The 126,323-nt window shown below is 44.8% G+C and overlaps 2 protein-coding genes and 1 pseudogene across 4 annotated transcripts; 1 reads left to right on the top strand and 2 right to left on the bottom strand.

Annotated features, from left to right (window-relative positions):
- Nucleotides 1–7,185: 7,185 nt before the first annotated feature.
- KCMF1 (potassium channel modulatory factor 1) lies at nucleotides 7,186–66,603 on the bottom strand. Of its 2 annotated transcripts, none has more exons than XM_080931956.1 (7): nucleotides 66,245–66,603; nucleotides 25,484–25,651; nucleotides 22,896–23,035; nucleotides 14,263–14,364; nucleotides 11,990–12,161; nucleotides 10,871–11,153; nucleotides 7,186–9,222 (listed from the first exon to the last, which is right to left on the bottom strand). In XM_080931956.1, the coding sequence occupies exons 1-7, from the start codon at nucleotides 66,258–66,260 to the stop codon at nucleotides 8,961–8,963; spliced, it is 1,143 nt and encodes a 380-aa protein (XP_080788082.1). In that variant the 5' UTR covers nucleotides 66,261–66,603; the 3' UTR covers nucleotides 7,186–8,960. The 2 variants fall into 2 exon arrangements, with proteins under 2 accessions (XP_080788082.1, XP_080788083.1); XM_080931957.1 differs by lacking the exon at nucleotides 66,245–66,603 and adding an exon at nucleotides 65,612–65,717.
- Nucleotides 66,604–88,521: 21,918 nt separating this feature from the next.
- On the top strand, nucleotides 88,522–88,999 carry LOC308432700 (large ribosomal subunit protein eL21-like; annotated as a pseudogene). Its single transcript has one exon. The product of its transcript is annotated as a large ribosomal subunit protein eL21-like (transcript).
- A 36,044-nt stretch (nucleotides 89,000–125,043) lies between these two features.
- TMSB10 (thymosin beta 10) lies at nucleotides 125,044–126,092 on the bottom strand. The gene is made up of 3 exons (XM_080932512.1): nucleotides 126,036–126,092; nucleotides 125,612–125,723; nucleotides 125,044–125,332 (listed from the first exon to the last, which is right to left on the bottom strand). Exons 2-3 carry the CDS (start codon nucleotides 125,709–125,711, stop codon nucleotides 125,298–125,300), a joined length of 135 nt encoding a protein of 44 aa, XP_080788638.1. The 5' UTR covers nucleotides 125,712–125,723; nucleotides 126,036–126,092; the 3' UTR covers nucleotides 125,044–125,297.
- Between the last annotated feature and the right edge of the window lie 231 nt (nucleotides 126,093–126,323).

Here is a 126,323-nt window from a genome sequence, read left to right as displayed (position 1 = left end):
TCACCAGATCAAACCACAGTCACATTCTGCTCACAAAACTTCTGGAGTTGCTCCCACACATGCCAGAGGTGGTCCCTAAACCGAAGGGTGTCGTGTGTAAAATACAGCTTTTCAGAACACATCCAGGGGTCTGGGGCTCGGTTGGTAGAGGGCTTGCCTAACTTACACAATGCTCAGGGGACCACCCTCAGCATTAGACACGGGGCTGCATGTTTGGACCCCCGCCCTTGGAAGGTATCTGTAGAGAGATCCGGAAAGCTGCAGCTCCTGGTAGATAACTCCGGAAACACCATGGAACATGTAATCTGCGTTTCTGGACTGTGGCTACTCACTTGACTCCAGAATAAACTGCCTTTTATTCCTTTGAGGTAAGGGTCACGTCTGTCTTTTTTTGTGTTGACACCATCATTCCAAGACACCGCTCCAGTGGGGCTCCACCCTGAGCACCCCGATGCCCCCTGTCACAGGATTTAGATGCATCTACAAGTACTTCACTGACCGGTGCTTTGAATTCTACCCGAAATAGCTGCAGTTATGCTGACCGCGTCCCATCCAACAGTGCAGCAGGCTGTGGAAAACAATTGTTTACCATACTCTTCTAGAGAAATGTGGATTAGTGGAGTTATCATTCAGCCCGGGGCCTCCTCTGTCTGAGGGTAACTTAAAGACAGCTGTGTGAAAAGAAAGCCTGGCCCCAGGGCTGCTGTTGGACAAGCGCTGTAGAGTCTGTGAGGTGGGATTTGGGCTGGTCAAGTGGACTTTGTTGGTCCTTACAGACTCACAGGCATGCAAAATGGCTGCTGCCAGAACCCAGAGCAGATACTGCTCAGGCCCTGCCTGCTGCAGCTGTGGCTCCTTCCTCTTTCATAGCTGATTCCGTGCCCAGGCCCCAGACTCACAGACAGTAAGTTATCAGGAGTGATACACCTTATGTGTATCAGGAGTGATACACCTTATGTGATGGGTCCATTTCCCCCCACCCCCCGCCCCTCGTTCCCTTGCCCCCTGGGAATCAGAGACTGTTTGACTATAAGCTTATGCTATGGTCGGCTCACCAACCACAAGCATGGAACCTGCTGTCTTTCCGAAACCTACAAGGCAACCCCACCTTACCGCGTGAGCTCCCACAATGCTGTTGTCTGCTATGGCCTCAACAACTCGCCTTGTAAATCTCTCACCCCAAAGGACAATCACTGTGGACATCAAACCTGAGATCTTTCAAATGCGATGACGAAAGTTTCACCAGAAAATATGTATAAATTGTTCTTAAAAAGTCACAACTCAGGACTGGTAAGATGGCAGAGGGCTTGCCACCAAGACTAGTGACCCGAGTTTAGTACTTGGGTTCTGCATGGTGGAAGGAAAGGACTGAGTCTCACACACGTTCCTCTGACCTCCACATGTGCTCTGTGGCAAGTGTGTGCACACACGTGCACACATGATACATGGGGCACAGTAACTAAAAACAGACCATACAGGAGCAGCACGTGGGAGAGCCTCAGAGAACCCTTGGCTAGTTTGGGGGGCTGTATGAGATGAAGAATGGCAAAGGCCTCAAGTGTCCTCGTGTGAATAAACTGTTACAGTGTGCATAGGTTTGGAATGGCTACTGTATGGTCAGTTGCCAGGCTGGCTTTGAACTCCTGAGTTTGAGAGATCCTCCTGCTTCAATCAACTTCCTGAGTAGCTGAGATTACAGGCGTGTCCCAGCATGTCTGACCATTCCAGAGGTCCTACTGTAACAGAAGTGAGTGGCGTCCTAGGAGCCTGGTCCATGTCCCAGAAGTCATCGTGTGTGTGTGTGTGTGTGTGTGTGTGTGTGTGTGTGCTTTAAAGATGAGTGTGGTAATACAGCCTGTAATCCCAGCATTCAGTAGACCAAGGCAGGATTGTTCAAGGCCAGCCTAGGTACTGAGATTTTCTTTAAAAAAATAAATCACAATAAAACCTGAAACAGGGTTGTTGTTAGTGAAGTTCTATTGCCATCCGGAGGGCTCTCAGAAGTGAAGTCAAGTGCTTCCAGGACCAGCCAGAGGCTTATATGACAGGTAAGAATTCACGAGTTCTCACTCACTTGGGATAGGCATGTAGCTGCTTCCCTGGTCCAGACCACTTCCACTTTAGGAAGATTGCAGAAGCTTAACCTTCTGGAAGAGCTCTGAACCTTGGAGGAAACCTCCCCCACACTACCAGTCATGTCAGAACATGTAACATCATGATGGATGGGCTTGGAGTTACAGCTCAGCTGATAGAGTGCTTGCCTAGCATGCTTTAATAAAGCCTTGAGTTCTACCCCAGCACCACATAAACCTGCCACTTTGGTGCACCCCTGTTATCCAAGCACTTAGGAGGTGGAGGAAAGATCAGGAACTCCAGGTCAACCTTGAGCCACACAGCAAGTTCAAGGCCAGCCTAGGACACGAGACCGTCTCAAGATGAAGTCCCAAAATGCATGGATGGACACGTCCCTTGTGGCAGCTTCATTTCACTGCAACATGGTTCCAGTTTTTCATGTGAGGCCAGCTTGCAAACACTTGAATCTGGCAGACCTAAAGATGCTCTTAGTAGGTTACATCGGTGATGTGACCTCAGAACATTCTCCAGTTGCAAAGGTGGTATCATTAGAAACTCCATGTAGACTGGAAAGGTGGCTTAGCAGTGAAGAACACTAGTTGCTCTTCCAGCAGACATGGGTCTGGTTTCCAGTATCCACATGAGAGCTCACTAGCATCTGTAAATCCAGTTCCAGGCAATCTGATGCCTCCTGTAGGCATTAGGAATGCATGTGGTCCAGCCAGCTATGCAGAAAAACCTACCCACATTCGTGAAAATAAACAGACCAAACCACCTGTAATCTCAGCATTTGAGAAGGGCGAGGCAGTTCGAAGTTAGCCTGGACTACATGGTCAGGGTGTTTAAAAAAGAAGTCCTTAGAGGATGTCTAAAAGTTCCAGGTTGTAAACTAAAGGCCTGTACCTACAGGGGGCTCAAAACTGTGAGGGATGGAGAGATGGCTTAGAGATTAGGAGCACTTGTTATAAGAGGACCTGGATTCAGCTCCCAGCACCCCATGTGGTGGCTAAAAACCCTCCTTCTAGTTCTTGGGGAATCCAATACCCTCTTCTAATATACAAGTGTTCTTGGAAAGCATGTGGTGGGTGTACAAACATGTAAGTAAAACACACACACACACACACACACACACACACACACACACACACTAAACCAAACACTGAAAACATCCTAGAGTCTGGCCAGAGTTCCTCACCACCTGGGTAAAAATGCCAGAACAATTAACACTTACTGTGAAGGTCAGCACACAGTAACAATATTGTTCATGTATGTTACAACAGCAGTGTAAAGCCTAAGCACATATGAAGCCCACAGCCTCTTCCTTTCCTTCTCAGCTGTGAACTAGTAATTTCCTAGGAATGGCACAAGAAATTAATTTGTAGTAAAAGACATGACTTACGTCTTTTGGGACTTTTATGACTCATGGTTTTCTGTCTACAGTCCTAGCAAAGATACCTCTAGAGCCACTACAGTATATAAAAATCAAACAGGTGGCTCTTTAGTAGCCCTTGGGATGTATCTTAAGAGCTACAAACATCACATGGCTGTTTTGTAGACACTCAGGTGTGACAATGCTTGGAGTTGTTGAGCAGCTCACACCAATCCCTGCATTTGCCTTGCTCTCTCCTTGAGAACATATTAAGGAGTCACACTATTGGCTGCTAGGGAGTCTGGGTCCTGGTGGCCAGGATTAGCTTTTAGAAGAGAAAAACCACCATCCAGGCCTGAGGTAAGCAACCCGATTGTGTGTCTTATGACTAAGCATGAATTTTCACCACACACAGAACAATTACCCACCATCTGCATAGCCAGGAACCACTGAGACACAAAATTAGAATCAAAGGAGCCTTCCAATCATATTGTGGTTGCTGTAAGGCTTCTAAGTTAGGAGAGCAAACCAAGCCATTATCCAACCACTTGGACAGTTGATGTTCAGAGGCTCTCCTGGGAGGCAGGGCAGTAAAAACCTCTCGTCATCTAACATAGGCTCTGGGTATACTCAGAGCAGGTTGGCTGCAAAGGCAGAGATATACCTAACTCCGCCCTGAGAGCTGTGATTTAAGTCCTGCGTCACCATGCCTGGATAGATGTCTCTTGAAATCTGAATTTGCTGATTGAGGAGGAGGCAGTAAGCACCACATCTTTGTTCCTTGGTGCTGGGCGAATGTAGGTTCTCCCCTGTACTACGTAGTTGGCCAGTGACTGACAGACACCTCAGTTGGAGTGTCAGGAATCTGTTTGCAGCAGGGGTTCCTTAAAAGAGCAACTTCTGAGATGAGTACTAACGGGATGGACCAGTTTCATGATAAAGAAAAGGTGCTTTGTCAGCATCTCTGCTGGCAATAAAGACAGAAATTAGATTTTTATACTGCTCTGAAAAGCCACTGGGGAGGGTTCTGCACCACAGTGGCTTAATGGAATGATGCTAAATGCTAGTCTCCTCTGCTACATGTAACCAGAAAGCCTTCCAAGTGTGGCTGCTGTCTTGTAGTCTATCCCAACTTCTCACTCAGCTGGGCACAAGGCTGTTATCTCTGAGATGGTTGACATATTCCCACTTCTTCCATCTCAGGACACGAGGGGCTGAACTCAAAAGAGCAGTTACAACCATTACTTTCTGCAAGCAGTAAGGATCTTGGCAAGAAGGGAACACTTGTGTAGCTGAGGCAGGACTTCAAGGTCAGCTCATCTACTTAAGGAGGGCTTGTCTCAAAAACCTAACTCAAACAAGGTGGATGTATTTGATGGCTCAAGGAGGACTGTTTTAAACCAAATCTAAGCAAGTTTCAAAACCAAACTGCACATGGAATCGACATGTGCCCCAAAACTGTGCTTACAAGTTTAAACAACACACACACATACCCCACAAAGAAACAAATGGAAACCCAATAGGTTGTATTAGCTGATACTGCTATTGGGCCTTCCCTACTAAGTGAATATATTTGTTTAGGAACTTTTTTTTTTTTTTTTTAAGATTTATTTATTTTATGTAAGTATACTGTAGCTGTTTTCAGACACACCAGAAGAGGGCATCAGATCCCATTACAGATGGTTGTGAGCCACCATGTGGTTGCTGGGATTTGAACTCAGGACCTCTGGAAGAGTAGTCAGTGCTCCTAACCACTGAGCCATCTCTCCAGCCCTGTTTAGGAACTATTAAGGTTGATGTTTTTCATCATGCCAGGGCTACCTTAACACATGAGCTGCAGAGCTGTGCCACCTGCATTAGATGCCAGCCAGTCACAGGTGACATCTTACAGTGAGCCGTTCAGTTGCAGGGATTCCAAGGTTTCCATCTCTAGCCACTCCTCTTCCTCTCTCATTTCATTCTCTTTATCCACCCATCCACATCTGCTTCCTATGGCCTTAAGCAGCAAGAGACGGCATGGGCTCTGCTGCCAGAGTCCAGCCTTAACTCCCGAGAATTGAGGAGCCCCATCCAGAGAACTCTTCAACTCTTACTTCTGTTTGAAGATGGGGCCACAGATCAGCAGACACGAGGCTTGGTGAAATGTGAAAACCTACTGGTTACTATGGGAAATATTCTACTACTAAGAACTGTTGGGAGGGGAAAATGGAAGGCTGAGAAGGCAAAAACTATTCCAAATCATATTGGGAGGCCATAGAAATACTATTTGTTACAAAAGAATTTGCTACTTCCGCCAATTCTTAATTCCTGCACTCAGTAGATAGAGGAAAGCAGATCTCAGAATTTGAGGCCAGCCTGGTCTACAGAGGTAGTCCCAAGACAGCTAGAGCTACACAGGTAAACCCTCTCAAAATCAAACATGCAAACAGACAGACAGAACAAAGAACCCACCACTTTGTAACTGGGGAAGATGGGGTTAGCTCCGTCCTTCACAGCCCAGTCAGAGTCAACCTTATGGAGAGTAAAACAAACTGCATCTCCCCCCACCCCTGCCCCTCAAGAAAAACACAACTAACTTAAAACAGCCCACCACCTCCAACAGACTATTTTGTTTAGCAAGTGCAGGTTCTAACTTATCTTGTTATGACTGTCCTTTATTCCTTAGAGTTAAACTGTAAGAAAGTCAATGAAAGACCTGCAAGTACAAGGTCAACCAAGGTCACAGGATCTCAGGGTGAATCCGGTGTCTTAGTGCAGTGCTCACCGCACCCTGCCAACCATACAAAGGCACAGGGCACCACACACTCTGTGCAGGACACCGCACACACTATGCAAAGAACACCACACACATACTCTGTGCACAAGGACACCACACACATACTCTGTGCACAAGGACACCTCATACATACTCTGTGCACAAGGGCACCTCATACATACTCTGTGCACAAGGGCACCTCACACATACTCTGTGCACAAGGACACCTCACACATACTCTGTGCACAAGGGCACCTCATACATACTCTGCACAAGGACACCTCACACATACTCTGACACCTATGTATTTCTGGTTTCTACAAATCATGAAATTAAGCTCCTACTAGAATACCTGGAGTAGAATTATTTCTGGACAGGAAGTAAGGCAAGAGCTGCAGAAGGACACATTTATATCATGGACACTCCAAAGACAAGGATATGGTTCTTTCCTGCAGACTCAATGTAACTCATTAAAGTACATCCAATAATGTGATGTTCATTCAGAAACTAAAGAAAAAGGACACAAGAATTCAAAGGGCTTAAATATATTTTATATTGATAATCTGTGTCTTTCTACCCTAAAATAATACATTATTATAGGTTACATACAGGATGAGGTGAGGTATTTGTAAAATATCTGATAAAAATAATTAATATACAATTTTCTACATGAGATGGGATCTTACGAACCACTAGGCCTTCTGAAGTGTTAACTTCATTTTCTAAATTAAACTGCCCTGAAAAGACTTGCAGCTGTTCCCTGAAACCACGTTGAAAATGGAGGATCTTATGTCTTCCCAGAATGTGCAGAAAAGGGAAAGTACATAACTGCCGGTTATTCCTTCTCACATCCCAAGTTATACATCCACACAAGACCAGTATCTCCATGTTTCTCAAAAAAGCAAAAAATACTGTGTTAGAGAATGTGGAAAATTCTCTGAATAATGGTCAGGTTACTTCAACACCAAAGAAATTCGAGTGGCCAACAGTCTTGAAAATGCTTTATTGAAATGTGTGAGTTATGTGCAGATGTGTCTGAAATGACCACAGCTGGAAAACGGACTTCTGAAACTTCTCAACAACCAATTAAAAAAAAGAAAACCCGGCCTTCACCTCTGGTGTACCAGGAGCTCAGCGAGGGCCGTTCCTTTAGAAGATTTCCGTCAAAGACTAAAGAAAACAGCTACTGTATCGGGACGCTGTCGGGACGCTGGTAGAGTCTCAAGTTTCCGAGGAGAAGCGACAGTGTATTAGACATGGAGGGTGACTTCTCTTTTTGGTAGATTTAGATGAACATGGACTTCACAGTTCTTGACAACACCTGGCGGTGTTCAAGTCTGTATGCTTGTCATGAAGAAACAGAGGACAGGGCAAGATGGCGGGAGAGAGGAGAGCCATCTGAATGGCTCACAGGGAAGAGGACCGGAGGCAGACATGATTAGATTAAGTCTCATAGAAATTTATCAGAAGCTGCACATCTTTTTTAAAAGTCCTAAATTTACATTCCAAAAACTGCCCCATCCCCCAGACCCACGGCCCCTTCCTGGAGCCAGTGTGAAAAACCGGAAACACACAGAAAGTACCCATCCTCTACAACCCTAACAACCCAAAGCGGCCCTATTTTTTTTTTTTTTTTTAAAACACACAGGATTAATAACATAGGCATATAGGTGGCATGATTCAATTAAAAGACTTTACTTTTTATGCCAGGAAAAAAAAACCCCAATAAATAAAAGGTGCTAAAATTAGCATTAAGAATTTGGTTGATAAGATCTGGGAAGGCAAATGCAAACCCTCAAGGCTCCCCTCATACTGATCTGTCTCAGCAAACCACAAATACATAAACAGCACAAAATATGATTGAGAATGTGAGATTTTTAAAAACAAGACAACATAATTCAGGTTAACTTTGCTGAACAGTGAATAAATGAACTCCATCTACACCTGAATGAACATGTTTAACAATAAAAAAAATTTAAACAACCACAAAAAGTAAAAACTTCCAACAAACACAGACAGGATTTGTGTGAAGGGCACACAGTCACCCTGCAGAGGACCCTGTCTTTACTGGTGTGTCTTCTTGTGACGACTCAGGGACAGGTGGACTCTGGCTGACAGGGAGACAGGACAGTTACACAGTGGAATGCCAAACCCGTACCTAGGGACCCCGGGTTCCCCTGCAGAGCTGGCTTTGTGCGTAAGAGGCACATGTCTAGGGGTGAGTCAGGCGGACACTATTCAGAAGCTACTCTGCCCAGTAACCACTGAATAACGTTGGGAAAGCTTTGGGCTTTGTATTTTATTTTTAAATTTTATTTTTTAAAAGATTTACTCCTTGTATTTAATTTTTAAATAACAAGGCCACTGAAACTCATGCACGCTGCAAAAAACCTCATGCAGTAGTTAGGTAAACCATCCAAGCAGTTTTTATTCATTAATATTCATAAATACACACAGCAGCTTCATTAGAGATTTCAATTTTCCTCTTCAGTTTGAATGTGGAGTATTAGGAGAGCCTTTTGCATGTCAAGGTACAGGAAGCAGAGATGACCCTGCACTGCTACCTACATTTACCTGCTAGAAGTAAAAATTAGTTAAGTGGAAATGATTATCATATATATTTCTCTCTTCCTTTTGAATGTACACAATGTAACAAGAGTGACAGACCTGAAATTACAATCACCACACAAACCCAGGATAGCTGTTGTCCACTTTCATTGGCAAATACAGCACAGAGGACATTGTCTGCGACTGGGGAGGTCATCAAAGAGGAGGAGGTGGAGGCTCATTTCCTTTATTACTCTCTTTTAAATTTAGGTTTTCTAAAGCAACATCTAAAGGCATAATATCTACACAGCCCATAGCACCAAAATCTGCCATCTCCCCCCGTTCGTCCTCATCTGAGGACGAGCTCTCTTCACGCACTAACGTGGACAGAAGGAGCTCCTGGACAAACAGGCTGCGGTCTGCACGCTCGCTTTCCATGGACTGGCGCTCTGCTTCAGACATTTTGGGATCATTCAACCTGTACAGATAAAAAAGGAAAGAGCCATTAGTAAAAAGTCAATGAATAACCAGTGAGGCCAAGTTCTACAGTTTTCGTGGGATGCTCTGTTTGGTGACCTCCACACCTCAGTTATGTCTGGACAAATCTCCACACTCTGGTGCAAACCTGAGTTTAGTAGATTCAGTGAGATTGAAAAAAAAAAAGCCAAAACCAAAACCACCCAAACAAAGAAGCTAAATCATGTAGACACACAAAACAACAAAGTGACTGCTTTGGATGGATGCTTGGGAAGAGTAACCCTAACTAGGATTTCCGCAGCAGGAGAGTGGCAGTGGGCTGGTTCACGGCCCTGCTCCAGAGGGGAGAATGCAGCTCACACCATCTTACTCTTTCTGAAATAAAGGTATACACAAAACTCAAGGAAGAACATACCATGCCATATGCTAATTTCCATAGTACTACTTTTAAAAGGACTTATTTATGTGAATGAGTGTTTTACCTGCATGTATGTATGTATGTATATATGTATGTATGTATGTATGTATGCATGCATGTATGTATGTGTATCATGTGCATGTCCTGTACCTGAAGAGGCCAGAAGATGGTGTCAGAACCTCTGAGTTGAAGTTACTGTTACTGGATAGTTTGTGAGTTGTCACGTGAGTGCTGGGAACTGAAGCCAGGTCTCCTCAGAAAAAAAGAGCAAGGTTCCAAGTTCTGAGCCACCTCTTCAGCCCCTCTGACAGGGTTTCGTGTCCCAGGCTGGCCACAAATTCACACTGTGGGAGGTTATCTTTGGTTTTCTTCAGTACTGGCTTTACAGGCCAGGTGCTAGGATTACAGACTGAGCATCACTGTGTATACAGGGCGAGCACTCTGTAACAGAACCCTCAAGGGTAGCTTTAGAAGTCCATGAGACAGTCTACAGTGGAATGAAAGGTCTACTATATGTAATGAAGATTATGGTGCCATGGCAAGACATTTTTAAAGTTCCGTTTGGGAACCAATCCTAAAAATTTAAATCTAACTTTGGGAAATCACACACACACCCCTCTGTTTTGTTCTTATATATGTGGCAAACACATTGTGCACATGTGGAGACACAGGTGTGTGTACCTGTTAGTGTGGGCACCCAGTGTTTCTACTGCTGGCTACCTTTCTCACCAAACCCGAGGATCCTCTCATTACTGCCTCTCAGGGTTGGGACAACACAACCCCACTTTTACACAGGTCCGGACGCTAGTGCAGCAAACACTGCCCACTGCACCGTCTCTGCTAAGCCCTCCCTCTTTTGTTCTTTCTAATACACCTCAGCAGACTTTAATGGAAAATTAGAAGGAACAGTAATCATTACATAAGTGTAGCTGATAAAAGTGTGTAAATATAAATGAAATGGTACAGTATTTTAAGTGTTATATGTAATATGGGATTTTAACGATGATCTTGTAAACACAAACACCAACATTTACCTGAAACGGTACGTTTTTGTGTTCTTGGAGGAATATTAAATGTATATATATTTTAACCGGAGGGCTATAAGCTGTAATGCTTTAATCAAAGGCAGTTTTTAAGGCATGTGGTTGCATATACAAAAGGAAAAGCTTATTAGACTGGACAGTGCCAACAGAATATCCTTTCTTCAACCGAGCTGCACTCGTAAGTATACCTCGTTAGCAGGAACTGGGAGTTGTGGAGGGCCTGCGGGCTGTTCTCTGTGTTGGCTGTGTTGGCTGTGGCCGTGGCCTGTGTGATCGTGGTGGTGACGCTGCTCGTGTTAGTGCGCCGACTTGCGTTGCGAGCAGTCTCCAGCTGTTGCCGGGCTGCCTGCGCGTGCTGCCGCTCAAGCTGCAGCTGCATCTGCAGTTGTTGCAGCTGAGAAGCGGAAGGGCCTGAAGAGTTAAGCTGTCCTCCTGCAGAACGTCTCACTCCTGATAACTGAGATAACAGCTCTGCCAACGGAAACGTGGATGATCAATCAACTTGACACAGGAAAAACTAGTCCACATCATCACTGTCAGTGGAGAAAATCCAAAGTGTTGTGAACAATGGACGTTCGTGCAATATACTCCAAGTTCAGCCACGGGCCTGACACGTATGTGAACCTATGTAAAATTAAGCCTGCTTTAGGCAGGACTTAAAAGGTGGCTTTAAAAAACTATTTAGACGCAAGAGCAGGTCCAGTCACAATCAGAGCTGTGAATGGCAGCTCGTGGAAGCTGCGTCAAGTCTATTCTTCATTCCCAGGGCCTAGACCAGGGCTCATCAACCTGCTCAGTAGATCAGAGGAGCCACCAGGCTGAGACATGGTTCCGTATTCTGCCTTCTCCCCAGTATCTGCACACTGCCGGCTCTGAGCACTTGGCAGTGCTCTGCGAGTCCTCCCCACCTGCACTTGCTCTGGCGAGTAAGACCCATCCTCTTGTTTTAGTGGGCGGTTCAAGGTACTGTGACCTCCTCCTCCAGTATGTTCAATAATCAGTATGCTCTCAAATCATGGTGAGGAGGGACACATTCCTACTTTCCTCCCAAGAGGAACGTTCTGAGTCCCTAAGTCCTTAAGGAGGAATTATGGAATTCTGAAGGCCTTCTTCCTCTGAAGGCTTTCCTAATAAAGCCCTGCTTCTGTTATCTTAGCCCCTAATGCCTTTGAGAAACTCGGTAGTGCATGGATTACTTTATGATGTCCACTTACAAATGTCGTAAGACTTCTAAATGACTAGATGCAAAAGTGAAACATAAGCCACACAAGCCCTGCCCTTGCCATTAGGAAGAGAAACAAACTTACCAGCTATAGGATCCATGGCTTCCCTACTGCTCGGAGAGTATGAACTCTGAGAAGAGAGTCCACCAGTGGAACTGCTAGTAAAGTGCATGTTTGATCTACGAGCACGAGGGCCTCCTAACCCCCGACCAGGGTGGAACATTCTACGTACATGTCGAACACCACTCGATTCATCATAACTCAAGGTTAAGGAAAGGATGAGTAGTTTATAAACAGAAGAAAAAACACAATGAAGACATTGAGCTCTTACTAGTTGGGGAGTCCTAAATTGTAAGCAGCTAACCTTTAGCTTAGAATATAAATGTTGCAACTCTATGAGGCTTTAATCCTAAAAAAGATACTTAATATAAAACAACAAGCAATGCTAGGCATAATATAATCCCATGTCCACGCATGCCTGTAATCTTAACTCTTAGGAGGCAAAGGCAGGAAAACAAAAAAGTTTGAGGCCAGCCTGGGCTACACAGTGAGGCCAGACTCAAAAAAACCAGATAAATACAATCAAACAGACAAAAGTAATGTATAGATTTTGTATGTGCTGAAGGCCAAAACTTTCTCCAGGTACTAGACCTGGAGCACTGCCAGAATGGGTCAAAAGAGCTGCCTGCTCACAGGGCTATGTGATCGCAACACTGGACCTCATGTGTCAATAAACAACGACACTCATCCTCTACAATAAAGGAGCAAGCTGAAGAATCAAATGTGGCTGGTTTCAATGTCCACTTCAATTTCTGTCTTCAGGTTTTAGTCACAGCTCTGTTGCTGAACAGAAAATACTTGAATTGCTATACTACTAGACACATTTTAATATAATATTCTATAAGCAGATTGCTAGAAGCCTTATTCTTCTCAGGACTGAATGTGAGTCAAACTGAACAAGGTCTCCTGCAGTAGTCAGCCACCAAAAGTCATGAAGATAAAACACAAAAACCACCCACCCACCTGCCCACCCTCCAAGTCAACCTTGTATTTCCACCAAGGTAAGCAGCAACTTTCTGATGGCATTTCCCTGCTGGGTTTTGGTTTTGGTAGTCGTGGAATAATTAAGAACAGGGTGAGTGGCCCTGCATAAATCACTTCCATGTGCAGGGTCTCACTGTGGTGTTCAGGATAGTCATCGGCATGTGTTGTTCTTAAGAAGTGGCTTGCTGAGACGCCCATCAACTGCTGCCCACAGTCATACACTAGAGTCTGGTCCCAACAAATGCAGTACATCATGATACTGGACGTATCTGAATCATCTGTAGCATTTTGTTTTAAAATTCAGTAAAAAAATAAATAAAAATATGTAAAATTCCTTCCATATTCCTGTACTTTTAAAAATTTAATATTTCCTTACTAACCAAAGACATGCATAGAAGGCTTACAAAATGGGTTCAGATGATGTGGGCCAATCTTTACTGAATGCACACATGGTATCATCAGAAGTGCCAGATTTTGTGAAGAAAACAATCAGCATAACATTTGTAGCTTCCCCCATGAAATGCACACTAACTCAAAAGGCCTAGGTATTCTTAGCCCACTTGATTTTTTTTCATCTTAAATTTTATGTGTATGGGTATTTTGTCTGCATGGATGTCTGTGTATCATATATGTGGTCTCACTCACAGGTCAGAAAAGGTGTCGGCTGCCCTAGAGCTGGAGTGACAGATGGCTATGAGCCCCCATGTGAGTGCTTGGAATTGAACCCGGGTCCTTTAAATAGCAGCTGAGCTCTTAACCATCGACACAATTCTCCAGTCCAAATTTAAAAAAAAAAAAAAAAAACCCAGCTGGGTGTGGGGGACACATACCTTTAATCCCAGCACAGAGGTGGGTGTGAGTCTGAGGCCAGTCAGTTCCTCAGGCTCTAATTTCTCAGACTTGTTCCATTTTCCTCACTTTTCCAGTAATTTCCACCTTCCCTCAATCTAACTGTCTCCAGTTAGGAAAGCAGGGACTGTGACTGAGAGATGAGAGCTACAGACTGTAAAGAGCCACCCCACTGTGTCCCCAACAGGTCTGTCTGGATGATGGTGTTTGGACTGTGGAACACCAATAGCCTGGCAGACAGAAAGGTTGAGCAACTTTGTTTGACGTTAAGAACAGAAACGTAAAGGTGGAAACTAGGAAAGGCAATTCATAGCCTGAAGGCAGCACAAGGAGCCTATAAGCAGCAAAGTCGCTTGTATGAAAAGGCCAAGCAAACGAAAATGACTTAATCAGTTTCTCTCTCCGAGACCACTGTTCTCAGCAGTCAAAGCCCGACAGCACGAGCAAACCTCCTGGAAGGATATTAAATCTCTAGGGGCTCTGTGTTCAAGTGTCAGATGAGCTGCAAAGTCATCTGTGACATGATTAGGATCGCCTCCAGGTAACGCTGCACATATGGGACAAATCTGCAATGAAAATAAAACACAAGGGTCAGTACAGAGCTGCTGAGGCCCAGTTCCAATCCCCAAGAGCCACTGCAGTTCTGAGCAAACACCGCTGTCACTCAACTGCAGTACCATCTCGCAGGGCCACACACAGCAGCACTAAATAGTTCGGATGAATCTGGTTTCCTGCAGAGTTGTGTATTGGTGGTGCCGAGCCACCAATTTGCACGGTCTAGCTAGACAGTTCTGGGCAAAACTTTAAAAATAACATTTTACCCAAAATTCAGCCTTGAATGCTAATATCAGACGTAAGATAAGGCATAATTCTTCAAAGGTAGTTGAGGGTCAATCCACAAATAGAACAGCAAATGCTTGGCTGAAGTACAGCTATGCTCTGGAGACAGAGACTGGAGGATACCTGGGTCCCCTGAACAGTCAGTCTAGTCTACCTGGCAAGTTCCAGACCTGAGTGATCTTGTCTCAAAAAGAAGGAAAGAAAAGAGAAAAATGAAAAAGGTAGCATGGTGGTTTAAGTAGGCTTGGTTCTCACAGACTCATGTGTCTGTTTGGCGCATACAGGGGCCACTCTCAGCAGGTGTGGCCTTGCTGGGGTAGGTGTGGTGCTGCTAAAGGAAGTGTGACACTGTGAAGGAGGGCTGTGAGGTTATACAGATTCAAACCATGCTCAGTGAGACACAGCCCCCTTCTTCTGCCTGCGGATCAAGATGTAGAACTCTCAGCTCCTTCTCCAGCACTATGTCTGTCTACATGCTGCCGTGCTTCCTCCATGATAATGAACTACACCTCTAAACCTATAAGCAGCCTCAATTACTGTTTTCCTTTATGAGAGATGCCAAGGTCATGGTTTCCCTTCACACCCAGGCAAACCTAAGACAGTAGCCGTGACACAGCTCTAGATGTGCACAGAGTAAGATGGACGATGAAATAGAGCACAGCCCATGACTGAGATAACCAGAGGACGGGAGGAGAAGGAGGAAGAAGGAGAGGAAAAAGGAGGAAGAGAGGAGGAGGGGAGAAGACTAGTCTAGAACCTTATTTCCCAGGGGGATGGGCAGTGCATCGAGTCTATAACCACATTAATATCATCAAGGAGTTATTAACTTTCTTGTTTGCCTTATGACCAGAAAATGAAGCAACCAGTAAGAATAAAACAATGTGCACACAGGTGGGGGAGTTGATAGTTGGGAAGGAACTCCCTCCTGTCCCCAAAGCTCGAGGACCATTTTATACTGGCTTGAGAGAAAACCATGGGGCCGGTAAGCTGGTAATCTTGGCAGCTTCAAGGAGAAGACAGTGGAGAAGACAGAGGGCCCAAGAAAGCAGGTGTGTTCATCAACAGAGCGAGCAGCTGAATGGAGTGTGGGGGAGATTCAGAGATGAGTGGAAATGAGGGCCAGGCAAGGGTGCTCAGAGTTATGGCCAGTATTCAAAGAAGAGCTAAAAAGGAAGAGAGAGAAAGGAGTGGTTATGCTTTGGGGTTAGAACTTAAAGAGGTGGGCAGGATCTAGCCAACCGCCGGAAAGGCCATTTTGAAATACTTTTTAATCACAATTAGTGAATAGGAGTTGGAGGACAGAAAAAGTAAGAAATTATTCCATCCCTGATGTAGGAAAAGTTTCCAAATCTTAACAAGGAAGAAGGCCTAATAGAGAAGACAGACCAGACCAAGGAGTGCAGCTGAAACTTGAGGTGTGTTTCTCTACTGGTGTGTCTATCACCTCCCTAGTACGTGTGACAAATGTAAGACTCGGGCGTTAGTGACTATGGCAGCTGATTTACAGCAGCACAGGAGGAAACTGGCAAGATGGAACACGGAAGTCAACGGTGAAACTCAAGAGACTGACCAATCTGACTCCTGGCTCCCAAGCAAACACACCTCCCATCTTCTCTGTGAGCAGAAGCCCCCGAGAGGATGACTAATTTCTAATGTCCAACTGGCTGTCCTGAGCCTGAGAACAGTTAGAAAGGCTATGGTGGGATGTGCCCAAGGGGAAGTGAGAGAAGCCTGCACACTCTCAAGTCTGGTTTATAATGGTCAGGTCTTCCCTCCCCTGAAGGGAAAGTGGTGGTATCTGCTCTCAAGTTTACCAACTGTGAACGCCTCTAGAAAGCCAGGCCACCTGCTGCCATTCCTGACTGGCCTTGCTGTGTTCTGCTTACTCAACTTTCTACAAGATGCTTCTAGGGGCTTTAAAAGCTTTTGTTTTGGAGACAAGCTCTTCTATATAGCCCTAACTGGTCTTGACTTTGCAGAGACTCTTGGTTTTGCCTTCTGAATTGCAAGTGTATGCTACGACTCTTGGTTCTGAGATTATAAATATTTGAAGGATGTACTACAGTATACTTTGTCTTTGTTTTTTAAACCATGGCCAACATTCAAAGCAAAGCAAGGTTTAAAAAACTAGAACCATAGTCTATTTTTTTAAAAACATTTTATTTTTTTATTTATATGTATTTATATGTGGTCTGCTTGTGGGTATACTTGCAGAGGCCACAAGAAGGCGTCAGCTTCTGAAACTGGATTTAGAAATGGTTCTGATTCTAAATCTAAATGGTGTGGGTAAGCACTCTTACCTCCTGAGCCACTTTTCCAGCCCCACACATTGTAGTGATTTAAAGATTAAACTATGAACAAGTTTTGAGATCTCATTTTGCAGTAGTTAAGCACCTAATTATGTACAGCCTTATCAGAGGATCATTAAGACCATACAAGGTTTTTTTTATTTGTTTTTCATTTATTTTCTTGAAGACAGGGTCTCTGTGTAGACCAGGCTGCCCTCAAGCTTAAGAGATTTACCTGCCTCTGCCTCCTGGATGCTGGGATTAAAGGTGTGAACTGAAGTAAGACTTTGATGGACATTGTTAGATCTGTATCCTCTTTGAAGAAACAGATTTCTAGAAGAAAGACACCATGAACGCCCCATCTAAAGCTGGTTGGTGGCCGTGGCGCACACCTTTAATCCCAGTGCTCGGGAGGCAGAGGCCAGCCTGGTCTACAGAATGAGTTCCAGGACAGCCAGAACTACACAGAGAAACCCTGTCGGGGGGGGGGGGGGGGGAGAGATGGGGATGTAAAACAAAGAAAACCAAGATTCCCCACAACTGAGTATTTATGCTCAAAATCTCTGGGTTCATTGCTAGGCTAAAAGTACTCATGGAGAAAGAACTGAAAATATCCCACTAATTTCCATAGACCTGGGGTAGAGAGTTACTGAAGATGAAGCCTTTACTAGAAAGGGTCATTTGGCTTCAAAACTGGCACAGAAAATCAAGTAGACAATGCTGTCATGCTTGGGCCACTGGAAGTTAATACAGGTGAGAACCTGGAAAGGAAAATCAAGTTTTAGAGTCAAAGCCAACAGAGGTTTTATACTTCGCAACCCCAGCATGCCCAAGGCCCCAGTGTCACTCAGGACTACCCTTCCTGAGGGGGTTAAAGGAGGAAAAAAGGAAAAATGAAAACGTAAAACAGTGTGGGAAAACAAAAAGGAGATGGAATCAAGTCAGGTGGGGTTGGAGGGGAGCCAGGGCTGTGTGTCTGTAGGTGCACAGCTGCTGGTTTTGAATGGGTCTTCACCATCATGCACCTAAGTCCTTTACAGCACTGGAAAAATCTGCACATAGGACAGGCCATTCATTCTAAAATGTGACAGCCTGTCAACACGAATATTTAACATAGTTCCCCACTACAAAGAACAGCAATCTCTATTATTCTTAAATGAAAATTCCATTAACACATTACTTTAAAGTTATTAACACCCTGTCAACAATAAGCCTTACTGAATTGGCTTAAGCTGCTATATCCCATATTTGGCTGAGAATATAAACCACCTGGAGAACTTGTGAAAAATGCTTTTTTCCTAAGCCTTGGAGAAAGATTGGATAGGGGTAGACCTGTATTTCTGGGGTAAATTTGACAAATAAGCTTGAAAACAAAACAAAGCAAAACAAAGCCTTCGGTAATTAATGTTTATCCCCCAGTTACATGAAAAGCTAAATGGTACTCTTATATAAGCAAAGAATCCTCTCTCATCACAAACATCCTTGCTATTCTTCCCGCCTCTGCTATTGTTTAGGTCATTCTTCTCTGATCATCAGTCCTGCTCTCTTGACAGCCTTTAACAAATGAGGCAAGACTCTGCAGTTTCTTTGTGGTTTCTCAAATCACCAGCAAGCAATGAGTTAGTGCACATTTCAACACATGCTGTTACCAACATACTTTTGATGTCATTGATCCACAGCTAGAAACTATGTCACTATTGAATGGAGGAAACACCTTAAGTAGGGACCTAGGAAGATAAATCAGTTAAGGTGCCTTGAATCACAAGGATCTGAGTTGGGTTCCTTAGGAACCCATGCTAAGAAAAGTTGCTGGGTTCGATACCACATGGTTAAAATCCTAGTGCTGGGAAGGTGAGCACAGCTGGATTTCTGGGCTTATCTATGAATTCCAGCTAGCAAAACAATCTCACAAAACAAAACAAACAGTATGTAAAAACAGTTGTTTTCTTCAGATCCACCGGAAGAGGGCATCAGATCCCATTACAGATGGTTGTGAGCCAGCATGTGGTTGTTGGGAATTGAACTCAGGACCTCTGGAGAACAGTCAGTGCTCATGACTGCTGAGCCATCTCCCCAGCCTGGCTATGTTCTTAACAATGAGTCTTGGTTGTGTCTCTTCCTTCTGAATTATGCCGTCTCCTTACCATTCTTCTCAAAACCACATCAAAATTTCAAGGCTTCCCCTGACAACTTCTTACACCGGCCTCTCACTGAGTGAAATAAGCTACAGTTTGGTCTACCCCCACACTGACATCTATGTGTACTGATTAGGTATCACATTTGTTATTATGAAGAGCTTACATACATTAATTATAATGCTTGTTCCAGGCATTGTGGTACAGACCTTTAATTTCAGCACATAAGAAGCAAAGGCAGGTGGATTTATTTCTATGAGTTCTAGGCCAGCCAGACCTGCCTCAAAAGGAAAATAAAAACCCTTCACTATCTATAAAACCAAATACCTTCCCCTACTCCCCCCTCCAATAAGAATCCAATTCCCTCTTCTGGCCTTTGCAGACACAAGCACTCACATCTGATGACTCATAGTTCACAGAAGCTACAAGAAGGACTGTTTTCTCTTTGGGCATGGCAAATGCTCAAGGAGATAGATGTGCTCAACCACAAGTTAAACGCTATGCATTGTCTATGGATATGGAAGATTTGGCAGCATCACAGGGCACTCTTAGGTAGTTAGATAAAAGCCAGCATTCCTCAGGAACTTGTGAGGTCAGTTCTCCTCTAACGAAAGTCATTTCTCTTATCTCTAGCAGAAGGCACATATGGCTATCTATAGCAGTTATCAATATATCAAAATATATGCCAGCCCCCAAGCTCCTTCAGTATCACAAGCACCTGTTATATACTCATGTTATATCCCATATAGTACATATACATATATATTCAAATATTCATATTTGAAATAGATCTCTATTTGAAAGGCCACAGAGCATCCTAGTTCCCTCCAGCTCACTAGGTCCCCTCTGCGTAGCTTCTCATTCTCCTTAGAGCCCTTCATTCCTGTTATGTCCTCCATGCTCTGCTCCTGCTTCTCACCACACTTCCTCTATTCTCTCCCTGCTCTTCTCCCCGCACAGATAGACCTACACAGGTCCAGTCTGCAGGCCATACTCAGTAAACTTCTCTCTCTGCTCTGGACTCTGAAAATGTTTCTTCTATCTACAACAAAAACCTTTCCCTTAGCCATACCACAGAGCAGTGGTTCTAAGTTTATACTGGCACCTGATCATCATGTATGGAAAAACTAGGCCACTATACTCTTGAACTCACAGTAGCTATGATTTCCTGATAAAGATTTGCTTGTCAACACTCTGCCACTGAAGGAAGAGGGACTCAAACCCTGTCCTCCTTCAAGATTTATAGCAGTTAATGGCTGAAGGGTGTGGTGGTTTGAATATGGTCCACAGGAAGTGGCACTTTCAGGAGGTGTGGCCTTGCTGAGGCAAGTGTAGCCAGGCTTAAAGGTCTCTGGTGCTCAAGGTCTGCCCAGGGAGGAAGGGTCCCCTCCAGGTTGCCTAGAGGAGAAAAGCCTCCTTCTGGCTGCCCTCGGATCAAGATGTAGAACTCTTAGTTCCTTCTCTAGCACCATGTCTTCCTGGATGCTGCCATGCTCCCCACCATGATAGTGGACTGAACCTCTGAAACTGTGAGCCAGCCCCTACTACACGTTTGTCTTGGCCGTGGTGTCTCTTCACAGCAATAAAACCCTAACTAAGACAATGGGGTAGGGGATGACAAACTCTTCTGTGGTGCAACCACTGGAAAGGTGCCTATGTTCCTCTAAACAGGTTTTAGCCATATTACTTTAAAGATCCCCAATGAAACTTACTAGATTTAAAGATAATTAATAACATTAAGTACAGGCTGGTTTAGATGGAATATGAGATGAGAGAAAATAAAAGGAAATATGATAAAAATGCATTATGTACACAATGAAGCCCACTATCATGTATAAATAACACACTAGTAAAATATATAAAAATGAGGGTTAATTTCAAAATCATATTTGGTGCTACGCATAAGTATTACTGAGACTTATAAATGCATATCTACTCTGTGTTGTCCTTTTGTTTTAAACTAGTAACTACCTTTACCATATAATCTGTCAGATGCTGTTTGTCTTACACTGCTGGTGACCAAACCCACAATTTCTTTCATACTAAGCAAGTATCTGACCACTGAGCTACACACACCCCCAGCTAAGAACTTGTTTTAAAGGGTTCTTGTTACACTTAAAACTTGATCTTAAAATGAATATTAAGAAGACATAGTGCTATTGTTGTTCTAGGCTGGAAAAAAAAGAAAAACATAAAGGGCCATAAGATGCTGTCTTCAGCAGACTCTCTTACTGGCCACTTGAACCCAGTGAGCTGTAGCAACTGTTTACAATGACAGAGTCTCTGAGAGGTCTACAGTATTCAAAGGCTATAGCAACACATGAATGGCTCTGGAGGACACAGGCAGTCACTGCTGGAGTAACAGCACAATAATGAACTGGGCAGTTAGAAAGCACCAAGACTGTTGTCCAAATGAAGGGATTCACTCTTGAACTTCAGGATTCAATTGTAGAATGTCTGGTTTGGGACAGGGCAGGTGCTGCCAAGCCTGATGACCTGGGCTCAATTCAATATCCAGGACACACAATGATGGGGGGAACCAACTCCTACTTTCCTCCCAAAAAAAAAATACAAATCAAACTTAAAAACCAAACCAATCAACCAACACCCCACATACAAACAAACAAACAAACAAAAATGGGCTGGGCAGTGGTTTATGCCTTTAATTCAAAACTTGGGAGGCAGAGCAGGATGATTTCTGAGTTTGAGGGCTGCTTTACAAAGTTCCAGGACAGCCAGATACATAAAGAAACCCTGTCTTAATAAAAACAAACAAACAAACAAACAAACAACCACATGGCTTTACACAACAAAACACTGTGGGTTAAGAAGTAACATGTGCGTGTTTACTTGGGAGCAGGACAGCCACACACGGACTGAGGCATCGGGTGAGGTGGAGCCTGTATTACTGCTTTGGAATCGACACTAGTCTCTGGCCACACATGCAGGTCTTGGCATGACCCAGACACTCATGACCCTGCACCTTCACAGCCCTTGCGTATACTGCTCCATTTCCCTGAATGGCACCTGCTTTAAGTAATATAGTATTTTAATATTTGATGTGTATGCAAGCTCTCCAAAATCAGGATCTATGAGCTGCACAGACATTTCACCTTACCTAATGTTACCAAGGGCACGTGGAGAGAGCTGAGAAACCAGCCAGATCCACATCTTTTCTCTTCCCTTAGTCTCTTCTCTTTCTTTTTGTTCCCTCTCTAGCCTCCTTTAATCTGTTCTTCCCTAACCCTATCTTAAATGACCTCATTTCTGAAACTCTTTTGGGTGTTTTTATCATTGCTTAAAGTTAAAAGTATAGTGAGAGAAATAAAAAAAAAAATGTCGAAAGTTTTCAAGTTTAGGCTTAATATTTTACTCTAGGTATTTGGCTTTTAGTCATGGGGGAGTGTGGGCTGGGGGCTTAGGAAGAAAGAACTCAGAAGCACTAACTTCTGACTTGGGAGGCTAAGATGTGATCTGATGAAATCTAAGGAAGGCGAGGTGGCGAGGTGCACAGTCCAGGACTGCTTAGTACACAGGAGTTGCAGTTCCTCCAGAAAACATTCCTCATAGAAAAACACGTAAGCACAGAGCAGTAACAAGAACAAGAACCCTTTAACAAGGCATAAGAAGGCTGGCTGGGTTCTTTCAACCTTCTCCACTGCACCCCTGTATGTATCTTGAAGAAATGCAGCATCCTAGGGCTCTAAAATTTGCTGTTGAAAGTCATTTTTATTACTATACCAATAGTCCACCATATCACACAAGTGTGACTGTGCCTAGTTTCAGCATCAGGAGTAACACATTTCATCATTTTTAGCAAAATGTTTCACCTACCACTTCTGTTGATGTTTCTGCATGTTCAGAAGTAACGTGTTCTTGAAGAGATGTTTCCGTGTAGCCCATTTTTCCACAATAGGGACAAGTAAAAGACTGTGGCTGCTCTACAGAGAAAGCTTCCCCACCATAGTACAAATCTGAAAAAGAGAAAGTGGAATTGCCTTGAGGAATACCCATGCTCCTTCTCAAGCATACAAATACAGTCACAGTCCACGGTAGTGTGAAGGAAACGGTGTGGCCAAAATACCAATAAATCTACTCTCTTACTAAGTGAGGTCTTATTTTTTTGTTCTTGTTTTTTAAGTTAATTAGTTTTGGAGACAATCTCTTCTCACTGTGTGATCCTGGCTGACCTGAATCTCTGCTGATATTAATTGAGTGTCGTTATGGGAGGGTGCATGTAAGAGTGTGAGAGTACATGACTGGAAGCTTGGTTTCAATGACGTTTTAATAACTGTTAACATTTATAAAACCCGTATTTTCATATGAAACTTAGGACACTCTTCCAAATTTATTTTCTCTAGATAGCAAAAGTAAGGAAAACAAAGCAAGCACATTTCCCTAAGCCAGAGTTTGAGTGTCCCCAAAGTCCTTGGATATGTTAGTCTCTGTGACTGCTAGGAAGTGGCAGAACCTTGAAGGGACGAGGCCAGGTTAAAGAGACTAAGTCACTGGGATGTGCCTGGAAAAGAGAATCCTAGATCCCCAACCCCTTTCTGTTTGTTTTCTACCTCTCATGAGACCCGTTCACCCTCTCTGCAGGACCCTGCCCAAAACAAAATGGGGAGGGGGTGGGAGAGAGATATTAATTCTTAGGAGAGATTTAAACTGTCCTAAAAGTGTCATTGATATATATGTATATATGCACATGTAGGTGTTGCTGTATGTATGTGTGCATATGTGTGTGCATGCATAAGACTTACAAGGTAGATAAGTAACCAAGGGGGGCAGGGGAAGCATGTGGTATGTGTTTGAAATGTCAGCATCTGGCAGACAGGGGCAGAAAAATCATGAGTTCAAGGCCAAGCTAGGCCACAAAGCAAATCCAGGCAGCTTAACCTAAATTGTGAGACCCTATCTCAAAAACAAACACTACATAACAAAAAAACTCTAAACAAAGTCCTAAGAATCCACTAGGTTTTATAACATATATAAGTTATTTTTTATAACACTTATATAACCCAAAGATAAAATCAATTTTATTTATAACAGCCAAAGAATACTTAAGAGTATGTTTAATGAAATACATTTTATTCTCTGGTTAACTATAGGAAAAAATGAAAGTTCTAAAATAAGTAGGTATTTTATGTTCGTGGATCAGATTTAATACCAAAATAGCAATACTCTTCAAACAAATCTTTAAGCTCTATACAATCACTATCAAAATCTAGTTGGGGTCTGTGAAAAAATGGTCAGTGAAAAACTCAGAGAAACTCAAGGGAGCCAGAATGTGTGAAACAAATCTGAATGGGAACAAGATCCAAAGACCCAGACAATACGAAGTTTCTATAAGCTTTGGAAGTGCAAACAGCACTGGACTGTCATGTGCAGCCACATATATCAATCAAAGACTCAGCCCTACAGAGCCTTTGTTTATGGTCAACTTATTTTAAGCAAGAAGAAAGCTAATTAATAAATAATAGTGCAATGACCCCAGAACAACTGGATACCCTCTACCTCAACTCCAAGAGAAAAAACTAATCTAACCCCAGCCCTCAGGAGCTAGAGGCAGGAGGAGCTCTGTAAGTTGAAGCCAAACTAGGTACAAAGTAAGACCCTGCCTCAAAAATAAAAACAACAAAAAATGATTTTAAGTGCATGGAAAATCTAAATCAGATAGATACAACTAGAACCCTCAGAAAACATATTTCCCAGTGACTTAGCTTGGGCTCTGTGCTTTGGATGACATCAGAACACAAAGTAAAAAGAGCAACTGGGTATTTTAAAACAAAACTTCTGTACTTCAAACTACAGCAACTAGAAAGGTGCGAAGACAACAGATTAGGAGGAAATTTTTGCAAATTACATAACTGATAAGGAACATGTACCCAATACGTAGATTGGCTATAATTAAGTAATAAATTCATTACATGTAATTTTTCAAATGGGAAAAGAATCTGAACATTTTATTCAATATAGAAATAACTAGTAAGCATTAAGGAAAAAATGCTTGGATCATTAACTATCAGATCTGCAAATCAAAACCACTTTAGACAGAGCTTCATGCCCATCAGGAAGGCTATAATCGAAGACAATAATACAGGTGTTGGCTGGTTAAATAATTCTGTCCCGAAGCAGACAGCTTTTCTCACTGCTGGCCAGTGCACCAGAATGCTATAAGCCCAGCCGGCCTCATTTCCCTGCTTGTCTCCATAGGCACACCACCCCATCCTTCATCACCTGTGGATTGGTTCAAAGGGCTTCTTGAGAAAACTATAACCAAGAGCCAGAAGGACACAGGCAGGAGTTTAATTTGAAGGAATTTGAACCCTTGGATATGCTTATGGGGATAGTTTCAGGATGTTTTGCTTTTGATGCCCACAGAAATCCCTTAAATGGTAATTAATTTTTCATTACGGACTTACCAAAATCTACCCTTGTCAATATGCACTGCATTGGGTGGTCAGTTGTATGCCTTGTTGTCGTTGCCCCGCTTTCATAACAAGATGCACAAAGATCGTAATCGTAGCAAATTAAACACTTGTATCTGCGACCTCGGAAATTTCCTTTTAAACATGCATCACAGCTGACACCTATAAAACAAGAAGCACCTTCAATTAGCAGCTAGAACAGGCCACTTTCTACATCAACTGTGTAAATGTTTAGGGGAGCATTTGGCCCACATAGCCTTTCAACAGTGAGCAGCGAAACCCGTGAAACGAAGCAATCCTAGCAGTGTGGTACCTTACTTAAAGGCCAGTGCTGATGAAGATGACCTCAAGCTGGGTGTGGTAGGAGCAAAATTAAGGGAGTTTACAGGTCACCAGATGGTGAGATGCTCCTGGGGGTGGGGTGTCTCCAAATATTTCAAGAAATGTAAAAGTTCTTGTTCAAAAGTGCCTTGTGACCCCAGAAAAGGTGTAATTACATGCTTTTTCTATAGGTTCACAGCCCATATGGCTCAAAATGCCACCAAGTATCCGGCAGTTACAAAATCCTAAAAACTAAGTACATTTAAACTAAAACACACACAAAGAAGCACCACAACCAGACTGTAAGTTCGTATCAAAAACAGATAGCAAACACTTAAATCCAATTCTTCAGTTTTTATTTTATATAGTGTCTCACTAGGAAGCCCAGGCTGGTCTTTAAATTCATGATCCTCCTGCCTCAGCCTCCAAGGTGATGGGATTACATGTTTACAGGTGTGTACCAACTCTTCTGAACTCCCAAATAACAGAGTGAGAACAGGGTCTGACTGTGGAGCTAAACCTTGGCTGACCTTGAACTCACTGAGATCCACGTGCCTTGGTTTCTAGAGTGCAGGGATTAAAAGGTGTACACAACTGTTAGTATGTTTGAACAAAGAATAAATGAGGTGGCCCTGTGGGCACTCTGAGTGCGAGGTCAGCCTGGTCTACACAGTGAATTCCAGGCCAGCTAGGACCACAAAGGGAGAGCCTGCCTAATATGGAGTGGGGGACAAGGGGTGGGATACAGAGAATAGGGGGGTACTTCAAGAGGCAGATCTATAATAAATCAAATGATTAGAGTTCAAACTTTTTAAAAATTTTAACTGAAAAGTCAAGTGGCAGGATTAACAACAGAAATGCCCTTATTCGAATGTGATGCATTCTTTATGGTGAAAGCTTGTATAGCTCAAAAAAACCATGATGTATTTGTTTATACGAAAAGCTCATACATATAGCTGAACTTGAAATGAAATGCTGTGCAGTGTTAGGTAAGAAAGAAAAGACAGTTCAGCCAGACAGTGAGTGCTACCACACACTTTAGTCCGAGCACTTGGAAGGCAGAGGCAGGTGGATTTATGTGAGGCCAGCCTGATCTACAACTCCAGGGCAGTCAGGGCTGCATAGAGAAACCTTGCCTCAAAACAAACAAACAAACAAACAAACAAACAAACAAACAAACAAAATCAAACAAAAAAATAAGAAAAAAGAAAATGGCAGCTTAGCTATATATTAATGGTATTTTTTCACTACAAAATAGAAAGACATCTTATTTTTTAAAGCAATTTATGATTCTACCTACATCAGTCAAATTTAGAGAAAGAAAACAGCTGGTTATCAGGGGCTGGGGAAAGGGGAAGGGGGAGGGGAAGATAGGGACTATCTGTCTACTGGGTAGAGTTCCAGTTTGGAATGATGGGAAAATTCTAAAGATGCCTAATGAACATGACAACGATGTGAACACACTTAGTGCCACAATAAAAGGCAGGCCATTAAAAACAAGCTTATGACTAACTCTAATCAAAGACAGGTAAGTCTTTTATAAAGCAAATTAGCAAAAATGTATTTAAAGACATTAAAAGATTTTAAATACAAATTTAAGAAATGTTAGGGACTGGGGAGCTGCACACGAGGGACCTGAGCTCAGATCCCCGCCCTCAGATAAGCTGAGCGCAGCAAGTGCAACTAACTCCCAGGAGGGTCGCAGGGATTTGCTAGAAGGCCAGCAGCCAGCCAATCAGTGAGCTCCAGGTTCAGTAATGGGTCCTGACTCAAAAAGTAAGGTGGGGAAGAGGCTGAAGAGGATACCTGAGGTTGACCTCCGGCTTTCTACATATGTTGTATTTGCACCAGCAAACGTATGCATACACAAACCACACAAATACGCATGGAGGAAGAAGGGAGTATAGACAAACCAGGCCACTTAACACAACAGAAGGTCCAATAATAGATAACAAGGTCAGAAACAGCAGCAGGAGGAGGACCAGACAACCACGGCACTGAAAAGCTAAATACTGGGGTCAAAGATTACTGCAAAAGGAAAGAAAAAACTCCCTCCAGGAAAAGTAGTATAGGGCCGAGGCTGGAAGGCAGACACGAGAAGAGGTTCCCAAGTCGAGGCCAAGTCAAGGCTGTAGAGTGAGAACTGTTCCCTAGCTGGGAGAAGGAAATAATCTCTTCCACACAATAAGAGGTACATTTAGCTACATTAAAGCCAACTAGTGTGAATGGTCTCACACTAGTTGTGAGTATTGCAGCACCCCAGTGTTTGGTGTTTAGAAAACCTTAGAAGCTCTTACCTATTAATATGACTGTAACTAACAGCCACAAAGTGTCAACCAGCACCAAAACAACAAATCCAACTACTACAGAAAGAGATGCTTAATCTCATTAGTCATCAAATATAACAAAACTATCATTAGCTATCATTTTATACCTAGTACAAAGTTCTATGCTATTAAGTGCTAGAGAGAGAGAGAGCTGCAGAAGTAACTCAGACCTGTTCTGCTGCTGTGGAAAGACACATGAAATGTTTTTGTTTGAGACAGGCTTTCAGTGTAGCTCTAGCCAACTTGGAACCCACTCTCTCAAACGCAAGATTTGCCTGCCTCTGCCTCCTGAGTAGTAAGGGTTAAAAGCATGTGACACCACCACCAGAATCCAAGGCAATGCTCATAAATAAGGGCTTCTTACAGTCTCAGAGGTTAGCCTATGGAGAGCATGGGGGAGCCTGTGGTGGTCGAGAGCAGCTGAGAGCTTACATCCTGATCCTCAGGAGACCTGCAGGCAGGTAGCAACAGTCACCAGACCTGACAAGGGCCTCTTTGTGGGGGGAGGGGGAACCTCAAAGGCCACCCTGCCACATCTAGTGATACACCTTTTCCAAAAAGGTTACACACACCTCCTAATGAAAGCATGTCACCAAGTTGGGTCCAAGCATGCAAACATGAGCCTACAGGGCCTATTCTCATCCAAATTGCTGCACTTCCCTTACGTAGCTTTTGTCACATATTTTGTCATGCTGACTAATATATACGCCATGTAATAGATTCAGGGTACTGGGGCATGTGGTTTGAATAGGTATGGTCCCATAGACTCAATCCTCATGTTGAATGCTTGGCCCATAGGGAATGGCACTAACAGGAGGTGCCTGTGTTGGAGAAAGTGTGTCACTGTGGGGTGAACTTTGAGGTCTCTATACTCAAACTATGCCCAGTATGGTACACAATCTCCTTCGGCTGTCTTCAGAACAAGATGTAGAACTCTCAGTTCTTTTTCCAGCATCATGTCTGCCTGTATGCCAGCCATGATAATGGACTAAACTTCTGAAACTGTAAGCCAGACCCAACTAAATGTTCTCCTTTCTAAAAATTAACATAGTCATGGTGTCTCTTTACAGCATCAAAACCCCAAGACACGGGGGTAGGGCACACAGACAAATAAGGCAGGAAGACAGGTGTGTGCGTGAGTGCGCACTTACGTGTAATTTAAAAAAATAAAACAAGGCTGGAGAAATGGCTCGGTGGTTAACAGAGCTGCTTGTTCTTCAGGAAACACAATTCATTTCCTACCACCCTCACCAGAGGACTCACAACTACCTTTAACCAACTCCAGGGATTCCTGCTCCAAGACATCCAACATGCTGTCTGGCCTCTGTGGGCAGCTGTACACATACCCACACACAAATATTATAAACATAAAAACATGAGACATTATTAAAAACAAAATGAGACTGGAGAGGTGGCTCAGTGGTTAAGAGCACTGTCTATTCTTCCAGAGGTCCTGAGTTCAATTCCCATAAACCACATGGTGGCTTACAACCATCTGTAACGAGATCTGATGCCCTCTTCTGGTGAGTCTGAAGACAGCTGCTACAGTGTACTCGTATATAATAAATAAATAAATCTTGCCCTCATCTCTCCAGCAGGTCCTCTGTTTGGGAGACAGATTCTTATATGTAGCCCTGGCTGGCCTTTGCTGGATCCCAGAGCTTTGAAGTGGAAACTTCAGGCTTTTAAATCAGTGTTATCTCCATAAGGCTTCTGTGTGTTCATGTGTGACTTTTCAGAAGAAGTTTGTTATGCCATACAATAAACTCAATGTTGAGTACTTCACTGAGAACAGTGCTACTAAAACCACACTACAATGATAAAGGCTATTCTTCCAAGAGGATCCTTGTGTTTAGACAACTGAAAAATAGTGCAATCCTGAACAGGGTGATGGCTCAGCAGGTAAAAGTGCTGCCTTTCATGCCCAACAACCAGAGTTTGATCTCTGGACCCCATGGCGGAGAGAGTGACTTTTGAAAGTTGTCCTCTGACCTCCAATGTGCTGTGGCACAAGACCCAACGTAGTCACACAGACACACATGCACACTCAGTAAATTTCTAAAAGAAAAACAACGCAACCTTTAAAGAGGACCTAAGATGAACAGGAAACAAACTACAGTAACTTTGTAATGAGCAGAAGTCAGGGTAATTCTGCTTAAGGAATCTAAGACAAATTTTATAATGTTTCACATGCAGAGAGCCAAGAGCAGAAAGTTTTCCCTATTTCTAGTTAAGGAATTACAAAGAAAATTAAAAACTGTAATAAAATAAGAAAAACAATAAAAACTGTCTTGCAAAAAGGGAGAAAATATTTCAGGGGTTCTCTTTTTTAAAATATTATGTGTATGTGTCAGAGAGGGGCAGGAACTGGGAAACTATGCTCGCAGTTGGCTTTTCAAGGGCGTTATTTCATGTGCATGTGTCTGTGTGACTGTGCTGGGTCAGAGGACAACTTTCAGGTCAGTTCTCTCCATCTCCACTTCTTGAAAAACAACCTTCACGGCAATATTAGAGAAGAGGAAGAGATGGGGTGGAGAGGGCAGTAGGAGAGGTGACCATGATCGAAGTACATTATGTACAAACATTTTGACCCAAGTAAGTCATGAAACCTCATGCCTCAGCCTCTGGAACATGGGATTACAAGCCTGTTCTATCAGCCCCATTAGGAATTTCTTGAGGTAGGTGCTCATATGTGATTCCTTTCACAGGATCATAATCGCAGACAGGGCAGCTCTTCCTAAAGCACCTTCTGTCAGTTCCAATACAGCGAGACTTTCTCAACTCTTTGAAAACTAGTGTCTATTACATTTTTTTCAAAGCTTTGTCACCCCCCCCCATTAAAAAATCTTTCATTTTATGTACATTGATGTCTAGCCTGTGTGAGGGTGTTACATCTTGGAGTTACAGTTGTGAGTTACTATGTGGGTGCTGGAGCTTGAACTTGGATCCTCTAGAAGAGAATTCAGTGTTCTTAACTGCTGAGCCACCTCTCCAGCTTCAGTCTTCTTTATCTAAAGTTTTCTCACCTAGCCTCATCCTGCAGATCGCTACAGAATAACAATCAATAGGATTTTTGAATACATAGTCTTTTTAACTTTTGTCTTTTCAAACATAAAAAGTCTGTAAGGACTTGTTCAGCATGGGAACCAATAACTCGAGGCCCTTGACATTAGCATGTAGCTGAATTTTGAATCACTACACCCCATCACACACACACACACACACACACACACACACACACACACGCACGCACGCACGCACGCACGCACGCACAAAGGACACATTTAAGTTGATTCTGGGACTCTAGAAAATTCGAGGATAGCCTGGTTTATAAGCCAGAATTACATTAAAAAAAAGTCTGTCTCAAAAATAACAAAACCAAAACCAACAAACACAAAGAACTAAAAACAGCACTCCAAACCAACCAACCAACCAACCATGACGACAACAACAAAGACATATACTTTAAGTTGTGTGTGTGTTGCATTAATTATTAATAAGAAACGTGGAAACCTTTTATCCTGAGCTAGTGCCAGCACCTGTGGGGCAATATGGCACTGCAGTGATCTCTAACTTAGCGGCTCTATGCCACCTCTAAGAACTCAGGCGGGGTTCACTCTACCATCCCTGTGTGTTGTTTTCACTCGCTTTCCTCCACTGCTCGGTAGAAACATGACTCCACAACCATTAACTTATTATAACAGGTTATATGTTAAATTCTCAATCCACAAACCCACACAATAAGTTTACAACCAGTGGACAAAGATATAAACTGCCCATCCCGATCAGACAAATTGACCCATAGAAACCCTAAGAAAAAAATCACAACAACCTTATCAACCTAGAGATGTGCTGAGAGAAAGAAGCATCCACATTCACTTCCATCTTCCTCCTCCTACTCCTTCTGTTTTCCTAGACTTTCCCCCACCTACCTCTCCACTGTTCAATCATATATTGCCTTGACTTCAACCTACATGTAGGGGGTGCTGTGGGGGTTAGAGGCCTACCTCAATGACCAATCCACTTAAAAAAAAAAAAAAAGATTTATTTTTTTAATTTATGAGTACACTGTAGCTGCCGTCAGACATACAAAAGAGGGCATCTGATCCCATCACAGATGGTGTGAGCCACCATGTAGTTTCTGGGAATTGAACTCAGGACCTCTGGAAGTGCTCTTAACCACTGAGTCATCTCTCCAATACCCCCCCCCCCCAAAAAAAAAGATAAGTCCTTGAATAAACCCAGAGTGCATTAGAGATCCACCAGTCTCTCTCTGCCTTCCCTCACCCTGAGCCCAGCCCTGGGATTATCTTTTACATGTGCCAGTGATTCACATTCAGGTCCTTGTGCTTACAAGACAGACAGGCATTTTACCAAAACTGAGCCATCTCTCCAGCCTCCAGTTGATGTAAAATTTAAAACATACAATACCACATCATTGTGTATGGTTATACACATATGTGGAAAACATACTAAATCATGCATGGCGAGAATCTAACACCAGCAGCAAGAGGGATAAGCTGAGAGAGAACAGCCAATGAGACCCAGAAAGGGTGACCTGATAGAAGAGCACCTGCACAGCGTGCAGAAGGCCCGGGTTCAATCTCCTGTACCACAAACCAACAAGAGCACAGCACATCAGCTGTCTGTGCAGCACTGTACTGGTTGGTCCCTGTGGTTAAACAGTCTCATCAACACTGGGGAGACACACTGCCTCATCTCAGTCTGGAGGAATTTTAAAGAACGTTTGTTTGCTTCCTTTTTATGTTTGTTTGTTTTTCCCTTTCTTTTTTCTAGAAATGGTCTCACTGTGTAGCCCAGGCTGGCCTCAAACTCAGAGATCCTTCTGTTTCTGTCTCCCATGTACTGGGGTTAAAGTGTATCTCCACCCCAGCTCAGAGGCTTTGTTTCTATAGCAGTGGGAGTGGAACCAGGCAACCAAGTCTGTTAGAGCAAAAGATGTCTTTTTATGTTAAGAGGACTGGTTTATAATGAGGCACAAATGGGTAAAAAAGTTGAACTGGCCAATTTATTCATTAAAACTATGGGGTTTTTTGGTTTTGTTTTGGGTCCCCAGAATCAGATTCTGAACCTCATACTTGTTTAATTCTTGTGGAAACTAGTCAAGTTTCTAAGTCACTGAGTAGCTCTTCCAAGCAGATGTGAACTAGGTTTGCTAGGAAACCTAGACAACGTGAAGACTGCTTGAGCACAGCATCCAGCAGCTGTCTAAAGGCCTTCTGGCTGAAGATAACAGCGCAGGCCTACAGCTAAGGCTGTTCACATGTGTTTGCCAGCAAAATGTGTCACAGCAAGCAACCTAAAGTAAAACAGTCTGGATCTTTGATCCCCTCACTGGAGTGCCGTGGCCTACTGGTCAAAGCTTTTAAACTGTGTGTTTGTTTTTAAAGTGAAAGCAGTGAGGGAAAGAGAGAAAAGCAGAAGTCCTTAGTGTACTTAATTTTAAGCTGACCACAGAAAATACAGTTAGCATGCTGCTTTTAATGCTATTGAATATGATGGCTTGCATATGCTTGGCCCAGGGAGTGCCACTATTAGAAGGTGTGGCCTTGTTGGAAGAAGTGTGTTACTCTGGGGCTGGACTTGGAGACACCCCTCCTAGCTGCCTAAGGATGCTCAATCTGTTCTTGACTTCCTTTGGTTGGAGATGTAGAACTCTCAGCTCCTCCTGCACCATGCCTGCCTGGATGCTGCCTTGCTCTCATCTTGATGATACTGGACTGAACCTCTGAACCTGTAAGCTAGCCCCAATTCAATGTTGTCTTTTATAAGACTTGCCTTGGTCATGGTGTCTGTTCACAACAGTAAAAGCCTAGTTCCCAGCAGTAAAACCCTAAGGCATAAGCTAAAAGAAAAATCTGCATATGCATTTGAGACCAATTCTTGGTCAAGTTCCTTCTATAAGGATATTTTTCCCCTGGGTCTATTTTAGGAGATGTTTTACTTGTTGTAGCCTTTCTGTCATATTACAAAGCAGTCCAATACTTACTCTCTACAAACACTAAAATTCAATGCCAAGGTACTTTCTTCCATGTTTTACACACACACACACACACACACACACACATTATAAAACACACCATGTGTAGGTTGATGTCAAGGTGATACATGATTGAACAGTGGAGAGGTAGGCAGGTAAAAAAGTCTTAAGAAAACGGAAGAGGAGGAGGAGAAGTGGAGATTAATGGAGGAAGAAGATGGAAGCAGATGTCAATGTTTCTCTCAGCACATCTCTAGGTTGATAAGGTTGTTATGATTATTTCTAAGGGTTCCTATGGGTCTAATTTATCTTATCTAGATGGGCAGTTTATATCTTTGTCCACTGGTTGTAAGCTTATTGTGTAGAAAGTTTGTGGATTGAGAATTTAACATATAAACTTGTTTGATAGTTAATGATTGTAGAGTCAAGTTTTTACCAGGTGGTGATGGAAAGTGAGTGAAAAACAACATGCAGGGGCAGTGGAGTAAACCACACCTGAGTTCTTAAGAGGTGGCATGGAGCCACTAAGTTAGAGATCACCGCAGTGACATGTGGCCCCATGGGTGCCGGCATTAGCGTGGGATAAAAGGTTACCACTTTTTAATATTTACCACAACAACCATGCACAATGTCAACCATTTTCTTCCCTTATAGGTTAACTCATCTGAAATCGAACATTCTTCCCAAATCCTACCTTCATCCTTTTATTGTTGACTCTAGTTTCTTCACTGAGCTCAGACTGAAGGAACTGATACAAACACAAAGCTCTAGCCAGAAAAAAGGAGTAACTGATGTACACAGTGAAAAACCTGCTCCACTCTTCTCCACATTCTACACCAACTAAAAAGAAACTAACAAGTGGGCGATGGCACACATCTGTAACTGCAGCACACGGAGGAACAACAGCTGGGGGGTAATCGCTCCATACTGAAAGGTGGACACAGACACATCAGAAACCTCTCCTCTTTGGAACTAAAGCAGGTACATGTTCCTGTTCGGACTGTTTCTCTGCTCCAAGCCTAACCTTCTGGATCCCCCAGCTCCATCTGACACAATAAGAGTGTTTCACAGTTGTAACAATGGGATGGTGTAAAAGCCACTAACACTTATGGTTACTCACTTACCCCCCACCCCCAACGACTCAGAATGCTCAGGATACTGGAGTTAGGAAACCCTGGGCTGGGGATCTGCCGGCTCAGTTATCCAGGTTCCTCAGGCTGCTGGTTTCTTGTCTATATTTTATCAGTGGGAGGCCCAGAGAGGGAGAGAAAGACAGGAAGAGGTGAGTGTCTCTTCAGTAGCCGAAGTAAGGCCAACATTCCTTTTCTCACAAGGTCTAAAAGCCACTATACCAATGGTTCTCAATCTGTGGGTCTTAACCCCTTTGGAAAACAGATATTTACATTACAATTCATGACAGTAGCAGAGTCACAGCTATGAAGTAGCAAACATGAGGAACTGTATTAAAGGGTCAAAGCATTAGAAAGATTGAGGACCACTGTTCTACACTGTCCTATGTAATACTAGCAATGTAAACTCATTGGTAGCTAATTAGGCTGGCCTAGTGAGAGCTAGCAATGAGGATACTAGGCAAGCCCTGAAGCTCTCGGAACTCAAACAGCATACATAGCCTGCCTAAAGACCAGAGCTCCTGGAGGCTCCTGAAGACATGATTATCCAAGGGGTTAAAGAACAGTAAGAATATCAACTCAAGATTCCCAGTTCTACCGTGAATGATCCACAAACCATGAAGGGAGCATGTCAAAATGAGATGGGAAGAGAGTCAGGTGTGGTGGCAACAGCCTCACAAGATCCAAGCCAGTCAGGCCAAGTCTACATAAGCAAGTTCCAAAACCTTTAACAACATTGGGCGAGCATCCACACTCAACTATTGAAAATGAAACATGAAAAAACAATCTTCCTTACAGTAGAGGAAACTAGGATTCCAATTCTTACTTCATTAGGCCCAAGTCAATTATTTAAAGGTGCCCTTAACGTTAAATTCAGTCCCTCAATGTCTCTGGACACACTCAAGAACTCATGACTACTGCTTCAGACCCTGAAGTACCAGATAATGGTTTCTGAGAGTCGGAATCACAAGTTTGTAAAAATAAAGTATAGAACAGTCTCAAGAACTTATTTTACTCCTTTTCAAAAACTCTTAAAATTTTGTAATAAAGTTGGGAAAAAAAAGAATTTCACAAGTGTAAAGAGAACAAAATATCACAAAATTTAAAACTAGACAGCAGAATTAAGAAAATGGGAAAAGCTGAACCTTAGTCCTGGGGCAGAAAACACAAGAGACCCAAATTAAAACCAACATCCAACAAAACGCCTATACTGGCAGTGTGAGGTGTTGCCCCAACCAGGAAAACCAATGAAAGGGGCACAGGCGGGAGCTTCCTGAGCTGTAGCTCTCCAACTTCTACTTTAAATGGAGAGCAGTTCATTCCCTAAAAAGCCTAAGACAAAGATTTTGTCATCAGGCAAGCTCAGAGCATCACTGACCAAAGAACAAGGTGTATAACTATAGTCAACCAGGGATAAAGTCATGGGAAGGTCAAAAGGACATGATGAAGGGGAAGAATATGAGAATCAGAAAGGGGAGAGTGAGAGAAGATGAATATAAAGAAAACATCAAAGGAGAAAACTGATCTAGTCCAGGACTTCCAACAGCGGAATCAGAGAAAATAAAGGAATAATTCAAGAAACCTTTCCAGAAGAGAGAGCATGACCTGTCATATGGAAGTGCCCCCTAGAGCTGGAGGGATGGCTCAGTGGTTAGGACTGCTCATCTAGCAGACCCAAGTTCAGTTTCCAGTACCCAGTTTAGGCAGCTCAAAACTTCCTTAACTCCAGCTCCATCCAGGGAATAGAGTTGAGCAATGGAGCAGGAAGCAGAGACCATTAGATCCCATCCAAAGGAGCAGCAATGAAGATTATCAGGAAGACAGTGAAGTAGCATGTGACAGCCACAAGTAAGGTGACAGCTCCACATGGGAGCAGATGCAGATTCAGGGCTGGAGGATGGAATTCAGTTCGTCTACAACATAGGAGGCCATACCTTCATTCCCCAACACAGCAACCAAGCAAGAAGACAAAACCAAGTGAGTGATGATGTTCTTCACCCAGATCCCAGGCCGTGGCATTATACTGTTTACGCGAGTGCAACAAACACAGACAGACACAAGGTAAACATACCCGGGGGATGGATGGTCTAGACACAGTAACAGACATTATAATCAGAAGCTGAACATCTCCTGTGTATCCCATTCTACTAACTGCCTCAGTTTACACCAGTAAGCATCCTAGACTAGACTGGCTTTCTTTAAATGTAGGCCCATGCACACATGAATTACTGGTAACACTTTCATAGTCAATGACAGACACCTGGAGTAGCTTAAAAGTTTGTGACATCTCTGGCTCAATTCAAACAAGGTGACATTCTGCCTTCTTGTCATTCACACTACAAAACAGGGTTTTTCATCTAGAATAAATGCCATGGTTTCCTTTTAAAGAATCATTTGTGTATTGTATTGGTGATTTGCTAAAGTAGCCCTCATGAGCAACATTGAAGTGTTATTCAGTGTTTCTAACATGGAAAAAGCATAGCTCAGGAGTGAGTTACAGTGCTGGTGACTCCTATTGGTGAATCTGACAGTCTATTCATTTATAATATTTATTTAGAATGTAATTTTAATTACTTATATTTCAACAGAAAATGATTAAAAAACAAAGTTATAGAGCGATCCTTGATGAAAAGGTTCTAACTAGAGGTCCCTAGAAAACCTAATGTATGTATTTCCTCTATAAACGTGTGTATGTGTGTGTGTGTGTCTGAATTTGTTAATTTAATGTTCATGTCAATTTCATATATACAAGATAATCACATAAAAAGAAGAGACCAGGGGAACAGTGAGAGAGGAAGGCTAAGTGGTGTTCATGAAAGAGCAGCACACCCCTCACAGCATGGGATGCTCTGTATTCTCACTGCACTGATGTAGGTAGCACAGCTCTTGTTTTGCTCTTTGGGGACAGAGTGTCTCTGTGTAGGCCAGGCTGTCCTCCAACTCTGTCTCCTGGGATTAAAGGTGTGAGCCACCACAGCCTGAGGTGCCTCAGTTTTAATACTGTACTGCTGCTCAGTTACTGAGATCCTTGTGCATTCTTTTTCTAACTACATATACTACAATTAACTCAGAATTTAAAAACTAATTATATACAGTATGTGTGTACAAATAGTGTATATTTTCTCTTTAACCTGAACACAGAATAGAGCCGAGAATGTGGCACAGGTCTAATTTCTTATCTGGACTTGGCTGGTTTCTCCTGTTCACTGATGAAGTCCCCACACTGCCTCTAGGAGAGAGAGGACTCTGTTTGCCCCAAGGAAGTGTCCTGCTTTGACCTGAGAGCTGGAAGTGGGCCACAGGGAACAGCCACCTCCTGACTAGATACAAATCCAGCCAATCAAAGTCCAGCCAAACTCCAGTCCAACCAAATCCTTCTTCCTCAGTGGTGGGGCCTGAGTTTCCAAGGTCTTGTGCAAGGACTTCAAAGAGTAAAGAGCTCCCAGGGAAGCTGAGGGCAAACTGCTGTGGCTTCCTTCTCCCAGCGCCATCTAAAAGTGCAACTGTCCTTTCTCTCTGCAAGTGGGGTAGGCTTATCTGTGTTATCTTAGCAGGAGCTACAGAGATGCTACAAGACTTTGTAAAGATACAAAGGTCTTTGAGCTCATGGCTAGGAAGATGCTCATGAGAGGCTCTTTATGGAAATACTTAGATCCAAAGATATTTGTTATACCCCTACCCCTTTTATTTTTATTATTATTAGCATTAATTTGTTTTTGGAGACAAAGTCTAGCTTGGAATTCACAATGTAAATCAGATTGTCCTCCAACTCAGATGTCCACTACCACACCTAGCTTATTCTTTTTAAGTATATATCTCTAGACATTCCTTCTAATACAAGACATATTTCTCATATATAAGCATAAATGCTACCTACACGAGAGCACTTTTATTACAGCTTGGTAGGCAAGGCCTTTCTACACAATACAGGCAAATGGAAACCATCCACAGAGCAAAGTACAAATCAGAACCAAGCATTAGTGAAGAGAAAAAATGCCATTCAAATACTTCCTTGATAAGAGAAATATTCCTAGTCTTCTAAATTTTTTTTCTTTCATAAAAAGATCAAGTTCAAGCAAAGCTCATGAAAACATCAACAGACAGCCCAGGCATGAACAGAAAAGTGGAACACACAGTGAATATCCCGTGTGTTTCTACCAGTCCTGTTCTGGGTACCTCAACACCCTCACCTACTGCACTCTGTGAAAATACCTCCATCTCCCACGGGTTAAAGCTACAAAGCAGCATGACTCCCCATCAGCTGACTCCCTTTTAGCCTTCTCATGGTTACAAATCTGCCAAACATATTGTTTCACTTGCCCAGTCCCCTCCATGGCTCAGTCCTATGACAAACCCCTCCTCTTTGGTCTCTAGCAGAGATGATCTCTACCAGGTACCTCTCAGAAGGTCCGAAGACTAAATAAAGATGGATAAGTTCAGGGAAACCCTTTTTGTTACTGACCGAGTTTTAGAGTTCTCTTTAGGTATATAAATCTGTAAAGGGGGTCAGTTGTCTGTTTAAAACAAAGAAGCATTAGTTTTTGTTTTTTGAGACAGGGCTCTCTATGTAGCCCTGGCTGTCCTGGAACTCAAGAGGCCCCCTGCCTCTGCTTCCCCAGTCTTGGGATTAAAAGCATGCCCCACCACAACCCGGCAAGTATTGGTTTTCTACTGTTCTTCCTGCCCTATATAAAAGGGCACTAACAGGAAGGTGAATGTCAAATGGGAAGATGCATTTGATGCCTCAATGCAAACACAGCCACAGCCTGACCTGACCACTGTGACTTCCATGCAATTGTCTCCCCTCGGTTCTGGGAAAGGAATCTGTGGGAGGAAGTTCTGAAACCTTCCTTTTTCTCTTGCTACATTTGTCATTAGTTATTTGGTCTATCCCACTTCTGTTTTTTAAGAAACAAGTTTAGGTTGTCAGGGAGGGGAGCAGGCCTGTGATTCCCATCTGAGAGGCAGCTACAGGCAGGTAGGTCTGTGAGTTTCAGGCCAGCCAAGGCTTCACAGTGAGATCTATACAGCCAAACCCCCAAACGTACCAAGGTGCTTGTGAGCTGTCAATGAGGCTGTCACAGTTCTCTAGGCCCTATAAGGCCTGCATTCTAATTAAATCTGTACTGTTTCCCTGATCCCTTCTGATACTTCCAACTTTGGGTAGTAGCATCCTGACTTCTTCCTAGTCTCCTGCTATAGATTCCTTTCTTTTTTTTTTTTTTTTTTTTAAGTCACCTTTTCAGACCTACTTTTTTAAAAATATTTGTTTATTTATTTTATGTATGTGAGTACACTGTAGCTGTCTTCAGACACACCAGAAGAGGGCGTCGGATCCCATTACAGATGGTTGTGAGCCACCATGTGGTTGCTGGGAATTGAACTCAGGACCTCTGGAAGAGCAGTCAGTGCTCTTAACCACTGAGCCATCTCTCCAGCCCTATAGATTCCTTTCTTTGGCTAGACTTAAGTGATTCTTTTTCCTTCCATCTGATTTGCTCTCAGTGATCTTTTAACACTTGAGCATTTTGAGACACCGGAAATACTATTACAGCTAGATAAAATGAATTCATTAGCCTCTTCTGAGAATCCACTTTTTTTTTTTTAAAGATTTATTTATTTATTATATATAAGTACACTGTAGCTGACTTCAGACACACCAGAAGAGGGCATCAGATCCCATTACAGATGGTTGTGAACCACTATGTGGTAGCTGGGATTTGAACTCAGGACCTCTGGAAGAGCAATCAGTGCTCTTAACCACTGAGCCATCTCTCCAGCGAGAATCCACTTTTTTAAAAAAACACTGAAACTGGAAAAGCAGAGAGCAGGCACAGGCTTCTGTGTCACACCTAAAGAAGCCCGATGGAAATCTGACTTGCTTTAAATGTGCCTCCCCTAAAAGTGACCTAAGTCCTAAAAGTGACTTAGGGAGTTGCAGAAAACACAATCATCTATCAGTTCAACAAGGAACTGGTTCCAGGTCAATACCTACCCAAATCCTATACACACGAATCCTCAAATGTGCAAGTGTTGGGGCTGGAGAGATGGCTCAGTGGTTAAGAGCACTGACTGCTCTTCCAGAGGTCCTGAGTTCCATTCCCAGTAACCACATGATGGCTCAGAACCTTCTGTAATGGGATCTGATGCCCTCTTCTGGTGTGTCTGAAGACAGCAACAGTGTGCTCATATACATAAAATAAATAAGTAAATCTTAAAAAAATGTGCAAGTGTGATATATAAAATTCGGTATTTGCATACAACCCATGCTCATCCTGTGGCATGCCTTAGGTAACCTAAAACACTACATAGAACTAACTCACTGTAACTGATGTAGATAATTGTTCTACCATTATCATTTAGGAAAAGATAGCTAGGAGGGAAAAGTCTACAGCACTGGACATGTAACTTAGTAGAATACTGACCTACATATATGAAATGTTTTCTTCAATCCTTAACACCAGAAGAGGAAAAAGGAGTGTGTGTGTGTGTGTGTGTGTGTGTGTGTGTGTGTGTGTGGCCAACACACTTTTTTTTTTTTAGCATTTTTAATTAGTTTGGTGATCCTGCATGTAAAACGAGCCATACAAGAATCAGTAAGGGCTGTGGGTAGGTACAAGTGTCTTCAGCATGTGTGAGACCTCTGGGTTAAAAAGAAAGGCAAAGAAGAGGTCAATTGTGGAAGGGAGATAAATTAGCAAATTATACGATATGCATGCATGAATACCAATGAAAATGTTTTAAAACTAAAAGGAAGAGCCAGGTTTGGTGACTATAATCGCAGTTAGAGGCCCGCCTGGGCTATATGACACCACTAAAACAAAACAAACCGCTAAAACCACCACCTAGTGAGCAACCTCTAGCTATGTTAATAGATGTACAGACTCGGTACACAAGCATTTTACTTCCCACACCACATGCAAAGAGTTGCTGAAGTTCTGGTTTTAAAATGGGAAACTAGTCCAGAACACTGCCTGAAAACAAATTATCTGGAGGGTTATGAGAGCTGCACCAAGTTCAAAGCCAAGAAGCACAGAAGGCAACGTTAACATCCTGTGTCTTGGGAGGTGGGGGGGGATGTGGATAGGTAAAATCCTAAATCTTAGCCTGAAGTCTGTCAGCAAGAATGCTGGTTTATTTAGTTGTGTGGTTTGGAGGGCTTTTGTCTTCTATGTTTGTGCCGGGGATTGCACACACCATGCAGATGCTTTATCACTGAGCCCATACCCAGCCTCATCTTCTTGACAACTGCGCCAAGCTAATGTTAAAATGTTGACAGTAAGTGAAGCTGAGAGAAGTATACATAAATTGAAGAATGTATTTTAAGGAAAAAAAAAGGCAACGAGGAAGACACTTAGTTTAAAAGAGAATTCTTTTACAATTGAGTCTGAGTCAGTTACCAGAAACTGAAGGAAGGCTAACGTAGAAACTCAGGACTTGAAGACTATCTCAACTACATGAAGCCAATAGCCACGTCCACTCAGGATGCTTCTGGTGCCTTAACAAGTGGTCTCTTCTGTATCCCACACCTACCTTAAAAGGTATGACTGCCCCTCCATCTCTTCTCTTGGCAGCTGCTAGGATTTTCACCTAACCTGTATTGTGTTGCTTTAAACTGGAACAGAATTGTCCTTCCTCAAGCTTTAAAGGACAGGTGACTCAACAGTTAACAGCAGAGTACCTGTGTGATACCCAAAACCCACCAGGGTAGCTTACAATCATGAGTAGTTAACTCCAGTCTTTGGGGATTCCTGTCTTCTGGTGTCCGTGGGTGCTGCAAGTGTACAAAGAGCACACACAGTTGTAAGACGCCCAATTACCATCACTACTACTGACCACTACTGCTACAACAAAGGCGATGATGATAGAAAGACAATCTCAGGTCCAGTGTGGTGGTCCACATTTTAATCCCAGAACTCAGGAGGCAGAGAGAAGGTGAACCTCTGAGTTCCAGGACAACCAGAATTATATAGAGAAATCCTATCTTTAAAAAAAAAGGACAAAATTAAAACTTAAACTTGGGGCTGGAGAGATGGCTCAGTGGTTAAGAGCACTGACTGCTCTTCTAGAGGTCCTGAGTTCAAGTCCCAGCAACCACATGGTGGCTCACAACCATCTGTAATGGGATCCGACGCCCTCTTCTGGTGTGTCTGAAGACAGCTACAGTGTACTCATATAAATAAATATTTAAAAACAAACAAACAATCACCTTAAATTTGCTTTGAAAGAATTTCAACATATTTAGGGGGAAGCTGGTTCCATCTAAATTAGAGGCCAAATGAATAAACCAGTTCATAATTCTGCATCCTCTGAAATCAGGACAATGATAACTGAAGCAGACCCATCGGCACTAGAAGAATGGCAATTTATGCATGTAATGATGTAATTAATTCTCTCAACTAGGGTAGAACCAAGGCCTTCTAAAGTGACAGAGCCTTCTAGGTAATGACACACTGAAGTCAGCTTAGTCACTATGGTTCTCCACAGGTGCTCTGAAACTGTGGGAGGCACTCAGTGGTTGAGGGTTTTACTAGCAAATGTTGAGCAGAGGGCCCAAGTTGCCAAGAATCTCGGAATACATATAAAATGCCACGAAGAACAAAGGACTGTCTAGCACCCCACTGTATATTAAACCTCTTAAAAAAGAACATTTAAGAGCACGTGTTGCTCTTATAGTGGTCCAAAGTTTGGTATTCAGCACCATGCGGTAATAATTTACAACCATTCATAACTCCAGCTCCATGGACATCTGATGTTCTTTCTGAGTTCCGTAGAAACCAGGCACACATACAGACGGTGCACATTTATATATTCAGACAAAAAACATATAAAATAAATCTGGAAGATGAAAAGATCACCAAAAGTATAAACAAGATGAAAACGTATTTAAGCCTGGGAGCTGGGGAGCTGGCTGTGTGGTTAAGAGTGCAGAGTTCCGCTCCCAGTGCTCATACCAGGCAGTTCACAACCAGGGCTGGAATCACCTGTAACTCCAGCTTGACTGTGGGGAGGGACCTAATATCCTGACATCCTTGGGCATTTTGCACAGCTGGTGTACATTATGTCTATTTATATTTTTTATATAAACACAAAACACTTCTCTGTTTGTTTTTCAAATATTCCACTGTGATGGCTAATTTCAGGTGTCAACTTGAATGGATCAGAATATACCCAGGAAACTGGTGAAACATTTTCCATGTGACAATAAAGATGAATGTCTCTCTGAATACATGTGCAAGTGTGCTTGCCTGCATACACATGTGGAGGCTCACTACCCCATCCACCCATCCATCCACCCACCCACCCACCCACCCACCCACCTACCCACCCATCCACCCACCCACCCACCTACCCACCCATCCACTTTGAAGGCAAGGTTTCTCTATGTAGCCCTAGCTGTCATAGAACTAACTATGTAGATCAGGCTGGCCTCAAAAGTCACAGAGATCTGCCTATATCTGCCCTCCTAGGTGTTGGAATAAAAGATCTACTACCTTACTTTTTAAGATAGCCTCTCACTATTTAGAGTCGAACCATTGTGGCTAGGCTAGCAAGGCCACAGGGCTTGTCTGGCTACTGACCCAATAACCTTTAAACCGAGGTTACAGATATGCATGAGCAGAGGCAGGAGGAGGAGGATCTCTATGAGTTCAAGTCCAGCCTGGCCCACCTAGTAAGTTCCACCATAGCCAGAGCCATATAGGGAGACCCTGTTTCTAAATATTAACTAACACCAAGCCCCCCCCCCATCGATGTCTATTAAAGATTTTTTTTTTAAAGTTCTGGTTGAGATCTACAAGTGAGAAGTCTTTAATCTGTTTTGAAGACAGTGCCTCACTTATTTTAACAAAATATTTGATTGTGTGGAATACTGTTAACTTACCTCATTAAACTCAATCTTTTTACCTACACTAGTAGTTACAAAGTAAAACTATGGTAAAGTAGGTAAATATTTCCATCTTCTTAAAATAAATGTGCTTTGATCAAAAAGTTTTAAAAAAAGTTATTCTTTACAAAGTGCAAAAACTAGGCTACTGAGGCAGAAGGATCCTGAATTTGGGATAGGCTAGCAGGGCTACAGAGTCAGAGCCCGTCTCTTAACAATAAAAACAAAATAAATTTAAAAAGAAAAAGAATCAAGGAGCTAGAGTCACAGGGCTAGATCCTAGAACGGGAGCCGCCCTGTGGACAATGTGATGCCGAGAGCCGGGGCCTCTGTCTCCAGCACTCACGGCAAAGCCAGGTCAGCTGTACACATCTGTAAGCTCAACCACAACTTCTTCAAACTGGAACAGAACTGGAGATATTCAAACTATATGTAAATATGGTTATTATCCTACAACTTTTATTTCTATTATGTGCTCATTTTATAAGCATCATAAGATTTCTTGTGCTGTATTCTATGCTACAAATCAAGGACAAATAATTCTGTAAACTAATATAGAAGCAGCATCCAATTCTAAGTGCTTACAGGGAACAGACCACAGCTTGATACTTCTCTAATAACGTCCCTCAGACTTCTGCTTGCAGCATAAGGGTCTCATGCCTAGTGATTCATTCCCATATTCCAGACCCTCCTGTATCTTCTACCTTCCCACTGCCTACATACATGTCTTCTGCAATGCACCCCCTCAAAATTGCTTTCTTGCCTTTTCTGTCTTAATTAAAAACAACCAAAACCCCTCTCCAACATCACACTCACTGGCTTTTTAGGCATGAAGAAATCCTAAGTGCAGGCTGAGTATGGTAGCCTGTGTGTATAATCTCAGTGCTTATACACACGCGTGTGTGCGCGCACACACACACACACACACACACACCACTGAGATGGCTTAGTGAGTCATGATTTGAGTATGATTCGGGAAACCAACCATTAAAATTAGAAAATTAAAAATTAAAGAGTCTCTTAGGATTTCAAGGTATAAAATAGGAGCAAATCATGAATGTGTTTAGCCCCTATGAGATGTCTGTTGATAAGTCACCAAGCCTCCTATCTCGTTGCCCTCACCTGACTGGTGGTTCCTGAGGTGTATGAAAGCATGGCTGTCACAGCATTTCTTGCCTAGAATTCAGGAAGAGGCTGCCAGGTAGTCAGTGCCTACAATGTGATGGCAACTGGAACTTCCACCTTTCACATGGCTTCCAAATGTACAACAGAAAAGAACGTCTGTACTTTTGACATAGGTACCAACATCATTTTACATACAGATACTAAGTATTTCTTTAGGCTCTAATACACACATCACCAGCAAAGCAACAGTTTGGAACATGACGGCCTTGCCCTGAGTTGGTCACCAGGCAGCAATGCTGTGTAGTTCATGACTGCTAATAAAATGCTTAGTTGCTCCAGGGCCATTATACCTTGGAGTGTGTGTGGGGGAAACTGGGATCACACCCAGGGCCTCTTGAATGTTTCTAATGTATTCTTTCTACTACTGATTACACCGCAGGCCTGAGCATCAACACTGTGAAGACACTGGTTTTGGTTTTACTCCTGTTTGTGTCCGGATCCCTGGAGCTGCGGCGCAGACACAAGCAGCGTGACATGTGCATTGGGAACTGACCTCAGGTCCTCTAAAAGGGCAAGACGTGCTCTTACCTGATGAAGATATCACTAAACAATATTTCATTTTTCTTTAGTAGGAATTCTGGTTATTTTTTTTAAATAAGATTTATTTATAGAAAACTTCCAGAAAATTTATTACAGAAAAGTGATTAAAAAAAAAAAAAAAAAAAAAAAAACCAACATCTCTAGGCTCAATGAAAGAATGGCTTCAAGAGATTCACAGCAGTGACCACGAGATAAAAGACAGTGGACCACCAGGCCCACGTAGGCAACCAGACATTATGGGTCACTTGGTGTGATAGAAGTATCATAAAATATTCAGCACCTATAAAATATCCTTTCTAAAAATAAGTCTGTGGACCTGGGTATCATTTAAAAGGAACATGAGGATAAAGATACACAAACTACATCCTATGTACAAGCAGCCAGAGACCAACCGCTCACTAAGAAGCCATCCCTCCCCGCCTGCCAGCCCAGCACGTGGGAAGCAGTGGAGGAGAACCCTTATTCACACCAGCACACACAGGCTTGTCCTAGCAAAACATCTGGGCAAGCACACATCCATCGGCTTCTACTCTGCCCTAGAAATGCAGAGCACTCACCACCCAAACGGGGAAATGCTGATGTGCTCAAGCACAGCAAAGAATACTAAGTATGCCTTAATCTCTGCCAATTAAAAAATTCCACAAGGTAGAGCAGCACACATCTGAAACCTAGGATATCAAGAGGCAGGGTCTCTAAGTGGGCTCTATAGAGAGACCTTTTCTCAAAAACAGAGACACTAACAACAGAACCCACAACAGAGAGAAGTGGCAGCTGCTTTAAGTAGCTCCCCCTTGACTCCAGGCTGACCATCTACAGAGTCAGTGCTGTGAACCACTTAACCAGTGAAGATTTCTTCTACATCAATATCCAAACACATCTATCATGTCCACAAGGAAGTCTTCACATCATACATAATGAAGGAGAGACAGAGTCTACAACGGTGTCTGACGTATCTATGTATAAGCCCAGTGTGGAAAGCCATCGATGTGGCAAGCTGGACTGGTGTAGACTAGAGGCACCTCTTCCTTAGCACAACAGCTATTCTCCTGCATTTTCCAGCCTTGGTCTCACACTTCACTGGCCTGGAAATTGTTTCTGTTCTATTTGGGCAAGTCACTTTACACTTTTCAACTCCCAGCCTTCACCCAGTACAATTCTGACCTCACATAATCAGAAGGTATGTTAATCTGCAGGAATACCTAGGAATGTGACTGTTGTACCCCTTGACCATTAGAATGCAAACCATCACAGGTAGGGGCAATATCTTATGAAAGGAAGTATATCCAGGGTGTGGTAGGACACACAGAAGTTCACCACTCACAAGTATGGGCCAAGGCCAGACCCCTGAGCTCTAGATGAGCCAGGCTTGGCCAGACAGTCTGAAAGGGCCAGCAAGATGGGTCAGGGCAAAGCACTTGCTTTGAGTCTGCTAACCTAAACTAGACTCCAGATTCCACAACGAAATGAGAAGCCATTGCCAAAAGTTGTCCTCTGGCACAGGAAGATACTACTAATAAATAAAATATAAAAGCAAAGAAATGTGTAAGGCAGTACTATGTGTGTGTGTGTGTGTGTGTGTGTGTATGTGTGTGTGTTAGCTCTATGAGTCATTCCATAAATGAATACACATTTAAAAATGTGTTGTACATGGACACATTTTGTCAATTTAAAAGCAAGATATTTCAAACAGCAAAATTATTTACAAGGCTATTTTGCTGTATCCAGGATGACACTTACGAGCTAAAACAGTAAGAACCTACTATGTGCCAGGTACTACTCTAAATATTTTATCTACAATAACTAACACACACAACCATGTTCCAAGGATGCTAAGAATTTATATCTCTTATACTAAATGAAACACCGAGACCTAAGTAACTTACCCTGGGCCAGTCAGTAGGCCATCTGGGATATAAAGCCAGGCAGTCATTCAAGACTCACATAGAACTCCTCTGGTGGGAACAGATGAGACACTTGAGCCTAAGTAGGAAAGCTCTACCCACTGTGGCAACCTGACCTCAGCGTCTCTATGAACTGGTAAATTATCTTCTATTCTTTCATGCCAGAGCATGGAAGGAGAACATGGCCTGGAGCTGAGTCATAATGATGTGAACTATAGGCCTTCCTCGGGCACTACCGTGTGGTGATTTAGCTCTCCTGAACACAGTGGGAAGGGGTGGCAAACAAAAAACATGGAGGCTGCAGTGCTTGTGTTCCTTCAGAACCCAAACGTCCATTCCTATCTTTCTTTTGACTTTATTACAAGAGGATTGAAATAAACTAATTCCCATAGCTACATTTCTAAGCTGGACCTGTACAGTTCTGCATAGCCTTCTTGAGGTCAATGAACCAGCAACAGACCAATCTTGGACCATCCAAAAGTTTCTCAACTGAGACTCCCTCTTCCCAGATGACTTAGGGTGACAAAAACCACCTTCCTTACTCAGCACCAGGATTTCTCTAGCCACCCTACCCCCAGGCCCCAGTCTTTTGAGACAGGGACTCTGTGTAACAGTTCTGTCTGTCCTAGAATTTACCATGTATACCAGGCTGGCCTCTTCAGTCTCTTCTATTCCCACTACAGTATTGAGAACTCCCAGAGTCTAATGGTACAGTTTCATTGTCTCCTTAGTCCACAAGCTCTGGAGCAAGCAGTCCAGGCAGGCATTCCTTTGTCAGTTTACTGCTCCCACCTCCAAACTATGCTTTTGTGCATCTTAACACATCAAACTAGAAACCCCAACTTTCAACTCCTTCCATAACCCTTACCAATGACCAAACCTATCTATGTGCCCAGCTCTTTGACAGCTGCCATAGGTACCTTCAGAAACTCATTTTTCTCCTTTTCTACGCTGAACATGAGCTTGTGGTCCCACTACCTAGTATTACCTACTTAGTCTTAGAAGGCCAAAGCCCCACACAGCCTAGTGCATTTTCACAATGAGAGCATAGTCAGGCATGGTGGTTTGTGTCCTAATCCCAGCACTTAGGAGGCAGGAGGATCTCAAACTTGAGGCTAGTCTGGGCTACCAAACAAAACTATCTCAGAAAGGAGGTGGCTGGGAACTAGGGAGTTGGTACACTAGTTAAGAGCACTTGCTCCTCTCACAGAGGACCTGGGTTTAGATCCTAGTACCTCATGGTAGCTCACAACCAACCATAATTCCAATTCCAAGGATTCTGATACCCTTTTCTGAGCTCCATGGGCACCAGGAATAAATGTGGTACAGATAAATATAATCTTGCTAACTACTCATTAATGAAAAAAAAAAAAAAAGGACAACATGAATGCTCCTAGTTATGGTAGAGGTTTATTTCAAATATAAGGGAGATAGATAGATATGAGGAGAGCAATGCCAGACAGAGAGGCATCTGAAAGAGCTCAGCGTAATCAGGACCTCCGCTGGGCCTTGAGAGGTAGGAGGGAAGAGGAAGAGAGAGGAACCTGGAGTAGTGGCCAAGAGACAAAAATGGCCAGTGCAGCCAAGAGGGCTAGGATATATAGGGAAGAGGCTGGGGAAGGGCAGCTCAGCTCAGCCCATGGGCTAGAGAAGAGTAGGGTTTGGGACGGGGCATGCAAGCCAGAAGGACTTGAGAGATGCTGAAAGCTCCTAGCGGCCAATGTCAAGTTTTGTTATATCAATAGACACCTCTTAGCTGACTGTATGGATTTGAGACCTAATGACTCATACACATAAAAAAGCAAGGGTCATCAAACTTTAGCTTGTGGCCTACCATTTGTTTTCATATAGCCCATTAGCTAACAATGGTATCTCTATTTTTACATGGCTGGGAAGCTTTTGAAAGAATACATTTATGGCTGAGAATGACAGAGGGCTTGCCTAGTAGCATTTCCAACGTCTGGGTTCAATCCACAAGACAGGCTAGATTAAATAAATGTATTTAATGTGCTTGGCAGTTATATGCAGTTCAAATTTTCGTGCCCTAAGATGTACTTGTTCACACATAGCCATGATTGTCTGTTTCTATACCAGCAATAACTTTCATTACACAGCCAACAGACTGGAGAAGTCTGTAAGTCACACACACGCCCCACAAAGCCAAACGGACTACACTGGCTAAACTAAACACAGGTGCTCACTGTTTAAACAAAAGTGGACATCAACTCTGACTTCTGATCAAATGTGGTGCAGAATTCTAGCTATTTTATTAGTATTTCTTGTATGAGTAAACCTAGGACAAACGGACCTTTAGCTTTCTAATCTATGACACATTCTGTTAAGTTATTTTGGCTTTATTGATTTACTTTTGAATAAGTGCAAGAAAGAACTCCATACATGTGAGGTGCTACATGCACAGACACACACCCACAAATAAAATTGTAACTAAAAAATTAGGTATATTTTAAGACTAATGAAACGGGTCAGTACATGTAAACTCCTCGGAATCTAACAGCTACTTGGTGAATGTTGTTTCTCCCCCTCCTGCCTCCCCTTTCCATTGCCCAGAAGCCTATGTGTGATGGACAAAGAAGTCAGTACTTGCCCAAGTGCTACCACGCACATCGGCTTCCAAGCTAGCTCCTTGGTCCTCCGAGTTGTGTACCATCTGTCTACCTTGACTCCTATCCCTTCTGTTTCCTGTGCTTTCTTACTGAGAGCAGCCTGATCCCCAGGCGGCTATAAAATGCTTATCACCAGCCCCTGAGTATATTTCCCAGCCGCTGATTTCTATCTGATCGACTACCACTACCTTTAATTCTAAATGTCAAAAGCTGACCATGTTTTCCCCTCATCCTTATGCTCCCAATTTGCTAGAAGAATCTGCTCTTCTTCCAGTACCCTGTCTATTCCTTGCTCTTACAGCGAGACTCTGTCCTGTCATCTTTTTTCTTTCTGTACCTTTTGCCATTGATAAATTGGATGCTTTGATTTTGAGCTCATTTTAGCGAAAAGCCTTTAACCAGTTTCCTTGTCAAATGGCTCCCATCTATTCATCTCAGGCTACCACACATGCCTTTCTACAACGTGCTGTTTCTCTGTACCTTTTCTCTGTTTAGTTTTTTAAGACAGGGTTTCAAGTAGCCCATGCTGTCTTGGAAGTCTCAATCTTCCGGCCTCAACTGCTGAGATTACAGATCTGTGTCACCGAATCTGTCTTACTTAGAACTTTTGAGGCATAATCAACGCGCCGCCCCCCCCCCCACCGCCATCTCAGTCTGTACTGAGAGTTATAAGACTGCCCTTATGTGGGAACCGAAATCCTTCACTTTACCTAGCATATTCTAACCTCCACTTCTATTCTGGTCTTCCATGATAAAAACACCACCACCTTTTAACCCTGCAGTAAGTGCTCTCTAGCTTACAAAACTGTGCACACATCAGCATTTTATCCACAACCATCCTCAGAGAGGCTGGCATTACTATCTCATCCCTCTTTACAGAAAAGAAAACAGACTCTGAGCACTGGACCGGAAGTCAGAACAAGTGAGTCCTTGTTCCACTTCCCCTTTGGAAGCTTAGGCAAGTCAATCAATGTGTCTAATACACTTCCACTACTTATACACAGAGGTATTCAGTTTGAGAAGCTGCTCTCGCTGACTTATCTCCCGTTTTTCTAGTTCTATATTTTACCTCCTATAAATCTCTTAGTTGGTAAACTCTACACAACTCTCCCTAAAAATCCACAGATTTTTCAGGGTGGGCAGTGGTGGTACAAGTCTTTGATCCCAGCAGTCAGGAGGCAGAGGCAGGCTGATCTCTGTGAGTTCAAAACTAGCCTGGTCTACAGAGTGCATTTCAGGAGGGTTACACAGAGAAACCAAAACCAAAACCCTAATAAAACAATAACAAAATAAACAACCACCACAGAATTTCTCTGTGTCTTGAATTGAAAGGACAGCCTTTGGGAAACACACTCTCTGTTTAGCAACACCTCAGCCTACCTGCCAACTTGTAGTCATTTAGAGTTGACACTTCATTATCCCAGTGAGACTATTTTATACCTATGGCTCTTTCTTCTTCTACCCCTGCCTCCCAACACTGGACAAGAAAAGCTAGTTCTCTGTAACTTAGTACCCATTGCCAGCTTCAACCCAAGGACTTAAGACTTGGAATTAGGCAGAAGAGAACAGGCTTCCAATTAGCAAGACACATACTAGGTCACAATAAGGGCTGGAGAGATGGCTCAGAGGTTAAGAGCACTGACTGCCCTTCCTAGAGGTCCTGAGTTCAAATCCCAGCAACTACATGGTAGCTCACAACCATGGGATCTGATGTCCTGTTCTGGTGTGTCTGAAGACAGCTACAGTGTACTCATATATGTAAAATATGATAATTCTTTTTTTAAAAAGGTTACAATAATTTATTTCCTTTTAATAAAACAGAGAAAAAAACCCGCAAAATTTTCAAAATGTAGGTAAATGCTACTTTGCAAAACTGTTGTTTGGTACAACGGGTGCATATGATTTCATGACTACTGGCTCATAATATAAAAGTATTAGATATTAGATTGTGTTTGCTTTTCTTGTGAAAGATAACAAAGACCACCTAATTCTAGACTCATAGGTTTCCCATTCAACTAAGGGAGATTTCCAGCAACTCCTTCACCTGCTAGAAGAAAACAGCTAAGTCTAAGACTCACTTACCTACTGAGGCTGAGTACGACCAAACTTAAAGTGATACATGCGGGGACACTTTGCAAAGAAAGCTTCCTGAGACACTTCCGTGGAGGAGCACAGTGGGCAACCAGTCCTGCCATCATTCACCCAAAGCCCCCACCTGCACAGAATGTGCAGAAACGTGTTTCTACATGCAATGAAACTGTCCTCAGGCAGGAATGACATAGGGTGTGCAGGACACGGCCAACTGTGCCAGCCTCACTCTTTCCCTACCCCAATCACTACAAGTTTCAGGACCTGTACACTTGTTATACTCCCTTCTTTAAATATAATTTTCATTTAAGAGCCTCCTTTCCTTTACATGTCTTCATGAGTTCAGATTTTTCTTTAAAAGCCCCATCTTCATTCAGACAGGCCCTCTTTGATAACTTATTTACAAGGAGCTCTATTCTCTTAACCTGTGTTATGGGTTTCCCTAACACCTGCCACCTCCAAATGCTCTACTGCATATTTATGCTTTTATGGTTTACTGCAGAAACCTACAATTTTTTTTCTGTAAAGAGCCAAATAGTAAATATTTCCAGTGGTTTTGTCAGAACTACTCAGCTCTGCCATTACAGCACAAATATAGCTTAGGTGACGCATAAATGACAAGATGTGGCTGTCCCCGTAAAACTTTATTTACAAAAACAGCAGCCTGCAAAATCTCCTCCAGTAGTCAATCTAGGCAGAATCAAAGCATTTCTACAACCAAGGGTTCACCTCACATTTCAGTAACCGCCCCAGGATAGTTGTGAATCCAACCCAACAGGAAACTGAACTTACTTGAACACTGAGGACAGCTGTTTCTAACTTACTGGGCATGTTATCTGGAGTGGGGTGAGTGTCACTCCACATAGCCCTAGCTGTCTACAAACTATGTAGATCAGCTTGCCTGTTTCCCAAGGGCTGAGATTAAAGGCATGTACCACGACCCCTAGCTTAATTACATGAGCCGTGAGGGTGTACTTTTAGATGACACACCCACTTAGTGATGCCCATACTAGTAGTACTTGGGCCACACTTAAAAGACCACTGGGTAAGATATCTAACTGGCCATGTGGTGATGGTGTACACCTTTAATTCCAGCACTCAGAAGGCGAGGCAGTCCAAGGTCAGCCTCGACTACAGAGCAGTTCCAGAACAACCAGGACTATAGAAAGAAATCCTGTATGGGGGGGGGGGTGATCAGGGAGGACCCAGCTAAACGGTGGTGCAGAAAGGAAAAAACATAACAAAGAGCACCCAACTATACTTGTAGTATCTTAGACTACTGAAAACAAATGCAGTAACTGCATGTCGCTCCAGTGATGTGATGGGCAGAACTGAAAAGGAGAATATGGGGATGCCAGCTGCTTGTCAGAACTGTTTCTTCAGGAAGTTTTGAGTTTCTAACAGATACAGGAGAGTGTTAAGGCACCTGACACCAAGCCAGATACCCTGAGTTCAATCCCCAGTACCCACATGGTAAAGGGGGAGATCTTCTGAGCTGCAAGGTATACATTCTATCACTGAACTCTATTCTCAAGGCCTGCATTTTAAGATGGAGATCTGTAATTGACAGAAGTATTAGACAGGCAGACAGACAGACAGGTAGGACAGCTACTTGATAATAGCTCTGCAGCTAGCACTTGGGAGCCAGAGATGGGCATCTCTGTAAATGTGGGGCTAACCTGATCTACATAGAGTACCAGGACAGCTAGGTTTATAGAGATAATACCACCTGTAATTACTAAGCCTAGAAAGGTCATCTTAATCTAAGGGCTGAAAATTCTGCCTCCATTAAAACCAACTCATCTTCCTCTAAATTTATGACTTTAGAACTTGCCATGGGGGAGCTGTGACTGCCACACGCTGCTCCTCACAGCGGAAGCATTTAAACGCTATCACCAACACATGTATGTTAAAAATCACTTTTAATGAAAAAAGAGAATCCAGAATGTTACTGAATACCCAGTAAGCAGAAGTACACCTATGAATATGATGAAAAGATGAACTCCCAGATCTAAGATAAAACTCAGCTGAGATCAGGCATTGCTGATAAAAAGGTAAAATAAGAGGGCTGGAGAGATGGTTCAGCGGTTAAGAGCACTGACTGCTCTTTCAGAGGTCCTGAGTTCAAATCCCAGCAACTACATGGTGGCTCACAACCATCTGTAGTGGGATCCTATACCTTATTCTGGTGTGTCTGAAGACAGCTACAGTCCTCATACACATAAAATGAATGAACACATCTTTAAAAGGTAAACTAAAACATGCTACACAAGACACCCAACAGACTGAAGACTTCATTAAGGGTGGGAGATGCAGTTCATTGGTACAATACTTGCCCAGCCTGGACAAAGGCCCGAGTTCAATTCCCCAACAAACCAAACCAAACCAAAAGATGTAGTAACAACTTTTTAAAGCAAGGTGTGGTGAAACATGCTCTCCTGCACTTGGGATGTGTGGGCAGGAGGATCAGGAGTTCAAAGTCATCTGTGACCACCCTCAAAGATATGAACTGGGGTCTTCTGTTTCAAGATTTAGTTTCTTTCATGTGTATGAGTGTTTTGCATGTGTGCATATCTGTACCATATGCCTGCCTGGTGCCCTCTTGGAGCCGATCTTATAACTCTCGTTCCTAAAATCAGGTCCTAAAACAAAACCGAAAACATACTGGATAACTCTACCATAGCTGCAGCATGTTAGATGTCCTCACTATCGCTAACTCTGTGCAGCACGGCTGCAGTCCCAGCACCCAGCCTGGCAGCGGCCTTTCTCTCAGCACTTGGGAGACAGAAGCAGGTGGTTCTTTGAGTTTGAGACCAGTTTGGTCTGCAGAGTGAGTTCCAAGACAGCTAGGGCTACACAGAGAAACAAAAAACAGGCAAGCAAAAAAAACAAAACAAAAACAAACAAACAAACAAAAAAGAAAACCACCAAATAATCCTAGCACTCAAGAAGCTGAGGTGGAAGAATTGCTGCCAAGTTCCTGGCCAGCTGAGGGTATCTACTGAGTTAGACATCCCAGTCCCTCTTACTTGAACTTTCTTTTTTTCTAAGATTTATTTACTTAATGTATATAAGTAGCTGTCTTTAGACACACCAGAAGAGGGCATTTGATCTCATTACAAACGGTTGTGAACCACCATATGGTTGCTGGGATTTGAACTCAGGACCTCTGGAAGAGCAGTCAGTGCTCCTAACCACTGAGCCTTCTCTCCAGCCCTTACTTGACTTTCTTATCTCTACTTTTCCTTGGCAGGGGAAAGATAACCAGGCCCACAAATCCTTATCTATAGCTACATAAACATCACACAAATAACTATCAGAATCTGCAAAGGTCAGCTGAATTTGAATATGGATCTGAATATGTAGGCTTCTTATCCACCATCAAAGCAGAAAAAGGACAGTCTATAGCAACTCTTTTGCTCAGTCTGTCTGCTTCCCTTCAATAGCCTTAGCCCCTTAGACACTGACAAGCCTAGATAAGCATGGAGGGGACACTTGGACCAGGAAGGACAGAAGTGGGTCTAGCAACTCAGTCCGGCAGTTGTTAGTTACATAAGCAACAGGACTGTGTAAAGCCTGTAAAGCAAAAACTAAGTGCTTTGAACACAAAATTAAACACTTAATCCCTTGAGCTCTTTTCTCACTAAGTATCAAATATGATTACAAACCTATGAGGAATGATGTTTTAACATACTTTTACATATGCAGATGTGCACTGGGACTGGAGAACGGCACTAGGCTTCAACACTGCAAAGGGAGGAAATGCACTGCTGGGCAGAGCAAGACTCTGAAATGTAAGTGAAAATAAACTTAGGGGAGAAAGGCTCGTGCAAATGTTGACAAAATATTAAAATACTTACACGGTTTAACTACCTTGTCATAAAATATAAACTTCAAGATTAATTCCAGCACACTGGAAGAGAGCCCAACAGGAAAGCATTTAATTTCCAAACATGTGTTTCAGACCCACTGAGTATTAGCATCCTCTAGCAAGAGATCTTCTAAGTTTCAGCAAGCACTAGATGCCTGCCTGATTGTCACCAGGGTAGGTTGCCCATACTCACTTTAGGAACAATAAGGACCAGCAAATTCAAACACACAGCGCAAACAGTACAGTTAACTTGAAACCAGAAGCAGAGGTGAAACAAAACATCATCATCAGTGCCTTTGCTCCTGGAACTCAGCTGCCCCAGATTAACTCTGCTCTGCGTAGTTCATCCCTCTTCTAACGTCCCTGTTCCTCTTTCCCGTAGTCCCCTTTCCTGTTAGTTAATCAGCATCCCAAATAAAAACAGGAGAGATTTCCAGTCTTGGTTATTTTAGATAAACACTAGGCAATCTCACTGGAGTGGGAAGTATAAGGTCAAAGGTAATCCTACTCCTACCAACCAATAGATGGCGGGGAGGCCAAAAGTAAAGATGTGCAGAGCATAGAGAAACGCTACCCCAGGGCCCCTTAACTCCGTAGCACAGATGGCTTTATATTTGTCTTTAAGGAACAGTAAGTAGTCAAATCATAACCAAACAATGAATTATAGCCTTTTACTGGGTACTGGGGATATTCTGCTTATGCAAAAAGTACTTTACCCAATGTACCATCTCCCTATCCTCAACTTAGTATTTTACCAGTGGTACAGGTCCTGAATCCAAGCACTCTGGAAGGCAGAGGCAGGTCAAAGATACACAGAGAAACCCTGTCTCAACACACACTCTCTCTCTCTCTCTCTCCCTCCCTCCCTCCCTCCCTCCCTCCCTCCCTCCCTCTTTCTTCTCCCCTCGCTCTCCTTCTCTCTCGGTCAAGCCCAGTGGCTCCTGTCAAGCCTACCAGAGCTATCAGTCTTGCTTAGTTCTAGATCAGTCTGGGCTACCAAAAAACCCAACAAAACAAAACAACAATAAAACAAAAACCCATAAAAAGTGGTTTCCTAAATGAAAATCCTTCAGCTATAAAAAAAAGGGTATAAGTCCATTGGTGCTCAGTGTAAGACATAGACAAACACAGAGATACATGCATGCACACATACAATTCAACAGAAGATAATGTGTAAACCTAATTAAAAATATGTAAATCATATTAAAAACTCAACCACTGTTTTGTCCCTCCAATCCCAACCCCATTCTGAATTCAGGTCCCCTCCCTACTGGCAGTGGTAAATTACAATGATCCTTTCCCCCACATCCTGGAACTGGCAAAGTTGGGACTGATTGGCACTGTAGCCATAGATGAGACAATTTTGCAGTACTGATAGGCTTACAAAGCTCTGCTTTGCAAAATTAAAACAATTCTCCCGGCTGTAACCACCAGTAAAAAGCACTAGGTGAGCCACAGGCAGGTTGTAGGGATGGTACCACACAGGATGCTCAGCAAAGCAGGTCATCTCTTGCTGTATGTACTGGACAGTAAGCTGCTGTCTCCTGGTGCCTGCTTCTCAGGACACTCTCCAGGCCCGAGCAGTGGATTTCTGTTTCTGACACCAAGGCTGTATAATCACTGCCAAGCTTCATGCCCACTGCTTCTCCTATGCCAACACGTGCCTAGCCTTGCCCTTACAATCCTAAGCCTGCTCTGTGTGCTTCTTCCCAAACCATTTTTCCTAGGCAACCCAAGCCTCTATCTGCTTTATTCTATCTGACACATATCCAACATGGCTAAGACATAGCAAAGAACACATTTAAGAACTGTTGTGTTCTGTGTACTTTTATGTATGTAAGTACACTGTTACTGTCCTCAGACATACCAGAAGAGGGCATTGGATCCCATTACAAATGGTTGTGAGCCACCATGTGGTTGCTGAGAATTGAAATCAAGACCTCTGGAAGAGCAGTCAGTGCTCTTAACCACTGAGCCATCTCTCCAGCCCCCAATGGATTCTTTCTTCAACTTCAATGAATAACTTCAGTGACCTCCCCCCGAAAGTTATTTAAGGAACAAAAAGATTACAGACCTTAGAACACTAAAATTAATACAAAATTACTATTTTTCAACTTTCTTTTTATTACAAAGAGCACTCTTTAATGAAGGGTAGAGAATGCTTCCTTTGAACACACATACAAGAAAGTAACCTCACAGCATTTCTTATAATGCAATAACATTTCAAGGATAATTCAATAATCTTCACTAAACACAAATCTAGAGCCAGGCATGGTAGCACACACCTGACTGAAATCCCTGCATTCAGAAGATGGGGTAGAAGGTCAGGAATTCAAGGCTAGCCTTGGCAACATAGCTTATTTGAGGCCACTCTGGGATACCTGAGCCTCTGTTTAGAAACAACAAAATAGAGTTGGAACACTGGCTGCTCTTCAGTAGCCCTGGGTTTGATTCTGAGCATCCACATGACAGCACAACCACCTGTAACTCCAGCTCCAGGAGATCCAATGCCCTCTTCTGGCTCAAGTACGCAGTACACATTCATACATACAAGCAAAAGAACCCCATATTTTAACTTTGTAAAAAGAATCAATAAAGCAGCCCAGTGCACAAACAGTTATCAGGCAGATACTCTGAGACTTAAGTTATGATTGACTCATAAATGCACAGACTTTTTGTCTACAAGGTTTCAAGTCAAACAAATGAATCTGTTTGGTCAGAAAGGTCCTAAGTTTAGACTATGACAAAGTTTCCTTTCTTTAAACAAAATTATTAGTAACAGTTTGGTTACAATTCTTTCATTTTGTGTTTGTTTTAGAGACCGTTTCAAGTAGCCCAGGCTGCCCATGAACTGACTGATCTGTCTGCCTCAGCCTCCTGAGTGCACACCTATCCTAATGCTGAGCAATGGAAAATTCCAAGATTAAAACAAACTTATTTCTATTAAAGTCCCAAGTTAAAACAAGAATTTATTACTTTGAACTTAAACACAAAATGCCAATGCCAATACATGGAAAAAGTGTTATTTCAAACTGAACTTTATATGAAGAATCTAGAAATTAAAATACAGTGTGTTTTCTCATAAATTTAAGTTATCTATTGTTTTTATGGGAAGTCAAAGTTGTGGAGTATGATGGAATATGTCCACAATTCCAAATTCCAATGCTCAGAAGAAAAAGGCTAACCTTAACTAACAAAATGAGTTTCAGGCCAGTTAGGTAAACATAGAAAAAAAAACCAAAATAAAAAAAAAAAAAAAAACAAGAGAAAGTCAAAATAAATGTAATTTATGACATTAAAACTCTTACTAACTACTGTCATGATCTTTGAACAGAGTCAAAACATGATGGCACAGAGCTTTTCAGTGGGTAGTAAAATTGTATGCTAATTATCAAAGCCTAGCTTTGAAGTCAAAATCTGAGGGGAAAAACCTTCAATTCTCTATTTATGTCTTTATGCATGTTTACTGCTATTGAGTATTTTTTGAAAAGAGAATATACAAATGGGTCCAACCTTCAAAAAGTTATAATTGACACTGTAACATATGCACACACATTTGAATATGCTATGCACATGAAAAGTAAATACATAGTTTTTATCAATTTAAAAAGAGTGGCTAGGAACAATGGCACAAACCTGTCACTCTACCACCTGGGAAGCAAAGGCAGGAAGTAGTTCAAGGTCATCCTGAGTTACAGATCAGGTTTGAGGCCAGCCAGGGCCACGTGAAACCCTGTCTCAGAAAACCAAGTTGAGGACCAGGGATTGGCTCCACAGTAGATCTCTTACAACATGTATATACACAGTCCTGGGTTCAAGCCCCAGTACTACAAAAAGATATATACACTGATACTAATTAGATCGATAGCCAGTAAAGTCCTGTGCTTCACACTTGTTAATAAACAGCATTAAATGTTTCTGAGAAACAAATAACAAATTATCATCTGCCCCATCTAGCCACTCTCAGTGCACAAGTAAAAATCTTCAAAAAGCTAGTGGTAGAAGTCAGGTAAATTCAGCCTGGTGGCACAGACCTGTACCTCCAGCTACAATGGAGGCTGAAAAGGGCACATGTTCAAGGCCTGTTTGAGAGAGTAGGTTCACAAAGTAAAGAAGACTGTATGGAAACTCTAATTCCCTATGCCAGACTCAAGCTTCCATCCTCAGCACTGCAGAAGGACTGAACAAATCAGTAAATATAAGGAATGCATTCCTACTGAAACCTCAATCTTACTGAGCACAGCAGAGAGAAGGGCTGGGCTGTAGCTGTTGAGAGACTGCTGGCCTCACACTGCATAAACACAACAAGGTGATGTGCACCTAGAATTCCAGCCTTTGAGGTGGAAGCAGGGTCAGAAGTTCAGAGTCATCCTTGGTCACATAGCGCAGGCTACATGAGACCCTGTCTCAGAAAACAGGGCTGTTGGATACCTCAGCTAAGTAAAGTGCTTGCACCAAACCAGACAATCTGTCCGATGCTCAGGACGCCTGTGGAGGTGAAGGGAGAGAACCCACTGCTGAAAGTTGCCCTGGGCCTACCACATGTAACTGCCATGTACACCCATGTCTCTTGAACAAAGACATGCACAGACTATCTTTTTAACAAAGAGTAGCAGAGAACAAGCTTAAGTACTTGAGAGTGGGCACAGCTAGCGACACACACCTGTAATTACAAAACTAAGTCACTTAGGCAGAAAAACAGAAGTTGAAAGCCAGCCTGGGCTTTAAGAGACCCTGTTCTCATAAAAAAGAAAAAGGAAAACAAAACAAAACAACAGGCTCAAAATATTAGAATCAAAATATGTTCACTCCCTTTCTAAACCTTTGGAAAACAGGGTGAGAGACGTCTCATTCGGTAACGGCGTTTGCCGCACAAGCCTGGTGAACACAGTTCAATCCCAGGAAATATGGCTCTGCTGTTAGAATATGGAACTGAGCTCTAAAGTTCTCGCGTCTCTCACACATACTCAGTAAGTTGAAAGTGGGCCAAAGCTGTGTGAGCAATGTTGGCGAGCACTCTGACATCCACCGCTTGTTGTCTTTTGCCCACCTCAGGCTGCACCACCTCTAGAGACTTTCTACAAACACATCGCTCCTACCAGTCCTACAGACAGGAACCTGAGTGCTGTCTCTTTTGACAGAGTAGTGCCACCAGGCTGGCAGTCTATGCTAAGGGATCCTCCAGACTCACTCTAAGAGTGGCTGCAGCTAATACTACGTGACACCAAACATGCCTCCTTTTATTTTCCTTTGGTGCTGAAAAATAAACAGAAAGCTTACCACGATGCAGGTTAACCATGTACTTCAAGGCCAGGGATGCAGCTTAGCTGGTAAAATGTTTATTCAGCATTATGCAGCTCTGGGTTCAAGTCCCAACACTACATAAGTCGGACATGGTGCTGCATGCCTGTAAGCTCAAGGTCACTCTTGGTCACACTGACTTCAAGGCCAGCCAGATACCTATGACCCTGTCTGCACAACTCATGTGCTCCACAACTGAGCTATAGTCCCAGCCAGAGACAGTTTAAGAAACATGGAAAACAGAAAATGACTGGGTTTGGTGTAAGACACAAAACTTGACACTGCTGATACAGACAACAGAGTGACCTGGTGCTAGTACCAGGGAAATGTTTACTTCAAAATGGTGAAAAGGAGGCCTTGAGACTCTCCCCAGTCAGGTCATATAGCAAACAGGAGCTTCTCTCCATTACTGTGAAGAACCTCCACTAGCACCTGAAAGGCAGAAGCTTATTCCCCAGCCCTTCTCCCAGTCCATGTGGTGCTACCTCGTAAGGTGCAGGAGTTGGTCAGTCCCTGTACTTGCTCATAACCCAGTAGAAATGCAGACATACCAAGGGGACAGGGCCTTTCTGGTCTCCCATCAGTTCCAGGACCCTCAGCTCTATCCACTAGTCAGACAAACTGCAGTGCTTGGATCAATTTTGACTATCACCAGTTCTTGATGGGCCCCACCAGCTAAAAATGGCTTTTACATCTTTAAATGATGGTGGTGGCAAGGTTTCAAGGAACCATATTTCATGACACATGAAAATTTTATGAAATTCAAATGTCAGTGTCCATAAATAAGGTTTTAAGTGGAACACAGCCATACCAGTTGATTAGCTGGCATCCACAGAACTGTGGTAGTGACAGACTATAGTTGGCTAGCCTGTAACGTCACCCTGCCCTAGAGCACTCTCTATGTTCTTGGCTGCATCCATTTTTCTCAGAGTCCAGTGCTTGATCTTGACAGGTGTTCATCTTGGGGCTGTCTGTGTGGTCCAAAGTTACATCATCTGTATATTCCAGAGCAGTTGGTTAGAGTTGGGAGAAAACAAAGTAACAAGTTACTTGTACACAAAAGGCTGTAAAAGAAGACCTAGGAAGGACAGGGCTGGCTGTACAGCTCTCCCTGGACTAGACTACAAAATCCAGTTCTGGTCATGCGGACGAAAACGGCTGCAGAGAGTGGAGGACAGAGTATTAGAAGAACTCAAAAACCAGACACTAACAAGGTGAGGTCGCTCGGGAGGGAGTCCAGAGCAGCCGAGAGTGGGTACACACTGTGTCTCAAAACAGAGTTGAGATAAACAGGGTTAGCAGGCCCAAAGAGAAAGGTAAGCAAAATCTGATTGTCCCCTACATCTGGGATTGTCAAATCCCTCCTGATGAAAATTACTGCCTGATATAATATACTACAAAATATAGACAAATCTCATGGGCAGATGTGACACTAAAATTATCATTCCTGCCTTAGGTCAAAAACTAGACCCTTAAACTTTAACTCTGTTAAAGGTCTGAGAGCACACACCTTTAATCACAGTGCCGGGGAGGCAGAGAGTCAGGCTGAACTCTGAGTTCCAGGCTAGCCAGGGTTACTTAGTGAGACACTGTCTAAAAGAAAGAAAATAACAAATTTAATTAATATATGTATGTAAATATAAAATCATGTGTCAAACATTGCAAAATACCTTCAACTCACCCATCTAGGAAATGTCTGGCATTAAGTTGTCAAGAAAGGTGTTGAAAGTTTAAAGATGTCAAGTAATGAAAAGGTAACCCCCTTTCCAGAACCAAAGAGGGAATGACAGGCTTAGATCACACAATGTGTGTTGTATTGAAGGATGCTAGATCTACCTAAGCCATTTTAATTACTCAAACACACCATCTGAGGGTACTTTTCCCAGGCTACTGTTCGTTGAGAATATTCAGTCTGGATGCTTCCTTAAGGCGAGGAGCAGATCTCAGACACCCATCTCACTAGACAGTTTTTCTGTTATTTTAATCTGGTTCCTGAGTCAGAGCCTACACCCCGTGCTCACTTTCACTTTGTCTTGAAGGTGGTCAATACACCAACCGATGTCATCTAAAATTAACCTTAGCATCTCCAAATGGAGTTTGGTTATAACGTTAATTAAAACTTTTTCCAAATTGCAGTGATAAGGAACCCATTCCCATTAAGCATATAACAGGTGGGTTTCCAAATACTTTTCATTTGACTGAGGCTAAAGTAAATACCCTGCTATTTCAAAATGTCCAACACATAAACAGTACTCAAAAATATTCCATGAAATCTCTTTCCTATTAGTTTTTTTTAATAATCGCCAAACACAAAATGTTCAGAGTCGATCTATATATCTTGCCTTTAGAAATGTAAATTCTGAAACCTTCACTAAATGTATGTTAATTGACCTGAGTTTTTCACCCTAGAAAATCCCAAGAATGCCCTTCCCTCTGAGAATCTGCCTCCTCAAACTTTCTCCACTTCCAAAACACCTATACAGAACTTGAAAAGCTAGGGGACACAATACTTTGAGGTCGCTTACACAATCTTCCACTAACCGTACAGAAATAAACTTTTCACTAAGTCGGTGACCACTTTTTAAGGGTAAAACCTGCTGTAGTGAAACAAAGAGAGAACATAACCCCCCTCCCCCCTTCCTAAACCATATGGTAGTAAATTCGAGTTAACTTATTTTCACCAGTTCATCGGCCTTCAAACACTTGTGCCTTTGTGCCGTGGGGTTGGGACGTGAGTGGTCTGATCCTTAACCACAGAACCCTAGCGTGTTTCCACGGGGCACCGCGGAAGTCCAAACGCCCCCCGACTGTAAGCCTCCTTCGGTGGGCAGCGCACGCGGGTGAGGGCCCGGGGCTGGCCGGGAGCAAGTTCCGCTCTGGCGAGGTGACCGGGCAGGGAGTTTGCTCGCCGCGGCCGGGCTAGATCCGCCCCGGGAACTTGGCTTACCCGAGCCCAGGGACGCGGCGAGGCCTACCGCGAGGCCGGGCGAGCTCCAGTCACCGAGAGCTGCCCGAGCCCGGGCCGCGACGCCTTCCGGCCCGCACGGCCGTAGCCCTCAGGTGGGGCCGCGGCTCGCCCGCGGTCTCCCAGAGACCGGACGCGCCCGCGGGGCCCGGACCCCGCTCCCCTGTCGCGGCCGCACTCCCGCGACCCGGCTCGGCCACCGCGCCCGGCTCTTCCGGGAGCCGCCGCAGCTAGGCCGCGCCGGGGCCCCGCGGTTCCCCGGGCGGGCCGGCCCGGCCTCGGCGTCCAGTATATGTCCCGAGGGCCAGGCTCCCGCCGGTAACGGGCCCCGCCGCCTCCCCTCCCCCTCTCCCGCCCCATGACAGTGCAAAGCCTCCGGCCGCCCGGCCGCCCCGCCTCCGGCTCCAGGCCCAGCTCAGGGCCGCGGCCGTAAGCCACGGTTGCGGCCGCCGCTCCCGTTCGCTCTTCGGGCCGCGGTCGCCTCGGGTTCTCCAGCCCCGCGACTCGGGGCCTGGCCCGCGTCCCCGCTGGTTGCCCCGCTGCCCTCGGCGGTGCCCGGACCTCAGGCGGGGTAGGCCGAGGCCCAAGCGGTGGGGGCGGGGGTTCGGCTCTCACCTTCATGTCGGGACATCCTAGTTCAGACGCTGGCGGCGCGGCCCCTCCCGGGCTCCCGGCTGCAGTGTGCCCCCACCGCGGGCTCCCGGCGCTGCCCGCGCCCGGCCGGCCGACTCCCACTCGACTCCCGGGCTCGGCCGCGGGGGCGGGGTGGGCAGGGGAGCGCTCCCGCGGCGGCGGCGGCGGCGGCGGCGGCGGCGGGGAGGCGGCGCGGGGCGGGAATGGGGCCGGGCCTGGCCGGGGCTGAGCTCCTCCAGGAGGCGGGTCTGACGCGGCCGCGGCTCCGCCGGCGCCCGCCGTGACTCGGTCACTCTCGGGCCCCCGCCGGCTCCCGGCAGCGGCGCGGCGTCCGCAAATCCTGCTCGTCCCCTCCCCCGGCCCGCCCCCCGCCCGTCTCCCGGCTCGGGCCGCCGCCTCCTCCTCCTCCTCCTCTTCCTCCTCTTCCGCCTCCTTCCGCCCGCACGCCCGCCCCGCCTCTCGCCGCCCTGAGGCCCCGCGGCCGGCGGGCGACCGTGCTCGGCGGCGGCCCGGCCGCGGTCCCGCAGCACCCGAGCCCAGCCGTGGCCCGCCACGCCGCGCGTGGGGGGACGAGGACGCGAAACGCCCCCGAGGTGGCTCCCCAGCGCCCGGGCGCGCGGCCGCCGGGCCATCGCAGACCTCCCGGGGACGTGTGTTTGTGTGCTGCTTTGAAAGCCGGGGACCCAGAAGGGGAAGGCAGTCGGGCCTCCGGGGTTCGCGTGTCCCCAGGACCACGGAGAGGCCTAGCGAGCCGGCTCGGCTCCGGGCCGCCGCCCGCTCGAACGCGCCTCCGGGGAAACTTGGTGGGCTTCGGGGCTAATTTGCTTCCGGCTCGTGGACTGCTTCTGTGTGTGTTGTGTGTGCATGTGTGTGTGTGTGCATGTCTTTACCTCCGACCCTACCCAGGCTCCTTACAGCCTACTTTCTCTCCAGGCATTACTAACTCGGCAAACACTTGAGACTACCCCTGACCACGTGTCAGTTAGCGGCGTGGCGCAGGTAGATCAGATCGCGCTCTGGAGTTAAGACGTGTTCAATCCTGGGATTCTGGTTCTACTGGGCTCGTATAACCTTGGCCAAGAAACTTAACCTTGCCGAACCTTCGCTCTTAACCGGTTCGCTTTTGGTGGTTATTCTTACCTTTGTACACTCGAAATTGGACAAAGTTCCCAGCTAAGTTTACTGAGACTAGGGTCCAGGGTACTGCTTGCTTTGGCGGTTTTCCTAATTTGCCCACCCTCCACTAGCTGTGGGACCTGGACAAAGCGTTGGTTGCCTTAACTTCTGTGACTTTCAGAAAGGGCAAGCATATCAATAGAGGCAGAAGGAAATATAGGACACCAAAATTCGGCATGTAGACTATCTAGCAAAGGAAGGACCCTGTTTGTTACAATGTCTTATTGAATGTGATTTAAGATATGCCTGCCTTTAAAAATAATAAAAGGTTTAATCCAAGAGAATACATAGTATGTCATCCCTGTCTACACAAACTTGTTTAAAGCTGCAATTAATGATAAACCAGGGATCATATTTTTTAATTTGGGGGTGGTTTTGAGACCATATAACCCGAGCCTGTTCTTGAGTGTCTTATCTAGCTGAGTATGACCTCCCCCAAGTGCTGGAAATAAAAGCATCTTCCACCACACCCCCACTTAATTTGGGTTTAAACGAGGACTAGGTAACCAGAAATATTCCTGTTTCGGGCGTGGAATTCCCACACCACCGATGGAGGAAGCCGTCTATACTAAGGGGTTACAAAGGGCAAGCGGGGTTTGTAGTTAGTCTGACCAACTTCCTGTTTAGTGGAACCTTTCTGAGGACCATAAGCATTTTTTTTTTCTTTTATTACTGGCAAGAGCTCCAGGGTGTCAGTCCATTCCCTGAACTTCTTGAGCAGTGGAAGTCACGCTAGCAGCTCTTAACACCCCCAACACTATCAAAGTTTTAAACAGTCCTGTAAAAATGCTGGAGCATCTAGAGTAGCCAACAAGCAACACCTCCAGAAAGGAAGAGCACTAAGTATGAAAACCTGGGTGAAAACAGACTATTCAGGAGGAAGGGGACTGGAGCTGGGACGTGGAGTGTGTGCTCCAAGTGTTTGGAAAAGTTCTAAGGAAATTCAGAGTCGTGTACATGAATGTCACTAGAGAAAAGAAACTAAAAAACAAGTCTTGCTGTATTGAGGGTTAGCTAGTCTTGTCCATTGGAGGAAACACATGGCTTTGCCAGTTGATTTCCTTGTTTTCAGTTGGATAAAAAGTAAGAAAATGAGCATAAAGATCTTTTTCCTGTTCCATTAAGATGAGGCTGGGTCATTATACAGTTAGGTTTTATGAACTCTAGCTAGTTAAAGGTTGAGCTTTTAAGTTCAAAACAAACCAAACCCCAGTCTTCTGGTGGTAAATTCCTGTAAGTTCAGCATTTGGAAAGGAGGCGGGAGGGGTTCAAGGCCTGGGCTTGCTTCCCTGGGACCCATACTGGGAAGACTTAATTCCTATACCATTTCCCTTCATCCTCCCTACTCAGGCGCTGGACCCTGCCTCAAAAACAGTAATGGATACACATCGTTTATTTCCCTTACTGTTTATGGGAAGTGCTTTATAAAATATCTGGTGTGGTACACATAGGTAGCAGGGATGAGCAGATTGCTGTGAGTACAAGGCCAGCCTGGGTTACAGGATGTTAACATGCCTCCAAAAAACGGGGTAACTTGAATCCTTATGCCAAATTGCTCAGCAAGTGAATTTTTTTTTTTCACGGAATTGGCTTTGAGATTGGTTCTGCCTCAGCCTACCGAAATCTGGGATTACAGGCGCAGATCACCATGTGCAACCACAAGAATTTATCTTAGTTTTTGGTATCCCAGCTTGACCTTGACTCTTCAGATCTTGCCAGTGAAGAGTCATTTCAGAACATTTCAGAAATCTTCAGAACATTTCCCAGTGAAGACTTCTCCCCATGCCTCCTTTGTTTCTCCTGGGTCCAGTTGAAAGTGACAAGTGTCTTTACCAAACTAATGTGTTCCATGGATGGTCCGGTTGTGGTCTTTAAAACTGCAGTGAGAGAAATCCTAAGGAGATTGAAATGCCATCTGTAGACCCTCAAACAATACTTCCCATTGTCAACTTCTTTGTCTCCGAGTTTTCCTTTCCTTCTTTAAGGTATTAAAACTAGGGGGAAACCAACCAGGCACAGAGACTCGAGTCCTTTAGTTCCAGCACAAGGGATGCAGAGGCAGGCATATCTCTGAGGCCAGCCTGGTCTCCAGGGAGAGTTCCAGGACAGCCAGCTACACTGGGAGACCCTGCCTCGATAAATAAATAAAATGGGGAAGTGTCCAAGGGTCCTGTTGAAGTATAAAAAGTCACATGGACACAAAGGACATGAGCAATCCCCTGCAGCCGAGGCTTGGGGAGCTAGATAGTCTACTGAGGACTTTTGAGATCATGGGGTGGTCTGTACAATAATTGTAATCTTGACATTGCTGGGGATGCTTGTCAGAAGCCTGAACTGTGAACCAAAATAAAACCGTCCTTAAGCAAGACAAGCAATAGTGTCTGGGTACTGTGGCTCAAACTAATCACAACACTCAGAGTCAACATGCTTGTTGTGGGTTCAAGTCCAGCCTGATTTACGTAGGAAATTTTACCTCAAACAAAAGTATGACTAGAGGTAACTAACTCAGCAGTCGAGAACACCGAAATCAGATTGCCTACAAACGCCTGTAACTTCAGCTCCAGGCTATCCAATGCTCTCTTCTGACCTCTGCAGGCACCCACACATGTGTGGTGCTCCTACATAAATAAATCTAAGCTGTGTGGGTTTGGTTTGTTAAAGAAGAAAAGATCTACTTAACAAGTTCCCGACCAGCTGTCTCATAAGGAAAAGGTGTCTGGAAGTACTTTGAAAAAAAGAAAAAGAAAAAAAAAAAAAAAAGCAAGGCAGTGGTGGCATACACATTTAATCCCAGCAGTGGCATCAGGAGTTTGAGGCCCTGGGTTCCAGGACAGCACGGTCTACACAGGGAAACCCTGTCTCCAAAAACAAACAGAAGAACAAGACCCGGGAACAATGGTGCATGCCTGTTCTGGCCCTTCGGAGTCAGGACAAAGCCGGCTGAGCTGTACTGATAGCCTGTCTCAAAAATACAAAGAAGCACCAAAAGGCCTGGGAAGATGGCTCCGTGGTCAAGAGCACTTGCTCATCCAGAGGACCCAAGATCAATTCAGAGCACCCAGGTCTGGCTCTCCACAAATGCCTACAGCTCCAGTTCCGGCACCTGTCACCCCCTTCTAGCTCCAGAAGCACCAAAAGCATATGCACCTAAGTTGAAACGTAACCAACAGTGAGTCCCTGTGACCTGTAGGTAGGGCTGTAGTTAACTTGAGGCCAAATGTGCTTCCCAGCATCCTGACTTCTATGATCCTCTGTCTCCGTGTCCCCTGTTGATTCCTGCCTCTGGGAATCCACTCTGTTTCTTGGGACATCAGATAATTCAAGCCCCCGTTTGAGTCCATAGACCTTGTGCCCTAGTAGGCGTTTCCTGTCTGCTCAGTGTGTGCTTGTTCAAGCTGTGTGTGATGTTTTTGGTAGACTGAGGGGGGCAGGAACCACAGGCCCTCCTTTCACCAGGATACACTAGTGATGGGTGAACGGATTTGGAGCCCAGATGAAGTGGGATCCTAATCAGAAGCAAGGCATTCTGGGTTGTAGGGAGGCTGAGATGACAAGTCAGCTCTATTTTTTAACCCCGTGAGAAGGGTACCATGGGATGTCAGTGAGAAAAAAGTTGAAGATAGTTGGTAAAGGTTTATAATATTTTTCTGCTTTTCGTGTATGTATCCGGTACACGGGTGCACATATGCTTTATGCTTTGGGTGCACATACACGTGTGTGGAGGCCAAGGGTCAATGTCAGGAATCGTCTTGGCACTTCCACCTTATTCACTGAGATGAGGTCTCCCAATCAAACCCAGAACTCACCGATAACAGCTAGTCTTTGGCTTTCTGGCGTTTGGAGCTCCGACATCCCCCACCCCCACACACTTTCAAGGAAAGTGGTTTACCCACCATAGAGATAATCTCTTGTGCATTGTGTAGAGGTACCCATTTGTCAGTAAATATGCTGATTGGCCAATGAGCAGAGACGAGATTAGAAGGTGGGACATCCGTCAGAGAACTAGAAATTCTGGGTTTGTGTCAGCAAGGGAAATTTTCCCACAACACTGGAGAAGATAGACACGTGGAACGGAGGACCAGTGGTATGACTTAGAATAGAGTAAATGGGTCATTAAATTATGAGCTAGTCAGGGAACAAGAAAGGTTTATTTGTGGCCTAGAAACTTTATTCATGAAATATTAAGTCTCGGAGTCGTTATTTCTTGGAACAAAGTAGATAGGTAGAAAAACACAGTTTACTGATGGCTTTAGCTACAACCCACTGAGGGTTAGAAATGGGTTCTTAACTCTCTTATATAATAGTTCAAGCGGGCCTGAAGAGGTGGCTCAGAGACTAAAAGTGCTTTTGCAGAGGTCCAGGCAGTTCACCTACACGCGTGGCTCAGAACCACTCTGCCCCAGTGTGAGGACGTTTGTGAATATTAAAACATAGGGACTGAAGATAGGGCTCCAGTGGCTGGCTGTGCTGTCAGAGGACCTGAACTTGCTTTCTAGTACCCAACTCTGATGGTTCCCAACCAGTGTAAGTCCAGTTCTAGGGCCTCTGGGCACCCCAAAACTCAAGTACACACACAGACACATAATTAGATCTTAAAATTAAGCATAGCTGGGTGCTAGTGGCGCTTGTCTTTAATCCTAGGACTCAGAGGGCAGAAGCAGGCAGATCTCTGAGTTCAAGGACAGCCTGGTCTACAGAGTGATTTCCAGGATAGCCAGGGCTACCCAGTGAAACCCTCAAAAAACCAACAAGAACAAAAGTTTTAATCTGAGAACAGAACTGAGATTGTAGCTCAGTTAATAAAATGCTTGCCTAGTACGCAGGAAGTCCTGGGTTTGCTCTTCTGAACTATTTGCCATCTAGTGTGAACAGCTCTCCATGCTGAAGGCCAGAGTATCGATTTCAAGGTCACTTTTAGCTTTGTAGTTCAAGGACAGCTGAGTTACTGGAGACTCAAAAACAAAACAAAACAAAACAAAAAAAACCAATGAAGTGAAGAAAATAAGTGTCAGTGGAGAGGAACATCTGTGGCACACTCTCACCAAGGCTAGGGGGGCATTGTGGGAAAGAGAAGAGATGGTAAGAGCCAGAGGTCAGGGTGGACAGGAGAACAGAGTCAGTATGACAGTTCCAGTGCACGCATGGCCTCCCAGCCAGGGGTGGATGCCTACAGAAACCAAGCCAGGCATCAGTCCAGCAGAAGCTCCACCCCCACGGCGGAACTAAGGACCATGGATGGCTCCTCCGGGAGAGAGAGTTGGTTCTCTATAAGGGTGTGGCTTCTGGTAGGTCAGCCGTGTTGCAGTGGATAGCGCCATGCCCGGAAATATGTGGGCAACACAACTGGAGCTGAGGGCTTATTAAACATTATGAAAGAAGACACACCCTTGGGATCGGGAGGCAGAGTGGATCTGAGAGGAAGAGAGAAGACGAATGTGATCAAAATACCCTGTGAATTCCCAAAGAACAAAGCATTTTGTTTTTTTAATAAAACGGGGCCAGGAAGATAGTTAAAAGCACTTCTCTTGCATAGTACCTGAACTCCATTCTCACTGTAATTCCAGTTCCAAAGGATCTGACATCCTCTTCTGGGCTCTTTCTGAATTCCAAGCACACATGTTGTGTATACACACACACACACACACACACACACACACACATACACACACACATTCAAGCAAAACAATTATCTGTATAAAACTTTAAAAATCTTAAAGAAGGGTTAGTAAGATGGCCCAGCGGTTAAGAGCGTTCCCTGCTTTTGCAGAGGACCAGTGTTGGGTTCCTAGCACCCACAGGGCAGCTCGCAACCATCTGTAGCTCTCAATCCCAGGAGATCTGATGCACCCCCTTTGCAGCACAAACATGGTGCGCTTACATACAAGGAGACAACCCTCGCACACACAAAATATTCTTTAAATTTTAAATGAAATAAAACAAAAATTTAAGAACAGTAGGACCAACCAAAGACAGAAGACCATTCAGTGGTTCTGAGTAGGTTTCTAACAGTCCCAAACTACCGCTTCACGTCTGCCATTTTAAACTTCTGTGCCCTATACCCCAAGCACACTGTGAGTCAGTGAAGCTGTGTTTCCATGTGCTCTGTAGGCTGAGTGTGGTGGAGACCCATAAACATAGCACTTTGGAGATGGAAGCAAGAGAATTAGTTCAAGATCATCTTCGCTACGCAGTGTGTTTGAGGTCAACCTAGGCGACATGAAACACCGCTCAAAACACTAAAGTGGAGGTGTGCTTCAGGTGATGAATTTATGCGCCACCCTCTTGGTGGTGGTCATGCTGATCTAGTCTGCATCCTTGCGATTTTCAGAGTGTTTACTGTCAAGTGCTACGTAAGAGTTCTTTAGAAAATTGGTTGGATGGCGTTTTGCTGGGGCAAACGTGAAGGAGTGTTTTCCTGAAGTGGACACAAGTGAAAGACTAAGGCAGACTCGTAAAGGGATGTTTTGCTGAAGCAGATACAGGGGAGACATGTGATGAAGGATTTTTTTTCGCCCTAACAACACACATGTATTGGTCTGACTTACATTGCAGAGTTGAGCTGCATTTGTCGGGACTCCACAGAGAGAAAGACACCAAAGAACTTCTGGTGGCATGCTGCAGTTTCTTACGGCTTTCAAGCGCTCGGGCTGATTGGCAGAGTGATGTCAGCTGAGGCAGTTGCTGAGGCAACACCCACGCTGAGGTAAGACGTGATGTTTGAGGCTATAAAAAAGGATGCGATGGACAGTGAGGCTGAGCTAGGTTTGCAATGCTTGTGGGTCTTACATCTTTGCTTCTCTGAGAGAGTCACGGCTGAGAACTTCTGGCATTCCTCCTGGGCCCTCCTGCTGACTGGAGCCGAGGCTGAGACCTGGCTGTCTCTGCTAGGTAGTGCCAAGGCTGATGACTCATGTTTGCTATCCTGACTCTTCTGAACTGAACTGCCAGTGTATCCATGAAGTGTTTAGGAATGGATCAAGCTGTCGCTGCTAACTTATGAACTGAACTGCTGATTCCCAGGCAACACAGATGTGAGTTGCTCCAAAGAACCTTTCCAAACAGGTCCACTTTCGGCACATCCTTTCTTTCCCACTACCTCTGGTGGGCAGTGGGCTAAAAGAAAGTTTAAAGCATTTAAGAACCATTGTTAAGACTAAGGCTTGAGAAAATTAAAGTTACGATTGTTGTTCAATTGATTCAAGACAGGAAGCTTTTAAAGCTGGGACAATGAGGATGAGGAGGGTGAGGAGCGGAACCAACCACAGTGCATGTGTTGCCAGACATGTAGTTTAAAGCTAGAAGGACTTCAAGGAGGTCTGCAGGAAGCAGGAGAGTGGATTCAGAGCTGGGAGCAAGCTCAGTAGAGAGGCGCTTACCTGGTACATGGGAAACCGGTTTCATCCCCAGTATGGGGAAAGTTTAGTCACAGAGAATAAGAAATAACCACAAGATAGGATGTTACAGTGTAGACACAGGCACAGGAGGGGCATGATGTGGGAGTTACAGTTGAAGATGTGCAGTTACAGTTGAAGACATCAAGGCGTTGCGTGGCAGTGGAGGAAATCACTCAGGGCAGCAGAACCTGGAGTTAAGGCTGTGGAGCAGATCTGAGGCCTCAGTGACTCACAGCTGGGAACTGTGGGACTGGAAGTGTGGTGGTTTGAATGAGAACGTCCCCCATACACTCAAGATGCTGGAATACTTGGGTCCCAGAAGGAGGTGCTGTTTGGTCAGGGTTAGGAGGCCTTGCTGGAGGAAGTATGTCACTGGGGGCTGGCTTTGAGGTTTAAAAGCCACATGATATTCCCAGTTCATTCTCTGCTTCCTGCCTGTAGTTTAAGATGTACTCTCTCTGCTTCCAGCTCCATCTACCACGATCGCCTGATGCGATGCTTTCCTACAGTGGTGGTGATGGGTTCTTATCCCTCTGGAACATAAGCTCAAATAAACTCTTCTACAAGACGACTCGGCCACAGTGTTTTATCAGAGCAATCAAGAAGTAACTAATAAGGGGAGGGAACCCAGAGCTGATCAAGTGACCAGATGGCACATACCTGGCTAACCCTTCCCAGGCTCTTCTCAGCCATTCACGTGCTCGCCATTTATAGACTTAAGGTTCCACCTTACACTTGACCCTCACAGGGCCCCTTGGATCCTGACTTATAAAATGAATGGATGATGGCGTCCTTATCCCCAGACCAATACTTTGCTCTTTCTCATCAAGCTACGAAATTCTTCATGAAGCTGATTCCTAGTTCAACTGAGACTTCAAAACACAATTCAAAAACATTTACATGCCTACATAGAATGACTCTCAGGGGACAGGACCGGTACGGCTACCCTAAGCAGCATTAGAATATGAGGTTATATGAAAACATAAGGGATTAGAGCCAGGTGTGGTGGTGTGATCTCAGCATTTAGGAAATGGTGGTGCTACCAGGGTCATTGGGATTTGCTCTTTGGGTTCCTCAGTACCGTTAATAAAAGAATTTAAGGGCTGATGAGGTAGCTCAGTGGGCAGCCAAGCTTGAAGAGCTGAGTTCAACCCCAGAACCCATATATTGGAAGGGTATAATTAGCATCTGTACCCTAGAGTCTTCTGGGAGCTCTGTAGCAACAGCACTAGGGGTGGGTCTGATGAAGGAAGAAATGCATTACCTTAGTAAAGGGATAATTATTCCTCCCATCGCTGTAGCTCTGTTTCAGGTGAATCAGCCTTCCTGAGACAAGGAAGGCTTTACCTGGTGATTGGCTGGTGTCTCGGTTTACTTTCTATTGTTGTGATAACCAAGGGTAAGTTCGGGGAGGAAGGGATTTATTTCCTTTTATTGTCTATCACTGAGGAGTCGCAGCAGGAGCTGAAGCAGAAGCCTTGGAAAAATGCTACTTATTCATTTGTTCCCGGTGGCTTGCTCAGCCTGCTTTCTGGTTCAGCTCAGTACCACCTACCAAGGCCTGGTGCTGCCTCTGGTTGGCTAGGACCTACCCCCTCAGTCATCAGACAAGACAATGCCTTATAGATTTGCCTATAGACAATCTGAGGGGACATTTTCTCAGCTGAGGAAGTTACCTCTTCCCTAATGACCTGAGCTTCTGTTAAGTTGGCCAACCCCCCCCCCCAACTTGCACAAAACTAAACACCCAACAACAACAAAAACAACAAATCTAACAACCAAAACAATAGACTCAATTAGCTGAACCTGGATTAACTCTTATGTTTTGAGTAGCATGGAATGTTATTTTTTTCTACTCAGGCCAGACATACACTTCTATTATTTTGGCCAGAAAGAAATGGCTTTCCCTTATGTACTCCCATCAGAGTTTTGGTATAAACTATTGTAACAGAAGCAGGAAAATCATGGTTGAAGGCCAGCCTTGACTACATAATGAATTTAAGGCAACTACAGGGGATTAGTTCCCATGCTTTGACTAAACTGGGCCTCCAAAACTGGGAATCTGTGTGTCCAGACACTAAAGGTCCTTGTCCACAATTGGTTTTTGATCAATCAATAAAGAGCCAACAGCCAATGGCTGGGCAGGTAGACTGAGGAGGGACCTTTAGATATGCATGGGCTAGGAACTGGGAGAAAGGAAGAGGGTGAATTGTTATGATTTGGAGGGAGACAATCAAATTTAGAGCTGCAGAAGAAAAATTATCTGAAATGTTGTTGAGAAGGAATGTGGCCCCTGGAAGGGCTGCCTAGAAGTGTCTTGGGCACCAAAGACTTGAGAGCTGAGTCTTTATGAAATAAATGTTATATATTTATTATATATAAAATATGGAAGTAGAGGGTATTAGGCCAAGATTACAGAAGGGAAATATGTGTTAACTGTGGGGAGGATTAGAACTGCTCAGCCTTTGGGCTACTCAAGGCATTTAAAATTAGTTGGCGTGCGCGCATGCGTGCCTTTTTCATTCTTGAATCCAGAGGGCTCTGGAGGTGGCTGGGAGCGCAACCCAGTTGGAGCAGAAGCGGTATAGCCAAACTACCACTGCAGGCAACTCTGATATAGGGGACTGTCTTGAACCAAACCAAACAATTGAAAGGATAAAAGTCACACAAAGCGGCTGGACCAGCAGGGCAGTGGTGTGCACCTATGATTCCAACTACTAGGAATGCTGAAGCAACGGGACTTTCAAGCTTAAAGCAAAGTGATAAACTAAACCTTTTACTGCAATAGTTGTCTATTCTAAGTGAGGTAGCCAAGAATCACGAAGAAGTTAAAAAGAGTGGAAGAGGGCTCCAGGAAGGAGCAAGAATAAGGTGATAATGAACTACTCCACACGTGGCCAGCAAACTCCACATTCATATCCCTAGTCAGTATCATACAGCTTAAGGATAAGATGCGCTGAAAGTATTAGCCATAATATTAACTCAGAGACAACATCCAAAAGAATTCAGGCTCATTTTTGAAGAGCCAGGTGTTCCCCATGTGAACAACTAATCTCTTAACTATTCAGTTCCATAGTTTGTGTAGATCTAGTTGTTGTCTGTCTATCTATCTATCAGCTATCTACCTATAATCTACCTACCATTTGTCTGTCTGTCTATCTATCTATCTATCACCTATCTATTAATAATCTACTTACCATCTATCTATCTATCTATCTATCACCTATCTATAATCTATCTACCATCTGTCTATCTGTCTATCTATCTATCACCTATCTATTAATAATCTACTTACCATCTATCTATCTATCTATCTATCTATCTATCTATCTATCTATTATCTAGCTATAATCTATCTACCATCTGTCTGTCTGTCTATCTATCTGAGTTGAGTGTATGATTATGTGTGTGTGTTTGTGTGTGCACCTGTTGCATGCAGGTACAAGAAGAGCAGGTTAGATGTCCTTCTCTTTCACTTCTCCACCTATCTCTTTGAGGCAAAGTCTTTCCTTTAACCCAGAGGCTCACAGTCTCTCAGCTAGGCTTGAAGCCAGCAAGCCCTGTCTCTCTGTTCCATCTGAAAGCAGGGTTACAGGGATGCTTGGGGTACCCAATGTGCTCCATAGATATTGGGATCTGATCTCTACTTCTCATGGCTAAGGGGCAAGCAAGTGCTGCTAACCTCTTAGCCATCTCTCATGCCCTGTTTGATTATCGTTTCTACTTTTCTTGATTTTTTGAGACAGGGTTTCTCGGCGTAGCCTTGGCTGTCCTAGTACTAGCTCCTTAGATAGGCTGGCCTCAAACTCATGGAGATTAGCTTGCCTCTGTCTCCTGAGTGTTGGGATTAAAGGTGTGCAACACCACCAATGGGTGCCTCTGTTAGTTTTGTGTTTGTTTGTTTTTGTTTGTTTTGTTTTTGAGACAAGGTCTCCATGTGTCTCTTTGGCCAGCCTAGAACTTGCTATACAGCCCAGGTTGGCCTCGATTTTATGATATTCCTCCCTGCCTCTACCTTCCAGGTGTTGGTATTGTTGGCATACCCTATCCTATGTTCTATGTGTTTGTTTAACTAGGTAGCAGTTTGAGATATAATAAAGACCAATCCAGGCATAAACCCTGTTCTTGAGGAGACACAAGGCTATTCCTGCTCACTTCCAGCCTGTCCTTCTGTATGCTTTGTGGGTTTGCCTGACATCTGCTGTGCCTTGATCCAATAACCAAAGCCAATGATTTTTCAGTCGGATCCCCAGCCCTCTCATTAATAATAGTCCAGTTTGAGTCACTCACAGCTTTTTTCCTCAGAGATAGACTCTTTGGTCACAGGATAAAAAGCTGGCTAGCTGCTATGCCCGCTCCTTGGCAAAGCCAAGCTGGGGTATGGCCTCCATCACACGCTGACTGCATTAGGATTGTGTGTGTCCCCTGCTGTTCTGCTGTTTGCATAGCTCCCCTCCTACAGAATGGGCAGAGAGGATTCTTAGAGGCCTGGTGTCTGAGCAGCCTCACTGCAGAGAGCTCATTTTAGCAAAAGATACAGAGTCCAAGGCTGCGTTTTAAAGGAAGGAGTGAGGACAGGGCTAAGTAGAGGAAGGTAGATGGATGAACATGGGCTTGGGATTGGCTGAATCTGTTACTAACGATGACGTCAGTCCTAACTTCTGTTTCCCTGGGGAAAATGTCTAAGGGTCAGGAATCTTATCCTGAAGATCTGCTATAAAAATGTTTTGAGGTTTGAGAGCCCAAGGCTTACCTTTCATTTTTCTTTTCTTTCTTTCTTTCTTTTTTTTTTTTTTTTGTTGTTTTGTTTTGTTTTAATTTAAATTACATTGATTTACTGTGTGTACAAGAGGTAGGGGCTTGTGTGCCATGTGGTGCCCATGGAGATCAGAGGACAACTTTCTGGTCTTGGTTCTCTCCTTCCAACCTGGCTTTTGTAGCCTGAACTCAGGTCATCAGACTTGGTGGCAAGTGTCTTCTCCCATGGAGCTACCTCTCTGGGTCTGAGACTGGTGACCCTGAGAAGGAAATGCAAACAGATGGAGAACATCTGAAAAACTGTTTGGGGAAGTGGAGAGTCCTGAAGCTAGAGTTTCAGTAGACCTGCCTGTAACACTGAGAAGACCTCTCCAAAGATCTAGGACCTTGTCCTGTCTGTATGCTTAAAGAAAGCAGGGTAGAGAGGGCTTCACTTAATGCAGATGTTTTGTGTCTGTGTGTGCCTCATGTGTACGCTTGATACTCTAGAAGGTCAGAAGAAGGTGTCAGATCCCCTGACCCTGGGGTTACAAACAGTTGTGAGACACTTTGTGGGTGCTGGAAGTGGAAATGGGGTCCTGTGCAAGAGCAACAGGTAGGTGTCCACAGCCGGATGTGTTGGCATGTGCCTTTAAGCCCAGCAGAGGCAGAGCCAATGGGATCTCTGTGAGTTCCAGGTTAGCCTGGGCTGCAGAGAATTCCAGGCTAGCATTGGAGATTTGCATGCTAAATTCTGAGCTGCTTAGGGATTTGAACCCTTAGTACATATGGAAATACTGGGGAGTCTTTGAGAAAGTGAGAGAGCCCTTCTCTTAGCTATGTTTGGAGGGGGAAAGGGCGTGGGTCCCTGAAGTCTCCAAAGCCACCAAAGTGCCCTGAAACGGTGTATTTTGAGTTCTTGTCTCAAGAATCCGAAGAATGAAATTCACAGACCGCAGAGGATGAGTTCGAAAGAGAAATTTATGAAATTTGGTACAGATTCATAAGGGGGAGCTTAAGAGAGAATGGGAAAGAGAGAAGAGCTTCTACATGAAGGCAGGGTGGAGGTGGGGATCCTCCCCCAGGAAGTAGGTTAGCTCTGAGCCTTTTAAAGGACTTATGGCAGAAACCGAGGGAAGCTCAGGGAGTGGGGTGGGCTGGCCAGTCAGTCCAGCCAGGAGAGGCCCTGATCAGTTTCAGGCACGTACTCCCATGTAGCCTCTAGGCAGAAAGTACATTAAAGGGAAGTAACAAAAAACAAGAATCATAACTTTCTTCAGGTGCCCGGCCTCCAGCAGGTGCCGCTGCTTTGGGGGTTCGATTTTTCCTTTATTAGCACTTCTATGTATGACATAAATAAGATATTGAAGGAATGGACGGGCAAGTCTCTGAGTAAAGTCTTTCAGGCACGAAGTCCTGAGACCTCTATATTCCTTTCTGAACCCCCCTTGTCCCCAAATGCCTAGGATCAAATCCCAGGCATCACACACATGCTAGGCAAGTGTTCACTGAGCTACATCCCCTTCCTCTTGACTACATCCAGCAGGAGAACTTAAACCTGAGTGTGAAACCCAGCTTTGCCAAACACCATTCATAAGACCTAATGTCTCTCTGCCTCAGTTTCCTTATCTGTAAAAAAAAAAAGAAGAAGGAAGAAAGAAAGAAAATAAGAAAGAAAGAAAGAAAGAAAGAAAGAAAGAAAGAAAGAAAGAAAAAGAGCCAATGCAAAGTCTGTGATGCATCTCATTCACGGTAGCTTCCAATAAAAAGCTTAGGCCAACTTGCATCAGAATAGTTGGCAAGTCCCTTTACCTGCTGAGTCACCCCTTTTCTTTTGTTTTGTCTTATGTATCCAGAATAGCCTTGAACAGGCTCTCTAAGGATGACTTTGAACTTCTGCACCCCCTGCCTCTACCTCTCAAATCCTAGGGTTACTTATAGATATTTAATATGCCCAGTTTGTATGATACTGGGAATGGAGCCTGGGACTGAACACATGAGGGACAACTGAGCACAGCCTGTCTGTTGGGGGTGATGTGCTGGCTGGTTTTGTGTCTACTTGACACAGGCTGGAGTTATCACAGAGAAAGGAACCTAGGTTGAGGAAATGCCTCTATGAGATCCAGCTGTAAGGCATATTTTCTCAACCAGTGATCAAGGGGGAAGGCCCAGCCCATTGTGGGTGGAGCCAACCCTGGGCTGGTAAACCTGGGTTCTATAAGAAAGCAAGCTGAGAAAGCCAGGGGAAGCAAGCCAGTAAGCAACATCCCTCCATGGCCTCTGCATCAGCTCCTGCTTCCTGACCTGCTTGAGTTCCAGTCCTGACTTCTTTTGCTGGTAAACAGCAATGTGGAAGTGTAAGCTGAATAAAACCCTTTCCTCCCCAACTTGCTTCTTGATCATGATGTTTTGTGCAGGAATAGAAACCCTGACTGAGACAGGTGGGGAGAGGTTTAGATCATTTTACTCTGTAGCCAAGGTTGGCCTGTCTTCTTCTTTTTTAAAAATTTATTTTATTCATATGAATACACTGTAGTTGTCTTCGGACACACCAGAAGAGGGCATCAGATCTCATTACAGATGGTTGTGAGCCACCATGTGGTTGTGGGATTTGAACTCAGGACCTCTGGAAGAGCAGTCGGTGCTCTTAACCACTGAGCCATCTCTCCAGCCCCGGCCTGTCTTCTAAATGCTGAGATCTTAGGTGTCCATACCACATCACCTCTCTAGTGTAGTTTTGAAGATTTAACCTTGTGGTTGCAACTGTCCTATGTAGACACAGGGAATGTGACAAGCTGAGTGATGGCTTCAGGGTGATGCAACCACGGAGGACATCATGACAGACACCATGGGACTGACTGCTCACACAGTAAAAACACAGCCCTCGAAAACCCAGCTGCAGGCAGCATGGCTGAGGAGATACTGGTAACGAACCCACGTGGTGTCACACAAATACTCGAGCAAATTAAAAGTAACCTGGCAAGACGGTTTCTTCTTGGAGAAAGGGTGTGCCGCGACACGTACCCACAAGCCTCGAAGTTTACCCGTAACTGATTCAGAAAGGAGTACAAGGGAAATGAAGGAAGGGAGGAAGGGGTAGGTCAAGTTCTAGAAACGCAGCAGGGCCTTTAGGTAAACAGAAGTTTACTGTGGTAGTGTGTTGGGGGTTATGGAAGATTGTTCTTGGGGAACTAGATTTTTCCCTTACAGAGATGACTGATAACTATCTTTGACTTCATTCTAACGGTACCTCCTGATCCTCTGCCTTGCAAAAGGGTCCCCTTCCCATGATGCATCAGGATGTCATGCCATATCCAGGCAAGAAAATGCCATCTAAGGACAGAAAAGTGATATAAGCCCCATTCTGGGAAAATCTAGCCCATTCCTGGAGTCCTTCACCTTTCTCCCACCGTAATTCAGAATAATACTCCTCCTTCACTTACAGTAAAGTCTGTAGTTAGAAGATGGCAGAACACATACCTGTAGTGCCAACCCCCAGGAGGTGGGGGGATCAGTACAGTTTTCTTTGAGCTATATAGGGCTATATAATAAGTCTGGGCTAGCTTGGGCTGCATGAGACACTGTCTGGGTAAAGGCTCAGAGAGGCTTGTGAGGATGAACTGGTTGGAGCAGTAGAGGTCAGAGAAAAGGATATTTCAAAGGATCAGGGATTCAAGAGCCACACAGGCTCCCATCCAGCCCTATGGGCTGTTAGGCACAGTGTAAGGAACACAAGAAGAGTAGGAATACCACCCGTGTGTGAGGGCTGAGACAAAGACAGAGCAGGCTGAGCTTCCTTCCCCAGGGGTCCTTATCTCCACCAAAGGAAAAAATCATAGATGAGAAAATGAAAGACTGCTGGAGAAAGTTTACTACAGGACAGAGGCTCAAGAGGTGAATACAGCTTCCCAGCAGTTGTAGGGTGGAAGTTTAGGTTGCTTGGTTTTTCCTCTTCTCTTCTCTTCTCTTCTCTTCTCTTCTCTTCTCTTCTCTTCTCTTCTCGTCTCTTCTCTTCTCTTCTCCTCCTCCCCCTCTCCTTTTCTTCTCCTTCTCCTCTTTCTTCTTCTCCTTCTTCTGGTTTTGTTTCTTAGATTTATCCATTTTATTTTATGTGTGTGGATTTTTTGAGTGTGTGTGTGTGTGCGCGCGCGCGCGCGCACGCACGCACGCACCATGTGTATGTCAGGTGCCTCTGGAAGTCAGAAGGAACCAGATCCCCTGAAACTGGTGTTACAAATAAATGGTTGTGAGACAACGTCTGGGTGCTGGGAATGGAGCTGGAGTCTCCAGCAATAGCAACAACAGCTCTTGACCACTGAGCTGTCTCTCCAGCTTTGGATAGCTTGTTTTATAGAGAATTTTAATAAATTGAGAGAGGATTGCACATTCTTACACTGACTAGGTAACCAAGAATGATCACTTAGATCCTCCTGCCTCTGCTTTCTGGGTGCTATTGTTACAGGTATACAGTATTACACAGTTACTGGAATTTTGGGGGTGTTTGGTCTCATTGATAAAAGCAGTTAAGGACTGACTTAAGTTGAAGTCCAAGGGCAGTTTTATTGAGGTTTTAAAAAAGCAAGACAAAAACCAGGGGGAGGGGAATGAAATGAGGATTTCAGAGGGGAAACTAGAAAGGGGAATAACATTTGACATGTAAATAAATAAAAATAAAATAATCAATAAAAATAAAAAGATTTAAAAAAAAAAACAGAAAACAAAAACCCAGTGCAAGAAGACTGTGAGCTTTGGCTGCTGTGTGGAGGAAAGGAGAAAGAACTATCCTGTTAAAGCTGGTAGTCATGTGGCAGGAGAGGAGGCTTCAGAGAAAGACTAAGGGGTGAAGGGTGCAGGGGTACGGCACATGGGCAGGAACCCTAGGCATTAAGGGAAGTGTGTTTAGAAAAGAGATAAAAAGAAGAAAGGGGGCATGGGACTGGAGAGATGGCTCAGCGGTTAGAGCACTGACTGCTCTTCCAGAGGTCCTGAATTCAATTCCCAGCAACCACATGGTGGCTCACAACCATCTGCAATGGGATCTGATGCCATTCTGGTGTGTCTGAAGACAGCTACAGTATACTCATATACATAAAATAAATAAAAAAAACCTTGAAAAAAAGAAGAAGAAGAAAAAGACAGGGTGAAGCATGTCTTCCTGAGCAACTCAGAAAAGCGGGCAGACTTCCTAAGCCTTGAGGTATAGCCTGGTGAAGTGCTACATCCTGGACAGGAAAAACACAAGACCTCATCAAAAGACTTAACTATTCTGACATCTCTTCAACATGATGACTTACAATGACCCAACCTTCCTAGGGGTGTTCCCTTGGCCAAATGATCGACTGGGCCTAAGGCCCAACTGGGTTAGGCCAGAGATTTTGTTCTCTGGACCAGAGGAATGTATGTTATGAGGTACTGGGAGTTGAACCTAGGTCTTCATGCATTGTAGAGAAATACTCTACCCGCTGAGCGACATCCTTCATCGTTTTAAGACAGGATCTCTAAATATCTCTGCATGGCCTCATGCTTATGTTTATCTTCCTGCCTCGGTCTCCAAAGCGCACTACCAGATAAGCTAACACATCTGGCTTTTTAGTTTTTAGTTTTCGTTTTTCCGGGTGAAACCTGTTCTGAATTTTCTCTGTACCCGTATAGTTATCTCAGTAGCTGGGGATATGGCTCAAAGGTAGAGAGCTCACTTAGCATGCACAAGGCTGTAGGTTCAAAACTCAGTACAAAGGAAAACATTTCAAACAAGGGGCTACTTATAAGCAAGCAGGTGTGTTGTGTGTGTGTTGGAGAGAGTGTGTGTTTTCCTTCCTCTCCAGAACAGAAAAAGCCCAACCTGCTTTTTCCTGTGTAATATGCTAATTACCTTATTAGCATGTACTTGCATTTTGCTTCAAACAAGGGTTCCTGCAGAGGATGTGGCTGATACATCATTGTATATAGGTGAAAGAAGACAGGCTAGGAAGTCGTTGAAGACTGACTATAATCAGTCACAGGTTGAGCTGCTCCCTAGCCAGGGTGGGAGGGTCTCACACAGGAGCATAGCCTGTGTCCACATAAACATTTCTTCAAAAGCAGTAAGAGAACTTATTCTAGGGGGCTGAGATGGCTCTCCAGTTAAGGACTTGCTGCTCTTGCAGAGGATCTGGGTTTGCTTCTCAGCACCCACATGGCAGCTCAGAACTGCCTGTAATTTCAGCTCCATGGGATCTAACACCCTCTTCTGACTTCTGAGGGCTGCTGCACTCATGTGGTATGCAGACATATCCTCAAGCTTGAGCTCATGCAGATGATAGATAGATGATAGATGATAGATAGATAGATAGATAGATAGATAGATAGATAGATAGATAGATAGGTAGATAGATATTTTTAAAAAGAAAATGTATTCTGGAGACAAATATAAATTATCTTGGCTCAAGAAATCGAATCTAAGTCACCTCAAATACCATGTTACAACATGGTAATGTTTTCATTCATTCATTCACTTATTCATTCATTCATTTTTTGAGACAGGGTCCCATATGGTCCTGGCTGGCCTCAAACTCCCTATGTTGCCTGTGACGGCCTTGAACTTGCAGTCCTCCTACCTCTGCCTTCCCAGTGCCAGAGTCAAAGACATGTATGGCCATGCTGAGTTTTTGTGGTGCTGGGGATGGCTTACTGCATGCTAGGCAAGCACTCCACCAACTGAGCCACAGCCCAGTTCCCTCGATCTTATAGTGACAGAACAAAGAAAGTCTTCAATCAAGGCATTTTTAATATACATCTGTGGGTATATCAGGCAGGCAGCTATGGCAAAGCTCTGAGACCTCAGAATCTGATGATATTTGTAGCCTCTGAGCTGGTGGGGGCTAGTGGCTGGCTAGTAGATCTCAAGAGATTTCACCAGATGATGAGGATGCTAGCTCAGACCCATAGGTGTGAAAGGACTAGCAAAGGGGCCAAGAATAGGCTAAGAGAATTTGAGTCTGGACCTGCAACACTCCGACTCCCACAATCACAGTTCTCTTGAGTCTGCCTATAGACCCTTTAACACAGGAGAGAATTTTTCTTGAGGACTTGCTTTCCTACCTGTAAGCTGCCTCAGTCTTAGTGGAGGTATTTCTATTAACCTTTCTGGGGCAGGGGCATCAAAGCCATGGTTTGTTTGTTTGTTTGTTTGTTTTGTTGTGGTTGGTTGATTTGTTGGTTGGTTGGTTTGGCTTTATCTTTAATGCTGGGGACCACACCTAGGGCTCCATCATATAGTACCTGCAACTGTTCTAGCACTGAGCTTCCCTAGAGCTGGATAGCTGTGCCTGACCACACACATCAGCATTCCGGAGTGGCTTCTCCTGGCTTTTTTCCTCTTCTTCTGAACACATTTGCTCTTCCATAATACCCATCATTCTGGTCCTGTCTCTGATTTCTGCCACTTCAGCCTGACACTTCAGAGCATACCTGCCGGGCTCATCAAAAGCCTTACCCCGCGCACCTCTCCATCGTATTCTGCCCAGCAGCTCCTGCCAATGAGCACTGAGCACCTGGGGAACATGAGCTGCTTCTACATCCTCTGACTTACAATTTTTAAAAAGATGTACTTATTTATTTATTTAATGTATATGAGTACTGTCACTGTCTTCAGACACACCAGAAGAGGGCATCAGATCTCATTATAGATGGTTGTGAGCCACCATGTGGTTGCTGGGAATTGACCTCAGGATCTCTGGAAGAACAGACAGTGCTCTTAACCACAGAGCCATCTCTCCAGCCCCCTCTGACTTGTAAGTTCCAAAGCCAGCTACACAGGGACAGTAGGCAAGCTGACATCTTAGCTCCAAAGTATAAGTAGGGCACTTATCTAGAGTGGTGGCTTAAACAAGAATGTTCCCCGTAGATTCGTATGTTTGGATGCTTGGCCCTAGTTGGGAACTCTTTGGGAAGGATAAGGAGGTGTGTCCTTGTTGGAGGAGGTGTATCAAGGGGCTTATCCTTTGAGGTTTCAGAATCCCTCACCAGTCTCGGTACTCTCTCTCTGTGCTCCCTGTGGATTAAGATGCAAAGCTCTCAGGTACTGTTCCAGCACCACATCTGCATGTGTGCTACCAGGCTCCCCACCATGACGATAATGAACGAACCCTCTGAAACTGTAAGCCACCCCCAATTAACTGCTTTCTTTCACAATCTGCCTTATTCACTGAATCTCCTCAGCAACAGAACAGTAACTAGGACCCTAGCATGCAGTGGGTTGTGGATTCAACCTCCAGCATCACAATAAAATATAATTAACATACTACGAAAAGGGGCTTGGGTCATGGCAGGCTTGCCTGCTGAGCATGCGTGAAGAAGCTCTGCCTTTGGTCTCCAGCACTGAAGGAAGAGATGCAGCTGAATCAGAAGCTCAAGGTCACCCTGGGCTAAGTTAAAGGTGCTAACTTTCCTAATTGAAGCAGTATGTATCGTACTTGTGCACTGAAACTAAAACATCACAGTGTGACATATAAACATAGTTATTCAACCAGGCACGGTGGTGGTGCCTGTCTTTAACCCCATATATGTTGGGACAATCTCCTTGTGCATTGTGTAAAGGTTATCTTTGCATTGTTCAAAGGTTGCTTTCTGTACCAGCAGAGTACTGAGTACTGTCCGGACTTGGGTTTTGTTATTTTTATGAAGCATCACCTGTCTTAGTGTTTTGGAGGCATCTTTTCCTTCACCTTCTCATTGGTTTAATAAAGGGCTGATGGCCTATACCAGGGTAGGAGAGGAAAGGTGGGACATCCAGGAAGAGATAGGAACTCTGGGAAAGAATCAGGTGGTTGGGGGACAGGGGAAATTTGACAGGAGGAAGGAACAAGTGTCAGGACTGAAGAAGAGGTAATGTGGCAAAGTGCAGATTACAATAAGTGGGTTAATTAAGATATATGAACTAGGCGGCAGCCATCTTCCAGTTAACTCTCCAACATGACGAACACAAAGGGAAAGAGAGGCACTCGGTACATGTCCTCCAGGCCTTTGAGGAAACATGGAGTTGTTCCTTTGGCCACATACATGCAAATCTACAAGAAGGGTGATATTGTAGACATCAAGGGAATGGGCACTGTTCAGAAAGGAACGCCCCAAAAGTGTTACCATGGCAAAACTGAAGAGTCTACAATGTCACCCAGCATGCCGTGGGCATCATTGTAAACAAGCAAGTTAAGGGCAAGACTCTGGCCAAGAGGATCAGTGTGCGGATTGAGCACATCAGGCACTCGAAGAGCAGAGACAGCTTCCTGAAGGGGGTGAAGGAGAACGATCAGAAGAAAAAGGAAGCCAAGGAGAAGGGCACCTGGTTTAGCTGAAGCGCCAGCCTGCGCCACCCAGAGAAGCGCACTTTGTGAGGACTAATGGAAAAGAGCCTGAGCTGCTGGAGCCCATTCCCTATGAATTCATGGCCTAATGTACAAAGAGAAATAAAGGACCTGGACTGCAAAAAAAAAAAGAGAAAAAAAAAAGAAAAAAAAAGATATATGAACTATTTGGGAACTAGCCTAGCTATAAGGCCTAGGCATTGATAAATAAATATAAATTTCTGTGTCATTATTAAAAGATGGTGGGTTTAGGTAGTTCAGCAATATACATAAATTGCATATTATATATATTATATTACTTATTAACAAGTAATAGCTATCTATGGCTATTATATATTATATATAGTTGTTGTATGTTGTATGTAATTTTTACATATGGTTATATATAACATATAACAACTATATATAGTATATACTTCACATTATTTGTTAACAAGTAATGACTACATATACTTATTATACATACATATTTTAACTATGTAATATAGTTAATAGGTATCAATAAAAATTTAAGGCTCAGATATAGCACACCGATGATCATTTTCCTAGCATAAGCTAGTCCCTGGATCCTAATCAGCACTACACTAAACCAAAAAAGTGTGCTACACCCTCATGTGTAATGTGGCTTATGTTTGCATGTGGTGGTGTGCTCCCTCAAGTAGAGGTCAGAGATGGTTGTCAGGTATTGTTTGTCTCTCTCCCCCTCCCCCCTCCCTTTCTCTCCTCCTCTCCCTCCCTCCTTCTCCCCCTTCCCCCTTCTCCCCTCCCTCTCTCCCTCCTCCTTCTCTCCCTCCTCCCTTTCTCCCTCTCTCCCTCCCTCTCTCCATCCCCCTCCCTCTCCCTCTCTCCCTTCCTCCCTCCCTCCCCCTTCCCTTTCTCTCTCCCTGCCCCCTTTCTCTCCCTCCCTCTCCCCTCCCTCTCTCTCTCCCTCCCCTCTCCCTCCCTCCTTCTCCCCCTTCCCCTTCTCTCTTTTTCTCTCCCCCTCCCTTCCTCTCCCTCCCTCTCCCCTCCCTCTCTCCCTCCCTCCCTCTCTTCCTCCTTCCCTCTCTCTCTCTCCCCCCTCCCTCTCTCTCCCTCCTCCATCTCTCCCACCTCCCTCCCTCCCTCCCTCTCCCTCCTCCATCTCTCCCACCTCCCTCTCCCCCTCCCCCCTCCCTCCCTCCCTCTCCCCCTTCTCCTCCCTCCCCCTTGCTATCACTCTCTCCCTCTCTTCACCTCAGTTTGAGACAGTGTCTCTCTTAGTGACCATGGCGTTCTCCACCTTGCCTAGATTGGCTGGCCATTGAGCTCCTGGGACTTGTGTGGCCACTGAGGCTCCAAACTCGGGTCCACACAGTTGTGAACAAGCACTTGACTCCCTCAGCCCCAAGAAGCTGTTTAAGGACTTGAAAATGTTATCTATGTGGGTTTGATCATTGCATACTATATGCACATGTTTCATTACCAAATTGAATTCCGACACTTGAGAAGCTGAATCAGGAGGACGGTGGGCCTGAGCTATGTAGAGAGACTGTCTCCAAAGAGGCAGCAGCATGCATACGTGAGGTCTGCCACATGTATCCAGGTGCCCACTGAAATAACTGTGAGTCATTTGATATGCATATTGTGAACTCTCTACAAGGACAGTTTATGTATACTCTTTTTAAAAAATTATGTATTCTTATGTGCATTGGTGCTTTTCACTGTTGGGACTGGGCTTTGAGGCTCTCCTCCTAGTTGCTTAGAAGGCAGTCTTCTAGTTCCCTTCAGAGAAAGATGTAAAACTTTCGGGGCTGGAGAGATGACTCAGTGGTTAAGAGCACTGACTGCTCGTCCAGTGGTCATGAGTTCAATTCCCAGCAACCACATGGTGGATCACAACCATCTGTAATGGGATCTGATGCCCTCTTCTGGTGTGTCTGAAGACAGCTACAGTATACTTAAATACATAAACAAAACAAAACAAAACAAAAAAACCCAAAAACCAAAAAAACATTCACCTTCTTTTCTAGTGCCATGCCTGCCTGGATGCTGCCATGCTTCCTGCCTTGATGATAATGGGCTGAACCTCTGAACCTGTGAACCAGGCCCGATTAAATGTTGTCCTTTGCAAGAGTTGCCTTGCTTATAGGGTCTCTTCACAGCAATGAAACTGTAAGACAGAAGTTGGTACCAGGGACTGGGGTATTGCTGTGATAGGTCTGGCCATATTTTCGTTTGGAGGAATCTGGATTTTTCGACTTTTGGTTTGGAAAGTAGTGGAATACTTTAAGTGGGGCTTAATGGGCCATCCTATGGGGGGAGGTGGCTGGCTCCAGAGGTTACAGAAGAGAAGAATGTTAGTATACGGCCTAGAGACTGTTTTTGGTGAAGAATGTGGCTGTTTTTTGCCCTTATCTGAAGAGTCTTCCTGAGGCTAAGGCTAAGAAGAAGAGACTCAGATTAATTGCATTGACAAAGGAAGCCTCAAAAAAGCTTTCTTCAACAAGGCCACAGCTCTGTGCCAAGCATATTCAAACCACCACAGAGCATCTCTCCAACCCCTTCCCCATCCTTTTGAGACAAGGTCTTGGGTACTCCAGGCTGTCTCTAAGTTCCCTATCATTGATAACCTTGACCTGGGATTACAGGAGTGAACAATCCAGGTTCATGTGAGTTGCTTAGATCAGATTGGCCTGCCTATGGGCATGTCTGTGGGAGACTGTCTTGATCAATGGTGGATGTGGGAGGGTCAACCCACTGTTGGCAGAACCAATCCTCAAGTAGGTGATTCTGGGCTGGTTAAGTTAGAGCACTGACAGCCAGAGAGTAAGCCAGCCAATAAAACAGCAAGATCATTCCAGGGCAGCTAGCGCTACACAGAAAACCCTTATCTCAAACGACAGCAACAATAACACTTCATCAGACTGTTACCCACATTGGAACACAGTATTTATGGCAACTTAAATTTGTGTTTCTGGACCAAGATCACTCAGGTTTGACGCCAGGATAAAGTGTCTCATATTTCCTTTGGGGTTTTTGTTTGGTTGGTTTTGTCTGCCCAATACATAGGGCAATACATAGGATGCAAGTTTGTATCCTACTTAAAATTGAATACTTTCTTGATCACGATTACTTTTAGCTCAGTCTGTGACTCATAGTTGCTCCCAGCTGGAAATGGGTATTTGGATTGACCCACGGGGACAGAATGGTGGGTTTCTGAAAAGTCAGATGAGCCTTGGTTGTAGCTGGAAGCAGGGTCTGAGAAGGATGGGGACAGAGAAACCCGCTCGGAATGCTTGAGCTTCCGTGGCCTCTGCACTAGCCAGATTTCTCCTTTGTTGAGGGTCCCTGGGATGTGGGAGGAGTCTCACAGTCGTTGAAAGGATCCTGGCCGGTGAATGGGCAGGAGCCACACCCAGGCGCGGTGAGTCGAAATGGGAGGGGCCGGGATGGAGTGAGTCACGCTTGAGTCACCCTTGAGTGACTCAGAAACTGGAATGGAGTCTCCTGCTGGGAGGACAGTGGGACCGGAAATTCCAGCTGGCTGAAGGGAGGGATAAGGTCTGGGGATGGGTTAACAGCTAAGAAGTTTAGGAACAAAGGGGAGTTTGCGGAGCAGGGAGAGGAAGCCTCAGAACTTGCCAAACAGGAAGTCGTATCTGGACGACAGATGCGGGCCAGGCAACAGTTAATGATCCCGAGCCAGGTGAGAAGTCGCGAGTGCTGACCCGCACAGATGAGGCACACCTCAGGATCTACTGGCCCACGCCCCAAGGAGCCTCCCGTGCCTGCACCTGCTTCAGTCCTCTTGTTAGCTCTCTTCAAGACTCCCCACCCCCAACCTGGAACTCAACAAACCCTAGGGATGTATACTGGCATCCTGTCGCTATGATGCTATGGTAGTTTGGGCTTTTTTTTTTTTTTTTTTAAGCTAGGGTGACACCATGTAGCCATGGTTGGCATGAATGACAGGGAACTTCCTATGGAGACCAGGCTGTCACGGGCCTTACAGGAATTCACCTCCCTTCTGCCTGCGTCTCCTGAGTACTGGGAATAAAGGGGTTAAACCTGGTTTAATGTTTTTGTTTGTTTGTTTGTTTTCTCATTTTTAATAGATACTTTATTGTATTTACATCTGAGATGTTATCCTCCCTCCACCGTCCTGCTCCCATTCCACCTCCCCCTCCATTTGCCTTCTGAAGGTGCACTTCCTCCTAATCACCCTCTCCACCCCATGGCCTTGGCATTCCCCTACATTGGGAAAACATGCCCTCGCTGGACCTCTTCTCACATTGATGCCAGACACTGCTATCTTCAGCTACATATGCAACTGGATCAATAGGTCCCTCAATGTGTGCTCAAAGGTTGGTTGTTTAGTCTATGGGAGTTGTGGAGGGTTTGGCTGTTGATAATGTTGTTCTTCCCATGAGGTTGCAAACCCTTTCAGCTCCTTCAGTCCTTTCTTTAGCACCTTCATTGGGGTATTTGTTTTGTAGGTTTTAGGAATGAAAACCTTCCTATTTTCATAGCTAACACTTCTCCTTTGGTCTTTGACTTTAAAAACAAAACAAAACAAAAAAAACATAATAAAAGGCTTTGGGGCTGGAGAGATGGGTATAGAAGACTGCACACTGTTATTACAGAGGATCTGAGTTTGGTGCTCAGAGTCCACATCAGATTACTATTACTGCCTATAATGCCAGCTCGAGGAGGATCCGATCAATACCCCTGGCCTCAGTAGGTAGGCACATACACTCAGGAGCACACACCTACACTCAGATACCTACATGTCTTTTTTTGTCCTGGCTTGCTCTGTAGATCAGGCATTAATCCTACTCATCAAAAAAAATAAGACCACGAGCTGGAGAGGTGGCTCAGTGGTTAAAAGCACTGACTGTGCTTCTAGAGGTCCTGAGTTCAATTTCCAGCAACCACATGATGGCTCACAACCATCTGTAATGGGATCTGATGCCTCTTCTGGTGTGTCTGAAGACAGCTATAGTGTACTCATATAAATAAAGTAAATAAATATTTAGGAAAAAAATAAGACCACTACCACACTTTTAAGCCAAATCTGAAACAACCAGGTTAAGGGACTACCCAAGCCCATACTTGAGTTCTAAGGAAAATGGCCCCAAGTCACATTTGCAGGTGTTTAAAAAAGACCCCCCCCCAATTCCCTCATTTCCACCAGGTCTAATCAGGGGTCAGTGTACTTTCCGCTGTAATTTCTGCCCACGTACCTCCCACCCTCAAGTAATCAAGTCCATCGGGAAAGAAACGGAGGACAAACAGGATCATACTCTTAACTGCAAACAGAACTCTTAACCTGTAAGGTCTATTTTTCCTGTTTTGGTCTCATGATGGCGGGCCTCAACTCAAAAAGATTTGTCAGGCTCTGCCTGGAGCGCTGAGATTAAAGGCACGTGCACCACTGCCTGGTCAATTAAAAAAGAAAACGAAAACTTCTAAAAAGATTTTTAAACGGCTGTCTTAGTCAGAGTTTCTATTCCTGCACAAATATCATGACCAAGAAGCAAGTTGGGGAGGAAAGGGTTTATTTAGATTACACTTCCATATTGCTGTTCATCACCAGAGGAAGTCAGGACTGGAACTCAAGCAGGTCAGGAAGCAGGAGCTGATGCAGAGGCCATGGAGGGATGTCACTTACTGGCTGGCTTCTCCTGACTTGCTCAGCCTGCTTTCTTATAGAACCCAGGTCTAGCAGCCCAGGGATGGCACCACCCACAATGGGCTGGGCCCTTTCCCATTGATCACTAGAAAATGCCTTACAGCAGGATCTCATGGAGGCATTTCCTCAACTGAGGCTCCTTTCTCTGTGATAACTCCAGCTTGTGCCAAGTTGACACAAAACCAGCCAGCACAACTGCATTTACATTTTTATTTCTTTTTATTTATTTCGGGACAGGAACTTACTATATAGCCTTGGCTAGACTGAAATTCCTATATAGACCAGAATGAACTCACAAAGACCCATTTGCTTCTGCTTCCCTGAGTTTTGGAATTAAAAGCCTAGCTTTGTTTAGTGTGTGTGTGTGTGTGTGTGTGTGTGTGTTATACGTGTGATGGTCAGAAGACAATTTGAAGGAGTCAGTCCTTTCCGTCTTGCCTTCCACCAGGTGGTTTCTGTGAATTGGCTCCTGTCATCAGGAGCTGCAGCTGGGGCTGCAGGAACCTTAACCCAAGACTCCACCTTGCTGGCCTTGGTCCTTGAGGGTTTTTTGCTGTTCTTTTAAAACAGGGTCTCATGTGAACCAGGCTAGCCTAGGCTCTAGGCTTTTTTTCTAAAATTTTTTTAAAGATGTAAATACACACACACACACACACACACACACACACACACACACACACACAGGCTCTTAAATGCTGACCCAAATCTCCAGCCCTGATCCTGAATTCTGATTCTCCAGCCTCCACCAAGGTTCCTGCCTTATAGGAGGCGCCCCGCTTTTATCCTTGGCTTTTAAAATGTAAGAGTGGGTACCACCAAGAAAATAACCACTACCGTCTCAGCCCAGCCCCATCCTAAACTGGCTTGAAGAATAAACGAAAATGAACGCAGTAAGGAAACGAAAATAAGACAGTCAATGGGCGAAAAGGGAAGTTTATTCCAAGCTGCCAAGGCTGTCTCCTGGGAAAGCAAAGAGAGGGGACGGGAAAGATTTTCAGGGCTAAATGGGGGTGGGAGAAAGGGGGCTTGTGAGTTGATATGGGGCTTTTTGGTAGGGCCTGAGGGAGCTTAGAGGCCTGATGACCTAGACAAGTTGGTAGATATCACTGTAAGGAATAAAGGGCCACAAGTTTCTCATGCCGGAGGTTAAGTAGGATGATTCCCTTTTTAGCAAGCAGGAACTTGTCTTCAAGTCCCCGAGGAAATGGCTTTTGTCTAAATGCTAGATCTTGGGAAAAGGACTTTCTTAGGGGACCAGACAGGGAGGCCTACCACGTGTTCCAGAGTCCATTTCTGTGAATCTCTGGTTTCAAGAGTATGATTTGGGTTCTGTGTCCTCCCACAAGGCCACATCTCCTAAGCCTTTCCAAAGAGCACCATCAAATGCAGACCAAACATTTAAATGCCTAGGAGTATGGAAAACATTCTCATTCAAATCGTTGTAGCTACATAGTAAATTCCAGACTAGCCTGCACTGTCAATCAAAACCACAAAACTGCTGCTGCGTAGCTCAGCTGGCCAAGTACTTGCTTGCCTAGTGTTTTACTTAGAATTTCATTGCTGTGAAGAGACACCATGACCATGGCAACTCTTATATTAACTGGGGCTGGCTTACAAGCTCCAAGGTTCAGTCCATTGTCATCATGGCGGGAAGCATGGCAGCGTGCAGGCAGACACGGTGCTGGAGGAGCTGAGAGTTCTACATCCAGATTTCCGGATCCGGAATTTATTTACTCATTATATAAGTACACTGTAGCTATCTCAGACACACCAGAAGAGGGCATCAGATCCCATTACAGATGGTTGTTGTGAGCCACCATGTGGTTGCTGGGAATTGAACTCAGGACCTCTGGAAGAGCAGGTCAGTGCTCTCAACTGCTGAGCCATCTCTCCAGCCCTGGCGTGAGACTTTGATACCCCAAAGCATACCTACCCCAAGTGACTCATTTTCTCCATGGAGGCCACACCCATTCCAACAAGGCCACAGCCATTTCAACAAGGCCACAGCCATTTCAACAAGGCCACACCCACCTCAAGTCCACACCTCCTAATACCTCTCCAGCAAAGCGTACCGGGTGGATGCTGATGAGCCTATAGAGGGCCATTCTCATTTAAATCACCACACAGCGAATGTACAAAGTCCCGGATTAATCCCCAGAGCAACATATATCCTATATGGTGTTTTAAGTCCCTAATCTTATCACCCAGGAGGCCTGCCCCTTGAGTGGTACTGGGAAAGGCCTACGTACTGTTGCTCTGCCCAAACACCCAACAGAAACAACTTAAGGAGGACAGGTGACCTTTGGCTCACAGTTTTGGGGGTGCTTCAGGTAGTCACGGCGGGGAAGGCAGAGTGGAGCACCGGGTCATGGAGGTGGGAACTCGGGAAGGGGTTTATTCATGGCCAGGAGGAAACTGCCCAGGCTGGAACCAGAAGCTGGGTTTAACCTCAAAAGCCCACCCCTACTGAACTGCCAGGCCCCATCTGCTAAAGTCCCCACAGCCTTCAAAACTGCACCATAAACTGGGGACCAAACTCCTAATATGGTACAGCAGGGGATACATTCCAGATGTAAATAGTCACAAAGCCTACCACAAGGCCTACCAAGGAGAGGGCAGCTAGCAAATCACTGTTACAGAATGGGGAATGAAAACATGAAGAACAGGGAGAGGAGAGATGTTTGGGGTTGGACCAAAATAACTTGGTGGCAAGAGCCAGGCTCATGTGTGAGGAATTTTTTTTCTTTGTTTTTTCTTTGTTTTTCTTTTTTCTTTTTCTTTCTTCTTTCTTTCCTTCCTGCATCTTTCTTCTTTCTTTCTTTCCATCCATCCATCCATCCATCCTTCCTCCCTCCCTCCCTCCCTCCCTCCCTCCCTCCCTCCCTCCCTCCCTCCCTCCTTTCTTTCTTTCTTTCTTTCTTTCTTTCTTTCTTTCTTTTTCAAGACAAGGCTTCTCTGTATAACAGAACCTTGGATGTTACAGAATCATTTTGTAGACCAGGTTGGCCTCAGACTCAGAGAGCCCTGCCTACTTTTGTCTCCTGAGTGCTGAGATAAAAGGTGTGTACCACCACACTGGTGAGGAATATTTTTTTCTTAATTAAATAGTTTGATATGGGAAGATCTACTTCTAATCCGGATCTTTGAGATGGAAAAATACAGTTTTAATCCAGATTTTTTTTTTTTTTTTTTTTGAGGTAGGAAGATTCACCTTTATTCTGGACCACACCTTACAGGTTGCAGTCTCTATAAAGTACTTGGAAGAAGGGAGCTTGCTTTCTCTTTGCCTGCTTGCCCTCACTCTTGCTAGTAAGTTCATTCCTTCACTGGCACTGGAGTCTACTTCTCTCAGATTCCAGTGTACATCCAGCCTTATGGACTGAGCAACTACTAGATTCATGGACCTTCCTTTGGTAGACAGTCATTGTTGGACTAGTTGGATCACAGCATGTTAGCTATTCTAATAAAACCAGACACATATAAAATTCATTTTATACACATATATTTCATATTATATACACACTTATATATTATATATATACATTTATATAAGTACATAATATATTGAATGTGTACATATGCTATACATAATGAATGCATATATATTCATTCTATTAGTTCCGTTCCTTTAGAGACAAATACAATATATAATAACTATTTCACTATTAGCTAGTGTGTGTGACCCAGGAGGCTAGCAGGTACTCCCAGCTCCACACCAAACTAGGCTGATAATTCCCAGACACTCCCAGAGCCTGGCTTTTCCTGACCGTTGCTGCCTCTGTGATGGTTAGTGTATTCCTGGCCCAGGGAGTGGCCCTGTTGGAGTAGGTTTGACCTCGTTGGAGTGGGTCTGTTATTGTGGGTGTGGGCTTTAATACCTTTTAGTTGCCTAGAAGTCAGTATTCTGCTAGCAGCCTTCAGATGAAGGTGTAGAACTCTCAGCTCCTCCTGCACCAGGCCTGCCTGGATGCTGCCTTGTTCCCTCCTTGATGATAATGGACTGAACCTCTGAACCTGTAACTCAGCCCCAATTAAATGTTGTCTTTTATAAGACTTGCCTTGGTCATGGTATCTGTTCACAGCAGTAAGACCCTAACTAAGACAGCCTCTCTTCCATATATTGGTTGATGTATTTGCTTCATATGTGCAGTGTGCAAGGCTTTTTGCTGTATCTGACTCTCTGAGTGCCCGAAGCTTACCCATGCATCCAGGAATTTCTTTCCTACCTGTGTCCAGATACCTCAGTGAGTGAAGGTGCTTGAGGGCTTGAGCTCAATCTCTGGCTGCTACGTGGTGAAAGGGGAGAACTAACTCTCCAAAGCTGTCCTCTGGCTGTCACACGTGTGCTGTGGCAAGTGTGTGCACACATATACACAGCAAGCAAACCTATAAATGTATTTTTTTAATGAATTAATTTTGAAACAGGATCTCACTGTGAAGGTGTGGTTGGTCTTGAGCTCACAGAAATCTTCCTCTCTGGTTCTGGGACCAAAGGCATGTACCACTATGCCTAGCATAAACGTAATTTTAAAACAATAGCAAACACCAGTCCCTACGAACTGCCATAAGGTTGGAGCTGGGTCTCTTTTTCTTTATGAGCCCTAACTCAGAAAGGTATAAAGGTATAACTTTTCTTTTCTTTTCTTTTTCCTTTCTTTCTTTCTTTTTCTTTCTTTCTTTCTTTCTTTTTTTTTTTTTTTTTTTTTTTGCTTTCTCTTTCTTTTATGTCTTTCTTTCAGATTCTGCTCGGGCCTAAGAATACTTTTCTGGTGCTTTGGGCTTCTTTACACTTCCTCTAAAGCTCCTCTTCCCACCTTGTGACAGCCTGTTCACCCCGTGTCTGACCTCCTGTCACTCTCTGGTGACCCACTCTTACTTCTGTTCTCTGGGGTTTATTCTACTTGGCAATAAATCTCTTCCTGGTTCATTCATGGGCAAATCAAGCCCCAAAGAGAAAGTCTGTTACCCACAATGCCTTTCTTGGAGTCACTCCAATGGGTCAAGACCAAATGTGTTGGCTCCCAAATGATCTCTGAGCTCAAAGACTTGCAGAAGGTCCAGGAAGAAGAAGGGTGACTTCAAGGTAGGGATGAGAGACAAGTCACAGGCATTTACTGGATTGTGAGTGGGGGTGTGTGTGTGAGAATGAGAGCTCCCTGAAATCAGCTATTACAGGCATAGTGCCTGGCACACTGCAGCCCCCCAGGGGAAACACTTCTGTGTTACCTGACAGTATGATCCTGCTGAGCTTTCATGCAGGATTGAGACAGGAGCTGTATCTTAGGGTTAAGGTCAGCATTGCACAAGGAGCTCATGATGCCTGTGGCTGAGTTAAGATGCTTTGAAAGCCTTCAAAGCATAGGCATGCTTTGTTTTAGATCGTTAATAAGTAATCGTTCTTGGGAAATTTGGGGTAGAAGAAAAAAAAAAAAAGGCCAGGATGGTGAGGTAGCCATGTTCAGGGGTAGCTGCAGATTACGCTGGTCTGAGGCCTTACACGGCAGAACTGCCTTCCTTCTCCCTTCCCTTCTTTCTTTTGTAAAGTTCAAATTTGATTTTAAAATTTTATGTGGAGAGGGCTGGAGAAATGGCTTAGTGGTTAAGAGCACCGACTGCTCTTCCAGAGGTCCTGAGTTCAACTTCCAGCAACCACATGGTGGCTCACAACCATCTGTAATGGGATCTGATGCCCTCTTCTGGTGTGTCTGAAGACAGCTGCAGTGTACTCGTATAAATAAAACCTTTAAAAAAATTTTTTTTTATGTGGAGAGAATCTCTTATAAGTATCACCTATGAATAAAAAAGCTGAGGCCAATAATAGGAGGTGGGGCAGTGACAGGAAGAGAGAGGATTTGGGGAGAAAGCGAGAGAATAAAGAGATGCAGGAGAGACTTAGAGAGATTCGGGTAGGATTTGGGAAAGATGCTGAGAGAGGCACTGAGGAGACCTGAAAGAAGAAACAGGCTGGGACTGAAGAGGTAACTAACCCAGTGGTGGACCGAATAGTTTGAATGGGTTAAATAAGTTATGAGCTAGTCAGGGGATGAGTCAAGGCTAATCATGGCTTAGGCATTTAATAATAAATAGTCTCAGAGTCTTCATTCTGGGAGCAGGAGATGGGAGAAAAAAAGTTTTTGTTACAATTTTAATTATTATTATTATTCATTACTACTACTATTATTGTGTGTGCACGTGCACATGTGGGGGTGTGTATATCTGTGTGGAGGCTAGAGGTCAGTTTTAGGTATCTTCCTCAATAGCTCTCCACATTACTTTTCGAGACAGGTTTTCTCCTTAGAGCTAGAGCTCACCGCTTTGGTTGGACTGGTCATCCAGTGAGCATCAGGAAGCCTCCTGTCTCTGCCTCCTCCCGGAGCTGAACTCACACGCTGCTTGGACCACAGAAGCCCAATTCGAATTTGTTCTCTCATCTAATATAACTTATGTTTTGGAAAGTATCATTAATTACTGAGACATCCTACCAGCCCCAAACTTTTGTTTTGTTTTGTTTTTTTCTCTGTTTGTTTGCTTGTTTATTTCTGAGACAGGGTCCCATGTGTAATTCTGGCTGGCCTGGAATTCTCTGTGTAGACCAGGCTGGCCTCAAACTCTGCCTGCCTGTTTCTGGAATGCTGGGGTTAAAGTTGTGCTACCATGAGAAGACCTTGAGTAATCTGTGTTTAGTTGTGCATGTGTTCATCTATGTAGGATGTATGTGTACATATATGTATTTGTACATGTGTATATGGAACCTAGAAGTCAACTTCCTCAAGAGTGTATTAAATTTTTGAGTCAGGGGTAGCTCTTACCAACTGAGCTAGGCTGGCCAGCCATGGCATTGCTAGGATGCTCCCCAGGGCCAGCACCATCACCCCCACTAATTTTCATGGATAGTGGGGCTGAACTCAGGTCCTCATGTTACTTGCCAGACCTCTGACCTTGATCTCCCTGCCTCCATTTCTGAAGACTTACAGGTGTGCACCATCACGTGTGGTTTGTGAAATGTTGGGGGTCAGACCCAGGGCTTTGTGTATGTGGTGCAGACACTGCCACCTAAGCCACATTCCCAGCCCCTGTGTAGCTAAGCCACATTCCCAGAAGTTTTAGTCTTCTTTCTATTGCTGTGATAAATGTCATGACCAAAGATAAGGAGGAAAGGAAAGGGTTTGTGCCTTCCATGTCCCAATTACAGTCAATCTGACAGGGAATAGCCAAGACAGGAACTCAAGCAGGGAAGGAATCTGGGGGCAGGAACAGAAGTGAGGGCCTTGGTGGGGCGCTGTCGACGGGCATACTCTTGTCTCTGGCTCAGCCTGTGTTTTTATACAAGCACCTGCCCAGGGATGGCATCAGCAGCTGTGGACTGGGACCTTCTCATCGGCCATGAATCATGAACGTGCCTTAAAAATCTGCCCACAGGCTGTTCCAATGGAGGCAATTTGTTAGTCAACGTTTCCTCTACACAACTCTAGCTTGTGTCTAGCTAACAAAAAACTAATCAGAACACCCCATAATACGCCTTTCTTGGTTACTTACTGTGTATGACTCTAGAGGTTCAAAGGCAAGTGGGATCCAGGAGTAGCTCTTGTATGGGCAGAATCATTACACAAAATGGGAGTTGGATAACATCCAATAGCAAAGGAGCTTTGGCTGTAGGAAGCTCTTCCACCAGAGCTGTGCCCACTTGTATGGCCAACTCACCTACATAGGAACCTTTGAAAAACAGTTTTCCAGGTCAGAGGTCAGGATTTGCAGCCAGGGCAGGTGGGACAGTGGAGTTGGTATGGACCACAGAGGACGATTTGGCAGCAACTGACAAAGATATGTCACCATTTCTTTTTATTTTTCATTCTTTTCCCCCCAGGGACTATACTTCTCTTGTGAAAAGTCAACATTTCCAGAGTTTATTACTGTAGCAGTGTTGATAACTTCTGAGACCAGAAAGAAGCCCAGTGCTCCACACAGTGACAAAGGTTCCACCATTTGATGGAATGCTGTGTAGAAATGGATTTGGGAAGGAAACACGTGAGTTAGTCTGGAACATCCTGTAAGGCATGCTGGGTAGGGGAAAATCCTTGTAAGGCATGCTGGGTAGGGAACACCCTGTAAGGCATGCTGGGTAGGGGACACCCTGTAAGGCATGCTGGGTAGGGGAAAATCCTTGTAAGGCATGCTGGGTAGGGGAAAATCCTTGTAAGGCATGCTGGGTAGGGGAAAATCCTTGTAAGGCATGCTGGGTAGGGAACACCCTGTAAGGCATGCTGGGTAGGGAACATCCTGTAAGGCATGCTGGGTAGGGAACATCCTGTAAGGCATGCTGGGTAGGGAACACCCTGTAAGGCATGCTGGGTAGGGAACATCCTGTAAGGCATGCTGGGTAGGGAACATCCTGTAAGGCATGCTGGGTAGGGAACACCCTGTAAGGCATGCTGGGTAGGGAACACCACGATGCAACTGTAGGAAAAAAAGAGAATTTTTATTCCTTATGCACATACAATGTATGTACAGAGAACATAGTAGATTAGCAGGGGGTCATGGTTTCAATCCCTACCACATCCTCTGGTCAAAAATTCATTCTTTACTCTCTCTAGATTTAGGTTATTTGGAGGAAGGTATGTCAGACTAAAACATACACACACACACACACACTCTCTCTCTCTCTCTCTTACACACACACACACACACACACACACACACACACACACACACACACAGAGAGAGAGGTTAGCTTGTAATTTACTATATATCCAAGGAGAACTTTGAACTCCTGATCCTGCTGTCTCATCCTCCAAAGTGCTGGCTTTATAGGAGCTGTTATGGGAAGGATGTAGAGAGTGGAGGGCATATGGCCCATGGAGGTGCAGTGAGGCCTGGGGGTAAAGGAGATGCCTCTTGGGGGGGGGGTCCCTGTTGGGAATCCCTTCCCCCTGAGGGACCAGCCACACAATGGTATAGTACAGAATAGAGTTTATTCAGGTCATGGGAGAGTTAAGAGGGTAGTAGAAGCAGAGAGAGAGAGAAGAGAGGAATAGAGAAGTAGAGGCCAGCCATGAGCACGTGGAGAGAGAGAGGGGAAAGGAAGGGGAAGAGGAGGGGTAGAGTTGGGAGAGCAAAAGAGCCAGGAGGCAAGAGAGGCCAAGAGAGAGGAGGGGAGAAGCAGCCCCTTTTATAGTGTCAGGTCACTGGGGCGGAGCATACCTGGCTACTGCCAGGTAATTGAGGGGTGGGGTTTACAGAATTCCAACAGGAGCAACCTCCTTCTTAGGTCTTGGACTTTTAAAATTCAGGAGTGCTCATCACCAAGAAAATAACTGAGTGCCAAGCTGGTTTAGGGATCTCTGCTCTGGTCTCTCGGGCCGGTGCCGTGTGAACTCTGGCTTTATTCTTGCCGTTTGGTGTCTGTTTCTTTGGTGGCTTATTTCAGCTTCTTATTACTGGGATCACAGGACACAGTTCCGTACTGTGCTGTGTTCTGCCTTTTTCTCCCCTTTGAGGGAGGCTTTCTTTGTAGCCCAGGCTGATCCTGCCTCAGCCTCTTGTGGGCTGGGGTTACAGGCTCGTCCCACCGTGCCCTGCCTCGGTTATCCTTTGCCCAAAAGCAATCTTGGCTCTTAGTTCTTCAGGTTGATGTAGCATGAGTCTTCTGACAGATGCTTATTACCATAGTGTTAGCTTTCATTTCCTCTCCTTACAAGAGAGGCTTTGAGGTTTCACAGCTTCAAAGCTTTCTACTGGAAAGGTCCTGGGTCTCAGACTTCTGGTCACCTGCTTAGGGCTAGCTGGCTAGATACCGGCAGCTGTGTGGCTACTCCATCAACTGGGCCAACTACAGCTCACTAGATGTAGGCATTTCCTGACAGGTTTGTTCCTTGGTCAAGGCTCTGCGTGACATCAGCATTTCCTGTTCCAGTGGGGGAAAGTCCCCTTTAAACTGAAACGAGAGTCTAACAGTTGGCTGCCACAAAGGCAGGACACTACCAATTCCGGGATTCCGGTTCCTTCTAAAACCTGTCCCGGAAGCTCAGCGAGCCTGGCTTCTGGTAGTATCAAAATCTGGATTAATTTTGTCTCCATAAAATAATTTTGTTCTCTGCCTCTCTATCTCATCCAAGCCCTTTTTGTCTTATCGTTCATATTTTAGATTTAGCTGAATGTTGTAGAGTACACCCGAAGATGGAAGGGACCCAACAGGTGACCCTGCCTTCCTCAAAGGAAGTGAGTCAGAGTTAGAAACCTCAAAATAGGGTAGGAGTATACCTCATGGGGCAGGTAAAATAGGCTAATGAGAACGGCTTTCTGGGGTTGAACCCCGAAGAGCTGTGAGATCCTGGCTTTCATTCACCAGGTAGCTGTCCTCCCCAAACTACACACACACACACACACACACACACACACACACACACACACACACACACACCATAGCTGTCTTCAGACACACCAGATGAGGGCATCAGATCCCATTACAGATGACTGTGAGTCACCATGTGGTTGCTGGGAATTGAACTCAGGACCTCTGGAAGAGCAGCCAGTGCTCTTAACTGCTGAGCCATCTCTCCAGGCCCCCAGACTATATTTATTCTATTTCTTTGTGTTCTGTTTTGGGGTTGAGAAGGGTATATAACATTATGTGTGTGTGTGTGTGTGTGTGTGTGTGCATGCACATGCGTGTGTGTGCATACAAGTGTGTGCTCATGTGTGTATGCAAAGTCCAGAGGTCAACTTTGGTATCCTTCCTTTTGAGGTACTGACCTTGCTGCTTTTATTTTGTCATTGTCTCCATCTTGTACCTGGAGCTCACCACATAGGCAAAGTTAGCTGGTCACTGAGCCCCTGCACCCGCCTGTATCTGACCCCCCAGCCCTGAGGGTACAGGTGTTGCTACCCTTCTTGGCGTTCACATGGGTTCTGAACCTGACCTCCGGACCTCATGCTTGGGTAGTGCGCATTTCACTGATCTGTCTCCTCATCCCTTGTTTGTTTGTTGAGACAAGGTCTTGCTACATAGCCCGGGTCAGCCGTGGACCCACAGCAGTCCTGGTGCCTCAGCTTTCCAGCGCTGGGGTTACAGGTAGGCACCACCACACCTCGATGTGCTTGTGTTTGCTTTTCAGACACAGTCTCACACAGCCTAGACTAGCATTCAATTCATTATTTAGCTAGGGATGATCTTGAACTCTTGATCTTGCCTCTACTTCCTGATTACAAGTGCGCTACTGTAGATAGCCTTGGCTATATTTCTGAGACAGGGTCTTCTTATGTAGCCCAGGTTAGTCTGAGCTTAAAATCCTCTTGTCTCAGTCTCCAGAGTTCTGAAATGACAGGTATTGTAGTTAGTCTCATTCATTTGCTACCTGAGAGGGTTTTGTTGTTTATTTTTTGAGACAGGGTCTCGCTGTGCAGTGTTTTCTGTAGACAGATTTTTATGGAATTTCATGTCATCATCTCATTGGAGCTGGGCGGTGGTGGTTCACGCCTTTAATTCCAGCACTTGGGAGGCAGAGGCAGCAGGATTGCTGTGAGTTTGAGGCAAGCCCTTTATAGAGTGAGTTTCAAGACAGCCAGGGAGACAGAGAGAAACCCTGTCTCAAACAAACAAACAAACAAACAAACAAAAACCAAAAAAGAGTAAAAAAAAAAAAAAAAAGAGGTGAGGCGAGCACGTACCCGTCCCTCCGATCCTGACTGCGGATACCATGTCCCTCTCTGCTTTAAGCCCACGTCTTGACTTCCCCACAGTGATGGACTACCAATAAATCCTTACTCCCTTAAGTTGCTTTGTGTCATGTATTTTATCCCATCAGCGGGACAGGAAACTAGGCACTATGTAATCAAGGATGACTTTGAACTTCTGACCCTCTTCCTTCTACCTCCCTAGGGCTGGGCTTACAGGAGTGTACCCCCTTGCTAGATTTAGTTTGGGCTGTAGATCAAAATCATTGCTTTGCTCATGGTAAGTACTCTACCGATGTTGCCGTGTTCACAGCCCTTGCTGCAGGATGTAGCTTAGAAGTAGAAAGTTCTACTAATGTGTGTGGGAGTCTGTGCTATATTCCCAGTACCTCAAACCAACCCAACAACCACTAATACAATTCTCTACCTACAAAGCACCTTAAATCCTATCTGGAGCAAAATGGACATTGAATCTGGAGGTATATTTTCCATTACCTCCCCACATATAGAAGTGAAAGAGATGGTATTAAAAGCCAATATGGGTGACCTCTGGATATTGGCCACTGAAATGAAAGTTTTCACGCTAAGGAAATAATGATAAATGTGACTGTCATGGTTTCAATATGCTTAGCCCAGGGAGTAGCACTATTTGGAGGTGTGGCCCTGTTAGAGTAGGTGTGTCACTGTGAGTTTGGGCTTTAAGACCCTCATTCTAGGGCTAGAGAGATGGCTCAGTGGTTAAGAGCACTGACTGCTCTTCCAGAGGTCCTGAGTTTAATTCCCAGCAACCACATGGTGGTTCACAACCATCTATAATGAGATCTGGCACCTTCTTCTGGTGTGTCTGAAGACAGCTACAGTGTACTCATATACATGAAACAATAAATAAATAATCTAAAACAAACAAACAAACAAACAAACAAACAAACAAAAAAAAACCCTTATTCTAGCTGCCTGGAGGTCAGCTGCTAGCAGCCTTCAGATGAAGGTGTAGAACTCTCAGCTTCTCCTGAACCATGCCTGCCTGGATGCTGCCATGCAGTTATATCAGTAGAAACATTTTTGTAGTCAGCAAATATCTATTAAGCACCTACCAAGTGCTGGTTATTGTTCTCAGTGTTGGTAACCTAGCAATGAGAAAAAGTCAAAACTTTCTCTTCCTAGCTAAGTTGGTAGAGTGTTTATCTAACACACACAGGGTCCTGGGTTCAGTCCCCAGCACGGGCTAAACCAGACCGCAACACTTGGGAAATGAAATCAGGAAGGCCAGAAGTTCTAGGTCATCTCAACTATGTAGCAAGTTAGAGTCAAGATTATTATATGTGAGACCCTGACAAAACTACAAAAAAAGAATCTGGCCACTAGAAACCACCAATAAAAGTATTTTTTTTCTCAGTTACATAGATGTATTTATTTGTTATTCCTCTTTGCCTTTCCTTATTCTAAAAATCTAAGGAATATATAATCATTCAATCAGACCTCTATACAGAATAAGAAAAGTGTGATAATTTGGGTGCCTCTCTAGTATGAGCTAGTAACGATGGGCTTAGAATAGTATAGTTGGTAGAAGCGACCACACTATAAAGTTTTCTATCTGGTGTGTCTGATTAGATCAGTCTTGTCATCAAAGAAGATGCTTCAAGAGACTAAGTGTAGTGGTGCACACCTTCAATCCCAGCACTTAGTAGGCAGAGGCAAGCAGATCTTTGTGTGTTCAAGGCCAGCCTGGTCCCCATGGCAGCTTCTAACTGAATGTGTTGTCATAGTTCCCACTGGCCTGACCAACCTGTAGCTCCTTTCCTACAAAAGGCTGGACCTTAGCCCATACTGGACTTAGTTGACTGAGAATGTAGGGGGCAGTTCTGATGCTAAGGTCTTGTTTCCCATTTGGTTCTTGGTCTGTCAGTAAAGAAAGTCACGAGCCAATGGCTGGGTGGAAGATACAGGTGGGACTGCAGCATCCCCAGAGGCAAGAGAGAGACGTGTGGAGTTCTTCATGCCTTGGAGAGAGAACTAAGCCATGTATGGCTGCTCCTATAGATGGGTGGTCAGGGAGTTTAGCAATGGAAATTTAGGGCAGGTGAGAGAGATGGAGACAAGAAATTGGTAAAGGCACAATTTTCCAGGCAGCTGGTAGTAACACTTACAATTGTGCCACGAAGACAAGTTGAAAAGAAACAACTGTTTGTGTGTCTTTTATCTGCAGATCCAAGGGAAGGTAGCGCAGTCACTTGGAGCAAAGGTGGGCAGAGTGTAAAACTACAAACAACATGAGAATTCTTCCTTCCTGGGACCTTGTTCTAGGGGAACTAGGGTGCTCTCTACATTCTCTGCCTTTTCCAGTTGCATTAGGAAGAATCTCTCCTTTGAGAACCTCATGTGAATCTAGGTTGCCCCATCTGTTCTCAACATGTCTGTAGCCTGAGACACTTCTCCATTTTTCTAGCCACATAGTTCCTCCTCAGATATCTCTTCCCCTAACTTTTAGACATTTCCCCCTCTAATTCTAAAGGAGAAAAATCATACCTACTGGGGTGGTTCGAATGTAATCAGCCCCCATAGGCTGTAGGGAGTGGCATTATTAGGAGATGTGGTCTTGCAGGAGGAAGTGTGTCATTGTGGGGTAAGCTTTGAGGTCTCCTTGATCAAGCTACACCCAGCGTGGCACACAGTATTCTGTCTTTAGATCAAGATGTAGAACTCTCAGCACCTTCTCCAGCATCATGTCTGCTTACAGGCTGCCACACTTCTTGCCGTGATGATAATGGACCAAACCTAAACTGTACGCCAGCTCCAATTAAATGTTTTTCTTTATACGAGTTGCCTTGGTCATGGTGTCTCTTCACAGCAATGGAATCCTAACTAAGACATGTATATAGACTCAATATCTTTAAATATGGAAGCCAAGACTCAGGCATTTTGGTCTTTGACTGCTGTAATCACCTGCCCATGAATTAATGGGGACTTGTACCTTTCTATTAAAGGTTGGTATTCTTTATTTCACTTATCCACTGTAATTGGATACAATTGCAATATATTACAAAATCCAATGTAATAGACAGATACATTGTCATGCTATTGATCTTTTGCTAGTGTATACCTTTGAACAATTAGATATTAGATTAATCGAGACAGGAAATGGGCCAGTGAGATGGCTCAGGGTGTAAAGGTACTTACTTGCTGCCAAGTCTGATAACCCAAGTTCAATCTTCAGGATTCACATGGTAGCAGGAGAATGGACTCCTGCAAGTTGGTTTCTGACTTCTACATGCATCGTGTAATGGGTTCAAGCCAGTACCTCCCATACATAAATATATCTTTTCTTTTAAAGAATAAGAAAATAAAATAGAAATAGTATTTTGTGTTTGTTTGTTTGAGACAGGGCCTTTCCACATAGTCCTGGCTGTCTTGAAACTGACTCCCTAGTGCTGAGAGCACAAGCCTGTGCCTCCAAGCTTGGCTCTATTCCTTTAATTGCTGTTTCTGGTATGGTGTGGTCTCTAGGTATTACACTATTCTCTGGATTTTAATGTTTTATTCATGATCACAGAAAAGCCAATACAAAAATGTGTCCGCTTGCCTGCTGCCATTCCATCAAAGGCCACTAGATGGTGCACCTTCGCCCTTTCTGAGGTCTGGTCTTTGCTATAGTAAAACAGGTCCCGCAGTCTAGGTGGGTTGAGATCCTGGCAACCTTGTGTGAGAGATATCTGTTTCCCTTTAAAACCACACGGGGTTCATTGGGCATTCTCAGGCAGAAACTCCAGTTGAGGGAGGATGATGGTGTCTTGGAAATGAGGCACTGCAGTGATGATAAAGGTGAGAGGAGAGCTGCTCTTCAGTTCCACGTCTGAAAGCCATGTAGGGTTTAGCCAAGCGATCTATGATGGGGGGCCTGGGCACCCACGACTGCAACCACACTACAAAAGGTTACTTACTCATCCCAGTTAACAGAGATGCCTCAGGGGCAGTTGGCAATGTAAGGGCGCCGCTAGGGGGCAGTAGTGGGGTCTGGTGAGAGAGAGTAAGTGCGTAAATGCCATTTAAAGGTGTTTGACTTCAAAATTGCTTGACAGAAGCCTTTCATAGTGGCTCACACCTGTAATCCAACCCCTTGGGAGAGAGATAGAGCTAGGAGATTTAAGGAGCCCAAGGTCACTCTTGGCCATATTATAAGTCTGAGGCCATCCTGGGCTACATAATGTTCTGTCTCAGGGCTTTGTTTTGTTTGTTCTTTTAACTTAACCGAAGTCGTCGTGGTTGCTCATACCTGAAATATAATCCTTAAATTTGAGGCCATCCTTGGCTACTCTGGTTAGTGAACTCAAGGCCTCACTAGTTAGTCTAAATTAAGCACGCACGCGCGCGCACGCACTGAGAATATAGCTCAGCTGGTAGAACATTTGCCTACCATGTATAAAGCCTTAGTTTGATTCCAGTCACTGCTTCCATATAAGGTAGCATATACCTCAGGAGGTGAAGGCAGGATCAGAAATTTAAGTCTTAACTAGTGTCTTAGTTAAGGCTTCACTGCTATGAAGAAATAACCATGACCAAAGCAACTCTTATAAAGGAAAACATCTAATTTTTCAGTTTCAGAGGTTCATCTATTATGGCGTGAAATGAGGCAGCATGTAGGCAGACATAGTGCTGGAGGAGCTGAGAGTTCTACATCTTGATATGCAGGTAGCAGAAGGGGTCTGTCTTCCACAGGCAGCCAGGAAGAGGCTCTCTTCCACACTGAGAACTCAAAGTCCACCTCCATAGTGACAGACTTCCTACAATAAGGCCACACCTACCCCAACGAGACTATATCTTCTAATAATGCCACTCTCTATGGGCCAAGCATTCAAACCCACGGATCTATGGGTGTCAAACCTGTTCAAACCACCACATTCCACTCCCTGGCCCCATAGGCTTGTAGCCATAACATAATGTAAAATGCATTTAGTCCAACTTCAGAAGTCCCCATAGTCTTTAGTTTCACCAAAGTGTAAAAGTCCAAAGTTCCAAGTTTTTTTCTTTTACTGAGATTTGTGTAATCTCTTAACTGAAATCCCATATAAAATGAAAGACTGATCACATACTTCCAACATCATAGACTACACATTACTGTTCCAAAATGTCACAGTGAGGAAACACTGAAGTAAAGCAAGACCAGAAACCAGCTGGTCAAACTCCAACCTCTGTATCTCCATGTCGGATCTCCAACTCCTTCCAGCATTGTTGACAGCACACACTTCTTTCTCTTGGGCTGGTTCCACTCCCTGTTAGCAGCTTTCCTCGGCAGATGTCACGTGGCTCTGGCATCTCTTACATCTCGGGGTCTCCGAGGCAACTTCAACATTACAGGTTCTTGTTCCAGTGCTCAGGATCCAATCATGGTCTCCTGGGCTCCCCCAAAGGGCCTGGGTCACTTCTCTGCAGTACTCTAGGCTCTGGCTGACTCTCCACTGCTGCGGCTGTTCTTAGTGATCATCCCATGGCACTGGCATCTCTAGTATGCTGAGGTCCTCTGCTACAACTGGGCTGCACTTCCACCAATAGCCTCTCATAGGCTCTCTTCAATGGTGCCAAGCCTCAACACCTTTGCGTGACCCCTTCAGTCCTGGGTCTTCCACTGCCACTGAGGCTGCACCTTCACCAAAGGTCTTTCCTGACCTCTCGCAGTGCCGAGCCCCAGCTGCTCTCCATGAATCCTTCACACCGTCAAAACCAGTCCACCTGGGTGGCTCTTACACATTACCAAGTTTGGTTGTTAGCACGATGTCTATCTCTGGAACACAGCTTCTTTGTGCTCTCAGAAAACACTTCCCAGAAGTTCTCACCTCAGTGGTGCTGGTCTCTTTTTAATCACCACTAATTTCATAGTTCCAGCATCAACTGTCCCAGTGACGCCTTCTATTCTTGACTCTAAAACCAGAGCCATGTGTCTGAAGCAAAGTTCTGCTGCTTGCTGGGGCTGAAACATGGCCCCTCGATCTATTACATTATCACCAGCTTTCTGTTTTCCATCTCCTTCATTGCCTAAGCTTGGCTGTCCTTGAACTTGCTGTGTATCAGGCTGGCCTTGAACTCAGAGATATGCTTGGACCTAAGCTTTTCTTTAATTCCTTTTCACAAGTTCTTCATAAGCATGGGCATTATGCCTCAGGATCTGGATCATAGGTGTGTACTCCATTACTGGATCATAGTTCATTCTAGATATAGTCAAGTTGTCAACTGAAGAGACTAAACATCACAACCCATCCCTTGTCAATTTAAGACACAATCATATATCTCCTATGTCCAAATAAAAACAATAACCAGGTCCCAACAACACCTAACTTGATATGACTTATCCCTTGTTCAACTTTTTTTTTTAAGATTTATTATATATAAGTACACTGTAGCTTTCTTCAGACACACCAGAGGAGGGCATCAGATCTCATTACAGATGGTTGTGAGCCACCATGTGGTTGTTGGGAATTGAACTCAGGGCCTCTGGAAGAGCAGTCAGTGCTCTTAACTGCTGAGCAACCTCTCCAGCCCCCTTGTTTAGTTCTAACACATAAACAATAAGCTTAGCTGAGTGGGATCTCCCCCCGAGGTCACCACTCCCTTAATTCTATTTCATATCTTTGAACATGGGATTCAGCTCCGTTCCGCTTCCTGGTGCTCCTTTAATCTTTGAACCACACATTTTGCATTTTAGTCCAGTTGCTACTATTGTGCCCCTCTGAAATCTCTCAAGCTGGTTCTCCATAGGCAATGTGGTTCCTCTCATCACGACTGCCTTCCAAGCTCATAACGGTCCATTAAGCCCTGCTTGTGACATTTAATCACTTTTTAAGCACAGAATTCCAAAGCCTGTCACATCTCTCCAAAACCCAGCATTATCAGTTTGTTCACAGCAATAGCCTATTCCCTGGTGTCAACTTTTGCACTTTTCTTGCACTTGCCCATGACCAAGGCGACTTAAAGAAGAAAGAATTAATTTGGGTTTCCAGTTCCAGAGGCCCCGGGGCCTGTGATGGCTGGGACAGCCAGAAGCAGGTGGCAGAAATGGTGTCTGGGCTGTAAACAGAGAGCTGAGATCTTAGATCCTGAACCACAAGCAGAGATAGTGACCTGGGAAGAATCTTTGAGCCATTCCCAGAGACATACTTCCTCCAGGAAGGCTACATACAAACTTCCCCAAATTGAACCACCAACTGGGGACCAAGAATTCAAATGCTAGTGTTACAGGTCAGGAACACAGAACAAAAATTCTAGATAAAGCAGTACCCATGGCTTGGCTGTGGTGGCACACACATCTAGTCCCAGATGCGAGTTCAGGGCCAGCCTGGTCCACAGAGCTAGCTCCAGGATAGCCAGGGCTACGTAGAGAAACCCTGTCTCAAGAAAAAGAAGAAAAGCAGTGGCCATTTGTATGATTTTATCACAAAGAAGGGGCACAAATGGCAGATAGCATACGGGAAGACTTCAGTCTCAGCAGTAATCACAGAAGTGGAAACTCGAATGGTATGCTATCCTTTGTCCCTCAGGGAGGTAACAGCTAAATTATTGTACATCTTATTAAGTATCATTTATTCGTTATTGCTTTGCTGTGCCGGGATCAAGCATGTTAGGCGAGTTCTACCTTCTAGCTTCAACTCCAGCCTCCGTTCTGTCTCTGGATAGAAGTGTGAGATACAAAAATCTATTCATTGGACAAACTGCAGAAAACCATACACAGAATTGACAGCAGCATCTATCTACCCACCGCCGGCCCACCTCGTTTGCTCCTCCCTCTTTACTGTATTATTTATTTGCCTATTTATTTTAAATTTGGAACAGTAACTTTTTTCTTTGGTCTCACTCAGCAGTTCTGGCTGGCCTGGAACTCGTAGGTATTGTCCACTGCTGCTCCTTGTTGGCTTTCATTGTTTGCAGTAACATTGTATTAGGTGATCCCCCCCTTTTTTATAAAATATTTATTTTATTTTTATGCATATGAGATTTTTTTTCCCCTTCATATGTGAGTGCCACAGCTCATGTGTGGGAGTCAGAAGAGAACTTTCAGGAGTTAATACTCTCTTTCCACCATGTGGATCCCAGGGATCGAGCTCAGATCACCAAGCTTGGCTGCAAGCATCTTCCCCCAGTGAGCCATCTCAATGTCCCAGAATTACTCCTTTATTCTCTTTTCCTCGAGTGTACGAATGTGTATGTGCATTTATGTGTGTGAGAGGCGGTACCTGATAGGCCCAAGCCAAGGTGTCTCCCTGAGAAATCATGTCTTGCAACAGAGCTGGGATAAGGGAGGTTTATTTGGGGGAAGAGAGAGGAACCAGGGCCTGAAGAAGGGGTATAGGGAGACAGAAGAGAACAGAGCTATGAGTGCAGGGAAGGGGGACAGAGGACAGAAAGGGGGAGAGAGACACCAACAGGAAACACATGGGAACAGAGAGAGGAAAAGAAAGAACTGGGGTGGTGAGCGGTCCTTACTGGCGGCAGATGATGACATAGCTGTTGCCAGGTCCCTGGGAGGAGCCTAATCAAATTAATTGCCTGTAAGCTAACAGTGTGTGTGTGTGTGTGTGTGTGTGTGTCCGTCCTTTTCTCCTCCCTCCTGTGGTTGGGATATCCTTCTCTAGATTCTTGGCCTTTGTACTTTAGGCCATCAGAAGCACCCTCAGCATCTTCAGACTTTTGAGTTATAGTTGGCTCTCCTGCTTTAAAAAACCATCAGAATTGGGCTGAGGCCTGCTAACAGCACCCCAAGATCTGCAGCCTGAAAACAGCATATTTTGGGACTTAGCTTCTGTGATTGTGTAAACTTGTCCTCATGATAGCTCCTCCCTTAAAATAAATTATTCTCTCTCTCTCTCCCTCCCTCCCTCCCTCTCTCTCTCTCTCTCTCTTTTTCTGTGTGTGTGTGTGTGTGTGTGTGTGTGTGTGCCTGAGTGTATGTATATGTACCACAAGCACACAATGCACATGGAGCCCATCTGTATGATACAATCTAAGGATCTTGATTAGGTTCTTTTTTTTTTTTTCCCTGCCAGTTGAGAAATTAAAAGGCAGGAAAAAAAATCTTAAGTGCAACAGGTAGCAGTAGGGAATTAAACACCACACACAGCAGCAGACAGAACCTGTAGATGAAGAAAAAACATCTATGGGGGTAAGGAAGGACATCATATAGCAAACACACAAAAAAGATGACTCTCTGTAAAGCCGGCTGGTGAGGGGGAGGGAGACTCAGAAAGCGGAAAATGGCATTCTTTTCTTAAGGACTGGGTTTTTTCTTTTTCTTTTTTTTAAAGTCTTCGCAGAGTTTTCCTGTCCTAACTCAGGGTTGGTCATTTTGAAGAAGGACAACGATGGTATATTGGCCGAAAACTCTTGTGTAACAGGTTTTGATCCAGCTTCAAATTTGTTGAGGAAGTTCTGTCAGCAGGGGGCCTGCTACAAGGCGTTTGTTTGAAGCTATTGTCTCAGGTCAGGAACAAACTGGCCATCCTGGAAGCTTGCCACCGTTTACTATGTAGCCATGGCTCCTCTCCTTCCCAGAGACCCCGTCTCACTCCTACTCTCATACATACAGGCAAACACTCATAAAAACAAGATGAAAACAGATACATCTTTTCAAAAGGAAGAAGAAAATAGCATCAAAGTTGTCATTTGAGCTACCCAGGATTCTCTAGAGAAATAGAACGGATAGAGACATCCTGCCAGGCTGGGGACCAGCTCAGGCCAAGGCCAAAAGCTTGACAACCAGGGAGGTGATGGAATTTTCAGTCTGAAGCATGGAGCAAGTCCCTGAAAGACACAGAAGGAGGGTGTCTCCTGTGAAAAGACACCATGACCAAGGCAACTCTTATAAAGAGCAGCATTTAACTGGATCTGACTTACAGGTTCAGAGGTTCAGTCCATTATCACCAAGGTACAAACATGGCAGCATCCAGGCAGGCATGGTGCAGGAGGAGCTGAGAGTTCTACATCTTTTATTTTTTTAAGATTTATTTATTTCTTATATATGAGCACACTGTAGCTGTTTTCAGACACACCAGAAGAGGGCACCTGATCTCATTACAGATGGTTGTGAGCCACCATGTGGTTGCTGGAAATTGAACTCAGGACCTCTGGAAGAGCAGTCAGTGCTCTTAACCACTGAACCATCTCATCTTTATCCATCTCTCCAGTCCAAGTTCTACATCTTTATCCGAAGCTGCTAGCAGAAGACTGCCTTCCAGGCAGCTAGGATGAGAGTCTTAAAGCCCACACCCACATGACACACCCACTCCAACAGGGTCACACCTACTCCAACAGGGCTATTCCTTCTAATAATGCCACTCTCTGGGCCAAGACTATAGAAACCATCAGGGAGGGCATTCCAGCTCTAGGGAAGAGAGAAGAGAGGGGAGTGAGAGTGGGGGTGGGGCAGAGAGAGAGAGAGAGAGAGAGAGAGAGAGAGAGAGAGACAGACAGACAGACAGACAGACAGACAGACAGACAGAGATCCACAGGTTTTTCTTCTGGTTTGCTCTCAGCTGCTTGGATGGTGCCCACCTCCATTGAGAGACGCTCTTCCCAGCAACCCCTCACCCCCACGCTCCCCATGCTCATGTCCTCTGAAAGAACACTTAAGGACACACCCAGAACTAATGCTTTGAGGTTCCAGTCAGGCTGACACCCAAGATTAATCATCACGAGAGACATATGTCCTTTCCTAGCTACCGAAACAAATCTTGAGGTACTGAAGTCATTGTTTTCTTGCAGCTTTGAAAGAAATCATCTGCGGAGCCATCTGGGCCTGGCACGCTCCCGTGTGCTAGCAGTGTGCGCCGCATGAGCGCTGTGTGTAGGTGGGAGAGATTCAGGGCAGACTTGGGGATTCTCTTTTCTGTGTTTCCTCTGTATCCTACGCTGGGTTCGCGCTGAGGATGACCTCAAACTTCTGATTCTCTTGTACATGTTCCAGCATGCCGGGCTTACGCACTTCGCGTGTGCTAAACAAGTGCTCTGCAAGCTGAGGTACATTCCCAGCTGTTACCCAACAACCCCCACATTCTCTTCCGTCTTACTTCTGTCAGCATGAACTGTCTTCTTTCCGAATGTCTCCAGGGCTGTGAAGATGGCTCAGTAGGAAAGGCATTTGCTGTGGCAAGCCTGCTGGCCTGAACCGGATCCCCTTCACAAAATTGTTCTCTAACTTCCACACAGGTGTTTTACACACACACACACACATACACACAAATAAATAAATGTTACGGTTTAGAAAGCTTCCTGTCTAGTCCCTTCTTAAAACAGCTTTCCTTAAACTATTATTTTCTCTGATTTTTTTTTTTTTTTTGTACTGCATAGAATTGGACGGAGCTACCCATGCCAGAAAAACCAAGGAGTGAAGCCCTCAGAGCTTATTTCTAGCCTAGCGAGCGGAAGAAGTCTGGAAGCAGCACCTGAGGTCCGGTGGAGTGGCTCTGAGGCACCTTCCTGCTTTCCGGGCTCAGCCCACATGCTGCCCCGGGGGTTGGGGTAGGGAGACAGTCCTTTCCTGGCCCTGGTGCTGGTTGGAGCTGGTTCCTGCATTCCTGTGCTCTCTGTGTAGGCCACGCCCAATGCGGATGAGTCCATAAGGTGAAAATGGGAAATATCCCTCCAACTCTGTCGTGAGTCTACTTGGGTAGAGTCTGGTGTTCAGTTCTAGAGTCCCACACAGTCTAGAAGCTGCTGCAGGGGTGTTTTGGTGATGTGAGTCACAAGCTTAGCCTGTGGGAAGATGGCATCCTGTTAGCTGAAGGCCTTAAAAGCAAAAAGTAATTTTCCCAAGAAGGAACTCTATCTGGAGACTATATAATCAGGCTAAGTATGTGGCATCATGGTTAGACTGCTTACCCAGCATGCCTTGCCCAGCACGCACACATATCCCTAGCACCATATCCATTGGTACAGGTGTACAAATCTCTAATCTCAGAATGTGTGGAGGCAGGAGGATTGGTTCGGTGTCATCCTCTGCTAAATAGCAAGTTTGAGGCCAGCCTGGGACACACACACACACACACACACACACACACACACACACACACAAATAAATAAATGTTAAGGTTTAGAACGCTTCCTGTCTAGTCCCTTCCTAAAACAGCTTTCCTTAAACTATTATACACACAAACTACAATATGAAGTAGAAGATGGTGCAGAGACTCATGTCTGACAACCCAGAACATAGGAGGTTTAAGGCAAAAGAATTATTGTGAGTTTGAGGTCAACTAAATAGTGAGTTGGAGGCCAGCCTGTGCTACAGCAGGAAATCTTGCTTCAAGAAATAAACAAGGGTGCTAGAGAGATGTCTCAGGAGTTAAGAATACATATGCTCTTAGAAAGGACCCAGGTTCAATTCCCAGCATCTATATGGTGGTTCACTCCAGCTGCTGAGGATCTGATGCCCTCTTCTAACCTCCATGGGCACCAGACTTACACACAGTGCCTATATGTACATATGAGCAAAACATATATATGTATATATATATATATATATATATATATATATATATATATATATATATATATATATATATACACACACATATATACACACACACCAAAACAACCTCTGTAAATAAATAACAAAAATTGTAACATGTAAACTGGTGCAAAAGTTTTTCAATTTTTTTTTTTTTTTTGCTCCGCAGATTTCAGAGTTGCCAGCCCCGTACCTGTGCCAGACAATTCCGTGCTCACGGAAGCCAGAAGAGGTTATTGGATCCCTTGGACTTTGGTTATAGGTGGCGATGAGCCACCCACTGTGAGTACTAGAAACTGAACTTGGGTCCCCTGGATAAGCTGAGCCATCTCCCTAGCTCCTGGTTGTTTAAAAAAAATATCTCCTTATTTATATGCGTATGTGCGCATGCTGCAGCGGAGGCCAGAAGACAACTCGATTGAGTCTGTTCTCTCCGTCCACTCGGTGGGTCCCAGGGATTGAACACCAGCTGCCAGGCAAGCTTGGGAGCCCTGCTTCCGTGAGTACAGACACCTACTTCCCAGCGACCCTCCGTCTGCAGGTCATTCTCTTGTTTGAGTCTCTGTTGCTTCTGATGTCAGATTTTCCTCATTCCCGACGAAGGGTATTAGAATCATTTTGACTATCACAGAGACCCAATTGCAGATTTTCTAAATATGAGAACACGTACTTATTTTTCTCATGTGTGTGAACATGTTTCCATTTGTATGGCTGCCCGCGTGTGTGAGTGCACATGGAGGCCTGAGGTTGAATTTGGGAGTCTTCCTCAGTCCCTCCCTCCCTCTCCACTGAAGAAAGCTGTTGCTGTGCCCAGAGCTCACACTGTCCGCAAAGCTAGTCTGGGCGGCCATCTTGGGCAAGGGATTCTGTGTCTCACCTTCTGGGTACAGCATTAGAACTCTGATCCTCTAGCTTGGGGGGCAGAACTCTAACTGCCAAGCCATCTTAATAGACACAGGGAGATTTATTATTTCACACAACAAGAAGGTCAAAGGTAAAGCCCCCTTTTAGGAAGCTCCGTGGCTCCAGGGTTCAGCCAGTGCTTACTTCCTTTCTGTGTTTTAATGTTCCATCCTCATTCATCTTCATTCAGCCTAGTTTTCCTTAATGGCTTCAAGACGGCCATCTTGGTTCAAACGTCACATCGTCCAGCAGTGGTGTTTGTATCTTTTCATTTTGGACAGATTTCCAGAGGTTTCCTCCATGGCTCCCGTCCCAGAACCACAGTCCAGACTTACTCTGGAATCAGCCACTGACAAGGCAGCCACAATTCCTAGCCCTCGGGGACCAAAATGTCTTAATCTTCAATTATTTGATGATGCTTCTCTTTTCTGAAATAAAAAGTAAGGGTAACTATAATTTAGTCCCTCCTCCATATACTGGAAGAGCACAAATCAGCAATGATCCCATCTGACATATAAAGGTGAAATAAAGAAAGATAATCTTTAAAACCTTTTTTTTTTTTTTAAAGGACAGGGTCTTATTTATCCAGGATGGTCTCCAACTCATGATGTAGCCAAGGATGGTCTTAAATTCTAATTTCCCTGCCCCCACCTCTCAAGTGTTGGAATTACAGGTAGGAGTCAATGTTTTTGATTTAAGGAAGTTACTTTATAAAAAGTTCTCTGTATGTGCACTGAGGTACATACACTAAATTGTATTATAGGCCTGGATTAGTTACTCTTCTGTTGCTAAGATAAAATACCCTGATACAAAGGAAGTTAGGAAAGAAAGGGTTATTTTGGTTTTACGTCTCTAGAGGGAAAGAGTCTGTCATGGTGGGGAAGGCATGATAGGAGACCCTCAGGCTGGCCTGGTAGTTAGGAAGCCGAGAGAACAGGAAATGCAGCCGGAAAACTTCAAAGTCTGGCCTTTAGTGACGTATTTCCTCCAAAAGGTTCTATAGCCTTCAACTGTCCAAACATATGAGTCTAAGGGGTACATCTCCCGTTCAAACCACCCCAGGGTACCAACTACTTCTTGCTTTTCCTGTGATGGTGCCTTGCTTCAGGCTTTGCCTCCCTTAGTGTGATTGGATGGAAGCGGAGCCTGAGAACTGAGGGAAACCCCACTGAGTATCCATTGGCTGTAACAACCCAGATAGGGCCTGCTTGTTCAGGCTGCTCCTCAGAATGAAACAGGAGTGCAGATGAGAAACCACTGAGTAGCAACAGATGGTAATATGAACAGAGGTGTGCATTTTTGCTGTTGTAAGTCATTGAGATTTGGGGGGGGGCTGAAAGAAAAAGTATGGGCTCAGGACCTATTTGTCCCAGAACAACAGAGGACAGGCATAAGGGACAAAGACAGAAGATAGAGGAAGAGGGAGACAGGGAAGGGAACAAGGGAGAGGGGAGAAAAGGGAGAAGGGAGAGGGGTAAGGGGTATTTGTCTGGGAGAGAGTGGGGGATGGACAAAGGACTGCCTCTGGGTAGAGAGACAGCTTGACACGTAGGAAAATGGCAGTTTATAAAGGCACAAGGAGAAACCCCTGTGTTCGGATGAGGTGTTTAATTTTAACTGGGCATGTTAATTAGGTGAGCCAAAGGGGCTTTTGATTGCTTTGTTAGCTGGACCTTGGGAGCCTCAGGAAGAGGAGAGGAAGCAGCCAAATAAAGGAGTAGACCTTGGGGTCCAGCTTCAGAAATGTGATCTTAAATGTTTTTTTTTTTTTTTAAAGATTTATTTATTTAATATATATAAGTACACTGTTGCTGTCTTCAGACACACCAGAAGAGGGCATCAGATCTCATTACAGATGGTTGTGAACCACCATGTGGTTGCTGGGATTTGAACTCAGGACCTCTGGAAAGGCAGTCAGTGCTCTTAACCACTGAGCTATCTCTCCAGCCCTGTTTTTTTTTTTTTTTTTTTTTTTTTTTTTTTAAAGCAAGGCAGAAGGAGTTGGGGAGAAGGCGAAGGCCTGCCAGAGTCACGCTCACCGTGCCCAAGCTGCCCAGGGCCCCTTGAGGGACTCTCTTTAGTTTCTATGGCTGTGATAAAACACTATGACCAAAGGCAAGGTGGAGAGGAAGGGTTTATTTCAACTTACAACTCTTGGTTAACACTCCATCACTGAGAGAATTTGGGGCAGACACTCAAGGCCAGAACCAGGAGGCAGCAACTAAAGGTAGGAGCTGGGGAACGAATGCTCTTTCTGGTTTGTTCCTTGAGGTTTGTCCAGGCTGCTTCTTTATATAATGCAGGACACACAGTGGTCCAGAGGTGGAACCACTCAACTCCAGCTTCAGGGGATGCTCTGATACCTCTTTTTGGCTCCAAGGATAGCAGGCATATCTGGTATATACATACAAATACAGGCAAAACATTCATACACATACAACAATTAAAAAAATATATATATAAGTTCTGGACAGGTGGCTCAGTGGGTGAAGTGATTGTTGCACAAGCATGAACACTTGAGTTCAGATTCTCAAGCAGTCATGTAAAAAGCCGGGTGTGGCAGCATGCGTCTATAACCCCATGGGCCAGCACGTTCAGCCAAAACAGTGAGTTCCAGGTCTAGTAAGAAATCCTGCCTCAAAAAATACCAGGTGGAGATGGGCCGGGCAGATGAGTCAGTGGGCAAGGGAGTTTTCCTCAGAACCCTGATCACTTGAGTTAGGATCTCTGGAACTGATGTAGAAAGGCTGATTGATGCACACTATTCCAAGCATCTGCGCTATGTGCAGGCACAGAGTGGTGCTGGTGACGATGGCTCATCGATGGGGTAGGTACTGCTGCTGGGGACAGCCGTTACTATTTGTGTGTCCCACATCTCCCCCGCCCTCTCACATACATCTCAGATCACTTTGTTTTGACCCCAAATCTATAGTGGCCTCCAAGTGACTACAGGATACAGCACACCCACCTTCCTTCCTGGGCTCCTTTTGAGGGTGCTTCTGTTTCATTCACTGCTCTCTTACTTCACCGCATGCATTCTGGCGTATACAGGAGGAGGAGCCTACCGTCGAACAAGCCCCACTCGCTGTCTCCCTTCTTGTCTTCCTCTTTCACTCCCACAGCTAACTTCTTTGTCTGCTTTCCCAAAAGGGGGGCACTGCTCATTGTGTCTAGCGTTTCTTTCGTTGAGCATTTTGCTGGTAGTGCCACAAAACTGCAGACTCCGTACATTGATAGGGACGTATTGGGCACTCAGAAGAACCGTGTTGAGAAGCTCACCAGATACATGGCCTCTAAATGTTGCAGGAACAAGCATCCCACTGTGTGTGTGTGTGTGCGCGCACACATGCATGTGTGTAAGGGTGTGTGTGTGTGTGTCTGAGTGTGTATGTGTGTATGTGAGTGTGTGTGAGTGTGAATGTGTGTGAGTTTGTATGTGTGTGTGTGAGTGTGTGTGTGAGTTTGTATGTGTGTGTATGAGTGTGTGTGAGTTTGTATGTGTGTGTGTGTGTGTGTGTGTGTGTGTGTTGAGACAGGGTCTTGAGTAGTCCATGCAGATATTGAATCCACTGGATAGCTGAAGATGACTTGGAACTCCAAATCCTAAACATCACCTCCCAAGTGCTGAGATTATAGGCATGCACCACTACACCCGGCTCCAGAACTCTAATTTATACATGGTTCTTCTTATAATTCGGATCTTGAAATAATCCTCAAGGTCCTATGTTTGTAGGCTTGTTTCTCAGGTGGCACTGTTGAGAGTTGGTGGGACCTTTAAGAGCTGGGGCCAAGTGGAAGGTGTATTGTGGGACCCCTACCTCTTCCTCTTTTGCTTCCTGGCCACGTCTTCCGGTGGTGAGTGGTTTTGCTTTGCATCTCCATGCTGTACTGCTTGACCCCAGATCCAAAGCAGGGTCAGTAGACTACAGACTGGAACTTCTGAGACAAAAGAAATCCTTCCTATTTCCGTCTCACAGGTGTTTCTCCTAGAGACAAAGCTGACTAACGAAGCTACCACTTAGGGAACAGGCAGCCTTCCCTTCCGTCATTACCTCAACTGTAAATCAACAGTATTTCCTTCCTATCCTGAACTGGGCCCAGGGAGGGAAATGAGGATGTCTGGCTTCTTCAAACCATGATGAGGTCCGCCCAGGCCCTGTCAATCAATGCACAAAGTCAAGCCAGTTGGGGGAGGAAAGCAGGGTAGCTGCTTGGCGTTAGCATGACCAGAGGTGAGGCCAGTAAAGATTCAGTAGGTTTTCTCTCTCTTGTGAACTAAGGAGCTTAGTAGGCCCACTTACGAGAGCATTAACTAGAGACTTCTGACTCAAGCAAGGGACTTAATTCAGCCCCATCCTATTCCTGGGTCACTCATTACAAAAGCTGCATCTGTAAGAATTCTTCCCTGTTCAGAGGCGATGGAGACCTCAAGGTACCAGCCAGAGTTGATCCTTTATATAAACCAGGCAGAGGCTCCCCATCGGTCTGTCCTCTGATCTGATCTGCCCTGACTCACTACTAGGTCTCACTACTAGGTTTTACATTTCTCGTGGCCTGGAGTATACTGCTCATTTGAACTAACTGCCCTCATCTATTTACCCAGTCCCTTGTGGGGAAGGCAAAAATGTGGGACAAACCCTATCGATTGTTTCCCTCCATCCCCTCCTCCAGGAAAGAAAAGGCTACCCCTGTAATCATAAGCCTTGGATCCTCCCCCATTAGGCCCCTCTGTGCTGGTCCCACCCCTTCCCTGTGGGTCATGAAAGGGTGTGACCTCCTTCAGTTCAGCCGCCACAGGCACCCACCGCTCACTTCCACCCTCTCTGTCCCGGAGGCAGCTCAGCCTATTCCCCACCCCGCCCCCCCAATGGCTAACACATTCGCTCAAGGCTCAGAGACAAAAAACTAGGCTGATTTCCGTGGCGGCAGTTCTGATGCCTGTTCCGCAAGTGGTGATAATAAAATGTGGTTTTATCTGCCCTTTGTTTTTATTTCACCTCATTCGGTAACACCCAGAAGAAAACCTTGTGTGTTTGTGTCTGAGGTTTGAACCCTGTCCTCGCCCAATTTCCAACACTCCAGAATGATTCTTTGCCCCCTTTCCTCTCAGACTTTAATAAACCACTGCTTCTGGTGTGAAGAAAAAGGTAGGATTTCTAGAGCCGATCAAAAAGCAAATCCTAAATCTTTTGGACAGCATTTTTCAAAATGGGGTTAAAATTTACGTGGATTGCAGTAAGAGCGGAGAACCCAGGAAACCCTATGACGAGAAGCATGTAAAACCAAAATAAAAAGATGCACTCTCCCCAGCTAACCCATTTTACCACGTCCCCCCCCCCTCCTGCGGCAAAACTCACTCCCAGTACCGGCTCTGCCCACGGGATACTCAACTAAAAAATTCAGACCACGCCAACCATGCCACGAGGTGTGTTTTATTTTCATCAATCATACAAATAATTTTCTATAATATCCCAGGGCAAACCGGTGAAATTTGGCAGTCCGATTAGTGGGGGGGTCCCCTTCAGAGACCCACGGGCCGGTGGCATCGGCGCGGAGTGCCCGGGTTCACAGTGCAGCTTGTGGCTCGCGTCCATCTTGCAGGTGGCTCTTCCTCCACATCACGAGGGGGTCTTGGAGATGACGGGGCGGGGTGGGGTGGGGAAATCTTCCTAGGCTTTTAGGAGATTTCACTCCTCTTTTCCTGTTCAATGGCTGCAAAGGGCGGGATGTGGTCATTGGAGAATGGAGCTACCTTACAGCCCCCCACACCCAACCCACAAACCCGGTGTGGGTGAGGAACCCACGAGGCCTGCGGACAGAGAAGGGGTCTGGAAGAGACAAAGTGCTTTGTGTGACTGGAAGGGTGGCTGTGGCCTTAGATTCGGGGTGGGAAGATAGTGGCCGGATGGGGGTGGGGGGTGGGGTGCCGGGAGGCACAGCAGGGAAAGGAGGAGCGCTGGGGTGGGAACCCGGAGGCGAGGGCACACTTACTCTCTTTGGTCGGCAGGGTGTTCTTCTCCTGCGTCTCGGTTTTCTTCAGCTTGGCCTTATCGAAGCTGGCGATTTCCCCCATGTCCGGTTTGTCTGCCATTTTCTTAAAACTCTGATGGGTGAACCAAGGCGATAATGGGTGGCCTGGGGCTTAGGGGTGACCAGCCTGTCCAGAATCCCGCGCCTTCCGCGAACGCCTCTCGACGTGGCATTCCCAGTCCGGGGCGTTCCCGCAGCCCGGAGGCCGAGGATCCGGGGTTCATCCACCACACCCTCCCTCCGAAGCCCCAGGGCGTGGCCTGCTAGCCCCAGAATGTTCCAAACCACCGGGTCGCCTGTTGCAACCCAGGGGGAACGCGCCCGCCAGCCACAAGCTGTCCCGACCCCACCCAGGGTAGGCCTCAAGGCCAACGTTGTGCCTCACCGTGGATTCTTGTTCCGAGCTCGCGCTCCAGGTACTCCCACTCGCGTTGCTGCAGCAAGAGACAAAAGAGCGGCGCCCGCCCCTCGTCTTATATACACCGCGCCCCGCCCCGCCCCTCGCCCGCCGCAACGAGGGCGTGGCCAGCCCGTGAGGGGCGTGGCCAGCACGCGCTGGGGGCTAGGGGCGTTCAGTATCTCCAGGCTGCCTGGGGCTCCGCCCTTCTCTAGCCCGCTGCGACCCCGCGTTGGGGGTGGCAGGCATCTGCTCCCCACGGTCTCTTTTCCCGGT

The sequence above is a fragment of the Micromys minutus genome, assembly GCF_963924665.1.
Source record: "Micromys minutus genome assembly, chromosome: 18".
NCBI classification, from domain to species: Eukaryota; Metazoa; Chordata; class Mammalia; order Rodentia; family Muridae; genus Micromys; species Micromys minutus.
Note: the sequence above shows the minus strand (reverse complement) of the source record. Positions and strands in the feature narration are given on the sequence as shown.

Bases quoted from the DNA above. Each gene is read 5' to 3' on its own strand.
- KCMF1 (XM_080931956.1), bottom strand. The intron at 11,154-11,989 runs GTAAGTTTGTTT...TTCCGTTGGCAG, and splicing joins AGCCATGGATCCTATAGCTG to AGCTGTTATCTCAGTTATCA. The intron at 9,223-10,870 runs GTATACTTACGA...TTATCTGTACAG, and splicing joins TCCCAGTTCCTGCTAACGAG to GTTGAATGATCCCAAAATGT.
- TMSB10 (XM_080932512.1), bottom strand. From the start codon at position 125,711: ATGGCAGACAAACCGGACATGGGGGAAATCGCCAGCTTCGATAAGGCC. The intron at 125,333-125,611 runs GTAAGTGTGCCC...CGCCCTTTGCAG, and splicing joins CACCCTGCCGACCAAAGAGA to CCATTGAACAGGAAAAGAGG.